Below are 136,788 nucleotides of genomic sequence, written 5' to 3'. Positions count from 1 at the left end.
AGGATGAGGATGTGGACGATGGCAGTGGACCGTATGATGATTACAGTCCATTCAGTCAGAGGGTTGATGACATGTACGAGACACATATGGTGGAGGTGCGTAAGGGTAGGGGTGGTAGGTTTGTTAGTAGATCTGGCACATCATCTGCGTCCACTGTATCTGGGGCAAGCAGGAAACGGTCGAGGGCCGGTAATGATTCTTGGGTTGTTAGGAGTGAGGTGCCCGGTGGGCCTGTTGACGGGAGTGTGATTCCTAGCTTTCTAGGACACATAGCTGCCCGTATTTGGGAGGACCAGGAGAGGCCTTCAGTTACGGGGTTGTTGAAATGTCATACCCGGGAAAAGACTTGTAGCTTTTTGCGTACATGGGCTGAGGCTTGGCCGGCGGAGAGCGAGATGTTCGAGCGACTGGAGGGCACTGGTACACATGACGATAAACATTTCGGTTAGAGGCAATTTCGCTGTACATCAACTGACGCACCAAACCGTAGTTGTCTTCTCCCATTTGAAAAACATCAGCCACGACCCGGAATCCGCAGTTACCATCTCCGACTACATCATTCCACCCTTCCAAGTACGGCATGATGATCACAGGTATCCTTTCCTTGTACGGAAACTGATCAACATCGTTTCTTCCTATTCACCATATAATTATAGACAGTTAAGAAGGCAGGAGTAACACTTTAAAACTATGTGCAATGTAAACAACCAAAACGTACCAGTTCTCAGGGGCATATTCACAGACGATGAAGATTGACTACGACTAGATGACGATGTCCGACCACGAGCACGACCACGACCAAGACCACGGATATACTCAAACGCACTCCTGTTGCGCCGTTGTCGACCTCGAGGACGGTCAACTCCTTCGGGTTCCTCATAATCTAAGGTAGACGTGTGGAACATGTCATGAAGTACATGAGTAGCGTCACGAATAATAGAAGGATGGCTGGAGGACACTCGGTCGTACATCGAACGAAACTGCTCCAACTCCTCCTGTTCACGGTCGGCCGTTTGAGTGTCTGCATGCTCACCAATAACAAGCGTCCTCCAGAATGAATGGAGTTGATCAACATGTAACGACGCCCTTTCTTCTGTAATAACGCGGTGAATGGTGCATGCGCAAGGTATCCATGAGTTACTGAAATAGCACACCCACACCGAGCATACACTTCGTCAGCCAAGTCCCTCATCCTGTTCAGCTCAGTGAGAATCAACCCCAAGCAGTAGTGCGACACACGACCATGGAGAATCTTAAATATAAAATGGCTATACATCGTACCATGTCGTCGTCTGGAGTCCTCTAGAGAGTTCCTGATGCCGTTCTTCTGAGTTTCAATTGACTTGTTAAGTCTATCGAACAGTGTATCCAAAGCAGCGGTCGATGAATCAATCCAGTCCTTGGTAGCTCTATGAGCGCTCTCAACTCTACATGTTGTAGTGTTCCCGAAATGAAGTACCTGGTTTGTCCAATATTTGACAAACTTTTCCCTGTGAGGGACCCATTGCTGCATCACATAGTCCACCAGTGTCGGACACCACTGGTACGAATCCCTGAAGTTAGCCAATGCTCGCTCATACGCTTCCTATGTGGTAGCTTGTAGGATCTTCCGCCACTTACCATTCACCAATCTCTCTGCCATTTCCAAATTCTTGTTGAAAAGGTTGTAGGCTTTCACTTTCACGCAGTTGTTGATGTGCCATGTGCACAATAAGTGGTTCGATTCTGGAAACAGCTCTGCTATGGGGGCAAAGAGACCTCCCTCACAGTCGCTGACGATGGCTGCTGGATGAACATTAGGCCCGATGTAGTTTCTCAGCTTCTCCAACACCCAATAATAACTTGGAGCCGTCTCATCCTTGATGATTGCATGACCAATCAGAAAGTTCTGGTTCGTTGGAGTCATCCCCATGATCTCAACCAGTGGGAACTTGTACTTGTTTGTCTTGTACGTTGAGTCGATCAAAATCATAAATGGCCAAGACTTGATCATATCAGCACAATCAGGATGCACAAGGAAAAGATGAGTCACCTCCGCTGTATCTTCATCAGAATCAAACCAGAACAGGTAACCACGTGATTGTGCGTGGTGTAGCAGCTGCTGTATAGGGTTCCTTCCCTCTGACCGTTCAAACCTGAGTTGCTGTCTGACGTTGTAGATGTGTCTTCGGTTTGGATGGTCTTCTGGAAATTTCTCTAACACAGATGCTAATATTTTAGCAGGCTTGACTTGAGCATCACTCATTTCTTTCACAACTACTTTCGCAGCAGGACTTAAGCCGCTCAGCTGTCGATGACCCTCTTCATATACTATCATCTCATGGTTGTGATACCCCCATTTAGAGTAACCAATCACTTCCCAACCGTCACGACTCCGTAGTTGTCGAACCTTTACTCTGAACTCACACCCACAACCTTTCCGCTTTGTATCAAACCGAGTGGCTGTACGAAAATCTCTGTCTTCTCTTTTGCGATAACGGTCACATCTCAAAATGCGATCCATTCTACCATCCCGTTGAGATTTATGAGTTACTACTACCAAGCAAAATCCAGCTGCAATTGCAACCTGTTTTGCCCAATCAATCGCCTGTTGAGCTTCTTCGAATGGACCATCATGTCCAAATATCCCACTGTAATCATTTCCGTCTCCACCATAATCCTGCATCAATTATATATTAAAATAAATACATTTAACGGATAATACATTTAATTTCTATATTTACACAGAATTAACACAAAAAAAAGCATAATTATGTATAATCAAACTTAATTTTTATAAAAACCCAATTCGAATTTTCAAACTAAATTTAAAAATATACCATTTCAAATTTTCAAACTTAATTTAAAAAAAACCTATTTCGAATTTTCAAAATTAATTTTAAAAAAACCCATTTCGAATTTTTTTAAAAAATCATTTTCAATTTTTTTTTTAAAAAATAAATAAATAAAAAACAACAACAAAATCAAAAAAGAAAAAAAAATTAATTTATATGGGTGGCGTCTGCCAGGGCTGCCACAGCCACTGGACTGGCGCCTGGCAGGGCCGCCTCAGCCAGTAGAGTGGCGCCTGGCCAGGACGCCAGTCTGGTGGTCTGGGCGTCTGGGCTGGACGCCACTCTGGTGGTCTGGGCGTCTGGGCTGGACGCCACTCTGGTGGTTCTGGCGTCTGGCTTGGACGTCCAGGCTACGGTTTGGGCGTCCATCCTAGGCGCCAGAGCCACTCCGACGGTAAACCGTGAATTTTAACGGTGACTTACCTCGTTTTCCGTCGACGACGACGTACCTCCGGCGTCCCCCGCATCTCCGGCCTGCCCTCCGGTCTCCCCCGGCGAGCCAGTACGGCTCCACATTTTTTAAACCGAGATTATTTCAATTTTAGAAAATGGACATAATGGTCACACCAAGTCATATTTATGGGCTTTATATGGTAATTTGCGGGCGATGTTTAGCGATTCACCACAATTTTGGGATATATTTTTTTTTTTTTAATTTTAAGAATTTAAGGAAATAGTGTTTTCTGGGCTTCTATGTAATGGTAAGAAATGTAGCCCAGCCCAATGTAATGGCCTATATCACAAAGACCTTCCAATCATTCAAAATCACAATTAGAGATTTCCTGGCTATGGTCCACTATAATAACCATATTATTTAATCCAAGTCAGTAGGGATGAGCATGACTTGGGTAATTGGGTACTTGAATCAACATCGTTACCAAATCAGGCGTTTGATAGCTTACAAGTAATAACCCTAGAAAAAGATAACAATGATTATAAATGAACACAAATTCTCTAAAAAGACGGGTATATGTTAATTTATTGCAAGACGGATTAAAGTTATCCTACAAGTATTTTAAGATACCCTTTATACTACAAAAGTTATTATTTTTCTAATAATAAATTTTATCTTACAAAAAACTTAAAATGTATTATATTAATCAAATTAACCCTTATAGTATATAATCATGAATCTATGAGAAATTATACATTAAAATAAAATTCAAACAAATTATAAATTAAAAGTTGTCCTTTAAGGAATTAAAGTTACCATTAAAATAGTTAAAGTTACCCTCAAACTGACTGTTTTACAATTAAATTAACATACGCCCGTCTTACACAAAACTTATTGATAAATGAAAAGTCTCGGACTTGGACTTTGGGTACACAATATTGTATACTTGAATTTGGGTAGCCTTTACCGGATATATTATAAACTTATACCTCCAAATTAGTAGAACTAAACAATGTTTTCATTTGTACTTAGATTTTCATATAATATATGCACAATTTTAAGTAATTACAATACAATTTAAGCTCGACATAGTTTATGTGAAATCATTTTATCACTTTTTTGAAAGGAGATTCAATTAGTTGAGAAATGAAAAGTTTACAACTTTTTCGTAAGAAATAAAAACGAGCCGTGCCCAAATAATCAACTTGATTGCTATTTTATGTCAATCGTTTTTTGCCACCTGTATAACGCCACTTCCTTATAACCTTTAGAACGTGAGCATGGAGCTAACGTCTTTTACTATGGAGTGACATTGTTTTGTCAATTATATATCGTAAACAAAATACCGAAGTGGTCAACTTGAAATTGAAGTGAGAATGTAGAAGAACTCAAACAATGGAGTGATTGAATTCGAGGTAATACCCTCATATCGACAAATTATAATACCAGTTTGAGGGGACCTTAGCTTAAATCAAATTGGGGAAAATTCGGAAGAACCCTAAGGGTCGTAATTGAAATTGAACTGAGAGTATGGAAGGGGTCAAACAATGGGAAAGCATATGTTTCGGTTTGAAAACAATGGACCTTCGGCAGGTCCTTCGGATGAGTGGAGATGAAGCCCAATTCGAGTGATGACCGAATTGAGGATTTCCTGCACAGCTGAACAAACGTAAACTGGCCTCGGGGGTTGTGCCGAGAAAGACCCCTCCGATGCCGAAGTCAGTACGGATGTAAGGTAATGAGAGAAAAGCTATGCAAGATAGTTTGTTTGCTTGAGGCAATATTTGTGAATGAATGTAATTGTACAAAAATATAAGCTTTTATACCTTACTCCAATTGTGTGGATTGGGCTTGAGGAGTTAAATGGGCTGCCATTTAACTGGGCCTTGCTTTACATGACCTGGCTTTAGAGTTTGAGGGTTGAACCTTGCCAATTGGGCTTTGTTTATTTTCATTTATGGACTGGGCCAAAATACAAGTAATTTAGACCCCAAACAACTTGCCCCCCAGACCCGATTCGTGAGGATAACGGGTCGGGTTTCAGCTGCTGAGAGATTTGGAGGGAAGTAAATGAAAATAAAGTAAATTTCTTGTTTTGAAGAATTTGTACGGTTGAGTAACCGTTAATGATGATTAATTAACCTTAATGACGGTTAACTAATGATTGTGGGGAAGTGGAGTGAACTTAGTGGATAATTAATTTTGGCGGTTTGTAATTGGTTTGGGAAGAATTTGAAGAGTTTGCTAATTGAAATTAAGTGAGTGGGTCTTTTGCCGAATATTTAACTTGCTTTTGCATGATTATTTCCGGTATTCTCAAATCAACCACACTCGCAATTTGCTCTCACTTTCCAGCAAACTCGCGCAAACTCCACTTTCTCTTTTCACTAATTTCTGCATTTTTCGAAGCTTCTCAGTGTAATTCGTTGCTCTGAACTACTAAATCGGCGAATTCCGAGTCTAATAGAGGTAATTTTCTCCGAATTCCGTTCAGATTTCCCCCTTTTTTAAACTTTTCCCCTTTTTCTCGTCTTTTTCGCGTCGCCGCCAATTTTGAATTGGCCGGCAATCCTGGAAAGAGACCAATGGACTCTGAGGCTAGTGCTTTAGAAGAAGAAGCGCCGTAATTAGTTCTTAGGCGTAACCGTCCTCTAGCAATGATGCCGTTTCTGAGCGGCCGTAATCCCAACGCCCGAATTGAGGTTGGTTCCTCCTCGAGTGGCAAGGGGATGAGGGTTATCCTTTTAAACAGTGCCCCTCCAAATGAACCAGCCGAAGCCAGTACTTCTGGCCGAAGGGCTACCTCTAGACCTCGGCCTTTGACTCCTGAAGAGCGGGAGTGGACTGATGAGTTTGAGAACTCAGGCCTGTTGATGACCGAGCCATCCTCTTGGTGGCTAGAAAATAATGCTCGGTACCGCTTTGCCGAGCAACTAGAAGTTTACTACGACATTATGGAAGCCGATGGATATTGGTGCCGAATGCCCACGGCGCTGGAGAGAATCTATCGGGCCCCTCCTGGTTATATTGGGGTTTATGTTCGGCAGCTGCAGCATGGGCTGCGGTTTCCTGTTCACCCGTTCGTTATCAAAGTTCTAAACGGGTACAACATCTCTCTGGCCTAGCTGACCCCAGTTAGCATCAAGAGGGTCATGACATATCTGTGGGTGTGCCTCTTCTATGGGCTGGAGCCGAGCGTCCATTGCTTTCGGTGCACGCATAAACTGTCGCCGAACACCCAATCTAGCAAAGGGCATGGTCGCGGCTGGTGGCACATAGAGGATGAGAAGGGCTATCTGACCACCTATCCGAATGATACTTCGGACAAATTTTGGCGGGGCCAATGGATCTGGGTGCGAGCCCCCTCGGACGAGAGTCACCCTAATTACTTTGGGGGACCTCGTCATACCAGGAAACCTGATCCATCAATGTCTAGCATCGGCCCTGACGATTTCATAGAAGCGGATCGTCAGCAGATGGAGCTCTTCGGCCGATCTTCAAATCCTGGCGCTACTGGCCGAATGACCATTGTGCCAACTGTCTGGCTACCGTGCTGTCATTACATTGAATCTTCCAAGAGAAGATGTTAGCAGTTATTGGCCTCAGCCGAAGATACCAAGGTGGTAAGTGATTCGGCTGGGGCCGAAGCTTTTACTTTCTGCTATGCAGCTTCTATAGTCCGAAATTTTTCGTCTGAGCTAATGTTTTGCTCTGACAATTTTTCAGAGATCTGCGAAGAGAATTCCGGCATCAACTACGAAGTGCTGGGAATCAGCCAAAAAAGGGAGCCGATCACCAACACTCCTATTATCACTGCTGTGAAGGATCGGCCACTCACGCTGCAGCCGAGGAAGCTAGAAGTGGTCAGCGCTTTTGAGTACTTGGCGCAGAAGCCCTGGTATAAGAAGCTTGATCCCTTTTTCCTTTATTCAGCTGAAGAGGAGGTTGCTGCTGCTGCCGCCGCTGCTGAGCCGAGAGGTGGTATCGCACATCCACCACCCCCTCCATCCGAACCACAAAGAGAGGAGGGTTCAGACGAGGAAAACACCAAAGAGCTATTCGGGCCTTCCGTAAGTCCACTATCCTTCTGCAGTCTTTTTCCATACTTGAATTTATGTGAAATTTTTCTAAGTATAGAACTTCAGCATTTTGATCTTTCGGTTTGTGAAGAATTTTTTTGAGTATGCATCTTCAGCTCTTAAGTATGCATGTTACACGTAGCTTTTCTTAACTTGTAAGAATGTTTTGCTAAGTGTAGATCTTCGGATGCATATTCTTCTGATGTAGTTTGTATGCTTTGCCAAAACTGCTAAGTATGAGGCTTCAGCTGAAAGATCTGCATGCCTCTACTTTGAGTTTGCTTGCTGTTTTGGTTTTTTTTTTTTTTTTTTGCTTCTTACACGTCTTCCTGCCCCCTCTTTCTTCTCTTCTGCAGTCTGAAGGGGAAGAAGTAGAGAAAGAAGAAGCTGCTCCTTCTCCCGAAACCACTTCCGAAGATATGGCTGGTGGAAGAAGAGTTCTTGTCCGTCCTGGACAGTTTAAGGCGCCGGAGCCGCCTGCTAAGAAGCCTCGGCACGAGGAGGTCCGAGCGGAAGAAGAGATGAGGGAAGTCACCTCTCCATCTCGGGAGGTATTTGTAGAGGTCGTCGAGCTGCAGACCTCTCCTCCAACTCCTCCTCGTGATTCTGGGATGTTCTCAGAGAATATTCAGAAAGAGATGGATGCGCTGAATATTCCCGCCGAGGGTGCTGCTGCAGTTCATGTCGAACCGCATATGGTTGAATCCGAAGAGCCAAAAAATGAAGAAATGCCCTCCATCTCTGCTGCGGATTCGTTTAAGACTTTTCAGTCTTCTGACATGGTCTTCGGCTTAGCACTGTAAGTTCCTGTCCCTGAACATGCCCGGGCCTTCTTTGAATCAAAGCGCGATACTGCTAGCGCTCACTTCGGCCATCTAGCCAATTTATCAGCGTTGGAGAAGGCTAGGGCCTAGATTGCGGGCGCTGCTGCTGGGGCTGCCGAACCTCTCGACAAAGTGCCGAATCCTTGTGGAGAACCAGAGGCTACTGATGCAGGTGAGTGTCATCATAAAATTTTCTCTTTTCCTTCTTCTTATCTTCTCTTTTTTTTTTTGAGAAAATTTTTCTAAGTGTCGGGCCTCGGCTGATCTCCGATTTTGCTGACTGACTGGCGTTTTACAGGTTGTTCATAATCATTTCTTAGCTGTAGAAATGAATGAGGAGCTGCAGTCCAAGGTTGACAAAGTTGAGGAAGCTGAAAGCTTGGCTCGGCTGGCTGAGCTGAAACAGCAGAGGGCTGAAGATGAGACCTCAGCTACGAAGCTGGGGATGCAGCGGATGGACGAGAATTTCCGCTTCTTCTGCCGGGGCCTGGAGCAAACTGTTTTCCCTTGGATTGAAGAGGGTCAGTCTCTACTGAAGGGATACGGAGCCAATACCATTGCTGAATTCCAGGCTCATATCGAAAACAAAATTAAAGCAGAGGCTGAATCCCGGGAAAAATTGATTGCAGATCATGAAAGCCAGATTGACCTTGTCCGCACTCAAGCTAAGGATAAGCAATCTGAGCTTGAAGCCAAAGTCCAGGAGCTGAAAGACGCGCTGGAGGCTGAGAAGAAGGCGTCCTCCAAGGCCTCGTCTGATCTCGCTGCTGCCGAGGAACTGCTGAAGACCAGGATTTATACTGAGGCCGAGTATGAAGAAGGATATGAGAATGGCTGGAAGGTAGCTCAGCGACTGGCCTTCCATCTTGAGCCCAGAATCAATTGGGATCAGGCTGAGGCCTGGTCCATGGATCCAGCAGATGCTCACATGCACGAGGCCAGTCAAGCTGAGGTCGCATTCCTGGCTCGGCAAGCTGAGAATGAAGAAAGAGAGAGAGAAGCCGAGAAAGAGCTGAATGCCGCCTATCCTGCTTCCTCTTCAGCCGGTGCTGAGGCTCTGGCTGCCCCGAATGATGTTCCCAAGAATGCTGAAGCATAGGAATTCGGGCAGTCGTCTACTGAGTCCTGCGGATCAACGTGCATTTAATTTGAAAACGCCGCATCAGCTTTTGCCTGTTCTCTTTTTGTTTCAGCCTGCCTTGTACAAACTTTAAACTTGTTTTTGTGTACTTTCGGCAGCTGTGTTTTTCACTATGTGGGCGGCTGCCAACTTTGAATTTTTTGTTTAAACATTCTGAATTCCGAACTTGGTATTCGTAGTTCTTACTTAACACTTGTAATTCTTAGCTCTTCTGAGTAGATGAAGTAGAATTTCAGCTGTTTCCTCTTACTTCGCCTGTTTTTATAGCTTTGAACTCAATTGCTTTTTCCTAAATTTCTTCAAAATTTAGCTAAGTATAAAGCTTTGGCCTGGAAATATTTAGCTGATAATTCCTCTTATTTCTTTATGCCTTGCCCATTTTACTCGGCTGTTTTAAGAAAAATTTTCCAAGTACTGAGAGCTTCGGCTTGGAGCTCGGTATGTGAGTGCCTCTTGCCCCCCCAGAACTTTGAAGATGAGGTCTTCAGAGTTCTGAGTTTTATTGCCCTTGATCTTTTGGGCGTGGCCGAAGGTTTGTTGCCACATAACAGTTCAAACACTTGGGCTTATTTCTTATATTCTGCCTGGTTTTAATTCATCCGAGGGAACGACTATCTTGGACACAATGCCAAGGCAGCGATCATCTGAAGTACAAGGCATCATTATGCATACTTCAGAGGTGCAATCGCCACCCGGAATTGACTCTCCGAAGCACAGGGCATCACTATGCAATGCGTCGGGCGTTTTATCGATTCCTATTTTCGGCTATGTCTTAGATGAGTCTACGACCTCTTCGCCGAGAGTAACAAATCCGTCCGAGGTATAGTGCATCATTATGAAATACCCCGAGGTTCTATTTGTTACTCCCATATCGGCAGGTTCTTCGGCATGCCGAAATACAGTGCATCACTATGCAATACTTCGGACAGCACCGGGTGTAAACCTTGAATTTTTTCAAAAAATGGCAAAGACAGAAATAATGAAAGCAAAATAATAAAATTATGAATAATTGTGGCTTAAAGGCCTTTCATTGATATGAAGAGAATGTACTTCCACAGATTTTTCTCCCGCATTGAGGGTTTTTACACATGAAATTTCCTAAGTACATCTGCATTCCAGTGGTTTTTCAATTCAGTTCCATTTAACTGTCGAAGCCGATAAGTTCCTGGCTGGAGCTCGTCGTATATTTCATAAGGCCCCTCCCAGTTATCCGAGAGTTTTCCATGTATGCGGCTTTTCTGGACAGCGGCAGCATTTCAAAGAACAAGGTCCCCCACCTTAAGGAGTCTTGACTGAACTCTTCGGTTGTAGAACTTGCTGATTCTCTATTTGTATGCTGCCATTCTGTCCCTTGCCGAATCTCGGATCTCGTCTAAGAAGTCAAGGGACTCTTTCATGAGAAGCTCATTTTCTTCGGCTGAGAACTGATTGACTCTAAGACTTTCTGAGCCAATTTCCACTGGCAAAACAGCTTCGGATCGATACACCAATTCAAAAGGTGAATGCCCCGTAGCCTCTTTTTCGGTTGTCCGAAGTGACCATAGAGTTCCGGGAAGTTCCTCTATCCACTTGGACTTTTGATCTTCAACTCTCTTTTTGAGAGTGTTGAGTATTTGTTTATTCGCAGCTTCGGCCTGGCCATTACTTTGGGGGTGACAGACTGCTTAATATGCCAGCTTTATGCCGAACTGATCTGTGTACCGCCTCAGCGGCAGATTATCGAATTGCCTCCCATGATCGAAGACAAACACTTTTGGAATGCCGAAGCGAGTAATGATGTTCTGCCAGATAAATTTCCTAACGGTCTACTCAGTTATGTTTGAAGCTGCTTCGGCTTCTATCCATTTGCTGAAATAGTCGATTTCGACTATCAGCCACTTTTTCTGATAAGGAGCCTCAGGAAATGATCCTAGAATATCCAACCCCCATTGAGCAAAAGGGAGTGGATTCAGGATCGGCTGAAGGTCCCTCGAAGTCTGATGGATAACTGGTGCGAATTTTTGACATTTTTCACATTTCCGCACCAAGTCCTTGGCATCTTGGATCATGGTTGGCCAATAATACCCTTCCCGTAATGCTTTATGGGCTAGGGTCCTTCCCCCTATGTGGTTTCCGCAGATGCCGAAGTGGATCTCCCGAAGGATGTAATCCGCATCTGTTGGACCCACACATTTCAGCAGCGGGGCTGAGAAGGATTTTTTCAGCAGTTCCACATTGTAGATAATGAACCTTGAGCCGACCCTTTTTCATTTTTGCAGCTAGGTTCCTATCCTCGGGGAGCGGTCCTTGAAGCTTATAAGCCAAGATGGGATCCATCCAGCTCGGTTCAGCTTCGACGCATTGGACCTCAATTTCTTGGTCAATGCTTCTGTTTCGGCGCACTTCCACATACACAGATCGGTTCAACTCAGTAAGAGTTGAACTTGCAAGTTTGGATAGTGCGTCGGCTTGAGCATTCTGACCCCTTGGGATCAGCTCAATTTCAAAAGTCCTCAGCTTTGCTATGACTGATTTGATCTTGGCGAGATAAGAGATCATAGAGGGCTCTTTGGCCTCATATTCGCCCCGAATCCGAATACCGACTAGCTGGGAGTCTGTTTTCAAACGGACATGCTCGGCTTCGAGAGCTATGAACAGTTCAAAGCCAGCAACTGCTGCTTCATATTCTGCTTCGTTGTTAGAAGCCTTGAACGAAAATTTGAGTGCATACTCGAAGTTTCTGCCTTCAGGAGAGGTAATTACCACCCCAGCTCCCGAACCATTTACAGTGGCTGAGCCATCCGTAAACACAGTCCAAGTCTCCTTCCCTTCGTTGAGTGTTTCCTGATAGGAACATTCGGCCAGGAAATCTGCTAAGGCTTGGGCCTTAATGGCTGCCCTCGGCTGATAGTTTATGCTAAACTCAGTGAGCTCAAAGGCCCACTTTGTTAGTCTGCCTGACTTTTCAACCTTGCCGAGGACTTTTTCCAGCGGCTGATCCGTTAAGACCACTATCTGATGTGAGTCAAAATAAGGCCTTAACTTCCGAGCTGCCACTACCACCGCATATGCAACTTTTTCGAGCAGGGGGTAGCGCGTTTCGGCATCAGCCAAAGTATGACTGACGAAATAGATCGGCTGCTGAACCTTTTCTTCTTCCCTCAGCAGCACCGCACTCACTGTAGCAGGGCTAACTGCCACATATAAATACAAGACTTCCTCTTCGGCTGGTCTTGCTTGTGTAGGGAGATTAGCCAGGTGCTCTTGCAGCTGCTGGAAGGCTATCTTTTGCTCATCTTCTCATATGAGCTCCTTGGATTTTGGCAATTTCAGCGCTTTGAAGAAGGGCAACCCCTTGTCCGAGGCTTTTGAGATGAACCTGGATAGGGCAGCCATTCCTCCCAGTAAGACGCTGAATGTCCCTTTTTGTCTTCGGCTCGGGAAGATCAAGAGCTGCTTGAACTTTGGCGGGATTGACATCAATCCCCCTCTTGCTGACCATGAAGCCCAGGAATTTCCCAGACCTCACGCCGAAGACACATTTCTTCGGATTCAGCTTCATTTGATGTTTTCTCAGAGTGGCGAACGTTTCGGCTAGGTCTGCAACATGGTCTTTCGCCTCTTTTCTCTTGACGATGGAATCGTCAACACAGACTTCCATGTTGCGGCCTTTTTGCTCGGCAAACACTTGGTCCACCAACCTCTGATATGTAGCCCCGACATTCTTCAGGCCGAAGGGCATCATTTTATAGTTATACACCCCGGCGCTTGTAACGAATGTCGTTTTTGCTCTGTCATCGGGGTGCATGAAAATCTGATGGTACCCAGAAAATGCGTCCATGAAACTGAGCAGAGCATGGCCACTTGTCGAGTCGACCAGCTGATTGATTCTCGGCAAGGGATAGAAGTCCTTCGGACAGGCCCTATTCAGGTCCGTGAAGTCAACGCACATTCTCTAGGTGCCATTAGCTTTCTGAACCATTACCACATTCGCCAGCCATTCAGGGTATTGGCAAGGCTCAACGAACCCTGCATCCAGAAGTTTTTTGACTTCGGCTGCTATGTCCTGGTTCTTCTGAGCGGAGTAATTCCGCTTCTTTTGCTTAACTAGCCGACGTGTGTGGTCGACATTAAGCTTGTGTGAGATAAGGTTCGGATCAATTCCCGGCATGTCAGCTGCTGAGAATGCGAACACATCTCGGTTGTCCCGAAGGAGTTGGATTAATTCAACCCGGAGGCTCGGATCGAGCCCTTGCCCGATGCTGACACATTTTTCAGTATCTCCTTTGGTCAACGGTATTGACTCAGTTTGTTCATCTGACTCCATTTCTTTGGAGCCAGGCTCTTCTGGTTCAGGTCTACTGTCAATATCAGCATACTTCCCTTTCTTTGGCTGATCTTCGTCCGAATCTTTCGGTCCAGCCGAAGAGCTTGCCTTTCCAGTCCCCGGAGATGTTCTCTATTTTGGGGACCCCTGAGCCGAAGCACTTAGGCCTTTCGGCCTTTTGGTACCTCGCTCCTTTTCTTTCTCTTTTTCTTCCTCATCATCCTTGTCACTGCGACGACTCTTGGATGGCTTGAGGAAATTGCACTCTCGGGCCTCTCTTTGGCTGCCCAAGATTTTTTCGGAGCGTCCCTCGTCTGAAACATAGATCATTGCTTGATGATATGTCGAGACGACTCCTTAAACATCACGGATGAGGGGTCTCCCCATATTGACGTTGTATACTGATGGGGCATCGATGACCAAGAATTCGGCCATGATGCTTCGTCTTGCTCGGTCTTGGCCGAGGCTGACGGGAAGAAGAATTTTCCCATCGGGATATGAAGGAGAGCCGTTGAACCCAGTGACCGGGTATGGAACTGGAGTCAAGTGCTTGCTCTCCAACTTCAGCTGGTCGAATGCCTTTCGGAAATGTATATTCGCCCCGCTGCCATCGTCTACCAGTGTCCGATAGACGTTGTGGTTTGCGATGCTTGTCATGATGACCAGTGGGTCATCATGGGGATACACCACCCCCCTGCAGTCTTCGGATGTGAATATCATGTTCGGCATCGGAGACTGCGGTTTTCGGAATTCAGCATGATGAATCTGATGGGTGAGACCCCTTAGATGGCGCTTTAGTGCATTCCGAGAAATACCCCCGGAAATGGTCAGGATGTCGTTGTTTCCTCCCTCAGGAGGCCTGTCCCTTTTCCGGTGGTAGTCCAGATCCTGCCGAGAGTCTCTCTCGGCTTTCTTTTCTTCGCGGCGCTCCGCGACATATTTCTTTAAGTACCCTTTCTGGACCAGCTCTTCAATCTGGTCTTTCAGCTGAAGGCAGTCCTCGGTGCGGTGCCCACGGGATTCGTGGAACTCGCACCAATGGTCCTTCCCTTTCTTCTGGTGCCAAGAAGGAGGTGGCTTCGGCTTTTTGAATCTTCCCTCCTCCCTTGTCGCACTAAAGATCTTAGTACGTGGTAAGGTGAGAGGGGTGTAAGATTCAAATTTTCCCAGATAGGGAGCCTTATCCTTCTTCGGCTCTGCAGTCGAGGGAGGTTCTGAGGCTTTTGCCTTCCCTTTCCTCGACCCTGGAACTTCGGCTGGCTGCCCTTTTGGCTTTACAAGCCCTGTCTGAGATTGCAGCTTTGCCTTATTCCATTCCTCGGGCCGGATGAATTTATCCGAAGCGTCGAGGGCTTCTTCCAAGGTCTGCGGGGGATGCATGACCATGAAATCCAGAAATTTACCAGCTTGTAAGCCGTTCCGTAGTGCGAGTACGGCTAGGCTTTGATCCAGACTTGTGATCCTGGACGACTCGTTGCTGAAGCGAGTCAAATAGTCTCGGAGACTTTCGTCTTCCTCTTGCTGCAGGCCCATAAGCTCTGCAGTAGTTTTCTCTCGGTGGTTAGCCGTGGAAAATTTGCTCTTGAACTTGTTGGCCAGATCGCTCCAACCGGTTATCGAGCCTTCGTTCAGCCCTTTGGTGATCCATGATTGGGTAACACCTTTAAGGGTTGTAGGGAAGTATTTGCACCAAGTAGCTTCGGACCTGGGGTTAAGGTACATATGCCCCTCATAAGAGGCTATGTGATCCTTTGGATCCGAAGTACCATCGTACATAATGTGTGCCGGAATTTTAACCGTCGGCACATGTTCCTCCAGTATCCACCTTTGGAATGGGGAACTGGTTGGAACCATTACAACCTTTCCCTTCTGCCGCAACGAAGGAACCCTACTTCTCCCTCTTAGAGAGGTGGATGCAGGGGGTGTCCCTTCACGTGGCATGGCGGGTTGAGACCCTTCCGAATAGGTGAGGCGGCTATGCACGCCTCCCTCTTTGCCACCTAGGCGTTCGTGAACGCTTCGGCGGGAGACATTATGGCTGTCATGATGATCTTCGGAGTTCCGAGCTTTGGAGTTTTCGAAGTGACCGGAGCCCCTTCTCTATTCCTGCCCGGACCCGCCCGGACGCCCAGCCCTTCGGCTTCCTTCCCCTTTTGAGGACGGGGCCTGCCTCTCTCCCTCGGCACCACTTTTTCTCTTCCGATCATGCGATTTAAGAGGAGGAGAGGGTGATTTTTTCGTTGATGGGAAGCGTCCTCCTAAAGCGTTCATAAAGTCCATGCACACAGCCATGGCCTTCATTACCTCTTCAGTCGACGGACCGGTGGGAGGTGTTGAATGCATGCTTGGTGAAGGACTCCGCTTATGAGCCTCACTCTCCCTCGGCGAGTTCCCAGTTTGGTAATCCCGTTGGGAGAGAGACCCCACGCGCATATTTTCTCCTCTTAGGGAGTTAGAAGCAGATGGTTCAGGCGACGGTGAAGGTGTCCTACCGGTCTTCACCGTTATTAGGCCCATTTTTCTTGCCTTTTAGAGCTCTTTGCACTCTTAGTCATTTTTGCGTTGGCTAAGATTGGTATGAGATTTTTGGCTGAATTTTTGTAAGTATCCCCACAGACGGCGCCAAATTGTTTCGGTTTGAAAACAATGGACCTTCGGTAGGTCCTTCGGATGAGTGGAGATGAAGCCCAATTCGAGTGATGATCGAATTGAGGGTTTCCTGCACAGCTGAACAAACGTAAACTGGCCTCGGGGGTTGTGCCGAGGAAGGCCCTTCCGATGTCGAAGTCAGTACGGATGTAAGGTAATGAGAGAAAAGCTATGCAAGATAGTTTGTTGCTTGAGGCAATATTTGTGAATGAATGTAATTGTACAAAAATGTAAGCTTTTATACCTTACTCCAATTGTGTGGATTGGGCTTGAGGAGTTAAATGGGCTGCCATTTAACTGGGCCTTGCTTTACATGACCTGGCTTTAGAGTTTGAGGGTTGAACCTTGCCAATTGGGCTTTGTTTATTTTCATTTATGGACTGGGTCCAAATACAAGTTATTTGGACCCCAAACAACATATTCTCTGTAATTCCCAAAATTCGACAATTTTAGATACGAGTTTGAAGGTAGCTGAAATTAAATTGGGAAAAAGTGTGAAGAATCCAATGGGATGTAATTGAAAATGAACTGAGAATATAGAAGAACTCACACAATGGGAACTGTATTTTAGATAATACCCATAAATTGTTTCAAAGAAAAAAAAAACCCAGAAATCGACAAATGCTGATAATACGAATTTGAGCGGAGTTGAATTGAAATTGGGGAAAACAATGAAGAACTCTTAGAAATTATAGAAATGATTAATGATACGTTGACAGAGCACGTTAACGGAGCAAAATCTAAACGTCACGGTAAATGGTAATGAGACGTCAACGATTAGCTGCGTGTACATGGCCAGCGTGGGGCAATTACCATGTCATGACATGAAAGTACAAAACTGACCCCGACTAAAGTAGGGGAAATTCCAGCAAAACCCCTTGATTTACTTGGTATAGCAATAAAAAAGATTAACATGAATTTGCCGAATAAAAACTTAATGATATTGAGTAGAATTTTTTTTCGAATATTACATTGACCATCTCTAACAAATTACAACAGAGAATGACTTCTTACATCTAAACAAACAACCACTAGTTCATAACTCTACGGGCCTACATTAAACTCTTAAAAAAAGTGGGCCAAAAGTAAACCCAATAAACCTAATAAACCCATACTAAAATCTGAATCCTAATCCAAACCCATACTAAAATCTGAATCCTAATCCAAACCCATAATACTGTAAGAATTAAGAATCCAACTCGAACATGAAGGTAGAGAAAGAGAGTGGTACTCATGCCAACCCACATGCTCCCCTTTACGCATAAAATGACCAGAATTCATACACCATGTGCATCCTTCCGCCGCACCCAAATCTTAATTACGTAGTATTATTCATTCCTATTTCTTCTCCTTCTTCCACCAGAAAACTCATCCCAGAAAACTCATCCCAGAAAACAAAACTAAATTCTTTTAAAAATGAAGAAAAAATTCCCGATTATCAAATAATGACACTGAAAACTCTTCCGGTAATCTTCCAACCACAACAACAACAACAATCGTCTTCATCTTCGATATTATCCCCATTTTCATGGCTTTTTCTCAACTGTCGTCGCCGATTCATCTTCCTTACCATTTGTTCTCCACTTCTACTTCCTCTTCTCTGTCTATCGTTTCCCGTCATTTGTCTCTGTCAACTGTACTTCTGTCTCTGCCGCCGTCATCGCCGCCGGCGCCGGAGATATGGCGGCGGATTACGGCGGTGTGAGGAAGGAAGAGGAGGAGAGAGAGTGGAGGTTATCGAAGGTGACGATGATGATGATGAGGAGAGAGAATTAGGGTGGATGTTGTTGCAGAGGTATTTGGAAGATCAATTAGGGCTTGTTGGATCTGTGATTTCTGATTGTGGCGATGATATTGATATCGATGATCATCAACACATTCCTGATGATACCAGAAGACCTTTTCTGAATTAATTTGATGTTTTTTTTTTTTGTTTTTTTTTTTTTTTTTTTATTTTTAGGAGTTAATAGGACTTAATTTTACTGTAGTGGGAAGGTAGAATTTCAATTTTTGCTTGATTTGGAATGAAGAAGACTTATAATTGTGCAGTAAATTTGGACTCTTTTAATTTTATTGCTATGTTGTAAGTTTGTAATTGGTCAAATGTATTGCATGTGACTATTATGATTATTTAATTTTAAAGAATGTACACCACATTAGAGCACCTACAATGGGTGACTCAAGACCTATAGATATGTTCGGCCCTAGTTTTTGAATAGTTTTTAGTGGTTTAACATTTTGAGAATATGACCGTTAAAGGTGGGATTATTTCGAGATTTTTGATAGATGAGACTATTTTAAGAAAACTTGCAAAAGGTGGGATTATTTTTGTAAATTTTTCCTTTTATATATGTTAGTAAAATAATCAAGTCAAAGTCATTATGTAAATAGTGAAAAAAGTCAAAGTGTAACGCTTATTTAAATACTATGGGAGTAAATATTAGCTTTAGAAGTTAGAGGTACCTGTTAAAGTAGCGGTTGAAATTTAATCTATGGTTTAAAAAAAAAAATATTGATTTTTATATATAACAACTATTCAACTGCTACTCCCTCCGTTTAAGTGTAAGGGTGTCGGTTTTGGGCCAAGTTTTAGTATTTTGTTCATATTTTTTTCGTTTTAAGTCGGAATTTTGCTTATGATATGTCATTGTAAAGCTTATTTCAAGGGTTCTTCAATCAAATCGGATTTGAATCAAAGTTATGAACCACAAAAATCAGATTTGCTTGGTTTTGGACCGCGGTCACGAAAAGAGAAAATTGGGTTTTGGTTTGCGGATTTTGAGTTAGAAAAAGGATTTGAATGGATGTTTGGGATATGAATAGATTGGATTAGGTGAATTAAAATAAAGACGACCTAGGAGTTAAACAATTCTTAATTTCGATGCGCAATGTGACTAATTGGCGATAAAAGGTCATTCATCACTGAGTTTGGGTCGGGGAGACACAATTAGGTGTCTACAACTTCTAGCGCCCCAACCCCCTAGTTTCCCTTGCTAATTTTGCATGTGATTGCAGGTCCCAGATTGGCAAAAAGTGGAAGTTCGTTAACCGCCTTATGTCTGACTCTCCAAGCTACCTAAGAAAGAAATCCGTGTCTAATGTTAGCAGTTATAGTTGTAATTCTATGTCCATATCGTACAATCAGTGTTATTTATCTACTTATACGTTCCAATAATATTAGTCGTCTAGTGTCGTGTCCATGAGTTTGTAAAGGTTTTTTTTTTTTTTTTTTTTTTTTTTTTTTGTTGAATAGTGTAAGGCCCTGTTCTAGCTCTGTTTGTCGTGTCTATTATGTTAGGTTTTCAGTGAATTCTAACTAGAAATGCACTTAAAACTTGTGTGGGACAAAACCTAAATAATGTAATTACAATAACAAAGTAAAGTAATTACAACAAACACAACTAAGGTGTTACAATCAAGTATTAATAAGTTTAAGAAATTACAGAAATTTCTAAACAAAACACTAATGTGAAGAATATGTAACTTGCCTCTACTCCAAGCCAATCATAGCACACATGAACACGAGAATTGCAATGCCCCTTGAGACTATGACCTTGATAACTATCAAAGGCGTATGAATACTTTCCTAAAGAAGTTTATTTCCCCCACACGGTACTTGGGTTTAAACCGGAAATCTCCTTTGAGATACAATTGACAGCCACTTCGTTCTTAGTACTACAATCGAAGTAAAGATGATAAATTCACACAATTTGGAATGGTTGCAAGAGTTTTTTTAACAAAAGTTTGCAAAGTTTTTGATAGAAAATGTAGAGAATACTTTTGGAGAGAAGATCAGAGATTTTTTCTTATCTCTCGGAATCTCCAAAAAACAAGCCTTTTATTAAAGACTTAACCGTCAGAATTTCGCGAAAAACTGACAGGCGCGGGCGCTCCACCAGGAGGCGCGGGCGCGCCTACATGTGGAGCGGGCGCTCCTCCCAAAACATGTGAAATTTACAGGAAGGCAGAAGAGGTCGCGGTTTTAGCGCGACCAGCAGCGCGGGCGCGCCAACCAGGAGGAGCGGGTGCTCCTATATTAGGAGCGGGCGCTCCTCTCCTGTACTTCCAAATTCACCAAGGGAGGCAGAAGGGGGCGCGGTTTAGGCGCGACCCAAACGCGGGCGCGCCACTTGTGACGCGCGGGCGCGCCAAATGACGCGCGGGCGCGCCAACTTTCTCCTTCCAAACCTTCAGATTCCAGTGAGGTTCGCGGTTTAGGCGCGGCCGCGCTTACCCAGCGCGGGCGCTCCTCATGGTTCGTGAGCGCGCAACCATCAATACTCTAAATCTTCCAACAATCCTCCCCCATTTAGAGTGTTACTTAAAACATTCTCCACTTCTTACAATTAAACCACATCTCATGCATCAATGTCAATGTCCCTTCGGATTGAATTGACACCTAGTACAACACACTTAACGATGATCATATCCCATGATTTCCATATAGATTGAATCATGTGGATATATCCAATCATTCGAAGGTGAAGTACACATAAGACAAATCGAATTAATCATCACTTGACACCTTTAAACAACCATGTGTCCGTATCTTTCATAAGTTCATCGAAGTCTATGTGTCCTTTTAGACTTCTTGAAGCGGCTAAACTTCGAACTTATATATGTAGGTTCTCATATACGTAATTGTGCCCTTGTGACAAGACACTTACATTTAGAGCTTCTCAACTCTAAACCTTTGAGAACTTTAAATTGACGCTACCTCATACATCACAAGTACCATAGCAATATGGGTCATTAAACATTACTAACAAACATCAAAAATGCGATTCAACCACATTGAATCTAAGACTTGATGTTTTTTCAAGCGTTAGATTGGGTTTCACAAGTTTGTGTTTTTAGACATAAACCCATTCCATTCATAGCAAATATGATGGAATGTCTTGGCATTGTCTTTGTAAAGCAATCCGCCAAATTCATCTTTGTTGGAACATAGTCAAGACTTATGACCCCATCATTGATAAGCTCTTTCACTAGGCTATGCCTTAGTGAAATATGCCGAGACTTACCATTGTACACTTGACTATAAGCCTTTATCAACGCCGAATTGGAATCACAATGGATTGCCACCGGTGGCATTGGCTTTGACAATAAAGGCAACTCTATCATGAGATTCCTCAACCACTCAGCTTCCTTACTAGCTGATGCAAGAGCTATAAACTCTGCTGCCATAGTGGAGTCGGCAATGCAAGTCTGTTTCTTAGAAGACCAAGAGATGGCACCTCCTCCAAACATAAATACCCAACCACTTACAGAAGAATCATCTTCTTTGTAAGTGATCCAACTTGCATCCGAATATCCTTCTAAACCCGAAGGAAATCCACTATAAGATAGACCATAGTCTAACGTACCCTTAAGGTACCTCAAGACCCTCCTTATTGCAAACCAATGCTGTGCACCCGGGTTACTAGTAAATCTACTTAGTTTTCCCACAGCCAATGCAATATCCGGTCTTGTACTAGTCATGGCATACATCAAAGATCCAATTATCCTTGAGTATTCCAATTGGGAAATTGTTTTCCCCGAATTCTTAACCAATTTGACATTTGGTTCCATGGGGGTGTTTACGGGACACTTATCAAACATATTAAACCGTTTGTTCATTTTCTCAACATAGTGAGATTGACTTAGAATAAGTCTTCCATTGTCCCGAATTATCTTGATGCCTAAAATGACATCCGCCTCCCCCAAATCCTTCATCTGAAAAGATGAGGATAAGAATTACTTGGTCAATTCTACTTGTTGTAGACTTGTACCAAAGATAAGCATATCATCAACATATAGACAAATGATAACACCATGACCTTTGTCATCAAATTTGCTATATATACACTTATCAGCTTGATTCACCTTGAATCCAAAAGACAAAATTGTGTCATCAAATTTTCGATGCCACTGTTTTGGTGCTTGTTTAAGTCCATACAAGGACTTAACCAATTTACACACCTTATCTTCTTGTCCTTCCAAAACAAACCCTTCGGGTTGTTTCATGTACACTTCTTCCTCTAGATCTCCATAAAGGAATGCCGTTTTCACATCCATTTGATGGATTACTAGATTGTATACCGAAGCCATTGCAATTAATAACCTTATTGAGGTGATTCTTGCAACCGGTGCATAGGTGTCAAAATAATCAACACCATGCTTTTGCCTAAAGCCTTGGATAACCAATCTGGCTTTAAATTTCACTATGGAGCCATCCGGTCTCCTTTTCCTAGTGAAAATCCATTTGCAACCAAGAGGTTTGCAACCGGAAGGTAAATCCTCTAAGACCCAAGTGTTATTTCCCATGATGGAATCCATCTCATCATTTATAGCCTCTTTCCAAAATGCACTATCTTGGGAAGATATTGCTTCACTATAAGTCTTTGGGTCACTATCCACATTGAAACAATATGCAGAAGTAGAACTTAGGGTATCTCTAGATCCTTCAACCAAATAAATTATGAAGTCATCTAGAGGATTCCTAATTTTCCTTTCTCTAGTACTACTCATCAATTGAGGAGTTTCAACATTCTCATTATCTGTTTCGGGGTTTTTTGATGTCCTACGGGAGAGTTACAATTCTGAGACTGGAACCGGACGCCTGTACCTGCAAAACAAACGGATGCTCCGGATGATTGGAGATCCGCCTCCAACGGTCAAGTTAGTACTTGATTAAGGAGTAATTAATGCGGAAATAAATGTAATTTGGTCTCTCTAGGTGAGAGTGTTTAATGTGTGTAATCTCCCTTAATGAGGATTAATGAAGGTATTTATAACATTGGGAAGCGTGCCACTCTCTAGGTTTTGAGTAAACCTAGGGCTGACTGGGCCTCCCCCAAAGATTGGGCCTTGTTGGCTGATTTATCCATTTGGCATGGATGGACACGTGTCGCGTCGCAATTGGTCCATGGAGGACGTATCTCTGGTTGACACGTGGCAGACTCCTATTGGCCTACGTGAAGGACACGTGGCGGAACCTGACTGGTCCACGTGTCAAATGCTGATTGGTGGACAAAAATCCCCTAATCATTTGCCCCTCACAGGTGGCACGTGACTGGTCACGTGTTACCTGTGACAGGTGTCGCACCGTAACAGGCGACGGCCTGCTACAGGTGTCACTCGGTGAAAGGCCGAGAGATTTTCCCGCCCAAATTTTGAATTTGGGAGTGACCCTTCGCCTTCTCATTTTACCTATATAAGGGTGTGTTGACTTCAGTCATTTTCACACTTGAGAACTTTTGAAGAAAACATTCGGACCCCTGAACTTGCTCTGACATTCCGGACTCTTTCTGCCTACCGCCTGCTCTGACAAGCCGGCTACTCAGAATTTTCAGAACTTCGTCAACTTCACTCGTTCAGGTAACCGTCGGTTCTCTCATTCTTTATTTTTCTTTATTTTTTCCTTTTTGAAATGGCACCACGGAAGCACACGACACGACCTAGGTTAGTGATCAGCCGGTCACCGGGGACGGCTGAATCTAGGACTAGGAGTGCCGCCTGTCCTTTTCCGGACCAATCTTTGCCCTTTATACAAAGTCCGACTGTCTCTGTGTCTATGCAGAACATGATGGCCAGAACAAAAAGAACTGCTAGGATCTCGAACTCAGACGGCTCCTCCCACTGGGTGCCGATTAGTGAGACATCTGACCAGGCGCCAGATGCTGAAGTGAACCAAGGCGGCTTGACCGCCGACAGTTCTGAGGGAGGGGTCAAAGTGGCCCCTTCCCATTTTACAGTTGACATGTCTACATTCTCTACTACTCCTATTGAAGGAGAGGAGGCGGGCCCCTCTAGGAGAGGGGAGGAGTCGTCCTCTTCGGACTCGTCAGAGGACGAGTCCGAGTCTAGTTCTTCTGGTCATGCTTCTCTGGACACAGAAGAGAAAAACAACCGCCTACAAAAGGCGAGGCTTTCTCACGCAGTTGAGAAGGGGGACAATTGGGCGGAGCCATCCGCCTCTTACCGAGAGCAAAATACCCCTTACTACTTCACTGTCCCACAGGGCCGGATCAAGGCCATGCAAGAGAGAGTGGGGAGCTTTATTGCGAACCACACAATGGGCCCCGACTTTTTAGTTTTTGTGCCGGATCCAGAAGACACAGTCGTCTGGCCGGCTGGTACTAGTTATGATAGCGCCTGCTTTGGCTGCTACGAGGCGGCCATCAGGGCTGGGCTGCGCTTCCCACTACATCCGACTGTTCAGCGGATCTTGGATGGGTATGAGTTGGGGTTATGGCAGTTAGCCCCAAACTCCTAGTTCAACGTTCTCGGCTATGTGGCCGGGTGCGAACTGCATGGGGTGGAGCCAAACTTCGAGGCTTTCACCCACATGAACTACCTCAGCCGGACCCCTAAGGCAGGCGGTACCGGCTGGTATCAATTGACAAGCCACAGAGGCTACCTCATGACAAGAGGTAAAGAAAATAAGTGGAAGGATTGGCGAAGCACCTTTCTTATCATTGAAAGTTCAGACACAGAGCTGAACAAGCGCTTCAACAGGTGGAACAGGGATCCGCCTCTTCTTGCAGGCGGCCGCAGCATGCCGCCTGTTCCTCCAAAGGCTAAGAAAGAGATCCTGGACAAAGGACTCTTCAAAGTAGAGTCGAGGGTCGACTCTACTATAGGGGTGTGAGAGCAAGTACCCCTGCACTGCGTCCCGAGCTTTAAATGGCTCTATGAAGAGTACTTTTTGGCCGCCTGCGGCCTCAGCAGTCGGTGTTCAAGAGGTAGCCGGCCTGTCGAATACTCTCTTTTTCCATGCTTTACTGTTTAAATTTTTATTAACTTTGGTATTTTGTCCTTGCAGCGGACGCCATGAGCAAAATCACCGCTTCCAAGATAGCGACGGCTATGTTGCGAGCCTCTATCATGCAACAATCTTCTGCTGACTCCCCCAACAAGGAGGCGCCCTTGGTAAGTTCCAAGCCTTTCATTCTTTCTCCTTTTTGAAGTTGGGTTTACGCAGATACTGGCCGTTTTTTTTTTTTTTTTAGACGGGCACTCCAAGAACTTCTTCTTCCCAACAGCCGGACTCCAAGACCCGGAGGACGACTGTTGCGAGCTCTCCTGGCACTGCCAGGAAACATGCGGTGGCTGAGAAACAGCCATCCACTCCTTCTCAAACTCTAAACAGGCCGCCTAGAAGTATGGAACTACCCTTATGCATTTGGGCTTGCTTCCTTTTTACTGTTTCTAACATTTTTGTTTATGCTTGATGCAACCGGCCCTCAGGAACCGGACCTGGTCGAGGTGGCCAAGTCTATGATCAAAGCCGTCCCTCCGGCTGTGAGAGAGGCGGTCAGGGGTGTCGACACCCTTGACCTAGACGGTATCGCAGGGGTCCTTGCTGAGGTATACTTAGCATATTTTTGTCATTTAAATTCCAGGACGCCTGTTTTTTGTTTGAAACCTGACGCCTGTTCCCTTTTACTTAGGCCCTACTCCGAGTGAACGGCCTTCGCAAGCCGCTTGATAGGAAGAACAAAGAGGTAAAGGCTGCTAAAGCTATGGCCGCCTCTGACTGTGATAAGGCAATGTTTCAAATTGCCCAAAATGAGATTTTGACAACTGATATTCTTTATTATCAGGCGCAGGATACTTCTGCTATCCGGACTCAGTTGGAGGCGGCCCAGAAGAGGAACAATGAGCTGGAGACGACCATCACCAACCTCAAGACCGAGCTGAGGCCTCTTCGCCAAAAAATGAGCTCATACGACACCTTGGAGAAATCCTTGGAGAGCGTTAAGGAGCGCCTGGCGCCTGACCTGGGGCCGCCTCTTCCCCAATGCCGACTTTTCGTCATGGGAAAAAACGTACCGCCAATGTTCCGAGAGATATAATCAAGAGATCCTGGCGGCTGCTGAGGACGAGGCATTGGAGGTGGAGGAGCCGGTAGTGGCCCTAGTGTCGATTGGGGTAGGTGCGTCGAAAAAGGATGCAGCTGAGGCCGAGTCAAGCAAGAAGAATGCTGAACAGGCGACAACCGCTATTGTTGAAGACCTGCCCCCTTCTTAAGCTTTTTGTCTTCTTTCTACGGCCTGCGTGCCGTTTGTTTCTGTTTACCCGGCCAGGGGGCCGGGGTTCTGAATATTTTGCCGGTCTTAATGGCCGGCTTCTTTTTGTATCTTTACCCGGCCAAGGGGCCAGGGTTATGAATATTTATGCCAGTCTTTTAAGCCGGCTGTTAATATAACTTAGGCGACCATTATTTTAGGTCCCTCTATTTTGCTAAGTAATTTCGAATTCGTGCTTTTATTTGCTAAGTATCGAAACTTTGATATCTAGTTGCATACTATACCGACTATCTTGCATGGCCGATAGTTGTAAACAGGTAAGAGTTAGTCACGCTGCCTATGCCCCTGGACGACTGGTTGTCTGTTTCCAGGCTAGGCGATCAGTCGGCCATTTATTCAACCGGTATCTGACTCATTTTGAAGACTGGATCCCCTTTAGGCAGGCGGTCCTGTCACTTGTAAAATTAACCAAGTAGGAAGGTGGTTTCCTACCAGCCATGGTTTTATTTTCACACCAAGTTTAAAGGAGCGACTAAGTAAATATGGTTATTATTTAGTCACCGAATGATTGAGTAGTAAAGGTTTCAAGCGGTGGGTACCGATTGTTCCTCTTTATTCGCCAGTGTTTGTTGGCTATTAACTCATAAGGTACCGACTGTTCTCATCCCAAGTAGTTCAGTCGGTTATTTGACTCAGATGGTTACTGCAAACACTTGTTTGACCTGATTAGTCGGTTAAGTGAGAGGTATCCTTGTCTAAAAAACGGCTACGTGGTTGTCTTAGTTAGACAGTCGTATAGGTGCCGTGTAATGATTTTATAGAACAATGTTCCACCCAAAAGGGAGCTGCTCTCTGCGACGAATTTCATCCGGATGGATGCCGCCGGACGTCTGCTATAATGTTGGGACAGGTCGAATTAGTTTAATATTTGGATTAGTTGGCCTGGCGCCTGGTCTGATCACTTCGGCCATGGGCCTTTGATAGTTCTTGGTGAACTGTGTTATGGGAGAGTAGCCGGTTGTGTGGAACAAGCAGTATGCCCCTCGTTAAGAAAGACTTGAAAAATAAAACAGGAGAGTAGCCGACTGTTTGTCAGTAGGCATGCCCCTCTTAGTACAAAATTGAATGAAACAACAAACTTTTATTAAGTAGCTCTCGGCTATTTACATCATTCAAAAATAATACTTCTTTAAATTATCTACATTCCAGGTTCGAGGCAACGACTGGCCGTTTGGTGTTTCCAGACGGTAGGTACCGTCCCTGACCTCTTCATAGATTCGGTAGGGTCCTTCCCAGTTGGGAGTTAATTTCCCAGACTCATTAGCCCTAGCGACTGCTTCCATTTTTCTTAGTACAAAGTCCCCCACTTTGAGTGGACGCCTGTGTATTTTTTTTTGTATGATCTGGTCATTCTCAGGCCGTAAATTTCATGGCGCAAGACAGCATTGCCCCTCCTTTCTGGGAGTGAGTCTAATGCCAGGCGCATGGATTCCCAGTTTGCCTCTTCGTCGTATAACATTACTCGAAGAGTCGGCTCGTAGTGTTCAATTGGCAGAACAGCTTCCGCACCATAGGTTAGGAGGAATGGAGTCTCTCCAGTCGCCCCTTTTTCAGTCGTCCTAATGGCCCAGAGAACATGTGGTAGTTCATCCGCCCATAGGCCGCCTGCTCGTTCAATCTTTTTCTTGAGGCCGTCTGAGATAATTTTATTGAAGGCTTCTACCTGGCCGTTTGCTTGGGGTCGGCCGACTGATGCAAAGTAATGTGAAATACCTTGGTCCCCCAACCAGTTTTTGAGAACAGGCGTCTCAAATTGGGGACCATTATCAAAAACCATAGACATGGGAACCACGAACCGAGTGATGATATTTTTCCAGATGAATGAAATTACATCCTTCGTCTTGATTCCCTTTACAACCTCCGCCTCCACCCATTTAGTGAAGTAGTCGACTGCGACAAGTATGTACTTCCTACCGCCTGTAGCAGGCGTATAGGGACCCAGAATATCCATTCCCCATTAGCAAACGGTAGTGGGCTATGAATGGTAGTGAGATCAGTAGCCGGACGGTGAATTAGCTTGCCAAACTTTTGACACTTGTCACATTTCTTCACCATCTCCATTGCATCTGATTCTAAAGTAGGCCAAAAGTAGCCCTGCCGCCTTGTCCGTTGGGCAAGCGACCTGCCGCCTATATGGGAAGCGTAGTAACCAGAGTGAAGATCATCTAGTATCTCTTGCCCCTTTTCTGGAGTAACACACTTCAAGTAGGGTTGAAGATACCCTCTTTTGTGAAGTTCTCCCTTTATCATTTCAAAACTGGATGCCCGTTTTTTCAGCGCAGCCGCCTGGTGATAATCATCCGGCAAGGTAGCGTCTGTCAGATATGCCCTGATTGGATCCATCCAGGTGTAGCTTCTGTCTAGAATTCCGATGGGGTCTTCCTCGATGCTCCTTTTCTCCATTACTTCCCAGAAAACAGTTCGAGGAGTATCACAGGAGGCCGAGGATGCTAATTTTGAAAGAGCATCCGCCTGGTTGTTTTCTGATCTCGGCACTTGAGTCAGATGAAAATCTTCAAGGGATCCGACTGCTTGTCGTACCGCCTGTAAATACTTGATCATGGCCGGATGGGTTGCTTCGTATTCACCATTATACTGACTCACTATCAACTGTGAATCAGAACAGGCGTCTATCTTTCTTGCCCCTGCCGCTGATAGGCCGTCGTCGAGCCTACCAAAGATAATGATTCCTATCTTGGTCTCACTAACAATAGTAAGGGTAATAAAGGGTCGAACCCAAGAGAGGCGTTGAATCAACCACCGAGTACTACCGTTTAAATAAGCTAAATGAATTCTAAATTGGGTTGGTTTTAAGTAACTTCTTCTAATTCAACTCAACTAAAGCTAAGAGGAGATTAACAATATTAAGAGGAATCTAGGGCTCGGGTTATACCACTCAACTTCATCACAAATCACAATTAGCATGCTACAATCAAGGTAAATTAATGGGACAAATTAGAGGAAGTCATCTAAAGCACCCAACTACTCTCTCCAGCTAGAGGGATTACTTGAATCGTGAATACAACCTACTCTCGTGGTTACATAGCATAAAACAAGTGTTAAAGCATAATCACGATGACATAAACATTCCCTTGACCGGTAATCCCTATTCTCATGGCATTTCGGGTCAATTAAGCATAAGGGAGCTAACTCAAGTTCATCTCTCGATCCTTCGTTGAGAAAGCTTGGATAAATAGTTCTAGAAATGGCCATATACAAGAACTAAGCAATTAAACCACTTAAGCTCAACTAATCATCATCCCACAACAACCAAATTAGCACATGCAACAAGTAATTAGTGACTACATTGAGGGTTTTACCCAAACCCTAGAATTTAGACTACTCACAATCCATGGAGGTTAAAGCAATTAGAGGTTTCAAGCAATTCATGAACAAGTTCAAACTAAGGATTAAGCTAATTAACAATCTAAGCATGCAAGAATTAAGCAAGTAATCAACAACAAAGTAAAGAGAAGTAGAAAAGATGAGTAAGAAATGGTTACTATGAAGCTTCAAAGTGAGCAACAATGGTGGATTTTGTCTTCTACAATGATTGAATTTGAATGCTTCCAAGCTAAAAATTAAGAACTAACTAATGATTTGAGAATTTAATGTTCTAAGACTACAAACTAAGAGGAAAGCTCTAAAAAAACTGCATCCCCGTACAAATGAGCTCTAAAGGGGTATTTATATGACCCCCAAATAAAAAGGACGGAGAAAACAAGGAAGGAGTTCGACTGCAGGTCTGCACGGACGTGCCATATTTGGCACGGACGTGCAAGGATAATTACGGTCGTGCCAAGTTTGGCACGGACGTGCAGGAGGGCCAAAATGGAGGCAGAAGCTTCTGCCAAGGTCTGCACGGACGTGCAGCTTTTGGCACGGACGTGCAGACTTGCACGGTCGTGCTATCATCTTGCACGGCCGTGCAGGATGCCCTGCCTAGACTGCTTAACTTTGGGAAGCTGTAACTTCTATGTTTCTTGTCGGAAATGGACTTGTGACCAGTCGTTGGAAAGCTCTTGAGACGAAATTTAATCTCCAATTTGAATCGCTTCAAAAGGTTGATAAGATCAAAAGTTATGGTTGGTTGAAGTTGACGCTTACGCAAACGACCTTTCAAGGTTCTCCAAAAGCTTTTCATTTCCCTTTAAGGCATTCCTCCTTCTTCCTCCATGGCTCTATCAACCAAGCTTGCCCTTATTCTTGCTCACTCATGCTTGATCATGTCCATAGTGCTAAAAATAGCTACATTACATCAAAAACACAAACAACCGGTGAAGCATGGATGGTACAAAATTTGCATAAAAATAGGATAAAAAATGAACTTTGATGTCGATTAATAACGAAAACAAGGTTCAAAAGTACCCTAAAATCATGCCAAATAACAAGTTATCAAATCCCCCCAAGCTAAGCTTTTGCTCGTCCTCGAGCAAAACAAACATGTCGAATCAAAGGAGGAAAACGACTTGCTAACATCAATCCAAGGAAAGGCAACAATGAGGAAGCATAAATACACAAATCCGCATGGTGACAGCCATCATCACTTTTAGCACAAGTGAGAAGCAATTTAAACCTCTAAGTCGCCTTAGAGGACGAGTTTTTATCTCGTGAGGGTTTCCATTGAGCTTAACCCACAACTCACACAAACCACAACAAAACTATCAAACTACACAAGTTCCGATGTTATTACCACCCAAGTCAACTCATCGAGATATAAATCGCAAGCAAGACAAATGAGCGACTTTCAAGAATTACCAATCATACAAATGTGCACATGAGTTTGGGGTAAAGAGAAGGACTAAGCAAGATTGCACTAGGATACTTCTTTAGACCTTTTACTAGTTCATTAGAGCACACCTAGATATTCCAAAGTTTCAACAAGCCCTTTTTCGGTTATAAAATCTCAAAATGCTAGTACACTTACCAAAATGCACACCCAAGGCCTCTTAACTACACTCTAACTCGGGAATTTCATAAGAAACAATGATGTAAACAAGGTGTGGGAGGCATCCACTAGTTGACCTCTAAAGAAGAAAATTTTGATAATTTTCGAGAGTCTCCCTTTTTATTCATTGTTCTATGCTCTTCTTTTCTTCTTTTTTTTTTTCAACTTTCAATGCTCTCGCCTCTTTTAACTGTGAGCGACTCTTTCTTTTATTAAGAACATGTGACTTATTATGCCACTTATTACACATGATACAAATATAACCAATTCCCTAATAGAGTTTCATTTCGGGGAGGAAAGGAGGCACATTAAGGGCACAAGGGACCGCAATTCAATTCAAACATATCCTACTTGAGCGAATTAGACAATATCCTATACTGGGTGTGCAATTGAGCATTCATTGGCTTTCATTTCATATACACTAATGCAATCAAGATTAATAGACCTCTAAATGACCCCATCTCTTGCATACACCCTTCTAAGAGAACTAGTACTCATCGCTCAAGAGTCAAGCAAGAAAAACATATAAGCATTGTCATTTGAGTCTCAACCTTGGGCAAATTTTTTTTTTTCATTTTTCAATTTTTTCATCATTTTTTTTTGAAGAGAAAGCGAAAATATTCACATTACTAACTAGAGAGGGAACACTAATATTCAGTTGACAAGAGGTTTGGATTTCAAGGAATCTAAATTGGATTAAGGGCCTTGGATATTAGGGAAATGAAACAACCAAAACAAACGCAACCAAACAAACCAACATGTCAAGAAGGCATGCAAATGACTCCCCCCAAGTTATCATAAACATTGTCCTCAATGTTAAGCAATAAAAGCTCATAAAAAAAAGGAGAAAGAAGACTAACTCAAGGATCGGGTCTTCTTCGACGCTTGAACCTCCTTGGTACCTTTGTTCCTGTTGGTTGTTGTTGGAAGACATGCACTTTGTGCTGTTTTTTTTTTTCTTTCTTTTCTCTTCTTTTTTTTTCTTTTCTTTTTTTTTTAAGTTAATCCACTACAAAAATATTCGGGTTGCCTCCCGGAAGCGCTTCTTTAACGTCACTAGCTTGACGACATTGCGCTATCCAAAATTAGGGAGGGTCAAGGCACACCTTTTTGACCCATCTCATTGTTCCCACACACTTGCCATTTTCCTTAGGCAAAATAATCACATTGCTATCATCACTAGAAATGCAACCAAACATCTTGTCTATCAACTTGATCTTGTTTTTCTTTTTCTTCTTGGCCCTCTATTGCTTTTTCACCTCCGGAGCATGAGTCGATTCATCTTGTGACTCCTCCATGTCTTCTTTCAAAATATTAACCAAAACATCAACCCGATGAACTTGTTTAACCATGGGGTCATTCAACGTTTCCGGAAATGTGAAAGAGATTCTTTCATGCCCAACATGTAAGGTAAGCCGCCCTTGTTTCATGTTAATATTAACACCCGCGGTTTTCAAAAAGGGCCTACCCAATATGAGAGGAATTTTGAAATCCTCATCCATCTCCATGATTACAAAATCACAAGGCACAAGAACCTTCCCCACTTGAATTGGGATGTCCTTCAAGACTCCCAATGGAACTTTAACCGAGCGGTCGGCTAGTCTGATTGACATTTTGGTGGGGCTAATCTCCCCAAGATTTAATCTTTTTTCCATAGAGAGAGGCATAAGGCTAACACTAGCCCCAAGATCACACAAAGCATTTGTTGATTCAAGATCTCCAACCTTAACCGGTATAGCAAAACTACCGGGGTCACCAAACTTCTCGGGAAGCTCATTTTGAGTAATAGCACTTATCTCCGTTGGAAGAGAGACAGAATCACTCTCCTCAAGCCTACTCTTGTTAGAAAGAATATTTTTCAAAAACTTTGCATATGTAGGCATTTGAGACAAAGCATGGAGAAGTGGAATGTTTGATTGAAGTCCTTCCATTTCATCAAGGAACTTAGAAAGTTTCTCACTTAGCTTCTTCTCTATCATTCTATGAGGGAATGGAATATGAGGCTCATATGCTCTCAATGGAGCTTGACTCTTCACTTCTCCCTCATCTCTCTTTGAGGCACCCTCATCACTCATTTTTGACCTTCCTCTCGCCTCCTCACTCACTTCATTTTCAAACTCACTTTCATCTACCCAACTATCTCCCTCATCTCCCTTTTTGGCAACATTTTCTTTCATAATTGGAGTTTCATACCCCCCTTCCATAATCAAGGTGATTGATTTCGCTTGCTCTTTTGGATTCATTACCGTTGTGCTTGGAAATTGACCACCGGGGTTAGAGGTGCACCCAACTTGTTGTGCAATTTGAGATAATTGACTTTCAATCATCTTGTTGTGTGCTTGGAGTTGTTGAATTGAGCTACTAACTTCCCCATTGATCTTGATTTGTTGGGTCATGAAGGTTTCCAAAACGGATTCAATGTTGGATTTTGGAGGAGGAGGGGCTTGATTGTATTGGGGTCTTTGTTGGACATTGTCTCTTTGATTGGGGTGGCGATAGGGAGCTTGTTGTTGTGGAGGGGGTTGATTGTAAGGAGGAGCTTGGTTGTAATTGTTTTGAGGAGGGGGAGCTTGATTGGGTTGTTTCCACCCAAAATTTGGATGTTGTTTCCAACCTTGGTTAAAAGTTTGGGAGTAAGGATCATTCCTACCAAGTGAAGCCACATGCTCCGTTGTAGTGTTGCAATAGGATGCCAAGTGGTCATTTCCTCCACAAGTCTCACAAGACATGACTTGAGGGGATGAGCTACCAGGCACATTGTTCACTTGATCTAGCTTTCGAGCTAACATATCAACCTTTGAAGCAATAAGATCTATTGCTTCAAGATCATGCTTACCGCCCTTCTTGGGTTGACCTTGCCATTTATCACCTCCATAAGCATAATGCTTAGCCACTTCCTCAATCATTTTGTAGGCCTCGTCAACCGATAGCTTTTTAAGGCTACCTCCGACTCCCGAATCAAGGTTGGCCCTTGAGGTAGGAGTAAGACCATCATAGAAGCTTTGCACTATGATCAATGAGGTGAAACCGTGGTGAGGGCATGCTCTAGTATAATCTTTGAACCGCTCCCATGCTTCACTCAAAGTTTCATCAACCTCTTGGTTGAAGTTTGTGATCTTCCGTCTTAATTCAGCGGTTTTCTCGGGAGGGCAATACTTCCCAAGAAAAGCTCTAGTCACCTCATCCCAAGTACTCAACGATCCCTCTTCAACCGTTCTCAACCAATGCTTTGCTTTGTCTCGAAGGGAGAATTGAAACATGTGCATCCGAATAAACTCTTCCAAAATGTTGTTTTTCTTGATAGTTGTACACAATTCAAGAAAGTTGTCCAAATGAGAAAAAGGACACTCATAAGGACTACCCCCAAATTGATCGCTTTGAATCAGGCGGATGAGTTGAGGTGAAAGCTCAAAGTTGTTTGCATTCGTGGTGGGAAGACGTATGCCACTCCGAAGTTGGAATGCGTTGGGGTGGTCATAGTCTCTTAACAATGGTTGAGGAGGATTCTCTCCCATGTTATCTTCTTCGTTAGCTCCAAAAACCTCTTCCGGATCGGAATCCGAATATACAATGGAAAACTCGGGTGTGCCTTGCAAGAGTCTCCTCACGTTTCTCAAAGTCCTATTTAGCTCTGGATCAACGGGAATAAGCGGTGATTGCTTACTCTTTCGTGTCATGCAAAGTCAAACAAAGCTAAGAAAAACGTTAGAAATGACTATCGCAAGTTAAACACACATAAACAAAAATTAAGGTAAGAAAACTACTATACATATACACACATCTAGTCTCATTCAACAATAATAAATTCAATGTGACTTTGCCTCCCCGGCAACGGCGCCAAAATTTGATAGGCCGTCGTCGAGCCTACCAAAGATAATGATTCCTATCTTGGTCTCACTAACAATAGTAAGGGTAAGAAAGGGTCGAACCCAAGAGAGGCGTTGAATCAACCACCGAGTACTACCGTTTAAATAAGCTAAATGAATTCTAAATTGGGTTGGTTTTAAGTAACTTCTTCTAATTCAACTCAACTAAAGCTAAGAGGAGATTAACAATATTAAGAGGAATCTAGGGCTCGGGTTATACCACTAAACTTCATCACAAATCACAATTAGCATGCTACAATCAAGGTAAATTAATGGGACAAATTAGGGGAAGTCATCTAAAGCACCCAACTACTCTCTCAAGCTAGAGGGATTACTTGAATCGTGAATACAACCTACTCTCGTGGTTACATAGCATAAAACAAGTGTTAAAGCATAATCACGATGACATAAACATTCCCTTGACCGGTAATCCCTATTCTCATGGCATTTCGGGTCAATTAAACATAAGGGAGCTAACTCAAGTTCATCTCTCGATCCTTCGTTGAGAAAGCTTGGATAAATAGTTCTAGCAATGGCCATATACAAGAACTAAGCAATTAAACCACTTAAGCTCAACTAATCATCATCCCACAACAACCAAATTAGCACATGCAATAAGTAATTAGTGACTACATTGAGGGTTTTACCCAAACCCTAGAATTTAGACTACTCACAATCCATGGAGGTTAAAGCAATTAGAGGTTTCAAGCAATTCATGAACAAGTTCAAACTAAGGATTAAGCTAATTAACAATCTAAGCATGCAAGAATTAAGCAAGTAATCAACAACAAAGTAAAGAGAAGTAGAAAAGATGAGTAAGAAATGGTTACTATGAAGCTTCAAAGTGAGCAACAATGGTGGATTTTGTCTTCTACAATGATTGAATTTGAATGCTTCCAAGCTAAAAATTAAGAACTAACTAATGATTTGAGAATTTAATGTTCTAAGACTACAAACTAAGAGGAAAGCTCTAAAAAAACTGCCTTCCAGTACAAATGAGCTCTAAAGGGGTATTTATATGACCCCCAAATAAAAAGGACGGAGAAAACAAGGAAGGAGTTCGACTGCAGGTCTGCACGGACGTGCCATATTTGGCACGGACGTGCAAGGATAATCACGGCCGTGCCAAGTTTGGCACGGACGTGCAGGAGGGCCAAAATGGAGGCAGAAGCAGCACGGACGTGCAGACTTGCACGGACGTGCTATCATCTTGCACGTCCGTGCAGGATGCCCTGCCTAGACTGCTTAACTTTGGGAAGCTGTAACTTCTATGTTTCTTGTCGGAAATGGACTTGTGACCAGTTGTTGGAAAGCTCTTGAGACGAACTTTAATCTCCAATTTGAATCGCTTCAAAAGGTTGATAAGATCAAAAGTTATGGTTGGTTGAAGTTGACGCTTACGCAAACGACCTTTCAATGTTCTCCAAAAGCTTTTCATTTCCCTTTAAGGCATTCCTCCTTCTTCCTCCATGGCTCTATCAACCAAGCTTGCCCTTATTCTTTCTCACTCATGCTTGATCATGTCCATAGTGCTAAAAATAGCTACATTACATCAAAAACACAAACAACTGGTGAAGCATGGATGGTACAAAATTTGCATAAAAATAGGATAAAAAATGAACTTTGATGTCGATTAATAAGGAAAACAAGGTTCAAAAGTACCCTAAAATCATGCCAAATAACAAGTTATCACCGGATCCTAATAGATACCGGGAGCTGGTCTGACCTAATCAGCTATCAATGCTTGACCAAGCTCAAGTACAAATCCAGTAAAATGCACCAAGCGCCTCACCCGCTTGTTGGTTTTGGGGGAGGCGTAGTGCATCCGGTAGGAAGCATAGATCTTCCCATCCGGCTGGGTGAAAAGGGGGAAGGGCGCCATATGGTGGTAAAATTCTTGGTTGTAGAAGAACTTGCCGCCTACAACATGATATTTGGCCGTCCGACCCTCAATGAGTCCAAGGCTGTCATCGTTCCTTCACTCATGCTTGTCAAATTTGAAAAGGACGATGGTACAGTCGGTTCCCTTAAGGGGGACCAGAGGACGACTAAGGAGTGCTATCTCTCTGACGTCAGACCTACTATGGGGGCAGCCGGAGACGACAAGCCCATAGATGTTGATAACTGCGATACAGCAGTCCCGGCTCCAAGGGCAGCCGGTAAGAAAAGAAAGGCGGGCCAGACGGATCCCGTAAATCAAGAAAAATAGCAATCACTAGCCGGGGAAAGGTCAGATGATCAACGACCTCAGCCAGCTGGTGACTGCATTGATGTCGTCTTAGACGACAGCCATCCTGACAGAACTGTCAAGGTTGGGACGGTTGCTTATGAACGGTTGGGAGCAGACCTGCTCCAACTTCTAAAAGAATTCAAAGACATCTTTGCCTTTGAAGTGGAAGAGATGCCAGGCGTCAGCCCGGATCTAGCTGTCCACAAACTTGCCGTGGACCCTAAAAAGAAGCCGGTCAGGCAGAAAAAGAGGGATCACGGTGAAGAGAGATCTCAGGCGGCAGCGGCTGAGGTCAAAAAATTGTTAGATGCTGGGTTCATCCGGCAATGCTACTACCCGGATTGGGTAGCAAATGTTGTCCTCGTGAAAAAGCCGAATGGTACCTGGCGGATGTGTGTAGACTACACAAATCTGAACAGAGCATGCCCAAAGGACAGTTACCCGCTTCCAAAGATCGACAATCTGGTCGACTCTACAGCCGGTCATGCTCTGATGAGTTTCATGGATGCCTACTCAGGTTTCCATAAAATACCCCTATGGAAAAAAGATCAAGAAAAGACTGCCTTCGTCACTGATCAGGGGTTATTTTGTTACAAGGTGATGCCGTTTGGGTTAAAGAATGCACCGGCTACATTCCAACGCATGATAAACACCGTCTTCATCAATCAGATTGGCAGGAATGTAGAGGCGTACATTGATGACATGATAGCCAAATCCAAGCTACAGACAGATCACCTACTAGACCTCCGAGAAACATTCACCACACTCAGGCGGCACCGGGTCATTCTTAACCCAAAGAAGTGTGTGTTTGGTGTTGAGTCTGGGAAGTTTCTCGGATTCTTGATCGACCAAAGGGGCATAGAGGCTAATTCGGAAAAAGTACAGGCGGTCATTGACATGCGTTCTCCCCGCACTGTAAAAGAAGCCCAGAAATTGACCGGTTGCTTGGCGGCGTTGGGAAGATTTCTCAGCCGGTCAGGTGACAAGTGCCTCTATTTCTTCCAGGCCATCCGGAAGAGGTCCAGATTTGAGTGGGGTGAAGAGGCGGAAATGGCATTCCAGAAGTTAAAGCAACACTTACATTCCTTGCCAAGGCTAGAGAGCCCCCTGCCCCGGGTGTATCTAGTCGTCTCTGATCATGCCCTTAGTGCCGTTCTCCTCGCTGAGAGAGACGGTAATCAGCTCCCGGTGTATTTCATCAGCCATGTACTTAAGAATGCTGAACTCCGGTACCCCATGATCGAAAAATTTGGGTTGGCCCAGTTCGTCGCAGTCAAACGGTTGAAGCCCTACTTTTTGGCTCACCCGGTGATTGTATATACAGATCAGCTGCTCAAGCGACCAATGACCACCATCGAGTCATCCGACAGAATGATCAAGTGGGATGTTGAAATACAGAGCCTCGAGATAACTTTTGAACCCAGGCGGGCAGTGAAAGGTCAGGCATTTTCCGACTTCATTGTCGAAATGACTAGACCGGTGCAACCGGAAAATCCTGATCAGGTTTGGAAGTTATTCGTAGACGGTAGCTCTACAGTGAACGGCTGTGGTGCAGGCATTATATGCCATTCTCCGGAAGGGGACAAGTTTGAATATGCACTACGGTTCGGGTTCCAAGCCTCAAATAATGAGGCGGAGTATGAAGCCCTGCTAGCCAGTATACGCATGTGTAAGGCAGCAGGGGCAAGAAAAGTCAGCGCTTGCTCAGACTCTCAGTTGATCGTTAGCCAGTACAATGGTGACTACGAGGCCACCCATCCGGCCATGATCAAATATCTACAGGCGGTCAGGGAAGAGGCCGTGTCACTTGATGAATTTCATCTAAGTCAGGTGCCCCGGTCCGAGAATAATCAGGCGGATGCCCTTTCCAAATTGGCATCATCCGCCTCCTATGATTCACCTAGGACGGTTTTTTGGGAAGTCATTGAGAAAAGAAGCATTGATCATGACCCCATAGGTATCCTGGACCAAAGTGCCACCTGGATGGAACCCATCCGGAATTACTTGACAGACGGTACTTTACCGGATGACCCTTCTGAAGCAATGGCGCTCAAGAAGCGTGCTCTGAGCTTCGTTATGCATCATGGAGAACTTCTCCGGAAGGAGTACCTACAGCCGTTTCTAAAGTGTGTAACCCCTGAAAGGGGAAGAGAGGTTCTAGAGGATCTGCACGCGGGTTTTTGTGCCTCACACATAGGCGGCAGGTCCTTGGCAAAAAGAACCAGACGGCAGGGTTACTTTTGGCCCACTCTTGAGGCAGATGCCATGGATTTGGTGAAACGGTGTGACAAATGCCAAAAGTTCGCCCGGTTGATACATCGACCGGCAACTGACCTGACAGCCATCCATAGTCCAGTTCCGTTTGCAAAGTGGGGCATGGACATTCTGGGTCCGTATGCTCCTGCATCAGGCGGTCGCCGCTATATTTTGGTGGCAGTGGATTACTTCACTAAATGGGTTGAAGCAGAGGCGGTCAAAGGCATAAAAACAAAGGACGTGATATCCTTCATTTGGAGAAATGTCATTACCCGGTTTGGGGTTCCAATGTCTATGGTCTTTGACAATGGACCTCAATTTGAAACGCCTGTCCTCAAGAGCTGGTTGGAGGACCAAGGAATCTCCCATTGTTTTGCATCCGTTGGCCGTCCTCAGGCAAACAAGCAAGTTGAGGCTTTCAATAAGCTGATCTTAGACGGTATAAAGAAGAAGGTGGAAAGAGCCGGTGGACTATGGGCAGAGGAATTACCTCATGTCCTTTGCGCCATCAGGACCACTGAAAAAGGGGCAACCGGTGAAACCCCATTTCTTATGACATATGGCACTGAGGCGGTGCTCCCCATTGAACATTATGAGCCAACACTTCGCATCATGCTATATGATGAGGCGGTCAATTGGGAAGCCATGCGGCTTGCACTGGATGCTCTCCCAGAGCGAAGGGGCAACGCAGCCTTGCGTCATGAGATTTACCGCCTGAGAATGACAAGAGCCTACAACAAGCGGGTTCACAAACGGCCCTTGAAAGAAGGACATTTCGTGCTTCGCAAAATGGAAGCAACCGGTAGGGCCAATGAGCAAGGCAAATTAACCCCTAATTGGGAGGGACCCTACCGGATCTTTGAAGAAGTGCGAGACGACACATACCGCCTGGAAACCCCAGACGGTAGAAAGCTGCCTAGAACCTGGAATGTAGACAATCTTAAAAAGTACTACTTCTAGAAATTGTATAGCTTTTGTAGATTTTTGTATAATTAATGAGAGATTTCCTACATATTATGCTTACATTCGCCATGTCTTGTGCTTAACACAAGCGGCCCCACTTACCTATTTTCCATGCGCCATGTCTTGTGCCCAACACAAGCGGCCCTGAAAACTAATGAATCAACCGGTGACACCCATTCGGGTGAATTCATCGAAGAGAACAGCTCCCATTCGGGTGGAAAATTGTTCTAGTGATAAAAAATCAGGCGGTCCTACCCGCCTGAATGATCCATGACACCAAAGAATCGTGGGCTAGCATTCCCAAACATGCAACCGGCCCCCTCTTTGGATCAAGTACCATTTAAGGCTGATCTCAAAACAGACAGCCGGTACTTAAAGTGCCGCCTAATCGACTAAGAGAAGGCAGGCCTCAAGCATTTGGTTTAGGCCAATAATCTATGAAGAGGTGTTCTTGCAAAAGCCCAACCGGCAAATTGACACCCTAAATCCTATAAAAAGGTCTTTCCCAAAAGCCCAGCCGGCAAATCTGTAAAAACCAGCTGCTTTTCTTTTTTACGGTTAGCACTTAGCACTTAGCTAAAATCGTTAGCATTTGCGCTATAGCATATGGATATCCACCTGGCACCATTTCATCTATGCCAGCCTCTTATCTAGGGGCAATTACCTATCCTAACCCCAACCAGTCATGCGGAAACACATTCATTCAAAAAGCATGCGGAAACACATTCATTCAAAGCAAGAAAAATTCGAAACTTAAAGCAGCAAAAGGAAAAAACAAATTCATTCAAAACCGGATCAACCGGTGGAAATGTAGCAGAATAAACCGGCACAGCCGGTGAAAATATAAAATTGTTTACAGAATAAACCGGCACAACCGGTGAAAATATCAGTATTCAAAATAAAAGACGACAGCAGAGTAAGCCGACCCTTCCGGCGCTATTACAAGATAATGCACGGCGCGCAGGCCGGGAGGTCGTTGCTACTCTAGCTGCACTGTCACCCGGTCAGCCTGAGCTTGACTCCCTTCCGGATGAGTTGGGTCGGTGTTGGGAACGGAGCCGGGAGCAACCTCATCCTCGACTGCCTCTTCGTTGCCAGCCGCCTCCTCCTGCATCCGCTTGAATTCCGCCTCAACCCATTGCTCATAGGGTTCAGACCCCGGCTTGCCCTCCTCCTCAGCCAGAATGGCAAGGTCTGCGTACTTATAAGCGAGCTCCCAGACGTTGTATTCTGTACCCGGATGGATAATGGAGAACGCCCTCTTCATTCGGTTTTCGCAGTACTGCTCATTCTCCTCAATGAGCCGGCTCTGATCAGCTTCAACAGTGTCCTGGAAGTTGCGCTGAGCATCAGCAGCCTCCTTGACCAGGCAGTCATTTTCTAGCTGCAACCGTTTGCTGCTCTTCTCCGCCTGATCAAGCCGCTTGAGGGGCTCCTCATGCTTCTTGAGCTCGTCTTCAGCATTTTCCAGGGCCACCTGGAGGTTGCCTATTTTGGTCTTCGACTCTTTGAGGGAGTTTTGGAGGGACTTGACCTGATCCGCCTGTTGCATGATTATAACTTTAGTTTCTAAGCCATGCACAATCATGGAATAGTGAGCAACGCTATGTGCGTCATCCGCAGAACGTTTTGGCTCTTCTTACCTCTTCCTGCTTGCGGATATAGGCCTTCTTGAGCCCCTCCACGCGGAGCAGTGCCTGCAACAACAACACAACCGGTATTAGTAGAAAGACCGGATGGGTATACTACAAATTGAATGCCGGGTGGGTACTCATTGACTTACATCGGCCAAGTCAACCATCACACGGTCGGCATTGAAGGTATTGATTCCAGGAATCGCCTCCTTCTCGTCCCGGGGGACGGCTTTCAACATGGCCCGGGCATATTGAGCAGCGTCCGGCCAGCAGGGAGAGTTATCTGCACCAGAAACAGACGGTGAGAAAACTGCGTATGCTCCGCCTACGGACAGCCGGCTGATCGGAGAATCTCCCGGCTGAGATGCGGAATATGACTTAACCCGCATGGGTAGGTCGAGCAACGTGAGGTTGAAGGGGTTTGTACCTTTTTGGGAAGCCGTTTGGCCTCCGGCAGAAGATGGACCGGTTGCGGTCCTTATTGGAGTGACCTCTTTCGAGGCCGTTTCAGTGTTATACCCGCCTGGGGTCTTTATTGTTTTACCGCCGGTAGTAGCCCGGGCGGTAGAAGCGGTTCTCTGCACCTTGAGTGCAGGCTCTTCAACAAACGGCCTTGGCCGGATCTGTTTTTGCAAAGAACGGGGAATAACACCTCCATCCTGAAACAAGACCACAAACGGTCAGGTGAATAAATAGCTAAAGCAGCATCAAAGCCAGCACATAAAGAAGGTCAGGCGGGCTAACCTTTTAAGCCGCATGAGCGGCAAGTTTTTTCTCCAGATTCTCCTTGCGGATATCTGAAGCCTTTCTTGCGGGTGTCTTGGCGCTGGGCAGCATCTTTTTAGCTTCTTCTGCAAAACGAAAATACATCCGGTCAGAAACATGATAATTTGGCATTGCAATCAAGAGAAAAAGGTTAGCCGGCATCAAATTAACCGGCTAGGGTTCGTAACCTTTGCTCTTAAACATGCTGCTAAGCCCACAGGCGGACAAGAAGCACTCGTCCTTGAAAAATTCGTGTTTGGGCACCCACTTCTTGGGTACCCTTATTATCTCTCCGGTTGAGAGAGAGGAAGAGGTCAGCTCAAAAAATCCGGAGTCCAGAATGGCCTCCCTATCATTATCAGGAAATGGGGGCAGCCGGCACTTCTGCCCCAGAAGCTCTAGTTTCCCGTTGTAGGTCCGGTACTCCTTGTTCTCCTTCTCAGACGGGGCTTTGACCAGGTAGAACCGGTTCTTCCAGTCCGACCATTTAGACGGCTTGTCCAAGGTCATCATATATTGGGGGTGAGTCGTCAAGGTGTACCAGGCTCTCCAGCCGCCTGGGCTCCGGCTCAAATAGTACATATGGGCAAATGCCTCCCAGCCGGGGTTGAGATCCTGCATCTCGCAGGCGGCGATGTACCCTAAAATGTTCACCCAAGAATTCGGGGTGAGTTGCCAAACGCCTAGGCCATACCCCCTAAGTATGGCCTTAATCGTGTTGTGAAGGGGGAAGCGGACACCGGCTAGGAAAGCCGCTTCGTAGCACCCAAACCAACTGTTAGCGTTGGGTTGGTCATCTTCCATACAACCGTCCCGAACTCCCCCGGCACGGTCATCTTGTATCCTTTCCCAAGCGGTCGCTTGGTAATAAAGTCTAGTAGGGAAGACCGCATGAGGGCACGGTCTTTGAGATAGACAGCGATCATGAGAGGGTCGTTTCTACTTTGCCACGAAGGCCTCTCCGCCTCCTCACTATCTTCAGACATGGAGCTGGAGCTACTGCTTTCAACCCGACCGTCATCAGAGCCGGATGGGGAGTTGGGACCCTCATTGGCGGCTTCTGGCTGCTCAGCCTCCTGAGCCGGAGAGGTCTCCTCGTTGTAGGAGCCTAGAATGCTATCGCTTAGGGTGGTGGGGGTGCCGCCGGATGGTTCTCTAACCGCCTCGTCTAGGCCTTGACTTTCAGGCGATAACTCATTTGAGTCTCCGCCTCTGTAATTGGGGTACATAGCTGTTCCCCTAATTCTGGCCATTGTGTCCTGCACAGACACGGAGTCGGTCGATACAGGCGTTAAAAAGGGGAAATTCCAAAGATCAGAGACGGCAGGTCCAGTTCTAGACTCAGCCGTACTAATTGACCGGCTGAGTTCACAACTATGTTCCGGGTATGGGTATAAAGGGTCCATCTACCTATGGGACTTATAAACAAAAATGCAAGCAAAAGACGCAAACGGAAATACATGGAAAAGCGAGAAGGAATAGAGACGGTACCTAGAGTAGAAGAGTGTTGAAAACCTCAAGAAATTTCTTGGGGATGCTTGCGAAGACACAGACGGTTTGAAGACCGGCTAGGTTCTCTGGGGTACCCTCTCGAAAAACTTTTGCTTGCTTGCTACCTTACAGGCGGTCTGAAAACCGGCTGCTCTGAGATTATCAAATCTCTGTGTGCTCTGAATTTCAAGTACCGGATGCTCTCAAATGCCGGATGCTCTCAAATGCCGGATGCTCTCAAAATTCAAGAAAATTCACGAAGTTTGTAAATGAGCTTTCGTGCGCTTCTTCCCCTATTTATAGGGGTTACCTCAGAAGGCGAAGGGACGCGACCCTTCCCCTTCTGCTTTTCCCTCCTCTTTCAGTTAGAATTTGAAGAGGTTTCTTCTAAAATTTAAAAAAAAAAAAAAAAAAAAAAAAAAAAAAAAAAAAATTTAGTCTACGTCGGCTCTCTTCTCAGGTGCCACGTGGCACCTCGCCACGTCAGCACCTAAGAAGGGCAAATGTTTGGGGTAAAAATACCCCAGCCACGTGGCTCTATGGCCGAGCGACACGTGGCACCCGGCCATTGGTCAGCAGGGCTCCAATCCCCTGCTGACACGTGTCCTAGAAACCCTAAATGGGGAACCAAGGCTCCCCACTATAAATAGTGGGAGAATCCTCATTAATGGGCATTCATAAATACATTCAAGAAAATTGAATACACGTACACCAAAACCAAGCAATATTAATTGCGGAATTCTCCCATTACGCGAGAAGTAATTTCACTATATTACGCACTATCTTCCTCCTGTACGTAACTGACTTGATAGTCGGAGGCGGAGCTCCAACCAACCGGAGTCTTCGTGGTTTTGCAGGTACAGGCGGCGAAGGGCATTCTTGGAATTGTAACTCTCCCGCAAGACACATCAAAAAACCCCGAAACAACACTAAATGTTCATAATTTTTTTTCACGTGTTCATTTTTTTTATACTAAATGTTCATTTTCTTGAATATGTTCATATATTTTTATAAAATGTTCATCTTATTAGGTGTGCTCCATCTATTCTATTATCGTATGATAAATGTTCACTTTTAATATACTAATGTTCATAATTATTTTCGACATGTTCATTTTTTATTAATAAATGTTCTTTTTTCTACGTGTTCGTAATTATTTTTACACTAAATGTTCATTTTTAAGGCCGTGGCCTAGCAACTTTATAGTTATAATGTTTATTTTTAATACTAAATTATCATTTTTTTTAACATGTTCACTTTTAAAGTATTATGTGTTCATTTTTTTCTACAGAATGTTCGTTTATTTTTACGTATTCATATTGTTTTACTACATGTTCATATTATAAACAGTGGTGCAGCTATTTTAGCTGCACTTGACTTGTATCTTAAAAAATATACTCATGTCTTTAAAATCTTGAATTTGGGCCATTTTCAATTCCCAAATTCTAAGCGTATCCAAACAAGATAATTGGGCCAAATCTAGAATTTCAAATGAAATTTTGATTACCAAACAAACCATAATGAATTTGAATTAATTAATTTCTACTTACTAAATTTGGTATACCTGTCATGAATTATACAGCCACTAGTATGAAGCTTTACAAAGAAACCATGAGAATAGAAAATTTCATTTACAGTTAAAAGGAAAATATTCATATAGTGCCCTAATCCATATATTCATACTAACAAGAATCAAGCATCTAACAAGAGGTAAAATGTCAACAACTTTTTGGACATGTAACCTCCTTTCAATTAGTTTCCTGACCAAATTCGTAGACGCAGATCAGCTCGATCCGGCCCCAAGGTACTAAGCGAGAAGCAGTGGAACGACCCAGTGAGACTCCGAATCTTCTGCATAATGTTCCTTTGATGCCTGGATTCCTGCATTCCCCCAGCTAAAATCTTAGTAAGACCACCATGAATATACATTTAACATTATAATTTCCATACTATATGGGGAAGCATTATATCACCTTCTATAAACGAGTTTTGTTTTGATTGTATATATATGATTTTGCAAAATACACAAAAACGGCCAAGCCTAAGGCACTTAGACCAGCAAGTAGCCAATAGAAGTAATCAAGATGAGCGCGATTCAAGTTATCTGAAAACCAACTCTCTCCCCCACTTCTGCTGCTTGTTTCGTTGATGACAGAGACAAGGAAGCTGCTTAAAAGGCCGCCAACACCAATATGCTTAAATATAGAGACAGCCCGACAGAGCGCAATTTATTTGGAACCTGATCATAGAAAAATTCTTGCAGGCCAATCAAGGTAAATACCTCTGCAATTCCGAACACAACATATTGCGGAAGCAACCACCAAATACTCATTGGGATTGTAACATCAGGCCTATCAATCAGCCCACGTTGCAAAGCAGTCATCAGCCTTTTTTTCTTGGTGACAGCAGCAACCACCATAGTAAATATGGATATGAACAACCCAGTTCCAATTCTCTGAAGCATTGATATCCCAGCAGGCTTACCGGTCAATCTTCTGGCAACTGGCACAAGCATACGATCATAAATCGGGATACAGATAAAAATACAAATATAAACAGCGCATTGTAATGCTGCAGCTGGTATGAAAAAGTTAGACCCGATTGATCTATCTAATGTCATTCCTTGTTTAGTGAACAAAGTTGCTGGCTGCGAGATTACAATTGCATAGACCAATATTGTTGCCCATATAGGAAACAAATTTTCTCCATTTCAATATTAATAAAGAAGTTTTATTTTTATTTTATTTATTTATTTATTTTTTTTGACAAAGAAGTTGCCCCCGTAAGTTCGTAAGTAATAACATTGAGTCAATAAGTGTTGATTGTTAAAACTAAGCAAAGCCCCAACAAGGCTCACATCTTGAAGCTAAGTGAGGCACCAAAAAAATTGCCTAGCAATTTTCCCACAAAGAAAGAAGTTGTAAGCTTGTAACTAATTAAGGATATGAGTCATATGACAATAGGTTAAGTACATGTACATGTTGTTAGAAAATTTAGAGTGTATGTGGGGAGCGAGATGCCGCGCCCGCGGGGTCTGGGGAGAGCCCTCTCCTAGGGCGCGGCCAGGCATCTCCAAAAAGTCTAGGGTGAATTAAAATTCACCATGTCCGCACCCGCGGCCCTGGTTGCCGCGCCCGCGACCCTGGCTGTCGCGCCCGCGGCCTGCGACGGTTGATGATGCTTTCGTTCTTTTAATTGAAAAATTAAAAGAAGAAGGGAGAGACTTTCAGTTTTTCCCTGGATCTTCCTCTCCAAAAATATATTCTCCACTATTTCCTTTGAGAAATCTTGCTAACTTGTCATTGGAAAACACTTGAAATTTAGCCAAATTTGTGAATTAGTCATCTATATTTCGATTCTTAGTGCAAAGAACGAATTGTTGCCTTTTGTATATCAAAGAGGACTTCCGGATTGAACCCAAGCACCGTTGTGGGGGAAATTAACCTCTTTAAGAAAGTTTATACACGCCTAAGACAGAGTATCAAGGTTTGAGACTCAAGTGGTCATAGTAATTCTCATGTTCATGTTCATGTTCATTTATAAAAGCTTGGAATTGAGGCAACTTTAGTATATTTCACATTAGTGTTCTATTATTTATTGATATTTTAGTGCTTGGTTTGTAATACATTAATTAGTATTTGATTGTTGTATAATTTAGTTGAAATTATACTTTGTTTTTAGGTTTTGTTCCCACAAAAGTAAGTAATTCATTATTGTTGAATTGCTGTAAAACCTAACACATGTACTTTTACTAAAAAATATAGTCTTTTTACGTTTGATAACAAAAAGTAGTTAGTAACTTAGCAAAGATGAGGGGATTTAGTAAGTTGAAATAAAATGTGAATTTGGTATGTAATTGTACTTTGTAATAAACTACTTGTAGTACAATGTGAACTTGGTATGTGAGGATTCACTCAAATATACATTTTCACTCCAAACATTGGTCACTGATACCTTGCCTTTACATTTTGCACATAACTTACAGTTTTAGTTCAACACTGAGAAGTTTATCAGCATCTTGTATACTCGAGCTAACATTTGTTTTTATTGTATACATATGACTTTGTAAAATACACGAAAAGAACTAAACTGAAGGCACTATGACCAGCAAGAAGCCAGTAGAAGTAGTCAAGATGTGCTCGATTCAAGATATCTGAAAACCAACTCTCTCCCCCACCACTAATGGTTGCATTGTTGATCAGTGAAACGAGAAAGCTACTTAAAACGCCTCCTAAGCCAATAATACTCAAATATAGAGACAATCCAACACTACGCAACTCATTTGGCACCTGATCGTAAAAAAACTCGCTCTTACAGGCCAATCATGGTGAATACTTCTGAGATTCCAAATAAAGCATATTGCGGAAGCAGCCACCAAATTATCATTGGGATAATCTCATTAGGCAAATCTATTAGCCCATGTTGAGCAGCAGTCTGCAGCCTTTTTTTCTCTGTGACAGCAGCTATTACCATAATAAAGATGGATAAAAACAACCCGATTCCAATTCTCTGAAGCATTGATATGCCAGTAGGCTTTCTGGTCAATTTTCTAGCCATTGGCACTAGAACACAGTCATATATAGGGATAAAGGATATAATGCAGATGCCATTAAAAGACATCAATGTTGCAGCTGGTATTGAAAAATTAGACCCAGGTGTTCTGTCCAATGTAATACCTTGTTTGGTGAAGAAAGTTGTAGGTTGTGAGAAGATGATTGCAAAGACCAGAGTTGTTGCCCATATAGGAAAAAGCCTGAGTACCGCCTTTGCCTCTTCAACATCACTCTTGCTGCAAGATTTTACACCTCACTTTACAATGTCAGGTGCAAGTAAAGCTTTGTTAGAAATTTGAATGTCTGAGATCTATCATAAGGTTCGGTTTCTTCAAGCTCTCCTCTGTTAGCAACCACAGGAAGTGTAGTATTCCAATTTCTTGTTGCTGCAACAAATACCCTTCCAATCCTTGTGAACGGACTCTCCCCTTCAACTTTCATAGAGTAGCGATAAGTCATAGTTCCAGCCATAAATATAAGGAGAGCAATTATCATGATGATGCATGGAATCCCTAATCCAAGGCCCCAACTAAGGTTGTCCTGAACATAGCTCAAGACTCCAATACCAACCAAACCACCCAAGCAAACTCCAAAATACCACTAGTTAAAGAAAGAGCTTTTGGCTTTGCGCTCCCTACGATCTTCTCCATCAAACTGATCAACCCCGAAAGCCTGAACACAAGGCTTGTGACCACCTTGCCCAACAGCTACCAGGTAGAGGGCAACAAAGAATAATATTATCTGCGAATTGGGAGAACATCCTGAAGTTCCCTCGTAGCTAGTATCTTGATTGAAACAATTAAGGGATGGTAACATTGCTGATAAAGTCATCAAGCCCAGCCCCTAGTAAGCCACCTAGATTAGATAAATATGGGATAGAAATATAACAGCATATTCACACAACATATTCTCTGTTAATGAAGGTAGTTGTAGAATTGTAGTAACTCGATTCTCATGATAATGGTCGTATTTTAGACAATTGCTGAGAATTTTCTAAGTAAATCAACCTACAATACAGTGATAAACTGATATACCCATGAGCATTACAATTATATTGCCAATCTCACTGTATTCATATGCAGTTACTTTAAGACAAAGCTTATGCAATACTGTACTCAAATGTCCAATCTGTCATCAATCAGACAATCATACTTGCAAATTTACTAAGATGTAAATGAAGGAAGAAGCAACAATAGTATTATACTTGCCCACAAAAGAATCAGCAATAACAGCCCCCAATATCGTAAGTAAACAACCCACTCCGCTCCAAGCATTGATACTAGAGGCTGCCACTGCCGTTGACTGCTGCAATTTCCGCGTTAAATAGCTAATCAAGTTTCCTCATATCCCATATTATGCCATCCTCTCCGCCATCTCCACCCCTTAATAATAAATTCGATTAAATTTTGATCAAAGTCAACAAAGACGGTAGTAGTTTAATAAACTTACAGATGATGAAAGAAGCGAAAGTCCTTTGTCCATGCTTGGATCTGATGGCAGGACAGTGTTTATAGTCAACTGCGCTAGGGACTGTTTCTTCTTGTTGTTTTTGTTGTCCCACCATAAGAAGGGGTGTGTGAGGGAGAAGCTTAGGCTCAGCTGACGCTGATCCTACAACAACCGCATTGGATTTAGAGTTGGAGGATGACATTTACAGTGTAAAACACCACTTTCCAACCAGCAGGCAACTCAGAATCTGCAGGTTGCAGATGCAGAGAGCGAGATTGCCCCTGTCTGTGAGTGTGTCGGTGTGTATGTGTGTCAGTTTCTGTGAGCATAACAAAGACTAGAGTACAGATTGAGATTTGATCCCTGGTTTTAAAACTTTAACAACTAAGCTAGCTACGGACTAGTTGACATTCCCGACACCCCATGATGATTCTAATTCCACGTGTTTATATATAAATACTTGTAGTTGGCAGCAGGCCTTCATATCAAGAGTCAGTTGAGGTGGGGTAGGGAAAATAAGTAGATAATGACCCTGGTGATAATAATATTCACACCCTTTTCAAGTATAGACGGGGAAAAATGAGATTCACAAACTAACATTCCAAGCCCATGTCCATAACAGTGGTGGGTATCCGGACGACCCAACTAAGCAAAGTCCAGCTTGTTAATTACCCTTCTACTGCTCATAAAGATAAGTGTGGTATGCAATAGGAATCAAATAGGCATAACTTATGTATAATATAAGACAATTTATAACAATGAATTGAACAACAATGTGATTCTCAGTTAGCTAAACACCAAATTTAGCATGAGATGTGGTCGAATGCCTCCTGCATCATCGCCTTTTCAAGGCTCCCTATACACTAAACAAAATAAATAAATAAATTGACCAACACTGAAGTGCTAAACCAAATTTTTGCACTTACATTTGGTTTAAATGTCACATTTTTAGTGCAAGTAGAATTTCATTATATGCATGACGAAAATCAAGAAATTCTATCCTAGAGGCTGGTGCTTACAAGCACAACAGAGCCATGACTTATCATATATACAATCTAAAAAACCTGTAAACTTGCAGTTGCAGTAGTGCTGAATTTACTAGCAACTAGTATACGTTGAGTATTATAAGTCAGACTTGCTACTCTAATCAAAGAAGAAAGCTAGCCCTTGTATAAAGCTTGGAAGACCTCACGAAGAATTGTAGACGGCACATTGGACCATGCCTTTATGCTGGTAAGGAAACTTCTCAATCTGAAAACACGAGCAAATTTCATTTGAAGCAAACCACAAAAGCGCCTTGGTGCATATTATTATGACTTGCAGAGGGAAAAAACAAGCATGACGATTCATAATACCTGTACTGTAGATACCAAGTCGGTAATCCTGCCCCTAACATTGAAGGAAATGTCCGTCGATTAAGTGTAATTACTAATTATGATTAGGACAAATATGAAGATTAATTATAATCGGTTATTTTAGGTAATCATAATGTTTTGCTAGAAACCAACTTTGATTTGTGAACTAATGCGATTAGTTTACTACTAATAATAATTCGGTCCTATGAGGTCACACATATGAGTATATCATTGAATTAATATGCATGAAAAGGCATTAAAGCCCAAGAGATGCGATTATGTGAAGAGGTGCGATAGTCTTCTATTATAAATATGACTAAATGACACAAATGAAATGATACATATTTTTCATTAATCACAACACTTCTCTCTCAAATAACCTCCGGTAAAAGCAATAAGGAATTGTTCCTTATTTCGTACTAGCATACGTGGAGATTCGATCATTGCTCGTGGACCAATATTAGAGGAACGACAATTGACGTTCTAAAGATCTCTAATTGGAGAAAGAAGTGCCCTCTTACTTTGTGGAAATCACGCATCGAGAGTATAATATACTACTTTATGTTATTCGTATTATTTATATGCATGAGATCCTGTTTTAGGTGCTAAGAAATTGTTTCTTGAAATTCCGCTATGTGCATCTAAAATATCCCTTGAGTGGTATATTAGCCTGGTGCGTATAATAATATGGTCATAATTAATTTGATTAATTTGATGTGTATAGTGTTATTTTTAATTTCATCAAGGGAAAGAAGTATTGTATTATTGAAATTAAAATTAAAACTCCCAAATTAATTAGAATGGAGATTTTGATTAATTTGTTCAATTAGGATTTTTAATTTGGGTCTAAACCGCATCAAAGATCACCGATTAATTTTACAAAAGTTGTAAAATTAATTAACTCAATTATAAAAATAATAAAAAAAAACCTATTTTTGAGTGGAGCAGCCACGGCTGGGTCGCAGACCCATCTGAGATGGGCCACGGTTGCTGCTCCGGTGGTCGAGGAGAACTCCGGCGACCAGAGGCCACGAATTTCAGAAATTCGTTGGCCATGGAGTAAACTCCGGCCACGAATTTCAGAAATTTGGTGGTCAAGGAGTATACTCCGGCCACGAAGGAACGATTTCCGGCTGACGGTTTTTTTCACGGCCGTTCATGGCCTCTGTTTTCTGATTTTATAAAAAAAAAAAAAAAATGAAATGAAAAGAGAGGAAAAACCGTCCCGGTAGGCGGTTGCTTCACGGCGTTTCATGGTTGACGGTTTTCTGGGCAGCCATTGGATATGTTTTGGGTGTTCTTGGTTTTCTGGTAGATGTATTGGTTTAGTTTTTTTTTTTAATAAAAAAAAAAAAAAGGGAAACCTTTCATTGGACATGCCGCTTCATGGTTGCGAGATTTCAGTTTTTTGTCTTGAAAGTAAATGGTGGTTTAGTTTAATAAGTTAAGAAGAGGAAACATTTTCTGGTTTCTTTTGAATGTTCAGCACGTCATTGGGATAAGTGTGGCATTTTATAGATAGAGATTTATTGCCTAATTTTGTTCCTGATCATATTGGTTATTTGACCAATATTAAAATATGTGATATTTTATTATGTGGCAATTTTATATAAATATATATGATATTATTATTATATTCGGTGACTAGTATGGCCCCAATTAGGATAGAAAATACGGTCTGCATACCGTTAGTATTTTTGAAAATACGGTCTGCGCACCGTTTGTATTTTTGTAATTTATTTATTGTTTATTTAAATTAGAATATATAATAAGAGTTATCCGGCAACGATCCACGATGAATCATGGATGGAGCTTCGCGACTTATCCTGGATGGAGTCTATGAAGATAGAATTTTTATTTTCATAGAATTAGGGGTCATACTAGGATCACAATTTTATTGCATTTTATTATGCTTATTTAAATTTACGCATGTTGCTCTTATTTATGGTATAAGTTCTCTAATAAATAAACCAACATAGTAAATTAGGTCCCTAAAAGCAATATTGAGATATGTTTTTTCAAACAGACACCTATAAAGCCTCTGATCATAAGTAATAAGTTTCGCCAAAGCGGGGTGTTGCATATAATCTCGGGAATATAGGGAATATTTATGAAATTTTACATGTCAGTGTTTGGTTTTGCTCAACAAGATTATCAAAAGACAAAGTTTTGGGTCTTGAAACATTGAGATGGAAACAAAAGTTGTTATCTATCGACCAAGAATTATATGAGATATAATTAGTAAAGGTTGTTTACTTACCAATAAAACATTATATTATACATAGGGCCAAAATCCGCTAAAATTTATTGTTTTAAAGGATCTTGGTATTCACATTAATTATACGGGACAATTTTAAAATGTGATGAGTAGCTTTGAATTGTTCAAATTTTGTATGTTGCTACGATAAACATATAATTAAACTTTGCTATATTTCTATTGTAGATATCATGTCTAGTAACAACAACAACAATAGTCCTAACTTACGTTCATACCTTGAGAAGGATAAATTGAACAATACTAACTTCCTTGATTGAGAAAGGAACCTAAGAATTGTTCTTAGGGCCGAAGGAAGAGAGGATGTCCTTGGCTAGTTAAAAGGTTGTTAAAGAAAAATCAGTGTTTGTCACATGTCTCATGTTAGCTCGAATCTAACCTTCAAAAGAAGTTTGATGGTATGGATGCTCATAGCATTATCCAGCAACTGAAAAAGATGTTTCAGAAGCAAGCAAGGATAGAGAGATACGAGACTCATAGAGAGTTGCTTCGATGTGTGCAAAAAGTCGGTGAACCAGTAGGAGAACATGTTTTCAAAATGATGAAATTGTTCCAGAAAATGTCTAAACTGGGAATGACCTATACCACTGAAATGGCCACTGACATAATCATGATGTCATTGCATGATGGATTTTAGCAATTCAGGCAAAACTTTAACATGCACAATAAAGTGCAAACCTTAGAAGAACTGCACGGAATGCTTGTCACTGCTGAGATGGACATTCCAAAACCAAAGTAAGAAGTTCTTATGGTACAAAAGGGTAACGGTTTCAAGAGGAATGGGAAGGGCAAAAAGATTGTCAAAGGAAAGGGCAAGCAAGTTGCTCAAACTAAGACATCTAAGCCCAAGGTCGATCCGAAAACGGATGCCAAGTGTTTCTATTGTGATGGAATAGGCCATTGGAAGAGAAACTGCGTAAAATATTTGGAAGATAAGAAGACAAGCTCTTCAGGTATCTTTGTTATAGAAGTTAATTTAACAACTTCTACTTCTTGGGTATTTGATACCGGTTGTGGTACTCACATTGTTTCAGATGTGCAGGGCCTAAAAAGAAGTAGAAAGCTAGCTAAAGGAGAGGTAGAACTGCGTGTTGGAAATGGAGCAAGATTTGCTGCTTTGGCAGTTGGAACATATAGTCTACCTTTGCCTTCTGGATTAGTTTTAGAATTAAATAATTGTTATTTTGTTCCTTCTATTACTAAAAACATCATTTCTATTTCTGTGTTAGACACCAAAGGATTTACTTTTGAAATAAAGAACAATGGTTGTTCGGTTTATTTTAAAGAGATGTTTTATGCTAGTGCTAAATTAATAAATGGTTTGTATGTATTAGATTTTGACAAACATATATATAACATAGACTGCAAGAAAAACAAATCAAGTGATTCGAACCCTACTTATTTATGGCACTGTCGTTTAGGACACATCAACCCAAAACGTCTACAGAAATTGCAAAAGGATGGCATTCTGACATCGTTTGATTATGAATCTTATGATATATGTGAAGGGTGTTTAATGGGTAAAATGATTAAGTCACCTTTTACAGGAAAAGGTGAAAGAGCTAGTGATCTTTTGGGACTCATACATACAGATGTCTATGGACCAATGAGCACTATGGCCAGGGGAGGGTTTAGTTACTTTATAACTTTTACTGATGATTTAAGTAGATATGGATATATTTACTTAATGAAGCATAAGTCTGAATCATTTGAAAAGTTCAAACAATTTCAGAATGAAGTACAGAATCAACTTGGAAAAACAATAAAAGCACTACGATCAGATCGTGGTGGAGAATATTTAAGCTAAGAATTTGATGATCATCTAAAGGGTTGTGGAATACTTTCCCAACTAACTCCACCAAGAACACCTCAGTTAAATGGTGTATCCGAAAGGAGAGGAATCGTACCTTACTTGATATGGTTCGATCTATGATGAGTCTTGCAGATCTTCCAATATCCTTTTGGGGACATGCGCTCGAAACCGCTGTTTTTACACTAAACAGGACTCCGTCAAAGGCAGTAGAAAAGACACCATATGAGTTATGGACAGGAAGAGTTACAAAATTATCTTTTCTACGAATTTGGGATTGTGAAACTTATGTAAAACGTTTACTCTCAGATAAGCTTTCTCCCAAATCTGACAAATGTTTCTTCATAGGTTATCCTAAAGAAATAAAGGACTACTACTTTTACAACCGAAATGCGAACAAAGTGTTTGTTGCTCGAGATGGTGTCTTTCTGGAAAAGAATTTTATTTCCAGAAAGACAAGTGGGAGTAGTATCTATCTCGAAGAAATTCGAGAGGAGCAACAAATGGATGTGGATAAAACCACGTCAGAGATGCAATCACAAGGCAATTTCTTACCGATTAGGCCATTAGTAAATGAGGAGAGCTAGTGCTTGAAACGCACGATCCTCTCCTTACTACTAACAATGTGATGGAGGAATTGCATTCAACGCAAGAACCTCCTATCATCCCACTCGAATCAAATTCGTGCGAAATTTCTCAAATAGTTGAGAAGAACATTTTTCCTGTTGCTCAGCCCGTACGTAGATCTAGTAGACCAACAAGACCACCTAAGAGGTTTGTTGAACTTCTGTTAATGAAAAACTCTAAAATTATGATTTTGGACTAGGAAGAACCTACTAGTTATAAACAAGCCTTGACGAGTTCAGACTCCAAAAAATGGTTTGGAGCCATGAAATCCGAAATGGAATCCATGTCAGAGAACACCATAAGAAATAGGCCGGATTCCGACAAAAACTTTCCGACGAAATTTGGGTCTGTCAGAAAATTCCGTTAGAAAGGTAAGGTACGACGAAAAATCCTTCGGAAATATTCCGACAAATTTTTTTCCGACAGATATTCCGTCGGAAGCTGTAAATTCCGAGGGAAAAAATTCGTCGGAACAAATAAAACAACAAAAAAAAAACCAAACCCTAACTCTAGTTCCGACGGAATTTATTTCCGTCGGATTTTGAACCATTTCCGACGGAATTTTGATATTTTTTAAAAAAAAAATTAAAAAACAAATTCAAACCCTAAAACACGGAACTACCCCCCTCCCCCCCTTTCATTTCTCATTTCTCTCTCCTCTCCTCTTCTCTCTCTCCGCCTCTTTTTCCCCTCTCTTTCTCTCGTTTCTCTTTCTCTCTCCTCTCCTCTTTCCTCTTCTTCGATCCTCTCTTCTCTCTCCTGTTCTCTTTCCTCTTCTCCTTTGTCCTCTTCTCCTTCCTCTCTGTTCTCTCGTCCTCTTCTCCTTCCTCTCCTTTCTCTCTGTTCTCTTTCCTCTTCTCTCTTTCTTCTTCTTCTTTGATTCTTTCCCCTCTACTCCTCTTCTTCGATTCCACCGTCGCGAGCCAACAACCATCGTCAAGAGTGTAGATCTAGTTATTTTTAATTTGTATGTAATTTTAATGTTAAGTTTATAAATATTATTGTATATTTATATATTTCCTTTAATTTTCGTTGGTTAATTATCGTTTTTTTTTGAATTTTTTTAATAAAATTCTAATTAAGATGTAGATCTACTGGTTTAAATTGTTTTGTGTGGTATTTTTTAACCATGTTGTGTTAATTTTCGTATTTTTGGGGTTAATTATCGGTTTTTTTGGGCTTTTCGTATTTTTGGGATTAATTTCGGTTTTTAGGGTTTATTTTTTGAATGGTGGTGGTGTGTAGTGGTGTCAGTGGTGGTGGGGGTGGGGGCTGGTGTGAGTTTGGTGCTGGGTAAGTTAATGGTTGGGGTGGTTTCGGTTTGGTGTGGGTGGGGTTTTGGCTGGGGTGGTTTATGTGGGGGTTTTGGTGGGTGGTGAGGTGGGGTCTAGTGGGTTGGGGGGTGGCGGTGGGGTGGGTTGGGGTAGTGAGCAGGGGTGTAGGAAGTGGTGGATCTGGGTGGGGTAAGGGTTAGGGGTGGGGCTTTTTTAATTATTTTTTTTATTGACTTTTCCGACGGAAATTTCCGTTGGGAAATTGCGACGGAATTTCGTTTAAAGTCAAAACTAGCTCCGACATAATGGATTCCGTCGAAAAAGTGGCTTCCGACGGAATTTCCCTCGGAAAACGTCGAATTTCCTACAAAGGGTATTGCGACAGACTGATTCCGACGAAATTCCGTCGGAAGGCCGTTTTCCGACGAATTTTCCGATGTTTCCGACGGCAAAATTCCGTCGGAATCCAGCTGTTTTCTTATAGTGGAACCAAGTATGGAATTTGGTTGATTTGCCAAATGGGGTAACACCTATTGGATGCAAATGGGTTTTCAAATTGAAAACTGACAAGGATGGAAATGTAACTATTTTCAAAGCTCGACTGGTTGCTAAAGGTTTTAAGCAAATCCATGGTATTGACTATGATGAAACTTTTTCACTGGTAGCGATGCTTAAATCCGTTCGAATACTTCTTGCGATTGCTGCATTTTATAACTATGAAATTTGGCAGATGGATGTGAAAACCTCCTTCTTGAATGGTTTCTTGGAGGAGGATGTGTACATGACACAACCAGAAGGTTTTGTAGATCCAGAAAATCCTACGAAGGTATGCAAGATTAAGAAGTCTATTTATGGGCTTAAGCTAGCATCTAGGAGTTGGAATCTTCGATTTGATGAGGCAATCAAAAAGTTTGATTTTCTCATAAGCGAAGAAGAATCTTGTGTTTACAAGAAAGAAAGTGGGAACAACATAGTCTTCTTGGTATTGTATGTGGATGACATACTTCTCATAGGAAATAACATACCAATGCTTGAATCTGTCAAGGAGTGGCTGAAAAGTTGTTTCTCTATGAAAGACCTAGGAGAGGCCGAATACATTTTGGGAATCAAAATCCATAGAGATAGGTCTCGAAGGATGATTGGACTAAGTCAAGAAACTTATATAGATAAGGTTCTTACATAGTTTAATATGGAAAACTCTAAAAGAGGATTCATTCCCATGCAACATGGCATATCGCTAAACAAGACTCGGTGTCCAAAGACATCTGATGAGACTAAGCGAATGAAAAATGTTCCTTATGCATCTGCTATAGGATCAATTATGTATGCTATGATTTGTACAAGGCCAGATGTCTCATATGCTTTGAGCATATGTAGCAGATTCCAATCAAATCCCGGGCGATGCGCACTGGAGTACAGCTAAGAACATCCTTAAGTACTTAAGAAGGACTAAGGATAGTTTCCTAGTGTATGGAGGTGAGAGTGACTTAGTTGTTAAAGGTTACACAGATGTAAGTTTCCAAACTGACAAAGATGATTTCCGATCACAATCTGGTTTCATTTTTTGTCTAAATGGAGGTGCAGTCAACTAGAAAAGTTCAAAGCAGAGCACTTTAGCAGACTCTACAACAGAAGCTGAATATTTGGCAGCAGTTGAAGCGGCCAAAGAAGCCGTTTGGATTAAGAAATTCCTCATTGAATGGGAGTTGTGCCTAAATTGTGAGTGGAATTGACTTGTACTGTGATAATAATGGTGCAATTGCTCAGGCAAAAGAACCAAGATCACATCACAAATCTAAGCATGTGGAAAGGAAATTCCATTTAATTCGAGAAATTGTTGCTAGGAAAGATGTCAGAGTTTGCAAAGTTCATACGAATGAGAATGTCGCTGATCCATTGACTAAACCCCTACCACAGCCAAAGCGTGAAAGTCACGCTAGAGCTATAGGAATCAAGCATGTTGGAGAATGGCTTTAGATTATGTAATTGATTTTCATAACTGTAAAGACATTGAATCATGTAATATTTATGTTTATTAATAAATTATTCTTATTTAATTGTGGTTTAGAATTAAATAAAATGTTCAAAGTAATTGTAATTTTATAGGTTGTCAAATGCGTGATTTGACAAATGAAACCCTATTAGGAGAACATACATTATAAATTACTAGTGTTCCTAGTCTGAGACAATGGACATAAATGGCTCAATCAAAAGACTAGTATGTGGATTGATTGATAGCTCAGTTTCATGAGCTATAGGGATATAGAGATGTTTAGTCGACTACATAGATATGCATTGTGATGTGTATGGAACAGACCAAAATTGAAATAAGATTTCAAACTTATAATTAGTGGATTCCTCAGACATGAGAATAACATTCTTCCATGAGATACTTGGTATATCCTTGATGATGTCAAACGCCGTGCCGTAAAAGGAGGTAATAAAGGCAGTAATCAGGAATGCTAAAAGTTTAGTGGGAGTATTGGTTGGACAAGAATGTGCTCAAGTGGATTAAAGATTTAATCACTTGTTTTTACAGTTCCTAACTCAGATTTCAAGAAACAATTTGAATCTTAATATGGATGACATAAGATGTTATCATATTATCAAATTTGACATTAAGTGACTTAAGGAATTTATGGTTACACACTTGTTCTAGGACAAGTGGGAGATTGAAGGAAATGTCCGTCGATCAAGTGTAATTACTAATTGTAATTAGGACAAATATAGAGATTAATTATAATCGGTTATTTTAGGTAATCATAATGTTTTGCTAGAAACCAACTATGATTTGTGAACTAATGCGATTAGTTTACTACTAATAATAATCCGGTCCTATGAGGTCACACATATGAGTATATGGTTGAATTAAGATGCATGAATAGGCCTTAAAGCCTAAGAGATGCGATTATGTGAAGAGTTGCGATAGTTTATTATAAATATGACTAAGTGACATAAATGAAATAACACATCTTTCACTAATCACAAATACTTCTCTCACACATAACCACCAGTAAAAGCAATAAGGAATTGTTCCTTATTCCGTACTAGCATACGTGGAGATTCAACCATTTCTCGTGGACCAATATTAGAGGAACGATAATTGACGTTTTAAAGATCTCTAATTGAAGAAAGAAGTGCCCTCCTACTTTGTGGAAATCACGGGTATGTTATACTAATCTTATCATTCATATTATTATATGCATGAGATCCTGTTTTAGGTGCTAAGAAATTGTTTTTTGAATTCCGCTATGTGCATTTAATATGTTCCTATAATCTAATCTGCTCTGCTGCATCCCGAAGCTCAAAAAAATAGGGCCTAAGGGTTTCTTTTTAATAAAACTTGTTACCCATCTGCCAAAATTAAAAGAAGAAGAAAAAAAACAAAACGGTAGAAAGAAAGAGGTGATTGAAGAAATAGGAGAAGATATTAGATAGGTCAATCCTACCCAGCACGTGATTTTCTTTCTCTCTTCCTCATCATCTTCCACTTCCAGAGACATCGAGGAAGAACATTGTCTCTGACTAAGGTAAACGACGACTACCTACCTTCAATTTGAACCCATCTTAATGCATTCATAAATCAATCACCTTTTAATTCCTCTGTTTTTTCTTCAATTTCATAATATTGAAGATCAATTTCTCACCGTTGATTTTGGCTTGATCTTCTCTCCTCAGCCATGCCCTCCACCGTACGATTCACCTCCATCTTCTTCTTCCTTATCTCGTTCATATTCTCTCTCTTATCTTCACCATCTCTCGCTTCTGAGTCAGATCACAAGGTTGGTACTTCTTACTCGCACTCCACTTTTCCTTCCTTAAAATTGAAATTAATTGATTTCTTGGCTGTGTAGTCATTTTGATTTGATTTTCTGACATGGGTTTTTGATCTTTTGTTTTGATATTTGATTGAGCTCTGATTGTTTATCTTAAACTGGGTTTTAGCTTTAGATCTCAGTTTATTTTGCTGATTTTGTGTTTGTTCTTGTTGATGTATGTTGAAATTATGTTCAAGCGTAGGGTTTATGTTAATTTCACAAATAAAGTTGATTGCATTATTGTTTTGTTGAATTCATAGATACCCATTTTGCGTAATTGGAAAATTGTTGAAACTTTGGTGTTTTTGGAATTGGGGTTAGGTTTCTATAGATATTAAGTTGCTGGGTTCTGGCATGGCATTTATATAGCTTCTTGAGTGATGGGGGATCAAAATGATTGTTTTTCTTTGTGTTTGGGATGAAGAATGAAGAAGCAGGCATTGAGTCCTGGTCACATACTCATAAGTCACAACACCACATCACGACTTTGTTGTAAAAATTGTTGAGCTATCGTGATGGTGATTTTAGTCCGTCAATTTTCAGAATCCATCCACATTACCCTTGAAAGTAATTCCAAGGCTGCAATCACGAATATTATGATGGAGACTGGTCTGCCTTCAATTGTTGTTTATGTTTGATTCTTTGAACCATGATGAAGATATTGTGTGAGATGGACAGTCTAAGAGTCAAATTACCTTCTAAATGGTGAAAAATATGTTTTGGGGTGTTGGGACTTGGGAGTGTGTATTTGAAGTTCTTCACCTTTCTGTATTTACAGTGTGCTTGTAAACACTGAAATGGTTAACATCAGTGGAGGAAGTAGAGTGACTTATGAAAGCCAATTTCTTCCCTTTCTTATCATGAATTCATGATTATAACTTGGATAATGATCAACATGAAATAAATTATTAAGACAGCTTAATCATCTTTGAATTTACAGTGTGATCTTTTGTTCACAGTTTAAAATAGCAGAAATCATTGAATGTTTCTGATACTGCGGTCATGTTCAAAACTTAAAACCAAAGGGGATGAAATTAAACACCATGAACTTTTTTGTTTGCTAGGGTCATCTTCTATGCCTTCCTCAGTTTTTTTTTTTCTTCATGTTGTGTCTTCATGTCTTTTCTCTGTGCTTTGTTTTCTGTATCTCATGAAAAATTGATGTGCTTATTTAAAAAATTGTAGTATGAGCCAGATGAGAAGGTAATCCTGTGGGTGAACAAAGTTGGTCCATACAACAACCCGCAAGAAACCTACAACTACTTCAGCCTTCCATTTTGCCATCCAGAGGGCAAGGTTGCCCACAGGTGGGGTGGCCTGGGTGAGGTTCTTGGTGGGAATGAACTTGTTGACAGCGGAATTGATTTGAAATATAGAAGTATGTATACCTCAAGATTTATCTGAATTATGCATGCTAATTTCGATGCTTTTCCCCATATTTTCATCCCTCTTTTCCATGTTTAGATGCCCTCAATCCAGAAATTGCAAGTTCTGACATCTATAACATTTCTTTCTGGCAGAAAATGTTGATAGGACTTCCATATGTGAACTTGAACTTGACCAGTATAAAGCAGCACGATTCAGAGATGCAATTGAGAATTCATATTGGTTCGAGTTGTTCATTGGTATGTTAATTAGTAAAGTTGTCACTGAAATCGTAGCATTGAATTCTTTTCACATCTATGCATTTAAGTCAAAAGAGGTTTCACATTGGAATTTGACACTCTTGTCTCTGCTATATCTATCTTGTTTGCGTATTTCCTTATCACTTTTTGGCTTGACTACTCTATGCTGACATTTTGCTATCTCTTTGTTGGTACCTGGCTGCTCAATGCACCTCAGATGATTTACCTCTGTGGGGTATGTCTGTAACATCTTTATTTCAGCTATAATTGTAAAATGGTTCCTTTATTCATATTAGCTTGTTAATTTAATTACTAATTGTGCAGGTTTTGTGGGAGAGCTTCGTTATGATAAAAATGGGGAGAATGCTAAGCACGTAATGTACACACATAGGAATTTCATCATAAAGTATAATGGGAATCATGTAAACTAATTTTTTTCTTGATCTCTCTTGATTGATGTTTTCTACTTTTCTTTCTTTTCATTTTTAGTTTTTACAAGTCAAGCTTTTAACAACACCCGTGTGTGCAGATCATCCATGTTAATCTTACCCAAGATGGTGCTAAGGCAGTAGAGGATGGAAAGGTGTATGACATGACATATTCAGTTAAATGGATTCCAACAGATGTCACCTTTGGCAGGCGTTTTGATATCTACTTGGATTACCCCTTTTTTGAGCATCAGGTTCTTTTCCACCTTTTTCTGAACTATATGTTTGGTATACAGCAATATCGATGGGACAAAACGAGAATTATCTAAATAATAGTATTTGCTGATCTTAAAAGTAACGAGATTTTAATGTCTTGTAAAATTTAATAATTGGCTTCCCTCCTTGACCCACATAAAAAATGGAAGAAAACACTTTTTCTTAAAACGGATGCTTTGCTTGTTGCAGATTCATTGGTTCTCCATTTTCAATTCCTTCATGATGGTCATTTTCTTGACTGGTTTAGTTTCAATGATATTGATGAGGACTCTTAGAAATGACTATGCTAAGTATGCAAGGGAAGATGATGACCTAGAAAGCTTGGTAAGACTTCTTTTATATTAGGTGATTTTATGTGCTCCAACCACTGGGGACTTGGGATCATGCTAAAGCCTAATATACCGTGGATTATTAGGAAAGGGATGTTAGTGAAGAGTCTGGTTGGAAACTTGTTCATGGAGATGTTTTCCGGCCTCCTCGCTATCTAGCTCTGCTTACAGCTGTCATTGGCACTGGAGCTCAAATGGCAACTCTTATTCTCCTTGTCATCCTTTTGGCAATTTTCGGAACATTGTACATTGGGTATGCTCTCTCTCTCTCTCTTTTTTTTTTTTTTTTTTTATAATATATACGGTAAGATATACTAGGAGCCCCCTCCTATCACAGGAAGGGGGATGAGGATCGAACCTCCGTCACTGGGGGGAGGGGGATAGAGGGACTAACCATCCCTCGTCCCTCCACTCCTAGATCCTCCATTCGGTATGTTCTTATGTACATAACTCTACCATATAAATTATTCTATATTGCAATGCAAGACTCTGCTTATCATTAAGAACCTATGCTGATTAGGCAAATAGTTGCTACTTGAGTGCATTTATGTGTTAATGTAATTCTTCAGTTAACGTGTCCCTTGCATACGTAGTGAAGACTAGTATGTTTTAAAAATGTAATTCCTTTTTTAATACTTTCCTTGGTTTCGTAGTGAATGCCCATAGATGAGTAATATATATATATATATATATATATATATATATATATATATATATATATATATATATATATATATATATATATATATATATATATATATATATATATTATTCAATCCTATCGATTTAGAAAATAATTTCTGAATGTGCTTTGTCTTACAGGAGGGGAGCTATAGTCACAACTTTCATTGTGTGTTATGCCTTGACATCATTCATATCAGGATATGTCAGTGGTGGAATGTATTCACGTAATGGCGGTATGTTGCAAATCATGCTTGCTTGTCACTATTCTTTTGCTCCTATCAGTTTGTGCTTATTCTTAGCTATGCTCTATTAAGGTTATTGATGACTCCCCTCCTTTCTTGCTTCAGGTAAAAACTGGATAAAGGCAATGATTCTTACTGCTTCCCTTTTCCCGTTTATGTGCTTCGGAATCGGATTCATTTTGAACACAATCGCTATATTCTATGGATCTCTAGCTGCTATTCCTTTTGGGACTATTGTAGTAGTATTTGTCATTTGGGCTTTCATCTCCTTCCCACTTGCACTTCTTGGGACAGTTGTCGGAAGAAACTGGAATGGTGCACCTAATAATCCATGTCGTGTGAAGACTATTCCTCGACCTATTCCAGAAAAGAAATGGTATCTAACGCCATCAGTAATATCACTAATGGGGGGATTGCTACCCTTTGGAAGTATTTTCATTGAGATGTATTTTGTCTTCACGTCTTTCTGGAATTACAAGGTAACTGTTCCTATTTACTTCATGTAGTTTCTTTAGTAGTTGTTATTTTATTCTTAAATATTCCTTAAATGCTTAGAGGTGTTGATTCTGTCTTTGAAGACTAAAGACTCTAAACCCTGTTCTGACCTCACGTTTGTGGAGGTACCCTGAGGTATTATAGTTATTGTTATACAACATCCTATGAAAAATGAGTGTATCTTAAGGGTTAGAATGTTGTTTACTATTGGAGGTTGTTGAGGGATATTTTCCTTTTCTTTTCTATTTTTTCTCTGTCATTGTTTTGCTTGCGTGACATTTAAATGGGATCATGCTCTGCCTCTTGGGGAAGGGGTGATATGTTTCGGTATACATGTTTCCCTTTGTGAGTCTTTTGAATTTTTAATTTCAATATTCCTATTGTTTGGTTCATGACCAACAGAATCAAGAATCAGAAAATAATGGAATGACATGAAAACCCTTCAGTTCTTCATTTAGTTTGGTTTACGAGAAAGGTTTCTAAACCCTCTGTTGTTTTTTGTTGGGTGATCAATAACAGAGGCTCTGTACCTTTATTCCCTCTCTTCATTTTTTTCCCATCCCTGAATGCTCTCTTACTCTCCACTGTGACCCTGCCCAGTAACCTGTGTTGCTCATTAATTTCTCTCCACCGACATCCATTTCATCCACTTCACCCCTGCCGCATCCAATTTTCAGCGCTCTTTCTTTGTTATAGTCACCGTTTTCCCTGTGCCTTCTATCTACAACTCTTGTTGGCTTCTGTTGCAATGCTGCTTCATAGAGGTTATTTTTTGTGGTCAAGTTTAACCATCTAATGCCATATTTCTACTGTGAATCAGTGTTGTGGGGATGACCAGACTGAAAATTGGGGGAATGGATTAACCAAAAAAATTAACCTAATTCCATAAAATAAGAACAGAGGTCTTGACACCTTTCCCTTTCTTAATACCAAGTACTGAACAGCCCCTCAGCTTTTGCCCTATTTTGATTTCAATTATCTCATTCTCATCTTCAAGACTACAAGTAATAAATTGCCCTCTATCACAAACAAAAGAGCTCATTCACGCATCTCCATCTAGACTGTAGTGGTTAGTGTACTGGTCACTTACTATGCCAGACTGCTACCCCTATCTTATCCTAGCAATCAGCCCGCCATCGTTCTCCACTCTGGCCACCATGCCCGTCTATCCCACTAATTCCACTCATTGTTCCACTCCTCCCATCACTCCTCTTCAATGTATTTATTACCATCACTACAACAGTGAATTTTGTGGGGGTGAATTAAATCTTACCCTCCCACAGACCAGCTCCATGCTCAGCTAAGCTCGCAACAAATGAAATAAAAAGAGTGAGCTAGGCATGTGAGTGAGTGGTAGAAGCTGGAACAGATTCAGTTCACGAACTGCTGATTCATGATTTACACCTCTCTCCGGCGCTTCTTAACAGTTGACTGCAAGATTAGCACTTTCTTCCGTTGTTTCAGGACAAGCCAAGCCTGGATCCGGCTGAAAAACAGAATGGAATACTCTAAGATGTGATCCAGGTAGCGGCAGGCTCCAATCTAATGAAACCCCGCGACTTTCTCCGGTTCTTTTGCTACCGTGGGCTTTACGCAATCGATCGGATCATATAGATATCCCTTTAACACATAAATTGCTGTCAAAGCAAATATAGATGAAATATCTTCCTATCAAGAGCAATCGCCTTGGATATGGGAAATATTGCCTAGTAATATCATTACATAATTTATGTAGTGGTGACAAATTGACTGTTTAGTTCCGGTTTGGGTTTGGTTCCGGGTCCATTTGGCGAAGAAGTCTTTTAGGTGTATTGCCAATTAGCTTTTAGTTGAAAATATTTTCACCTATATACATTTTCAGGTTGAGTTGATTTTTAGGGTCTTCCAGTATTTGGTTTGGGTCGTTCATAGGTCAATATTGTCAGGTCTACTAAATTTATCTTCACAGTAAACCCTAAGAAAAAAAATCAGCAACCATAATATCAACCGCTGCAACAGCTGCATCCTTTACTAGATGTTATAGAGAGAGAAAAAGGTTCTAAAGGGTGAGTAGATGTCCCACAAGTCCACAATCATGTCCTAAACCGGTGCTAAGCTCGCCTTCTGCTGCACGGGAAGGTAGTTTACTTGCTTCATCAATAGGAGAACATTTTCTAGGGGAAGTACCAATGCTTGAGTACTTGATCTGGGGGTTTGCTTGCCTTCCAAAATGGAGAGGTGCTTGATGCATCCTCAAATGGAGAGGTGTTTGTTGGATTGGGCAGTCAAGTTCCAGACTTAGAACCTCTGGCCATTTTTGACCTCATAAGACTCGACTGCAGTCAGCTGTGAAAATAAAGTTGAGATAGACCCATAGAGGATTGAGGTAGGGTCTGTCATCACTCATCAGAGTTGGGGGAATCTGAGAGAGTGGGGGAGCTGTGGTGATATGTAAGTGTTGGTGACATGAGGTGATTGTGAGGGAGGCTCTAAGACTTAAGGTGCTGTTTGGGTTGTGGGCCCAAAGCCGAGGATGGAAGTGAGAAGAGAGACAAACATGCAGTGTGTACTTCCCTTTTATTAAATCATGCTACAAAAGTTTATTTTTTCTCTCTTTTACTTTGCTTTGTTGATTCATATCCCTTAACCTGTGTTAATGTCCGCTTCTATTCTCCATGTTACTTATTATGGTGCTTTATATAATCTTATGGTAGTGATCACTATGCTGCGGTATATATTTTATGTATGTGCATCCTCTCTTATGGTTATTTGCTATGCCCCTTTCAGGTGTACTATGTTTACGGCTTCATGCTGCTTGTTTTTCTGATCTTGATCATTGTCACTGTTTGTGTGACAATCGTGGGGACATATTTCTTGCTGAATGCTGAGAATTACCATTGGCAGTGGACTTCATTCTTCTCCGCTGCATCCACTGCGATTTATGTCTTCCTGTATTCTATATATTACTATCATGTCAAGACCAAGATGTCAGGCTTCTTTCAGACCAGCTTTTATTTTGGCTACACAATGATGTTCTGTCTTGGCTTGGGAATTCTTTGCGGTAGGTCCATGCTATAATCTGAAACTGTGCATAGTTTGGTACCCTTCTTGTTCCAGTTTAGTATGTATGTCGCTTACATGGGAAACTATGCCATTCATTGATACCTTCACATCTATTTTATTGGTGGTTCGGTTTAATTGTCAGTTGCCTGTGAATTTGGATAGGTCTTTGTTGGGGTTGTGATGGCCATGATGTATGCCCTCTGTTTCATACATCTTTTTTGGGTTTAGTTGATGAAATTTAGGCCTTTTCCAAGTAAAGTTGTTTTTTCATTTTCCTAATCTATTGTTGGGGACCAGGGAGCTCAAACAGGGGGGGGGGGGGGGGTGCATGGGTAGTCTAAGCACAAAATTCGAATTGGTCAAGCTGGCTCCTTTCTTACACCAGAATGGAGCTCTTGGGGTTTGACCATTTGAACACAATCCTGCCAGACAGTAAAATAAGCCAATGAACCAGTTTGCTAAATTGTATGCTGTATTGTTTCATTGGTCGGTTCTGTAGTTGCCTTTTTTCTTTCTTCTATTGCCACTGGAGAAGTAATCAGATACGAGTATATGTTTCTAATATCCAAAAGCTTTTGGGGGAGGAAAATTGGAGTAAACTTTATGGGAATCCCGTAAAAGAAAAAAGAAAGGAACTTGAAATTCAAAAGGAACAAGGAATTTGATTATCATAAAATTGTACAAGACATCTAATTTTTAAGCCGCAATGATGCAATTATAGGTTTGTTTGTGCTTTGTCATCTTTTCAATGTTTCTCTTTTGGCCTTGTGCTATATTAACTTGTTTCTCAATATCAGGAGCGGTTGGCTACCTGGGTTCCAATCTATTCGTACGGAGGATTTACAAGAACATCAAGTGTGATTAGGTTAATCTTTTAATTGTTAAACCGTTCACCCTATAATCCCCTGTTTTGGATGATCGATGAAGGATGGGATTTGTACTCAAGCAGAAAAGATGGTGAGACAGAATTGGGCAGTTAAGAATAGTTTATAGACACTAGAACATTTGTGGGAATGTGCAATTTTGTTGGGAAATCCAAATTTTCGCTGTAATTTAGCCCCAATACTGGTCTGAGATGGTGGATCTTCACGTTGTGCTAGCTCTGAGATTGATACTTCTCTTTTTCACTTCACTTTAGTTCTATCTTCTAGGGCATAATATCGCGGTTGTTATTATAACTGAATTATTTTTTTTAGTTTTGCCCTTCTAAATACAGCTACTGGTGCCTTCTACTTCCGATTGGCGATAAGTATGGCTGTGGTAAAGTTGTTCAACGGGGTGGAATCGTGAAGGGTTCATTATGCTTTGATTCATTTGATTATGTCTTCGTATTTTAAGCTCTGTTTATATAGTATTGCAACATCTTGACTGACATCATATCTGGCATACAAAAGCAACACAACTTTATGCATTGATATCTTCTATTTTTTTACTACGTGTAGAGGTGTAGTAAACTTAGGAAAATTTTCGTAACATTGAATTTTTGTAAATGTCAAACTCTGCAAGTACTTATTCTAAGATCTTTTACTAAAATGGCTAATTTAGCAAAACTATTTACCCAAATGACTGTTTCTAAATTCCTACAGTAGCTAAATTTGAACTAACTACATTAAATTCCTTTATCCTTTTTTCTGTAGATTGATTTGTGATGTTTATTATTATTTTTTTTAATCAATTCAAAAAGTTCTAAATTTTGTTATGGTCGTATTAATTGGCACAACAATTGTTTGGAGTACAATGCAACTTGAAATTGGGGGTCAACTAAAATTACACATACAATAGAGGTGTTAAAACCACACCGGATCCAATTCGATTTAAATTTTGATTTGTATGGACACAATAATTTAGCATGATATAATTTTAAAAATTGAACCAATCCGACCTCATTGAACTCTATCCGAACACCCAAATTGACATCTCCGCGTGCAAACAAAACAAACTAAAGTGATGAAAAAAAGGAAATTAAAGAGGGTGACTTGGAAAATGGGAATGGTTGATTACATAGGACGTGCTTCTAACTTAAGTGACTAATAAAATTAAAGAGGGGGGAAAAAAACCAAACCCAATTTAAAATTAGAGAATCATGGTTCAAGCCATTCAAGTCAATATTTTAATCACTTTTGGAATTAAAATATTAAAATAGTCTTAAAATATTAAAATAGTCATTTGGGCAAATAATTTTATTAAGTTAGAGATTTTAGTAACAAATCCCCTTTTACTTTTGAAAAAAAATTACATTTATTTTCTTTTTTCTGGGTATATAAATTGGTATGTGATTCTTTGATTTGATCTCTATCATATTCAACTATGGGAAGAAACAAAAAATCTAGTGAAAAATCATAAAAATATGGTATAAAACATTAAAACCCCTTTATCTAGGTTCGTCAAGTATCTTATTTCAATACAATAACAATCTCATGTTTTGAATGATCTATTATGATTGACTGAAAAAGAAAAACAAGTCTAATTAGATTTGATTGGAGGATGGATATGGAATTGTTTGTATCTCTCTTTTTTTAAAATTGAAAAATTCCCAAAAAAATCTTAAATATAATTGATACAAGATTTGTTCTGTGAAAATGATATTTGTTTAATTATAAGAGTAATAGGAAAATTAATCTATATAAAGCCGGGCCCGTTTTATTAGGATACATAATTGGCGATCGTATAAAGACCGGCCCATTTATTTATAAAAGGGCAGGTTAGGGCTTTTTATTTTGAGGCTCCAACCCATTGAATTGTTTGGGCACCGATTAATCGCTCTCAACATTGCACTTCTCGCTCCCCTCTCTCTCCTCTCTGCCCAGTGTCTGCTTTCTTCACTTGCTGAGCGAGTTCTCCATTGAAGCGCACGCAACATCGCACGCGACATTCGCCACTAAAGCGCACTCATCAGTGCACTTGACGTTCTCCATTGACGTGCACTCAACATCGTACGACGTTCTCTATCGAATACTTGTATCCCCCATTGAAGCAGTTTCTGAGGTAAGTTGTTTCTTTTAGTAATCATTTTATCAATTCGCAATCTAGGGTCCATCTTTGATTTAAATTAATTAAAGTTAAGTTGGATAAGTTTTTTGAGAATATGTTATGTATACTGGAAAATGAAAATAAATCGATTTCATTTCAGATAATATTTAAACCTAAATTGCTTATTTCTTTTGCAGTTGCGCCAATGTCATTAAGAAGGAAACTTCAGAGCAATGCTGTTGTACACATTTGGGCATTGTTAGCTTCTGGTTTTTTCGCCGGAGCTGCTTATTTTCTACACAAAGTTCGTAAACATCGGATTGCGCAGGGCGGTTCGGTTAGTTTCTTTTATACGATGGAGCCCTAGTTTCTTGTAGTGAACGAGGGATTTGTTTCTCTTATTTTTGTAAATAAACCAACAACTTTATTCAACTATAGAGCCCACAATGAAAAAGTTTTTTATTTATTTACGAAAATGCCCACGAGAACAAATTTCGTTTCTCACCACGAGAAACAGGGAATTTCCCCTTTTATACTTAATAATATATTCTTAGTTTGTGTTTATAATGTTGGGTAAAGATGGATGTTTAACCTGTTGATAATAGTGTCAGTCAAAATCCGATCTTTTTGAAATCTATAACAGCAGTAGTATTTGTATACTTAATTACTTGTATTAGAGGATATATTGTTAATAAGCGATTATTTCAGAACTATTGTGAGTATTTAATAAGCGATTATAAGCAATTAATAAGCTTCTAAGCATCGGGTGCTCGTATCTAAGAAGAAATATATATCAATATTCTCAATCGCTTATTAGGGCTTTCAAACTCACAAATACTACTTAAGTTATACATTTACCTTGCTTTTGTGTTTCTTCACCAGCTTCCAATACCTAAACCATGCTTAAATAAAGAGAGTCCTCTGAGGGAGACTATCTATTGTAGAAACTATTTAAGGAGACAAACTATTGTGAAAATTGTTCAGGGACTTGAGTATATTAGCCCCTAATTGTTTACTGTATTACCTTTGTCAACATTTATTACCCCATAATCCATTCTCCCCTTGCTGAATATGGCCTTAAGTGAAACACAATCTAGATTTGAGGCAAATCAAGAGAATACTCTTGTTATGGATTTCTTAATCTAAAAGCTTGTGTTTGTATTTGCCAAATATGAGCATGGCTATATTAATCCATGAAGTATAAGCTATATGCCTATATTGCTCAGTAATATTAATAAAACTGGGAATTTTAGCTGAATCATCTTAGAAACTGCTTATTAGAGACTTAGAGGAGTTATGATGCTTATTCTTTGGGCTTAAAGCTGCTGTTAGTCAGCACAGCATGAGTAGAGAAGAGTATGGACATGGGTATGGTTCTGAGTAGTGAAGAAAAATATGGACTGGACAATTGGTCGGTAATGATACTTACCTTCTTTAAACCCTAGCGAACCTTGTTGACCATCAATCTCTCTATTCAGCCAAAATACTCAATCTAATGCCACCAACCAACAAGGATGGAGTGACAGTTGAGGTCATTAGTTTCTTACAGAGGGAATCCTCTGACACAGTCTCATTACACAGTTTCACATAAAAAGGAAAATGGTAGAAGGTTAGAGAAGAGAAATTGATGAGGATAAGATGAAACTTTTAAATAGAGAGGGTGGGGAACCAATCAAGAATTGAAAGGAGAACTGTTATTCATTGGAGAGAGCATAGCTAACCGTGTTTCATAAATTTTCGACCCAAAAATAACTCACAAAAAAAGTCTTATGAGACAGAATCTACGGGGACAGAGAGAGTATAGTTTAATTTTTTTTAAAAGTGGATTAAAATTAAAGCTAGTTTAATTTTCCTTATATGTAAAGAATTCACTCAAGTTTAAATTGTTAATAAGAAAAATTTATACAAATTAAATATTCAATGAAAAAGTAAATTTAAGAAATACTTCATTCGTTTTTTATTATTTGCAGCACATGGCCCGAATTTGGTCGGGTTTTGAGCATGGTTTTTCGGCCCGACTTAATTTTAAAATTTTTATGGGCGGGCTTGGAAATGCTATTTAAGTTGTTTTTTGGGCCTGACCCAATGGTCTAAGGAATGGGCTGATTTTTTTTGCCTCGTCCCGGTCAGTCCGCTCAATAATCACCTCTAAACACACGTTTTTTCACATTAGTTAAGAAAAGTGGGTTTCACATGTTTTTAGAATTTAAAATGGAGTCGAGAGAATGTTATGAGTATAAATAAGTGGGCCATGATGTTTAAATAAGGATAATAGTACCATTTTAACCAAAATAACACTCCAATTATAGTGTGTTGCAAGTAATACGACATTTTCATTTTAAGTAAGTGTTACAAGTATTATGACATTTCCATTTTAGGGAAATGATGCAAGTTTAAAACACGGAGAAAGTAGTAAAAAAATAAGCTTATCAAGTGACATACTTCACGAGATTTAATGTTTTTTTTCACAGGACATTCTACGAGATGTCTTGTTGTATGCGCTGCTTGTCGTGCTTTCAGGAGTACACATTGTTGTGTTGCACTTTCCACTTAGGCTTAGGAGGTCTCGGATCGCTCGGATGACTCCAAGTCCCTTTTATATGGGGTTAGGCTGCACGGTTACAGCTCTGGTACCTCTGGCATGCACCATTGACGGTAGCTTATCCGACGAGTTGATGATCCGTGATTCACTTTGGTTTACTATGTTTTTTACGGTGGACTTTTTTTGCCTTCAGATGGTCGTTCTTCCGGCTTTCGAGTATATGTTTGTTCACACGTCACTCTCGCTACTGCAGACGGTTGTGTTGAGCGTCACTCGACAAGAGGAGTTGCGACCTCTTTGGCTTTCGGTCACTGCATTTGGTTGCTTATGTTTTTTGGACCTGCATCATTGGCTGACGACACCTGCTCCTGTTCGTGATGGCCAGACGGTTATCATTGACCTTAGACTCGGACCGCAGTTACCTAATCTACCACCATCCGACGCTAGACAGCCGCCTCCCTCATCTACCTTGATAGAGGAGTGTCATCAGTTCGTGTTAGAGCACTATCACTCTATTGCCTTGAGATTAATGTATGTGATTATGCTTGTATTAGCAGTTCATTTGTTTGTTTTGTCTAGGTGGGAGCATTAGTACTATTGGTTATGATATGGATTGATTTAGTGTCTTGTAATTTCTTTTACAATGTTTTTTGCATGGAGAGTTTTTCATGAAAGTTTACATATATGTATATAATTTGTTTTTAATGGTTAAATATTTGCTATAATTTACTAGTGGATTGTTTTTTGTCCGTAAGTTGTAACACTAATAATAGATTAATCATTATCATCAATAATATAAAAGAACTAAGTTAATAGATCAACTAGATTGATGTTAGTCGACACACCTAAAATTTGATATATCCGACCATGTTCTTATCATCATTCGCCAAATATATTTAATATCTGCTAAAATGACTCAGACCAATACATCATTATTAGTGAAAAAAAGTCAAACATATCAATTATTTAGGAACAGGTAGTTATTCTTTTTTGCTGCAGAATTTATCAAGGTTCTCTGAAGGCCCAAATTAAACACATAATTGATAGAAATAACATAAATGTCTCATTTAACGTGTCCAATAATGTTAATTTTGAACTCAATAATGTAGATTAGACACGCAAAGTAAGGTATTTACGTTTTTTTGTCAATTTGGAGCTCAATTTGGATTAGGGACTAAAATGACCATCATATCAAAATCTTACTCGAGCACTTTTCTTGACAAATCAAGAAAATAGTTGTACGCTATCAATACATTTTTTAACACGCATACCAAGACACTTTTTTGCCGCTTACGAGATCAATTTGGATTCTTAAGGGTCAAAATGTCCTCCAAAACCTTAACGAAATAGTTTTCGACATATAAGTCAAGAAATAAAAATTTAATAGCTGAGCACTTACAAAAACATTAAGTGGTAGCAAATCCTTTTTTTTAATAACTTTTTTTCACTAATAATGGTGTATTGGTCTGAGTCATATTAGCAGATATTAAATATATTTGGCGAATGATGATAAGAACATGGTCGGATATATCAAATTTTAGGTGTGTCGACTAACATCAATCTAGTTGATCTATTAACTTAGTTCTTTTATATTATTGATGATAATGATTAATCTATTATTAGTGTTACAACTTACGGACAAAAAACAATCCACTAGTAAATTATAGCAAATATTTAACCATTAAAAACAAATTATATACATATATGTAAACTTTCATGAAAAACTCTCCATGCAAAAAACATTGTAAAAGAAATTACAAGACACTAAATCAATCCATATCATAACCAATAGTACTAATGCTCCCACCTAGACAAAACAAACAAATGAACTGCTAATACAAGCATAATCACATACATTAATCTCAAGGCAATAGAGTGATAGTGCTCTAACACGAACTGTTGACACTCCTCTATCAAGGTAGATGAGGGAGGCGGCTGTCTAGCGTCGGATGGTGGTAGATTAGGTAACTGCGGTCCGAGTCTAAGGTCAATGATAACCGTCTGGCCATCACGAACAGGAGCAGGTGTCGAAATAGTTTTCGACATACAAGTCAAGAAATAAAAATTTAATAGCTGAGCACTTACAAAAACATTAAGTGGTAGCAAATCCTTTTTTTTTTTGCGTTTTTGGTGGTTGTAAATTAAAATTTTAGATAGATAGTAAAAATCAAAGTGGTAATTTTTAGTAATAGTAAGTCACAATTTCCTATAATATAAGGTGTAATGCATCTTGATAGACTTATGTTTAAAATCACAATTCATTAGCATAGGATAGACGTGCTTAAATTAAAACATTATGTTCTACCCCATTATTTTTTAAAATGCTACACTTGCTTTATTCGACCGTTATTTTATAATGATGATACACTTCCTTTGTTGAAAATGCCTAACAATTTACTGACCATTAAAATCATATACAGTATTAGAAATTAGTAAAAATATAATATTATTATTTATAATGTAGGCAATAGAAATAATCAAGATGACCTCGGTTAAGGTTGCTTGAAAACCAACTGTCTAGCCCATTGCTGCCAGTAATTTAGAGATTTGTTAAACATCGCCCACAAATTACTACATAAAGCCCACAAAATTAATATGATTTGACAGTTTTGTCCCTTTGTCAATTTTCTCTGAAAACGAAAATTTCACTCACCGAAAAATGTGGAGTCGTACGGGGAGGCCGGAGATCCGGGGGACGACGAATGTCATCGGAAAAGACAGCTGGCGTCCGGAGGAGCCGCCACCACCGTGGCACCGGCGCCTGGCCGGGACGCCGCCACCATGGCGGTGGCGCTTAGCCAAGACGCCTGTACCATGGTTGAGGCTTCAAGGTCAGGCGCCATGACCATGGTACTGGCGTCCCGGCTAGGCGCCACCACCATGGTGGCGGCGTCCCGGCCAGGCGCCGGTTCCAGGATGGTGGTCCGGCCATTTTTTTTTTTATTACATTTGACTTGCTTAAAATTCAAAATAAAAAATTTTCTCAGTTACCAACAAAAAAAAAACAAAATATTAAAAAAAAAAAGAAATTTTTTTTTTCTCAATTTCCAACAAAAAATAAAACACAATATTACACAAAAAAAAAGAAAACAAAAAATTATCAATTTCCAACAAAAAAAAAACATGATATTACACAAAAATAGAAAAAAAAATCTCAATTTCCAACAAAAAAAAAATATTATACAAAAAAACAAAAAAAAAATTAAAAAAAAAATAACAAAACAACCACGGCAAGGTGGTGGGGCGCCTGGCCAGGACGGCCGATGGCTGGTGGTGGCGCCAGGTCCGGTAGCCACGTCCACCGGCCTGGCGTCTGGGCAGGACGCCCAGCCACAGTGACTGGCGCCTATCCCAAACGCCACTCACCGTGGCTGGGCGTCCTGCCCAGACGCAAGGCCGGTGGACGTGGCTGCCGGACCTGGCGCCACCACCACCTTGCCGCCACGAGCCACCACCACCTTGCCGCCACGAGCCAACCACCTTGCCGCCACGAGTCTCGACATCCCCGTACTTTGATTTTTATTGAGGTTGTGTTTTTTTTAAGGTCAAGGGCAATATTGTAACTTCAATATAAGTTTGCGGGCTTTATGTGGAGATTTGCGGGCGATATTTAGCAATCCACTAATTTTATCGATGGTGGAGACCATGAAGCTACTCAAAAGGCTACCCGTCCCAAAAACACTCAAATAGAGCGAAAGACCCACACTTCGTAGCTCGGTAGAAACTTGGTCATAGAAAAACTCCTGCAAGCCAACCATAGTGAAAACATCTGAAATACCAAATAGCACATACTGAGGGACCAGCCACCATACTCTCATTGGGAATGTAACGTTTGGCATATCAACCAAGCCGTGTTCTAGAGCAGTTTCAAGACGTTTCCTCTCAACTACAGCTGCAATTACCATTGAGATGGCGGAAATAAACATCCCAGTCCCTATTCTTTGTAGCATTGTTATTCCAGCAGGTTTCTTGGTATAAGTTCTTGCTATAGGAACTGTTTCGTTCAGAAAACAATGGGCCTTCGGCAGGCCCTTCTGATGAGTGGAGACGAGGCCCAATTCGAGTGATAACCGAATTGGGGATTTCCTGCACAGCAATGCAAACGTAAACTAGCCTCGGGGGTTGTGTCGAGGAAGGCCCCTCTGATGCCGAAGTCAGTATGGATGCAAAAATATTAGAGAAAAGCTATGCAAGAGTATTTGTTGCTTGAGGCATTAAATGTGAATGAATGTAATTGAATTGAAATGAAAGCTTTTATACCTTTGTTCCATTAGTTAGATTGGGCTTGATCAATCAAATGGGCTGCCATATGATTGGGCCTTGCATTAATTGACTTGGCAAATGTATTGAAGGGTTGTACCTTGCCTATTGGACTTTTATTATTTTCATTTGTGGACTGGGTCCAATTGTAAGCATTTTGGACCCCAAACAACTTGCCCCCCAGACCCGATTCGTGAGGATAACGGGTCGGGTTTCAGCAGCTGAAGGCTTTGGAGGGAAATAAATGAAAATAATTTAAATGTTTTTGATAATACAGTACAGTTAATATAACCGTTAATGATGATTAATTAACCTTAATGACGGTTAACTAATGATAGTGGGGAAGTGGAGTGGACTTAGTGGAAAATTAAATTTTGGCGGTTTGTAATTGGTTTGAGAAGAATTTGAAGAGTTTGTAAACTGAAATTAAGTGAGTGGGTCTTTGCACCAAGTATTTAATTTTCATTTCGCATAATCATTTATGGCATTCCCAAATCAAATACTCCTCGCATTTCACTCTCACTTTTCCAGCGAACTCGCACTGGTTTCCTTTTCCCTTTCACCAATTTCCGCCCTTTCCGAAGCTTTTCAGCAGAATTCATTCCTCCGAATCACTAAATCGGCGAATCCCGAGTCAGATAAAGGTAATTTTCTCCGAATTTCATTCGGATTTCCCCTTCTTTTAAGCTATTCCCCCTTTTTTTTTGGTTTTTTCGTGTCGCCGTCGATTTTACAATGGTCGGCAACCCTGGTAAAAGGCCTATGGAGCCTGAAGACGAGACTATGGAGGAGGAAGTACCGCAACTAATTCTGAAGAGGAACCGTCCTCTGCCAGTAATGTCGTTTTTGAGCGGCCGAAACCCTAACGCCCGAATTGAGGTTGGTTCGTCCTCGAGGGGGGAAGGATTAAGGGTTATTCCGCTAAACAGTGCCCCTCCTAGAGAGCCAGCCGAGGCTAGCACTTCTGGCCGAAGGGCTCCCACCAGATCTTGGCCCTTAACCCCTGAAGAGAGGGAATGGACCGATGAATACGAGAACTCTGGTCTGCTGAAGACCGAGCCAGCCGAATGGTGGCTTGCAAATGATACTCGGTACCACTTTGCCGAGCAGCTAGAGGTCTACTATGGCATAATGGAAGCCGATAGGTATTGGTGCCGAATGCCCACAGTGCTGGAGAGGATCTATCGGGCCCCTCCTGGTTATATTGGGGTCTATGTTCGGCAACTGCAGTTTGGGCTGCGGTTTCCAGTGCACCCCTTCGTCATCAACGTTCTAAATGGGTACAATATTTCATTGGCCCAGTTAACCCCTGTCAGCATCAAGAGAATCATGACCTATCTTTGGGTATGTATCTTCTACGGGCTGCAGCCGAGCGTTCACTGTTTTCGGTGCATACATAAGCTGTCGCCGAACACCCAGTCCAGCAGAATACATGGCCGAGGCTGGTGCGAGCAGTGGATTTGGGTGCGAGCTCCTTCGGATGAGAGCCACCCTAATTACTTCGGGGGGCCTCACAATGTCAGGAAGCCAGACCCATCCATGTCAAGCATCGGCGATGACGATTTCACCGAACTGGATCGCCTGCAGATGGAGCTATTCGGCAGATCCACAAACCCTGGCGCAACAGGCCGAATGACAATTGTGCCAACCGTCTGGCTGCCATGTTACCATTACATCTTCCAAGAGAAGATGTTAGCTGTTGCTGGCCTCAGCCGAAGATACCAAGGTGGTAAGTGATTCGGCTGGGGCCGAGGCATTTACTTTCTGCCTTTTAAGTTTTCATAATCCAAAGCTTTTTACTTGAAGCTAATGTTTTGCTCTGATATTTTTTCAGCTATCTGCGAAGAGACTTCTGGTATCAACTACGACGTGCTAGGGATCAGCCAGACGAGGGTGCCGATCACCAATACCCCTCCCATCACAGCTGTGAAGGATCGGCCACTGACACTGCAGCCGAGGAAGCTTGAGGTGGTCAGTGCCTTTGAGTACCTGACACAGAAAAACCTGGTACAAGAAGATTGACCCTTTCTTCCTGCTCTCGGCTGAAGAGGAAGCTGCTGCTGCTGCTGAAGGAGGTGACGTCGTACAGCCACCGCCTCCTCAATCCGAGCCTATTAGAGAGGAAGATTCGGAGTCAGAAGATACTGAAGAGCGGTTCGATCCTTCGGTAAATCCTTCACTTAGTAATTTTCCCAAGTTTAGAACTTCAGCATTTTGCTTTTTTAGCTTGCCCAGTACTTTTCTGAATATGTTGATAAGTAGCTTCAGCTTTTGAGTATACATGTTACATGTAGTTTTCTTTGAATTTGCACGTAAATTCTGCTAAGTATGTGGCTTCGGCTGAAACATCTGTGTGCCTCTGCCTTGGGCTTGCTTGGTGTTTGTTGTGTGTTTTTTTTTTTACCTCTTACTCATCTTCCTGCCCCCTCTTTCTTTTCTTCTGTAGTCCGAAGGGGAAGAAGAAGTAGAGAAAGAAGAGCTTGCCCCCTCTGAGCCTGCTGCCGAGGATATGGCTGGCGGAAGAAGAAGACCTCTGGTTCGGCCTGGTCAATTCAAGGCACCAGAGCTTCCTGTCAAAAGGCCTCGGCTAGAAGAGGTTTAGGAAGAGGCGGCTGAGGTTACTTCCCCTTCTCGGGAAGTTTTCATAGAAGTGGCCGATGTGCCGGTCGACCCCTCGCCTCCTCGCCACGTGCCCGAACCATTTTCTGTGGAGGTTCAGCACGAGGTAGAAGTGTTGGGGATCCAGGATGAGGACCCGAAGCTCGTTGAGAAGGAGAGCGAGCCGTAGCTGAATGATGCTACAACGTCTGCGCATACGAATATTCCCTCCAGTTCAGCTGCCACCTCCTTCCGAACTTTCCAGTCAGCTGAGATGGGGTTCGGCTCAGCGCCCCTGGTCCCTGTTCCTGGCCATGCCCGCGCAATTATTGAGGATAGACGCAATTCTTCCCTTTCCTATTTCGGCAATTTGGGCAATCTCTCGGCTATTGAGAGGGCTAAGGCATGGATGCATGGTGCTGCTGCAGGAGCTGCTGAGTCCTTAGAAAGCGTGCCCCATCCTCTTCTTGAGAACCAAAGGGTTCTAATGCAGGTAACCTTCCTACACTTGCATTTTTTTTATTTTTTATTTTTTTTTTGCCAAGTGTTGGACTTCGGCTAACTGCATAATCTGCTACTGTTGGGTTTTGCAGGCTGTGCACAATCATTTCCTTACTGTGGAAATGTTTGACGAGCTTCAGAGCCAAGCAGCCAAAGTCGAGGAGGCTGAGACTCTGGCTCGGCTAGCTGAACTGAAGTGGGCGCAGGCTGAGGACGATGCTTCGGCCGTTAAGCGGAAGATGCGACAAATGCTAGAGAACTTCCGCACCTTCAGCCGAGGTCTGGAGCAGATAGTCTTCCCTTGGCTCGAGGAGGGCCAATCTCTCATGAAGGAGTTTGGAGCTGATACCCTTGCTGAGTTCTGGGCTTGGCTTGAGGCTAAGGCCAAGGAATATGCCGATGCTCAACAACTCCTCGTCTCTGCCCATGAGCAGCAGCTGGCCCAGGTTCGGGAAGAGGCTAAGAAAGAAAGAGATGATCTGCTCGCTGCAAATCAGAAGCTGAAGGATGATTTGGAGGCTCAGAAGGCTGAGCTGACGGATGCCAAGGAGCTGCTCAAAACCAGGGTTTACACCGAAGCTGAATATGGTGAAGGTTTTAAAAATGGCTGGAAGACGGCTCGGCGTTTGGCTCTGCATGCTGCCCCTGATATGAATTGGGACCAGGTTGAGGCTTGGTCAATGGATGCTGACAACCCTCGGATTAACGAGGCTAGTCAAGCTGAGATTGACTTCTTGGTTCGCCAAGCCGAAGCTGAAGCCAAGGAGGCTGAGGAGGCTTCCAAAGAGGCTGAAGCTACTGGTCCTGCCTCCTCTTCAGCTGGGGCTGGTCCATCTGGAGTTCCAGAGAATGCTGAAGCATAGGAACTCGGGCAGCCGTCTTCTGAGTCTTGCGGATCAACATGCGCTTAACTGGTAAACGTCGCATCAGCTTTTGCCTGTTCTTTTGTTTCAGCTTGCCTTTGTACAAACTTTTTATCTATTTTTGTGTACTTTCGGCAGCTGTGTTTTCCGCTATGTGGGCGGCTGCCGACTTTGAATTTCTGTAGCTTAAACTTCTGAATTTGGTTTCTGTAACTCGTACTCAATGTTTGTGATTTTTAGCTGTTTCCTCTTCTTCTGCCTGTTTTTTCCAGCTTTGCATTTGATTGCCTTTTTTCTGAATTTTTTCAAAATTTGGCTAAGTACAAAACCTCGGCTAAGAGTTCTTCAGCTGATAACACTTTGTCCGTTTTACTTGGTTTTTCATGGAATTTTTCCAAGTGTCAAGGGCTTCAGACAAGAGCTTGCTGAGAGCCTCAAATAGGAGTTCAGCGTGCAAGCACCTTCTGCTCCCCTAGAACTTTGAAGATGATGTCTTCAGGGTTCTGAGTGCTACTGCTGTTGATTATTCTGGTGCAACTGAAGCTTTGTTATAGCTTGCATATACATGTTTATTCCTTGTATTTTGGTCGATTTTAATTCATCCGAGGGAACGACTACCTTAGACATAATGCCAGGGCAGTGATCATCTGAAGTACAAGACATAATTATGCAATACTTCAAAGGTGCAATCACCACCCGGAATCGACTTGCCGAAGCACAAGGCATCACTATGCAATGCTTCGGGCACTCTATCAATTCCTATTTTTGGCTATGTCCTAGATGAGCCTATGGCCTCTTCGCCGAGAGCAGTAAATCCATCCGAGGTACAGTACATCATTATGAAATATCTCGAGGTTCTATTTACCACTCTCATATTGGCAGGTTTTCCGGCTTGCCGCAGCACAGTGCATCACAATGCAATGCTTCGGACAGCACCGGGTGTAAACCCCGAGCTTTTCAAAAATCGGCAAAGACAGAAATAATGGAAGCAGAATAAAATTATGAATAATTGTGGCTCAAAGGCCTTTCATTAATCTGAAGGGAATGTACTTACACAGATTTTTCAAACATGAAACTTTCTAAGTACATCTGCGTTCCAGTGGTTTTTCAACTCAGTTCCATCTAACTGCCGAAGACGATAAGTTCCTGGTTGGAGCTCATCATATATTTCATAAGGCCCTTCCCAGTTAGCTGAGAGCTTCCCATGGATGCAGCTTTTCTGAACAGCGGCGGCATTCCGAAGAACCAAGTCCCCAATTTTAAGGAGTCTTGATCGGACTCTTCGGTTGTAGAATTTACTAATTCTCTGCTTGTATGCCTCCATTCTGTCCCTCGCCGAATCTCGGATCTCATCTAAGAAATCGAGGGACTCTTTCATGAGATGCTCATTTTCTTCGGCCGAGAACTGATTGACTCGGAGGCTTTCTGAGCCAATTTCCACTGGCAGAACGGCTTCAGACCCATACACCAATTCAAAAGGTGAATGCCCCGTGGCCTCTTTTTCAGTTGTCCGAAGTGACCATAGAGTTCCGGGAAGTTCCTTTATCCACTTGGACTTCTGATCTTCAACTCTCTTTTTGAGGGCGTTGAGTATCTGTTTATTTGCAGCTTCGGCCTGGCCATTACTTTGGGGATGGCAGACTGCTGAATATGCTAGCTTTATGCCAAACTGATCTGTGTACCGCCTCAGCGGCAGATTGTCAAATTGTCTTCCGTGATCGAAGACAAGTACTTTTGGGATGCCGAAGCGTGTGATGATATTCTGCCAGATGAATTTCCTGACAGTTTGCTCAGTTATGTTTGAAGCTGCTTCAGCTTTTATCCATTTGCTGAAGTAGTCGATTTCAACTATCAGCCATTTTTTCTGGTAGGGAGCCTCGGGGAATGGTCCTAAAATATCCAACCCCCATTGAGCAAAGGGGAGTGGATTCAGTATCGGCTGAAGGTCCCTTGAAGGCCTGTGAATTACGGGTGCGAATTTTTGACTTTTTTCGCATTTCCGCACCAAGTCCTTGGCGTCTTGGACCATAGTTGGACAATAGTATCCTGCCCGTAGTGCCTTATGGGCCAGGGTCCTCCCCCCAATGTGGTTTCCACAGATGCCGAAGTGGATCTCCCGAAGGATGTAATCCGCATCTGTTGGACCCACACACTTCAGCAGGGGGGCTGAGAAGGATTTTTCCAGCAGCTCCCCCTTGTAGATGATGAACCTTGAGGCTACCCATTTCATTTTTGCTGCCAAGTTCTTCTCCTCGGAAAACGTTCCTTGCAGCTTGTAAGCCAAGATGGGGTCCATCCAGCTAGGCTCAACCTCAGCGCACTGAACCTCCATTTCTGGGTCAATGCTTCTGTTTCGGCGCACCTCCACGTATACGGACCGGTTCAGCTCAGTAAGAGTTGAACTTGCAAGCTTGGAGAGTGCATCAGCTTGAGCATTCTGACCCCTTGGGATCAGCTCAACTTCAAAAGTTCTCAGCTTCGCTATGACTTATTTGATCTTTGCAAGGTAGGAGATCATGGAGGGCTCTTTGGCCTCATACTCGCCCCGAATCTGGTTAGCGACTAGCTGAGAGTCCGTCTTCAGACAGACATGTTCGGCTTTGAGAGCTATGCACAATTCCAAGCCAGCAACTGCTGCTTCATATTCTGCTTCGTTGTTAGAAGCCTTAAATGAGAATTTGAGTGCATACTCGAAGTTTTTGCCCTCAGGAGAAGTGATCACCACCCCAGCTCCCGAGCCATTTACGGTGGCTGAGCCATCCGTGAATACAGTCCAAGTCCCCTTCCCTTCGTCGAGTGTTTCCTGATAAGAACACTCGGCTAGGAAGTCTGCTAGGGCTTGGGCTTTAATTGCTGCCCTCGGCTGGTAGCTTATGCTGAACTCGGTGAGCTCGAAGGCCCACTTTGTTAGTCTGCCTGATTTTTCCACCTTGTCGAGGACTTTCTCCAGCGGTTGATCTGTTAGGACCACAATCTGATGCGAATCAAAGTAAGGTCTTAACTTCCGAGCTGCCACTACCACAGCATATGCAATGACCAAGAATTCAGCCATGATGCTTCGTCTTGCCCGGTCTTGGCCGAAGCTGACGGGGAGAAGAATTTTCCCATCTGGATATGAAGAGGAGCCGTTGAATCCTGTGACCGGATTAGGGACTGGAGTCAAATGCCTGTTCTCCAACTTCAGCTGGTCGAATGCCTTTCGAAAAAGTATATTCGCCCCGCTGCCACCGTCTACCAGTGTCCGATAGACATTGTGGTTTGCGATGCTTGTCATGATAACCAACGGGTCATCATGGGGGTACACCACCCCCTTGCAGTCTTCGGATGTGAACGTCATGTTCGGCACCGGAGACTGCGGCTTCTGGAACTTGGCATGAGGGATCTGATGGGTTAAACCCCTCAGATGGCGCTTGAGTGCGTTCCGAGATATGCCGCTGGAAATGATCAGAATGTCATTGTGCCCTCCTTCGGGAGGCCTGTCTCTTTTCCGGTGATAGTCCAGTTCTTGCCGAGAATCTTTCTCGGCTTTCTTCTCTTCGCGGCGTTCCGCGACATATTTCTTTAGGTACCCTTTTTGGACCAGCTCTTCGATCTGGTCCTTCAGCTGAAGGCAGTCCTCGGTGCGATGCCCACGAGATTAGTGGAACTCACACCAATGGTCCTTCCCTTTCTTTTGATGCCAAGAAGGAGGTGGCTTCGCCTTTTTGAATCTTCCCTCCTCCCTCGTCGCACTAAAAATTTTAGTACGTGGTAAGGTGAGAGGGGTGTAAGATTCAAATTTCCCTAGATAGGGAGCCTTATCCTTCTTCGGCTCGGCTGTCAAGGGAGGTTCTGAGGATTTTGCCTTCCCTTTCCTTGACGCTGGAACTTCGGCCTGCTGCCCTTTCGGCTTTACCAGCCCTGATTGAGATTGCAACTTCGCCTTGTTCCATTCCTCGGCTCGGATAAATTTATCCGAAGCGTCGAGGGCTTCTTCCAGGGTCTGCGGGGGATGCATGACCATGAAATCCAGAAATTTGCCAGCTTGCAAGCCATTTCGTAGTGCGAATACGGCTAGGCTTTGATCCAGACTTGTTATTCTGGACGACTCGTTGCTGAAGCGAGTCAAATAGTCTCGGAGACTTTCGTTCTCCGCTTGCTGCAGGCCCATGAGCTCTGCAGTGGTTTTCTCTCGGCGATTAGCCATGGAAAATTTGCTCTTGAATTTATTGGCTAGATCGCTCCAGCCAGTTATCGAGCCTTCCTTCAGCCCTTTGGTGATCCATGATTGGGCCACACCTTTAAGGGTCGTTGGAAAGTACTTGCACCAGGTAGCTTCGGACCTGGGGTTAAGGTACATATGCCCCTCATAGGAGGCAATGTGGTCCTTCGGATCCGAAGTACCGTCATATGTAACGTGTGCCGGAATTTTTACTGTCGGCACATGTTCCTCCAGTATCCACCTTTGGAATGGGGAACTGGTCGGAACCATTATGGCTTTTCCCTTCTGCTGCGCCGAAGGAACCCTGCTTCTCCCTCTCAGAGAGGTGGATGCAGGGGGTGTCCCCTCGCGCGACATGGAGGGATGAGACCCTTCTGGGAAGGTGAGGCGACTATGCACCCCTCCTTCTTTACCACCTAAGCGTTCATGAACGCTTCGGCGAGAGACATTGTGGCTGTCATGATGATCCTCGGAGTTCCGAGCTTTGGAATTTCTGGAGTGGCCGGAGCCTCTCCTCTGATTTTGCCTAGAACCGCCTGGATGCCCAGCCCTTCGGCTGCCTTCCCCTTTTGAGGATGGAGCCTGCTTCTCTCCCTCGGTTATACTCTTCCTTTTTCGATCATTTGATCTAGGAGGGGGAGAAGGCGGTTTTTTTACCGATGGGAAGCGTTCCCCCAAAGCATGCATGAATTCCATGCACACAACCATGGCTTTCATAACTTCCTCGGTCGATGGTCCGGTAGGAGGAGTTGAACGCATGCTCGGCGAAGGATCACGCTTATGAACCTCACTATCCCTCGGCGAGTTCCCATTTAGGTAACCCTGCTAGGAAGGAGATCCTCCATGCAAATTTTCTCCCCTCGGGGAGTTGGAAGCAGTCGGTTTAGGCGACGGTGAAGGTGTTCTACCAGCCCTTACCGTTATAAGACCGGTCTTCCTAGCTTTTTTAGAGCTCTTTGCACTCTTAGTCATTTTTTTTTTGAATTGGCTAAGATACGAATGAGATTTTTGGCTGAATTTTTGTAAGTATCCCCACAGACGGCGCCAAATTGTTTCGGTCAGAAAACAATGGGCCTTCGGCAGGCCCTTCGGATGAGTGGAGACGAGGCCCAATTCGAGTGATAACCGAATTGGGGATTTCCTGCACAGCAATGCAAACGTAAACTAGTCTCGGGGGTTGTGCCGAGGAAGGACCCTTCGATGCCGAAGTCAGTTCAGATGCAAAAATATTAGAGAAAAGCTATGCAAGAGTATTTGTTGCTTGAGGCATTAAATGTGAATGAATGTAATTGAATTGAAATGAAAGCTTTTGTACCTTTGTTCCATTAGTTAGATTGGGCTTGATCAATCAAATGGGCTGCCATATGATTGGGCCTTGCATTAATTGACTTGGCAAATGTATTGAAGGGTTGTACCTTGCCTATTGGACTTTTATTATTTTCATTTGTGGACTGGGCCCAATTGTAAGCATTTTGGACCCCAAATAGGAACTATAATACGATCATAGATGGGAATAAAAAGAACAACAAAGAGGCTTATAAAGGATTGCAATGAAGCAGGGGGAACAGAAAAGCTAGACCCTAATGATCTATCCATGGTAAGACCTTGTTTGGTGAAAAAAGTTGATGATTGTGAAAAGACAATAGCATATACAGTGCTGGTTGCCCAAACAGGGAACAGTCTCAGTACTGTCTTTGCCTCTTCTACCTCGCTCTTACAACAAGCTTTACCATCCTCATCAGAACTACTAGTAGCAACAAGAGCTTTGTCCAAGAACCTGTTAAGAGAATACAAACAAGAAAGTCTTGATAAGCATAGATTTCTAGTAAAAAGAAGGTGCTAGGGCACGTTGGATTATGAACTAGCAAAAGTGACTGTAATTGATAGCGATTTCGAATTAATGTCTTTTTTCATCAGAACCACCATTTAAGATAGAACTTGGGTTGCTGATCTATGAATGTAGATAAATAGACAGCCAAAAAAAAAAAAAGGTGCCACCCATCACCATGAAATAGTTCCAACTCCTCCCCCTCTATTCCCCTGATTGAAAAAAAGAACAGGCTTGCAGAGCTGATGAAGTATAGTAGCCTGGATGATTATAAGTAAAATTTTATGCCACAGATTGTAGCCGCTTTCGGTAATTGGCCTAGGCTAAATTGCATCTTTATTCCTTAATCTGGCTTAAAGCTATTTGGGCAGAATTTTGGGCCAAAAAAGGTGTCTGGCAAATATCCAATGCTGAAATGGACCATACTGTTTGCCCTATGATTAGCCTTAGGACATAGCAAAGGAGAGGAGCCACGCATCAAAAAGTGCAAGCTCACCACTCTCTCCCTCAAGGCCTCGACCAAATAAGAAAACCACACCCCTAGTATCTGTAATCAACTACTCATTACCACTTTGATGGTTGCTAGACTAATTACCAAAAAAAATCTACATGAATATCATGAATAGCAAGATGTAGCAATAGCAAGAAGTATATCCTTACCGAAATTGTTCAGAGCCTTGGGAAGGAAAGAATCCCTGAACTTCTTCTTCAACGTCAATTGCTGACTATTTTATACGCCAATTCCTTGCTGCTGTGGCAAATACTCTTCCAATCCTCACAAATGCACTTCGCTCTTCACTTGAGATTACATACCTATAGGTCTGACTCCCAAGCAAAAATATCACTAAAGCAATTGTCATAATGATGCAAGGAATCCCAAATCCAAGGCCCCAACCAACATTATCCTGAATGTAGTTTAAGACGGAGATTACTAGCAATGGACCAAGACACATGCCCAAATACCACCAATTGAAGAATGAACTTTTGGCTTTGCTCTCCTGGGGATCTTGTCCGTCAAACTGGTCTGCTCCAAAAGCTTGGACACAAGGCTTATGACCAGATTGCCCAATGGCCACAAGATATAGAGAGAAAAATATTGAAATTGTTTGGAAAGGAACTGAATCAGACAACATGCCAGTTCTGGTCTTCATGCTGTTCGCTTCACTGTTGAAGGGCAGCACAGCTGAAAGAGTTAACAAGCCCAGCCCCTATCAAATGAAAAACATTGGATTAGAACTGAAAAATCTCACACAAGTATGAAACAAGCCACATCTTTTACCAATAAAAAGGAGAAGAAATACAAGCAACAACAACAAAAACCAGTTTGCATCCCTTCAGCAGGGCAAGCGAAAAGATGTGAAACTCTCAGAATTTAAAAAAAGTGACTTGCTCGGGAAGAAGATAACAAATAAAAGCTTATACCTAAAGCAAGAGCATTATCATTTTGACACAGTATCACTGGACTGTAAGTGCATTGCAGATGTACTATAATCAGAAAAACATTATTGGATTTATACGAACGAACAAAAAAACAAACAGCTTAAGCAATGAATTTGCTAATAGAATTACAGTTCTAGACAAAGGACTTTTTTATATAGATGTTTAAAGGCCAAAAAAAGTTAGCAGTATGCATTCCCTCTTCAATTACGGTCATCAGAAGTGATTGAAGTTCAAAAGGGATGGCCAGAAATGCATTCAAAAAAGCATGTGGTTGAGGGAAGTAACCGGCTGAATCGCTACTGAACCTCAAGTTAACTGTATAGCCTTTTGTCATTTGGCCAAGCCCATTTCACGACTCAAGAAATGAGCAATAAACAGAAAAGACATCAAATATAAAGCCACTTACATATGCAAACCAGGATAAATTTGTATTCTACGAGTATTAATTTATTGCGCATACTTCATACAAAGTATTAAAATGACCAACACAGTTGAAAGTCGATATAGAGAAGTTTCAATGCTGTTACTTATAGTAAGTGGTAAACTAACATTGCAATTAAATATTTTCTCCTCTTAAGTTTTGCAATGTAGTAGGGCAGTTGATGAATTATTAGCCTGGATCTAACAGGCCTGAGTAAAACTCCCCCACCACCAACTTCTAAGAATTGGGGTGGTGGCAGAGACTAGTGGCTCTCCACTGCTCAACTTTTTATTAATATATATGTAATATCAACTTTTTATGCGTATAAAATAAAGATGTATACATTTTACGAATCATCTTGAAAATTGTAAAAAGTCAAATAGGACAAAATAAAAAAAGTAGAGGGACTGAGGGAGTGATAAGGTTGTGAGCTACAACCTACGAGTATATGTGTTTATACACATGCACAAATTCGAGCATGAAAACATAAGTAATTTAGGCTATGTTCATGCAATATACATGATCTGATCTCATTTGGCTGGGTTGATCTAATTTGATATTTAAATTGGACCAAAATTTTTGGCCATATTTTTTTTGCGCATGAGATCTTTATAGATATTTATTAACATGCACTTTCCAAATATAAAATTTATATACCAGTAATTTTCAAAGTAGCAAAAATAAAGATGTTCAATGATTAACAAAAAGCAAATAAAATAACTAATTAACCTGATTATTTATAAAAAAAAAAAGCTAGATTTAACTTAAATAAGTTAAATTGAACTTAGCCTAATTAGTATATTCATTATATGCTTACTAAATTTGGCGTGTTAAAACACTAATAATTATTTCAACTCTAACTCCTAGATGCTTCAATCCTGTCTTTACTCTAGTACTCTGCATACTCGTCTTACTCCATCCTACAATACGGAGTACAATACAATGTAGATTTCTAACCATATCCACATTTAAATTAGTATATACTCCATAATATATATAGTTATATACTTCCTCCATTCTAATAATATTGTAACAATCTTTTGCACTATTTATCACTTTGGTTTACCACATAATATGATTCATACGTAAGTAAAATATAGTCATGTTGGATATTATTAGATTCATCTCATAAAATAATTTTACAATATCAACTTTTTATAATTTTTAATCATATACTCCCTCCGTTTTTAAATACTTGCTCTATTTCTCTATGCACGGAGTTTTAGGAGAAATTGGAGAAAGTAATAAAATATGGAGGTAGTGGGGTAGTTGGGAGAATAAAAATTGTACTCCGTAAAAAGCAAATATAGTTGAGAGAATTGGAGGAGAGAGAATATGAAATTAACAAAATATGATCTATGTTGGGTCCATTAGGTGAGAGAAATGAATTAAATTTGTAAAAACTTTCCAAATAAGGAAATGAAGCAAGTATTTAAAAACGACCGGAAATAAAAAGTAGAGCAAATATTTAAAACGAAGGAAGTATAATTATAGATCGATATATAACATAAAAAATATGCTTTAAGATGTGTAATTTTATCTTACAATATTATTGGAACAGAGAAAGTATATCATATATTGACACATAAAATGTACACGCAAATAAATACACTAACATATGAAGTATAAGTATAATAAACCTATGAAGTACTCCCTCCGTCCCATAATATAGTTCCTGTTTTCCTATTTGGAGATCCAAAATATTGTTCCTGATTCTATTTATAGATGGTAAGTAAAAAATATTATACCCTCACTTTTTTGACTTTATTCATTGTACTTCCTAAATTACTCTTGAATTTTGCACATGTCATGTACTTTTTTCTACTTTCTCTCTCTAACTTTGGTCTATAATTGTACTTTTTACTTTTATTAATATACTTCATCTACTTTTTCTTCTTATTTCTTAAATACCGTGAAAAAACACAAACACAAACAATATTATGGGACAGAGGGAGTATACTCCCTCTGTTTTTAAATACTTGCTCCACTTTTCTTTTCTGACAGTTTTTAAATACTTGCTCCATTTCCTTATTTGGAAAGCTTTTACAATATTTAATTCATTTCTTTTAACTAGTGGATCCAACACAAATCATATTTTATTAATTTCATATTCTCCCTCCTCCAATTTTCTCAACTACTTTTGCTTTTTATAATTTTTTAATTCTTCTACTTACACCACTACCTTCATATTTTATTAATTTCTCCAATTTCTCCTAAAACTCCGCGCAAGCAAATAATCTAGCATAGCATACGAAGTACTTTATGCGAATCACTGCGTAAGGTGACATTCGCCCCTCACTTAAAAACCAAACAATTGGTACGTGAATCCCACGCTCAAGGGTTGCGAGTAAGAAACATCTAACACTTTGGCTCCGTTTGGTAGGGCGTAAAACATTTTCATTGAAAAATGTTTTCCCATTTTACATTGTTTGGTTTGGTGTAAAACATTAAAATGTAAAACTTGGGGTGAAAAATCATTTTCCACCTTATTGAAAACATTTTCCCCCCAATTTAGAAGGAAAACATTTTCCATCACAAGTGGAGGGAAAACATTTTCCCTCACAATTGAATTTTCAGTTCAACCAAACAATGGAAAATGCTTAAAATGGAAAATCATTTTCCTTTCAACCAAACAACGGAAAACTTTTTTGAAAATGAGTTTTCCATTGTAAACATTGAAAATGTTTTACACCCTACCATTAGATCCTAATTCTTAAATCACAAAATCATTTCACTGTCATTTTCCACCTAAAATGACACCGTTTTAACCCAACACCCATTCTCACTCCTCACGCGCCAAACCTCACCTCCTTTCTTCTTCCTCCTCCTCTTATCCTCCATTTATTTAATTAATTTATTATTTTGTGAAAATAAAAAAGCAAGTGGACTTCTCACTGTACCCAAAAGCTACTAACTTTGAGATAGAGAGAGAGAAAAAAAAAACAGAGCACCAAAGTATGCAAGACACAGCTGGCGGCGGAGGTGGTGGAGGAGGAAACGAGTTGACTCGGGCGAGTGGACTCGCTCGATTCCGTTCAGCACCAGCAACATGGTTAGATGCACTTCTAGAAGATGATGATTCGTTGAAACTTTCAGGCCCACATAATACCCACCAAGGTGGGCTCACCCAACTCCTCACCGCCGGAACTAATACTTCTTCAGCTGCTGGGCCCGGCCCAATTCCGGTGTCTCGGCCCAATACTTCCTACAACATCTCGCCGGCTGATCCGGGGTTCTTTGAAGGTGGTGGGGCCCAACCGCCGGGGAATACGGTGGCGTTTCAGAGGATGAATAGTTCTCCGGCGGAGTTCTTGAGTGCGAATATTGATGGGTATTTCTCGAGTTTTGGGATTCCTTCAAACTATGATTTTGGTGGTAGTGGAGGTGGAGGTGGAGGATCATCTGTTGATGTTTCAGGTTCTGGTAAAAGATTGAGAGAGAATGATTCAGAGCAACACTCCCCTAATTTCTCATCTCATAGGGTAATTTTCAATTTTCTCTCTCTTCTTTTTGGCTTTTGTTAATGGATTCAAGTGGGATTTGTTTATGCAATGACTTTTATTAGGCATTGGATCAAGTGGGTATTTATTTTTTTTCTATTTTGTGGAATTTTATGATTTTTTTTTTTTTTTTTTTTTGTTTTTTTTTGGGGAAATTTGACTTTGGATAGAGTTGTTTGTGGAATTTTAGAAAGTTAATTGGTTTGATTGGATATTGAATTTGTTGATAACTTGACTTTGGGAACTGTAGAGAGGGGAGCAAAGTGGGCAATTGAGTACAGCAAGTAGCTTGGTGGAGATGGAAATGGAGAAGCTGTTGGAGGATTCAGTACCTTGTAGGGTTCGGGCGAAACGGGGTTGTGCTACCCATCCTCGTAGTATTGCTGAGAGGGTAAGATATTGATTTCCATCCTTTCAATTGGGTGGGCTGTGAATATATGAAGCTCCATAGCAGTTGTATGATGGTTTGATTTTTATTTTTTTGCTTATTTGATTGGATTAGGTTCGAAGGACGAGGATTAGTGATCGTATAAGGAAGCTTCAAGAGCTTGTGCCCAACATGGATAAGGTAGGGTCTTGCTATCATAGCAACAGTACTGATGACTTGTAAGTTTTGCTAAGATTCAGAAAATGCAAACCTTGTTGTTGTATGTTTGATCACCTTGTTTGTAGTCATTTGTTTGTGTCTTAGTATCTAATCTCATCGTGCATCATAAGATTGTTGCTTTTCTGAGGTTATGTTGGGTAAAGAGGGATGTTGTAACCTGTTGACAATAGTGTCAGGGGCAGTAAATTGTCAAAATATTTTACTAATGAAGTTATTTGATCCATATTACATGTATACATCATGCTTTGCTATTGGTATTAGGTCATTGTCATGCTAGCTTGTGATGCTCTCAAGTCCGTGTTTTTCATAGTTTCATGAGACTGCTACTTCCAACTATTTTTCTTTCCGTATGTGTACAAAAATAATTAATGGATGATATGAAATGAAAATTGCCAGCTGCTGATACATTGGAATTTTATTATAATTTCTTACTTATTCGTGTTATCCTATATTCTGTGCGACACTTTTCTTAAGAATCATCAATCTTATCGTTCATACTATTCATATGCAAGTCAATTGTATGCATATTATATTATTGTGCATGAGAACTTCAGTACAGTGCATTCTTAACAATACTTCCGAAATGACATGCTATATAGATCTCTGTGAGTCGAAGGACCTCTCTGATTAGACTGCTCAATGGAATTGCTGGATGCCTGGATCAGATTTGGACATTCTGAATCCCATCTTTTTGAAAACTATAGCAGCAGTAGAATTTGTATACTTGATTACTTGTATTAGAGGAGATAGAGGGTAGCATGCTTTGCACTGGTTGACCATGGGTTTGCTTGGGTCTTTGGCTCTTTGCTCTTTCCTTCTTGTCTTCAGCTCCTGAAAGAGAGGGGTCATGTACCTTTGGTATGCTTTTTGTATTGGTTGTTTCTCCCAGCTCTGGTTCAGACATCTTGCTTTGAGGTCGAAACTTGAGACTTGGAAGTGACTACAACATGAAAAACTACCATCTCATTATTATAATTACTACATAGGAGTAGCTGATTTGAAGGTACTGGAGATAGACCTGAACAGTTTTTCAATATAGGAATACAGCAGTATATATTTCAAACTTTTCAATTATCAGACCATGGTAACATTGTATTACCTATATAATTATTTATTACCCCATAATCCATTCTCCCCTTGCTGAATATGGCCTTAAATGTAACACAAACTAGATTTGAGGCAAATCAAGAGAATACTCTTGTTATGGGTTTCTTAATATAAAAGCTTGTGTTTGTATTAGCCAACTATGGGTATGGCTATATTGATCCATGAAGTATAAGCTATTTTGCTCAATAATATAAATTAAACTGGAAATTTGGCTGAATCATCTTAGAAACTGCTTAGAGAGTTAGAGGAGCTATGATGCTTATTCTTTGGGCTTAAAGCTGCTATTAGTCAGCACAGCATGAGTAGAGTATGGATATGGGTATGGTTTTTAGTTGTGAAGAAAAATATGGACTTGACAATTGGTCGGAAATGATACTTACCTTCTTCAAACCCTAGCGAACCTTGTTGACCATCCATCAATCTCTCTATTTAGCCAGAATACTCAATTTATTCTGGTAACAAAACTTTATATCTTAACTGCCATCAACCAACAAGGATGGAGTGACAATTGAGGTAATTTTTTTCTTACAGAGGAATTCATCTGACACAGTTTTTCTTGTAGCTGATGGGCAATTGCAGATTTGTGGGTAGATTGGGCTTTCACAGAAAAAGGAAAACGGTAGAAGGTTAGAGAAGAGAAGTTGATGAGGATAAGATGAAAAAATAGAGAGAGGGGAACCAATCAAGAATTGAAAGGAGAAATGTTATTTATTGGAGAGAGCTCACATTGTTAATTAACGGGATTGTTCTTCTTTATCTGGCAAAGGAAGATATTTATAGATTTGAAGATTTGTAAGCACTAATGTTAAGCTTCACTATCATATTTAAGTAGGGGTAAGGTTTTGCATTTGTAGGGAAAGGTTTTTGCTGAATATTTTTCTTATTATACTTCGTATATTCTTATTTGATTGTGCAGACATTTTGCTTCTCTATTTTGGGTAGAGATAGGCTGATAGATTATGAAGTCCTTGTTAATAGACTTCTTGAATGATGAAAATGTGGTGATTCGAGTTCTTATTAAGTCGGTTGGCATCCAACTGAGCTTAGCATTTGAATGTCAATATTTTGATACTTGGCTGAAAAATGTAGGTGGGATTTGGCATCTGATTGCTGCTTTAAGTATGTATTGCAGTTTGCAAATTTAATCTCGTGGAACATGGTCGTTGGTTAAATACACGTTAACTAATGATCAGGATTTTAGAATTTTGCATCAGTGTGCTGGAAAATGTGCACTGTTAACACTCCAGAATTCATGTTTTCTAAATTAAAGCAGTTTCTTCCTTGTACAAAAGTATAAAAAGCCGCTGTCTTCACAGAATGCCTTGTCCAAACTCCAAAAATCTTGTGCTATACTTCTAGTTCTATATAGTGGTTTGGTTATCAGTGTGCTTCCTTGATAGTTTATGCCTTGTGTGGTAGTATTTGCTTGTGAAAGTGAAGGTTGGTTCTGTCTACCATCGGTAATCAAGGTTTTCCACTGATATGGTTCTGTCTAAATAGGCAGATTTTTCTTATATTTATATCATTTGATTTTCTTCTTCATGTGTGACACCTCTCTTTGCATGGATTTGTAGTGGTGTGATTGACTATCATGGGGAATCCAAATAGACCTATCTAATCTAACCTTTTCATTAGCCTTACGTTCTTCTCTCAAACAAACAATCAAACAAAAGAATTTCCTGATTGATGTCGGTATCTGCTGGTTCTCTCAACACCCTGTCTTGGAAAAAAGCTGGTTATTGGCAGATTTTAATCTGTTAAATGGTGCGAGCATAGCTTTTGCTTGAACAGGTGCTACTTCAGGAAGCTACAACTGTCACGTCAATAGTTTCTTTCTCTGATAGTTGATGCTTGCATGACTTTTTGCCATCCATTCCCCTTAACAAATGTAAATTTTTCTGGTAGTTTCTTTTTTAAAGGTCAACTTGTGAGGAACAATTTCCCTTTTTATGGAAACCACCCTTAACCAAATTTTTGGTACATAAACCTACCTTTTGCCTGTATTCGGTGAAAAAGTCAATTGTTTTCATTTTTTGGCATTGATCATGAGGATAAGGCACATGCTTCATACATTTGTCTTTTTCTCTCATTTTGCTTTCTTAGAACTCCACACTAAGTGCACTTGTCGAGTTGTCGGATTCGATCACCTGACCTTTGAACTGTGTGGGATGTTCTAACTACCTCAGATCCCCATACCTCAACTTCCAAAAGTATAATGAAAAGTAGTTCCACACAAAATATAGAATGGGTTGTTCCTCACAAATTAATCTTTTTCAAGGATATTATCCGACAAACACTATTTTGTTATTCAATTGACATCCTCTTGTTCTCTTTATTTTTTACTCCCTCCGCTCCTAATTTATCTCTTCACCCGGGTTTACACAAGTTTAGCAGAGCTTTTGTGTGGGGTATGGGAAGTAAGGTAGTATTGTCATAATCTAAAATGGGGTATGGAAGTAGTATTATTACATAAGATTGTGGCAATGGGTTATGAACATTAGTATATATGTAACAGTAGGGCAAGTGGGTCCATGAATGGGAAGAAAAACAATAAAGGTATGTCTTTTCCATATTAGGAATTGATGCAAATATCAAGAAATGGCTTGGAGGAGATAGTGAGAGGGTGAGAGAATATAGCAAACTGGTTTCTGACTGGCTGAAGGAGACCATAGATGATTCGAGTTTTGCTCAATCTGTTTAATAGTGGTATAAGTGTATAACAATTTCCAATAGATGTAATAAGGCTACAAATTTTGTAGTTCCTAGCTCTAGCTACTAGATGAAAAAGGACTGAGTTGAGAATTGCCACATATGATCACTGTGATTTCGTGGAGATCAAAGTGGATTGATCAACTACCACTAAGGCCATGCTTGGATTGGGGGTAATATACTAAGGGGGTAATAGAAGTCAAAGTTGAAAAAACATAAGTAAATAGAGGTGTTCTCCTTTCTTCACCTCATACCACACCATCACTACATAATTTTCCTTACAATCACACTATCACTATCTACTCCTTCCCTATATTCACTTTCATTTTGCTTATTTTGACTTTTATTACCCTGGTAATATGGAGAACCCCTGGTGCATAGCGCCTATGTACTAACATTGCATATAGAATGACAATGTAGTAATAAAGTTGAAGTTGAGGTGGAGACAAGCTGCCAGGTGGCCATGAGTATAAAGTACCATTTAATAGGTAAATAGTACCATTAAATGTTGTAGTGGTATAAATATTTTGCTAATAGTACAAATTAGTATGTAAATGGTACATCAAAATATTATACCACTGTGAGATATAATAGTACTACTAAAACATAATGGTACAATATACATGCACAATAGTACAAAAAATGTACTACTGTAACCATAAAAAGTACCATTCTAGATGTCAAATGACTTATTTACCCTGCAAATTTACGTTTTTGCCCGCCTATATGCAAACATAACATATAGGCGCTATGCGCCTAGTGTTACTCCTAGTAATACATCTCCCTCAATCCAAGCATGCCCTAAAGATATCTTCAAGTAAACTGATATAAGGTCCACAGTGTTTCTACTACAATGAGCCATATCAACACATATCCAATAATATATCTCAAGATAGGTCTAGTTTAACCAATATTTTTGCATTGGTTATGTTCTTCAATGCCCATTTGTTTTCTTTTTCACTGTCTTCCTTCAAAGAAGATGAAGGATGAATAATTTAATTGATCACTGCTGTGTTCTTTCCTGTATATGCATGAATGCATGATCATTATTCTCCTCAACATCAAATTTTCTAGCATTAAACAAATTGATCATTTTAATCCTCTGAAGTTCCTTTTAGGGTTTCCATTCCCCCTCATCTGATACGCTATCTTCTTGGCAGCAAACAAATACTGCAGACATGCTAGAAGAGGCTGTGGAATATGTGAAGAATCTGCAAAGGCAAATACAGGTATGTTTAGTATTGTCATTTTCCTCTGCACTTTGGTAGACTGGAAAAAAAGCATGATTGAGAATTTACTAACTATCCAATATCCATTGTCTTGGCTTCTAATTCCTGATTTGTTGAAAGAATATTCCCCCCTTAGCTCTTACATCTGCAAAATTATTGAATTTCCCAAGTCATAGCAATACATTGGTTCATAACTTAGTGTACACTAACAGAAACAAAGCTGCTCAGTTATCTTTATAGCTCGTTATAATTGACTAACAACTTCCACGTCTGCAGGATCTTACAGAGCAGCAGAAGAAATGCAAATGTGTTGCCAAAAGCTGACTTTGAAAGAAGATTGTTGAGCAGCTTCGTTTTTGTTAGTGTACACTAAGTTATGATGTCCCACCAAGGTTGCTGATGCTATTATTCATTGGTGCTCTACATATTTGCAAGAAATTAAGCTCGGTGCACAGGATTTTCCATGTTGCATTGTGAAACATGTAGGATTTGCTCAAGGAAACCGAGCCTCATAACGAGTGTCGAATTTCATTGGCGAAGCCCCCCACAGTTTTTATGGTGGAGACCCTGCTCATGTTGTATAATTTGCTTGGTGAGGTTGTACTTGTTAGTATGTTGTACACAAAGATTCTAGCTTAGTATTGTAGGAGCTTCAGAGATTATTTAAGTTTGGGGTTTTTGTCACTGTAATGTTTGTACTGCACATATTTAGAAGGCGCCCAAAATGATTAGATAGAAACATTGTAAAACATTGTCATGAATCGTTCGGTTATTATGTACCTGCAGATAATCTAATAATCTTTTGGCTTATCAAGGCCAATGTAATTTACTAAATGATTGGTAAAGTTGTTTGAATCAAGAATTAGTAAGCACAGACTAATCGGCAGATACGTTCCTACTTGGCTACAGCCACTAAGGCACTAACCCTGTAACCCGGTGTACTAGTAGTCTAGTACTATAAGTATCAATCAATGGTAAGTCGTGTATTGCAAATTCTTAGTTATTCACAGGTTCACCTAAACTAGGTTTTATTCGAGACCAACCCATGACTCCATGATTTTGTTTTGCTCACAAAATTGTAAATTGGGAATAAATTGGCCCTATAGTGGCAAAACTAACAATGTAAGTCTGGCGGCCTGGCCATATTACTCATCGGGCCCTTATCCAATTATCAGGTCAGTGGTTAGTAGCGTAAATTACGCAATTGGCACAAATACTATATTATGCATATATAAGCTCCCTCGAAAGAAAGGGCATTCTCTCTCGTGAGAAAGAGCGATCTCTATCCCTGGGATAGTTTTCTACCGTTTTCCGATTGAATCTTGCGTCGAATCCTAGCAATTATGGCAAAGGAGATCACCGATCTTTATGCTCGCTTGGATATTCGTGAGATTGAGAAAAAACCTGTTGATTTAGGAACCCTTACTACTGGCGAGGAGGAGAACAATCTTTCATTGATGCTGGTTGGGAGACTGCTCACACAGAGATCATACAATACTGAGGCTTTTAAGAAGACAATGACTAGTATTTGGGCCCCAATCCACGGCATATCTATTAGGGTTCTTAGCCCTAATCTTTATGCTTTTCAATTTTTCCATTGGAAAGATTATGAGAAAGTTTTGAGAGGAAGACCATGGTGTTTCGATAATATGCTTGTCCTCTTTAAGGAAATTGATGGTGATGAGCAACCGGAAGAAGTCAATCTCAAAAACTCCCCTTTTGGGTCCGTATTAAAAATCTACCCTTTAATTGCCGAACTGATGCGCATGTTAAAGCCATTGTGGAGGGCATGGGTGAAATCCTTGAGATGGAGGAGGACATTCTTGGCGTTGGGCGCTACCGGAGAGTTAAAATAATGATTGACACAACCAAACCCTTGAGGCGTTTCCAGATGATTAAAGATCGTCGAGGCCGTGACCTGCGGGTGAACTTTGCCTATGAAAGACTCCCTTTCTTCTGCTTTGCTTGTGGTATAATGGGGCATGCCGAACGTGACTATCAAAATGTGGATGAAGAGGAAAAACAGAAGCAATTGGGTTGGGGGACGAATCTTAAGGCCACCCGAGAAAGGGCCTGCTGAAGGAATTGGAAGAGGTAGAAAATCTTAAGGTGAACAAGAAGCTGACCTTTGTAACTAAACCTCAACAAGAAGAGAAGGGAGAAGCTATGGGTCGTAGAGAGAAGGAGCACCAAAGCAGTATACAGAGTAACCCCCCTGCTACCAGAGCTATGACCTTTTCACTAGCGCCAAGTCCACCACCTACGGTGTTTGATGAGCAGACCTTTGTTTTTGGCGACCATGAGAACTCAAAACTTCCCATTGATGCAGACCAGGTGATCAGTCAAGCCTCAGATGCTATAAGACCTTCCTCGACGGGGGGTCGTACCTGGAAAAGGGCACCTCGTGCTAAAAAATCTGAAAAGGAAGGGACTGTTGCTGTTCTTAGCAAACGTGGAATGGAGGAGCTGACCTCTGGTGAGAAGGTTATGGTGGGAGATAAAAGGGCAAAGCATGATGATGTGAACACTATGGAAGTCTCTATGGCGGCGGAGATTGGCTTAGGCCAATCCCGCCTCTTCCAATGAGTGCTCTCTGTTGGAACTGCCGGGGTTTGGGCAACTCCCCGACGGTTCGGCAGCTTCGTAGATGGAGCAACAAATTTGCCCCTGATATAATTTTTGTATCAGAAACTATGATAAATAAAATAGAAGTCGAAAAAATTAAAGATCGATTGGGATACCCTAATGCTTTTAGAGTGGCTAGCAGAGGGAAAGCAGGAGGTTTATGCTTGTACTAGAAGGAAGGAGTGGACTTTAGCTTAGTCTCCTTCTCCCAGAACCACATATGTGGAGATATAAGGAAACTGAGTGGAGAGACTTGGAGGTTTGTAGGAATGTATGGCTGGCCGCGAGAAGAGGACAAGCACAAAACATGGTCTCTTATTCGCAGCCTAGCTTCGGAGAGGGAGTTACCTATTTTGATTGGTGGTGATTTCAATGAAATCCTGAAGTATGATGAGATTGAAGGGGGAGTGGGTAGAGAGAGAAGAGAGATTACAAAATTTCGAGAAGCCATAGACGACTGTAATCTGAGGGACTTGGGGTACGAAGGAAGTTGGTACACTTGGGAAAGGGGGAATTCGGTGGAGAGTATAATCAGAGAAAGGCTAGACAGGTTCATGGCCTCTCAAGCCTGGGTTAGCATGTTTTGAGACTTCAGGGTAGACCACCTTGTGCGCTTTTGTTCTGACCATAAGGCCATTCTGCTCTCCCAGAAACACTACTCAAGGAACAAAAAAGAAAAAGAAAAAGTTTAGCAAGTTTGAAACATGCTGGCCCTTAGATGACACATGTGAGGTGACTGTGAGAAAAGCTTGGAGAGACTCTACTGGTGAGGTGGTTCCTGATCGTATTGCTGCAGTGGCTCGGGGTTTGGGTTCGTGGAGTGGCAAAAAATTTCATAAATTAGAAAAACAGATAGCAGAGACGGAGGAGGCTCTCCACATAGCTCAGAAACGAAATATTTCAGTGCACAGTGTTGAGGATTGCCTAAGGCTAGAAAAAAAGCTTGATGAGTTGAACGAGAAACTGGAAGCTTATTGGTACATTAGGAGCAGAGTAGCAGAAATCAGGGATGGGGATAGAAACACCAAATATTTTCATCATAAAGCATCACAACGCAAGAAAAAGAACTTCATTGGTGGGATTTATGATGAAAATGGAGTTTGGCACAGGGATGAGAAAAGTATCGAGGCGATTATCACCAAACATTTCGAAAATATCTTCACATCTTCAAGTCCGACAGAAGAAGATATGGAGGATGTGCTTAGCTCTATGAGCCCCAAGATTTCAGACGATGTCAATAGAGAACTAACCAGGCCCATCTCGAAGGAGGAAATTTATAGAGCTCTCCAACAAATACAGCCCTGCAAAGCCCCGGGTCCGGACGGTATGCATGCAATTTTTTACCAGCGTTTTTGGCACATTATTGGTGATGATATTACGTTTGTTTGGGGTAAAAATACCCCGGCCACGTGGCCCTATGGCTGAGCGACACGTGGCACCCAGCCATTGGTCAGCAGGGCTCCAATCCCCTGCTGACACGTGTCCTAGAAACCCTAAATGGGGAACCAAGGCTCCCCACTATAAATAGAGGGAGAATCCTCATTAATGGGCATTCATAAATACATTCAACAAAATTGAATACACTTACACCAAAACCGAGCAATATTAATCGCGGAATTCTCCCATTACGCGAGAAGTAATTTCACTATTTTACGCACTATCTTCCTCCTGTACGTAACTGACTTGATCGTCGGAGGCGGAGCTCCAACCAACTGGAGTCTTCGTGGTTTTGCAGGTACAAGCGGCGAAGGGCATTCTTGGAATTGTAGCTCTCCCGCAGGACACATAAAAAAACCCCGAAACATTTGGCGCCGTCTGTGGGAGAGTACTTCTGAGATGACTTCTAATCCTGTACTACCGGATCAGGACAAGCGGCCGTCGGCCGAGCTTGAGGTCCAGACGGACCATGAAAGTGGTGATGATTACGGACTCGACACCTATGTGGCCCCAGACGGGTCCTTGAGAACAAAGCACACCCGTTCCAGGGATAAGAAGGAACGGGATAACATCCAAGCTGCTCCAGGCAACTCAGCCGGCAACCCGGTCGGAGCTGCTCAGGCGGTAGAAGGTTCTTCTCCCGTCACTAGGAACGAACTCATGACCTTCATGAATAGTTTCAAAGGCGAGATCCAGAACCTTATTCGGTCAGCTACTCCCAAGAAGAGTCAGCCGGCCAAGAAGCCTTCTTCTAACAAGAAGGCGATTAAAGACCGGGTCCCTACCCCTCATCCAAAGCCGAAGGAGGGGGAGGGCCTCAGGTTCGATCAAAACCGGCTCTGCTTCCCGCAAGCGGAACCCAGAAAACCCATCCGGCACTTGCAGCTGGATGGTTCAAAAAAGATATTCTCTGATGCCCGGACGTTTCTCCAAGAAAAGAGAAGTCTGGCGTCTACGTCGGCGTCTACGTCGACCTTTCCTGACAGTTTCCGTGACACCTCTAACAGGCGCACGGGAACAAGCCTAGGGAGTCAGACGGGCGAACCATCCGCCCGGTCTGGACCCCAAGTGATCCAGCCTGGTCTATTTGGTTCGCCAAATGGGCTGGGTGGATCCCCTTTTACCCAAACGGGTCCGTTTGGCAGAAATGTGCAGCAGCCGTTCCAGCTCATGGACTGGCAGCAGCGCCTGCTGAGCTTGGGAGAACAGCCCACGGCGTTCTCCCCTGAGATAACCCAGGCGACACAGCCGGCTAAGGTTAAAAACGTGTTGGTAGGGGCCTATGATGGTACCTCCAACCCAGAAGATCACCTAATGGCCTATTCCAACCTCATGTACCTACAGGGGTTGGATGATGCCATCTGGTGCCGATGCTTCCCGGCTACCCTGAAGGGCATTGCCCAACGGTGGTTTGGTAATTTACCAGCCGACTGCATCAACAGCTTCAAGACTTTGGCGTACTTATTTACCTCAAATTTCTCAATGAACATCCCTGCCAAAAAGACTAGCCTCGACCTAGGGGCAATACAGCAGGGTGACAGAGAAGGGCTCCGGTCCTATGTCAGGCGGTTCAATCTGATGAGAATTCAGATTCAAGGACTGTCTGACGAAGTTGCTTACACAGACTTCTTTAAGGGTCTGAAGGATGGTCAACCTTCAAGTTCGACCTCGTCCGGAAAAGGGTAGCCACCCTCCAAGAGGCGTTGATGGAAGCTGAAGCCTATATACAGGCGACGGAGCTTTGTGCTGTGAAGCAGCCGGCGGATTCCAAAAAATCCGACAGAAGAGACAGCCGGCAACAACAACAGCCGGCTAAAAAGGAAGAAAAGAAGAGAAAAGAGGTCTGGGCGGCAGACCGATCTGGTCAGCCGGCTCAGAAGCTCAGACGGAAATCTGAACCGTACGTCCCCAAGTACGAGTTCACAAAGAACTAATCCTCCATCCTCATGGAGATAAAGGACCGGATGTCTCTCGACAAACCGGCTGTGATGAAAAGCCCCGTAGACAGCCGGGACAAAAGCAAATACTACCAGTACCATGAGGATGTTGGCCATGACACTAATGGTTGCTATAGCCTCAGGCGGCTATTAGACCGTCTGGCTGATGAGGGGGCTCTAAAGTCTTATCTGCCCAAAGCCAAGGGTAGCACCCTGGCCAAGAAAGGGCAGGCGGCAAAAGCTGTTCTTGCCAATTCTGAAACGGATGAAGAGACCATCTTCACCATAGCAGGCGGCTTTGCCGGGGGGGGGGTCCCACTATTAGGGGCACCAAAGATAACATCAGGAAGCTGGTCAACTCAGTTGAGGAGAATCAGGCGTCGAAAGACACTTTTCCTGAGGTCCTTATTTCTGAAAAGGACCGGGGTAAGGTCAGGCGGCCTCACGATGACCCCATAGTCATCGAATGTAAAGTTGCCAATCAGAGGGTTGGCCGGATCCTAATAGATACCGGGAGCTCGTCTGACCTAATCAGCTATCAATGCTTGACCAAGCTCAAGTACAAATCCAGTAACATGCACCAGACGCTTCACCCGCTTGTTGGTTTTGGGGGAGGCGTAGCGCATCCGGTAGGAAGCATAGACCTTCTCATCCGGCTGGGTGAAAAGGGGGAAGGGCGCCATATGGTGGTAAAATTCTTGGTTGTAGAAGAACTTGTCGCCTACAACATGATTTTTGGCCGTTCGACCCTCAATGAGTCCAAGGCTGTCATCGTTCCTTCACTCATGCTTGTCAAATTTGAAAAGGACGATGGTACAGTCGGTTCCCTTAAGGGGGACTAGAGGACGGCTAGGGAGTGCTATCTCTCTGACGTCAGACCTACTATGGGGGCAGCCGGAGACGGCAAGCCCATAGATCTTGATAACTGTGATATAGCAGTCCCGGCTCCAAGGGCAGCCGGTAAGAAAAGAAAGGCATGCCAGACGGATCCTGTCAAGCAAGAAAAATAGCAATCACTAGCCGGGGAAAGGTCAGATGATCAACGACCTCAGCTGGCTGGTGACTGCATTGATGTCGTCTTAGACGACAGCCGTCCTGACAGAACTGTCAAGGTTGGGACGGTTGCTTATGAACGGTTGGGAGCAGACCTGCTCCAACTTCTAAAAGAATTCAAAGACATCTTTGCCTTTGAAGTAGAAGAGATGCCAGGCGTCAGCCCGGATCTAGCTGTCCACAAACTCGCCGTGGACCCTAAAAAGAAGTCGGTCAGGCAGAAAAAGAGGGATCACGGTGAAGAGAGTTCTCAGGCGGCAGCGGCTGAGGTCCAAAAACTGTTAGATGCTGGGTTCATCCGGCAATGCTACTACCCGGATTGGGTAGCAAATGTTATCCTCGTGAAAAAGTCGAATGGTACCTGGCGGATGTGTGTAGACTACACAGATCTGAACAGAGCATGCCCAAAGGACAGTTACCCGCTTCCAAGGATCGACAATCTGGTCGACTCTACAGCTGGTCATGCTCTGATGAGTTTCATGGATGCCTACTCAGGTTTCCATCAAATACCCCTATGGAAAAAAGATCAAGAAAAGACGGCCTTCGTCACTGATCAGGGGTTATTTTGTTACAAGGTGATGCCGTTTGGGTTAAAGAATGCACCGGCTACATTCCAGCGCATGATAAACACCGTCTTCATCAATCAGATTGGCAAGAATGTAGAGGCGTACATTGATGACATGATAGTCAAATCCAAGCTACAGACGGATCACCTACTAGACCTCCGAGAAACATTCACCACACTCAGGCGGCACCGGGTCTTGCTTAACCCAAGGAAGTGTGTATTTGGTGTTGAGTCTGGGAAGTTTCTCGGATTCTTGATCGACCAAAGGGGCATAGAGGCTAATCCGGAAAAAGCACAGGCGGTCATTGACACGCGTTCTCCCCGCACTGTAAAAGAAGCCTAGAAATTGACCGGTTGCCTGGCGACGTTGGGAAGATTTCTCAGCCGGTCAGGTGACAAGTGCCTCTATTTCTTCCAAGCCACCCGGAAGAGGTCTAGATTCGAGTGGGGTGAAGAGGCGGAAATGGCATTCCAGAAGCTAAAGCAACACTTGCATTCGTTGCCAAGGCTAGTGAGCCCCCTGCCCCGGGAGGTCCTCTATATGTATCTAGTCGTCTCTGATCATGCCCTTAGTGCCGTTCTCCTCGCTGAGAGAGACGGTAATCAGCTCCCGGTGTATTTCATCAGCCATGTACTTCAGAATGCTGAATTCCGGTACCCTGATGAGTGACATTTATGTTACCCTTAGGGGTAGTGTATTGGTCTCTTTTCTCCTGTTTTTCTTAGGTTTTCTACCTCTTTTCTCCTCTTATGGCTTCCTTTTATTTTATGGATGAAAAGTATGCTTATTTGCGCTTGTTTTGATAATATTTATGCATAATTTTATCATCCCCATGCTCTCGTGATCTTTGCTATCTTTTGCAGGTTCCATGACGGTCCTAAGCACGGTAGGAGGCCCCTTGGCCAAGTATGGAGGCATGGACAAAGACAAGAGGAGCAAAAGGGAAGAAGAGGAAGCAAGAAGAGGAAGTTCAAGAGGAGGTGTGGCCGAACCTCTAAGAGGTTCGGTCGAACCTAGGTGTGGTCAAACTTTTGAAAAGTTCGACCGAACCTCCAAGGCAGTTTCAACCAAGTTTTCAGCATGTTTACAGGAGGGGTCAAACCAGGAAAGTTCGACCAAACAAGGATCAGGGAGGTTCGACCGAACCTACCCTGAGTTCGGCCGAACCTACCCTGAGTCCGACCGAACCTACACAGAGTTCGGTCGGACCTTTTCCCGTTTCAGCTGACTTTTTGCGGAGCTTCCTAAGCAATTTTGTAAGGGGTATAAATAGATTTTTGTGCTCATTAAAAAAGGAGATTTTTTAGTTTAGAATAGTTTTTAGGTTAGTTTTAGGTTTTTAGAGAGAGAAACTCTCAAATTTTGGAGAGAGAAAGTGAGGAGCACAATGGTTTTCATGGATTTTGGATAATCAAAGGAGGAATTTGATGATTTGAAGATCTCCATTTTATATCAATGAGCATTTCTTACTCTCTTCTCTCTTTATGCTTTATTAATTGCTTTGTTAATCATGTTTGAGTAGATTTCCTTCTACTAGGTGTTGAGTGAAGCTTTGTTATGGTTAATTGAGTTATTTGAGATAAATTTGATGATAATTGTGTGATTAAATTGATTGAATTGATGATGGCATGTTGTTTGTTTTAGATTGGATTGATCTCCCAAGATAGCAAACTTAATTGCATGTTAGTTCTAGTTTGACAAGGGATTGTGAATTAGAATTTATATATTTGATTGCATTTTGGGTAAATTTCTTCTATGCACCTAGTCAATGAGGGATCTAGGCTAGGAATTTGAGAGATTGCTCTTGATGGTAATTAATTCCCATTTTAATTCTTTCTTTGCGTGATTGATTATCAAATCGATTTCCATTAACTTGTTAATTGTTCAAAGTGGATCTTTTCCCCTAGTAGACTTTATCATACCTTGTTCTTTATATGTGTTTTAGTGTAGTTGTAGTGTCCTTTATCCGTAAATCGACTTCGGCATAGCTTAGGCATTACATTAAGAACAATCTAGCATTACCGTTCCTTGTGGTTCGACTCCGAACTTACCACTAGACTTGTTTAGGGGTTAGTTTTAGGATTTATAAATTTATTTGATTGAGTGTGGAATGTGCGACCGTTCTAACGCCCGTCATACCCCATGATCGAAAATTTGGGTTGGCCCTGTTCGTCGCAGTTAAACGGTTGAAGCCCTACTTTTTGGCTCACCCGGTGATTGTATATACAGACCAGCCGCTCAAGCGCCCAATGACCACCATCGAGTCATCCGGCAGAATGATCAAGTGGGCTGTTGAAATACAAAGCCTTGAGATAACTTTTGAACCCAGGCGGGCAGTGAAAGGTCAGGCGTTTGCCGACTTCATTGTCAAAATGACTAGACCGGTGCAACTGGAAAATCCTGATCAGGTTTGGAAGTTATTCGTAGACGGTAGCTCTACAGTGAACAACTGTGGTGCAGGCATTATATGCCATTCTCCGGAGGGGGATAAGTTTGAATATGCACTACGGTTCCGGTTCCAAGCCTCAAATAATGAGGCAGAGTATGAAGCCCTGCTAGCCGGTATACGCATGTGTACGGCAGCAGGGGCAAGAAAAGTCAGCGCCTGCTCAGACTCTTAGTTGATCGTTAGTCAGTACAATGGTGACTACGAGGCCACCCATCCGGCCATGATCAAATATCTGCAGGCGGTCAGGGAAGAGGCCGTGTCGCTCGATGAATTTCATCTAAGTCAGGTGCCCCGGTCCGAGAGTAATCAGGCGGATGCCCTTTCCAAATTGGCATCATCCGCCTCCTGTGATGCGCCTAGGACGGTTTTTTGGGAAGTCATTGAGAAAAGAAGCATTGATCATGACCCCATAGGTATCCTGGACCGAAGTGCCACCTGGATGGACCCCATCCGGGATTACTTGGCAGACGGTACTTTACCGGATGACCCTTCTGAAGCAATGGCGCTCAAGAAGCGTGTTCTAAGCTTCGTTATGCATCATGGAGAACTTCTCTGGAAGGGATATCTACAGCCGTTTCTAAAGTGTGTAACCCCTGAAAGGGAAGAGAGGTTCTAGAGGATCTGCACGCGGGTTTTTGTGCCTCACACATAGGCGGAAGGTCCTTGGCAAGAAGAACCAGACGACAAGGTTACTTTTGGCCCACTCTTGAGGCAGACGCCATGGATTTGGTGAAACGGTGTGACAAATGCCAAAAGTTTGCCCAGTTGATACATCGACCGGCAACTGACCTGACAACCATCCATAGCCCGGTTCCGTTCGCAAAGTGGGGCATGGACATTCTGGGTTTGTATGCTCCTGCATCAGGCAGTCGCCGCTATATTTTGGTGGTAGTGGATTACTTCACTAAATGGGTTGAAGCAGAGGCGGTCAAAGGCATAAAAACAAAGGACGTGATCTCCTTCATTTGGAGAAATGTCATCACCCGGTTTGGGGTTCCAATGTCTATGGTCTTTGACAATGGACCCCAATTTGAAACGCCTGTCCTCAAGAGCTGGTTGGGGGACCAAGGAATCTCCCATTGTTTTGCATCCGTTGGTCGTCCTCAGGCAAGCGGGCAAGTTGAGGCCTTCAATAAGCTGATCTCAGACGGTATAAAGAAGAAGGTGAAAAGAGCCGGTGGACTATGGGCAGAGGAATTACCTCATGTCCTTTGGGACATCAGGACCACTGAAAAAGGGGCAACCGGTGAAACCCCATTTCTTATGACATATGGCACTGAGGCGGTGCTCCCCATTGGACATTATGAGCCAACACTTCGCATCATGTTATATGATGAGGCGGCCAAGTGGGAAGCCATGCGACTTGCACTGGATGCTCTCCCAGAGCGAAGGGGCAACGCAGCCTTGCGTCATGAGATTTACCGCTTGAGAATGACAAGAGCCTACAACAAGCGGGTTCACAAACGACCCTTGAAAGAAGGAGATTTTGTGCTTCGCAAAATGGAAGCAACCGGTAGGGCCAATGAGCAAGGCAAATTAACCCCTAACTGGGATGGACCCTACCGGATTTTTGAAGAAGTACGAGACGGCACATACCGCCTGGAAACCCCAGACGGTAGAAAGCTGCCTAGAACCTGGAATGTAGACAATCTTAAAAAGTACTACTTCTAGAAATTGTATAGCTTTTGTAGACTTCTGTATAATTAATGAGAAATATTTACTACATATCTTACATGCGCCATGTCTTGTGCTTAACACAAGCGGCCCCCTTTACCGGTTTTCCATGCGCCATGTCTTGTGCCCAACACAAGCGGCCCTGAAAACTAACGAATCAACCGGTGACACCCATTCGGGTGAATTCATCGAAGAGAACATCTCCCATTCGGGTGGAAAATTGTTCTAGTGATCAAAAATCAGGCAGTGCTACCCGCCTGAACGATCCATGGCACCAAGGAATCGTGGGCTAGCATCCCCAAACATGCAGCCGGCCCCCTCTTTGGACCAAGTACCACTAAAGGCTGATCTCAAAACAGACAGCCGGTACTTAAAGTGCCGCCTAATCGACTAAGAGAAGGCAGGCATCAAACATTGGGTTTAGGCCATAATCTATGAAGAGGTGTTCTTGCAAAAGCCCAACCGGCAAATTGACACCCTAAATCCTACAAAAAGGCCTTTCCTAAAAGCCTCAGCCGGCAAATCAGTAAAAACCGGCTGCTTTTTGTCCTTACGTTTTGTGCTATAGCATATGGATAGCTACCTAGCACCATCTTACCTATGCCAGCCACCTATCCAGGGGCAATTACCTACCCTAACCCCAATCAGTCATGCGGAAACACATTCATTCAAAAAGAAAAATTCGAAATTTAAAGCAGCAAAAAGGAAAAGGCAAATTCATTTAAAACCGGATCAACCGGTAGAAATGTAGCAGAATTAACCGGCACAGCCGGTGAAAATATTAAATTGTTTACAGAATAAACCGGCGCAGCCGGTGAAAATATCAGTATTCAAAATAAAAGACAACAGCAGAGTAAGCCGACCCTTCCGGCGCTATTACAAAATAATGCACGGCGCACAGGCCGGGAGGTCGTTGCTACTCTAGCTGCACAGTCACCCGGTCACCCTCCGCCTGGTTACCCTCCGAATGAGCAGGGTTGGTGGTAGGAACGAAGCCGGGAGCAACCTCATCCTCGACTGTCGCCTCAATAGCAGCCGCTTCTGCCTGCATTCGTTGGAACTCGACGTCCACCCATTTCTCATACGGTTCGGGCCCCGGCTTGCCCTCCTCCTCATCCAGAATGGCAAGGTCTGCGTATTTGTAGGCGAGCTCCCAAACGTTGTAGTTTGCACCCGGGTGGATGATGGAGAACGCCCTCTTCATACGGTTCTCGCAGTCCTGCTCATTCTCCTCAATGAGCCGGCTCTGATCAGCTTCAAGGGTGGCCTGGAAGTTGCGCTGAGCATCAGCAGCCTCCTTGACCAGGCAGTCATTCTCTAGCTGCAGCCGTTTGCTGCTCTTCTCCGCCTGGTCATGCCGCTTGAGGGGCTCCTCGTGCTTCTTGAGCTCATCTTCAGCATTATCTAGGGCCGCCTGGAGGTTGTCTATTTTTGTCTTTGACTCTTTGAGGGCGTTTTGGAGGGACTTGACCTTATCTGCCTGTTGCATGATTATAGCTTTAGTTTCTAAGTCATGCACAATCATGGAATAGTGGGCAACGTTATGTGCGTCATCCGCAGAACGTTTGGCTCTTCTTACCTCTTCCTGCTTGCGGATGTAGGCCTTCTTAAGCCCCTCCACGCGGAGCAGTGCCTGCAACAACAACACAGCCGGTATTAGTAGAAAAATCGGATGGGTATACTACAAATTGAATGCCGGGTGGGTACTCATTGACTTACATTGGCCAAGTCGACCATCACACGGTCGGCATTGAAGGTATTGATTCCAGGAATCGCCTCCTTCTCGTCCCGGGGGACGGCTTTTAGCATGGCCCGGGCGTATTGAGCAGCGTCCGACCAGCGTGGAGAATTATCTACACCAGAAACAGACGGTGAGAAAGCTGCGTATGCTCCGCCTACGGACAGCCGGCTGATCGGAGAATCTCCCGGCTGAGACGCGGAATATGACTTAACCCGCATGGGTAGGTCGAGCAACGTGAGGTTGAAGGGGTTTGTACCTTTTTGGGAAGCCCTTTGGCCTCCGGCAGAAGATGGACTGGTTGCGGTCCTTATTGGAGTGACCTCTTTCGAGGTCGTTTTAGTGTTAGACCCGCCTGGGGTCTTTATTGTTTTACCGCTGGTAGTAGCCCGGGCAGTAGAAGTAGTTCTCTGCACCTTAAGTGCAGGCTCTTCAACAGACGGCCGTGGCCGGATCTGTTTTTGCAGAGAGCGGGGAATAACACCCCCATCCTGAAACAAGACCACAAACGGTCAGGTGAATACATAGCTAAAACAGCATCAAAGCCAGCACATAAAGAAGGTCAGGCGGGCTAACCTTTTTAGCCGCCTGAGCGGCAAGCTTCTTCTCCAGATTCTCCTTGCGGATATCTGAAGCCTTTTTTGCGGGTGTCTTGGCGGTGGGCAGCATGTTTTTAGCTTCTTCTGCAAAATGAAAATACATCCGGTCAGAATCATGATAATTTTGCATTACAATCAAAAGAAAAAGGTCAGCTAGCATAAAATTAACCGGCTAGGGTTCGTAACCTTTGCTCTTAAACATGCTGCTAAGCCCACAGGCGGACAAGAAGCACTCGTCCTTAAAAAAATCGTGTTTGGGCACCCAGTTCTTGGGTACCCTTATTATTTCTCCGGTTGAGAGAGAGGAAGAGGTTAGCTCAAAAAATCCAGAGTCCAGAATGGCCTCCCTATCATTATCAGGAACTGGGGGCAGCCGACACTTCTGCCCCAAAAGCTCTGGTTTCCGGTTGTAGGTCCAGTACTCCTTGTTCTCCTCCTCAGATGGAGCTTTGACCAGGTAGAACCGGTTCTTCCAGTCCGACCACTTAGACGGCTTATCCAGGGTCATCATGTATTGAGGATGAGTCGTAAGGTGTACTAGGCTCTCCAGCCGCCTAGGCTCCGGCTCAAATAGTGCATATGGGCAAACGCCTACCAGCCGTGGTTGAGATCCTGCATCTCGCAGGCGGCGATGTACCCTAGAATGTTCACCCAAGAATTTGGGGTGAGTTGCCAAACGCCTAGGCCATATCCCCTAAGTATGGCCTTAATCGTATTGTGAAGGGGGAAGCGGACACCGGCTAGGAAAGCCGCTTCATAGCACCCAAACCAACTGTTAGCGTTGGGTTGGTCATCTTCCCATACAACCGTCCCGAACTCTTGGTAATAAAGTCTAGTAGGGAAGACCGCATGAGGGCCCGGTATTTGAGAGAGACGGCGATCATGAGAGGGTTGTTTCTACTTTGCCACGAAGGCCTCACCGCCTCCTCACTATCTTCAGACATGGTTAAGTAGCTGGAGCTACTGCTTTCTACGCGACCGTCATCAGAGCCGGATGGGGAGTTGGGACCCTCATTGGCAGTTCCTGGCTGCTCAGCCTCCTGAGCCGGAGAGGTCTCCTCGTTGTAGGAGCCTAGAATACTATCGCTTGGGGTGGCGGAGGTGCCGCCGGATGGTTCTCTAGCCGCCTCGTCTGGGCCTTGTCTCTCAGGCGATAACTCATTTGAGTCTCCGCTTCTGTAATTGGGGTCCATAGCTGTTCCCCTAATTCTGGCCATTGTGTCCTGCACAGACACAGAGTCGGTCGATACAGGCGTTGAAAAGGGGAAATTCCAAAGATCAGAGGCGGCAGATCTAGTTCTAGACTCAGCCGTACTAATTGACCGGCTGAGTTCACAACTATGTTCCGGGTATGGGTATAAAGGGTCCATCTACCTATGGGACTTATAAACAAAAATGCAAGGAAAAGACGCAAACGGAAATACATAGAAAAGCGAGAAGGAATAGAGACGGTACCTAGAGTAGAAGAGTGTTGAGACCTCAAGAAATTTCTTGGGGATGCTTGCGAAGACACAGACGCTTTGAAGACCGGCTGGGTTCTCTGGGGTACCCTCACGAAAAACTTTTGCTTGCTTGCTACCTTACAGGCGGTCTGAAAACCGGCTGCTCTAAAATTATCAAATCTCCGTTTGCCTTGAATTTCAAGTACCGGATGCTCTCAAATGCCGGATGCTCTCAAAATTCAAGAAAATTCACGAAGTTTGTAAATGAGCTCTCGTGTGCTTCTTCCCCTATTTATAGGGGTTGCCTCAGAAGGCGAAGGGACGCGACCCTTCCCCTTCTTCTTTTCCCTCCTCTTTCAGTTAGAATTTGAAGAGGTTTCGTTCAAAATTCAAAAAGAAAAAAAAAATGTAGCATGCGTCAGCTCTCTTCTCAGGTGCCACGTGGCACCTTGCCACGTCAGCACCTGAGAGGGGCAAATGTTTGGGGTAAAAATACCCCAGCCACGTGGCCCTATGGCTGAGCGACACGTGGCACCCAGCCATTGGTCAGCAGGGCTCCAATCCCCTGCTGACACGTGTCCTAGAAACCCTAAATGGGGAACCAAGGCTCCCCACTATAAATAGTGGGAGAATCCTCATTAATTGGCATTCATAAATACATTCAAGAAAATTGAATACACTTACACCAAAACCGAGCAATATTAATTGCGGAATTCTCCCATTACGCGAGAAGTAATTTCACTATTTTACGCACTATCTTCCTCCTGTACGTAACTGACTTGATCGTCGGAGGCGGAGCTCCAACCAACCGGAGTCTTCGTGGTTTTGCAGGTACAGGCGGCGAAGGACATTCTTGGAATTGTAACTCTCCCGCAGGACACATCAAAAAACCCCAAAACAACGTTATTTGTGAGTAAAATATTACATGGCACCCTTTCCCCCAGTCGTGTAAATAATACCAATATTGTGCTAATTCCAAAGGTAAACAAACCTACCACCACGGCCGAATATAGACCCATTGCACTTTGTAATGTTCTTTATAAGCTTGTATCAAAAGCAATTGTGATGAGACTAAAAAATATTCTCCCTGAAATTGTTTCGGAAAATCAGAGTGCTTTTGTCCCTGGCCGGCTAATTACAGACAATGCCTTAATTGCTCTCGAATTGTTCCATACTATGAAGACGAGGAGTAAGGGGAGGAAGGGTGTCATAGCTCTGAAACTTGATATGAGCAAAGCTTATGATCGGGTAGAATGGGGTTTTCTACGACGATTCCTACTTACTATGGGGTTTGATGGACGATGGGTAAACTTGGTGATGGAGTGCGTATCCTCGGTTTCCTACTCTTTTGTGATAAATGGAGAGGTTTGTGGTACGGTGACCCCTTCTAGAGGACTCCGGCAAGGAGATCCTCTATCATCGTACCTCTTTGTTTTGGTCGCTGATGTTTTCTCTAGTATGTTACAGAATAAAACCAGAGAGAGGAAAATTCATGGAGCAAAAGCAAGCCGAAAGGGGCCAGTTATATCCCATCTTATTTTCGCCGATGACAGCTTACTTTTTACCAGGGCAACTCGACAGGAATGCCAAGCGGTAGTTGATGTACTCAACCAATATGAACAGGCATCTGGACAGAAAATTAACTATAAAAAGTCGGAGGTGTCCTTTAGTACAGGAGTTGAAGCTGACCGAAGGAAAGAGTTGATGAGTATTCTTAACATGAGACAGGTTGACAGACATGAAAGATATCTGGGAATCCCTACACTTGTGGGACGGTCAAAGAAGGCTGTGTTTGGGGCTTTAGTTGACAAAATCTGGAAGAAATTACAGGGGTGGAAGGAAAAACTACTCTCCAAAGCAGGAAAAGAGATACTTCTCAAATCGGTAATCCAGGCAATCCCTACATATTTGATGGGGGTCTATAAGCTTCCGAGTTCTGTGATCACACACATTCAATCCGCCATGGCCAGATTTTGGTGGGGCTCATCAGAGGGGAACAGGAAAATTCACTGGAGAAACTGGAAATCCATGTGCACCTTAAAATGTTTAGGGGGCATGGGTTTCAGGGATTTGGCCGTGTTTAATGAGGCGCTACTAGGGAAACAAGCTTGGCGCCTTATCAGGGCTCCAAACTCTCTCCTTGAGCGAGTCTTCAAGGCAAAGTATTATCCTAACACTGATTTTCTTGACTCTTCTCTTGGTTTGGCAGGGAGTCACTCTTGGCGAAGCATATGGTCGGCAAAGGCCCTTGTTAAGGAAGGTGTGATTTGGAGGGTGGGCAATGGTCGAAACATAAACCTTTGGAGCGACCCTTGGATTGCTGACTCAGAGGGTCGTTTCCTATCAAGTACGGCTTCAGCAAACCTGCACAGGGTGTGTGACATTATTGACGAAGACAAAAGAGAATGGCGGGGGGATGTCATCGAAAGCTGTTTTAATGACAGAGATAAACGCAACATACTGGCTATTCCTATCAGCGAAACAGATCAAGAACATGAGTTATGTTGGGCTTTTTCAATGACTGGAATGTACACGGTCAAATCTGCTTATATGCTTGGCAAAGGTGGAGATTTTGACACTTTCCATCAAGCTTGGGTAGAGATTTGGAAAGCTAAGGTAACTCCCAAGGTGAAGCACTTCTTCTGGCGTCTCTGCTCAGGTACACTACCCACTCGAAGTTTACTCCTCCATAGGCATATGATTGATAATGCAATGTGCCCATGGTGTGGGTCTAGCCTGGAAACTGTGGAACACGCCTTTGTAGGCTGTCCCAGAGTCAAAGATCTGTAGGCTCTATGCGAATGTGATCAGATGGCAGATTGGAGTGCAACTCCTTCCTTTTGTGACTTGGTTGTAAGTTGGAAATTGCTTGATAAGAAGATAATACAATGGGGTATGTTCCTGGCTTGGTGTATATGGGGGGAAAGAAACCGCAAGGTTTTTGACAACAAAATAACACCAAATGAAATTATTACCCAGCGTGTACTTCGATATGTAGACGATTATGACAAATATAATGCTCGTGTCTACAAAACTATCTCGCCCCTTCCCACCCACAGCCCCAACAAATGGCTTGCTCCCCCAAACGATTTCGTTAAGATAAACACTGATGCATCTTTATCAGAGGAAGGTTGGGTTGGTTTGGGCATTGTTGCGAGAGATCACGAAGGGCATGTCATCTGGGCTGCAACTCGAAGGATGATGAAGGCTCACTGCCCCCCCGGAAATTGCGGAAGCTAAAGGGATCCTTAGAGCTCTAAAGCTAGCTGCCAGCCACAGAGATATCATTGTTGAATCCGATTACAAGCTAGTCATTGACCGTTTATCCAAAGGGGCTCGTTACTCAGTTGATCTTGACACAGTTTTGACCGATATATTTCATTTATGTACGTCTTTTAATGCTGTTATTTGGTCTCATGTAAAACAGGAGTGCAATAGTGTTGCTCATTCCTTAGCTAAGCTTGTTCCGTTTGGAGTTGAACAAATCTGGGAAAACTCTTGCCCTAGAGATGTCACTCCTTATGTACTCATGGACAACCTATCTATTTGATTAATGCAAGCTAGCTTTCTCTAAAAAAAAAAATAATAAATTATTATGCATATAATATGAGCAACACACGAATTTAACTACTACTAACGTACTTTAAAGTACACCACTCTTTATATTATATAGAGTACTGTAGCTCTTTTTAAATGCATTACTTTCCTTTTTTTTTACAATTAACTACTCATTTATAACTACTCCCTCAGTCTCAGAATTACTGATAGAGTTCCCATTTCGTTCGTCTTAAAAAAAAAAAAACTGACATGTTACTAAATATAGCATAGAATACTAATTAAAAAATTATTTCCTCTACTTTTCCATTCTTCCATGACCCACTAAAAAATTAAAAAAAAAATCATTTTATATTAAACAAATGTATTAAATGATCTTACTCAGAGTTTTCTTTAAACTATGTGCCCATCCCAACAACTCAACATCTCAGATAATCTTGGACGGAAGGAGTAATTCGTATGATTTTGTTCATCTCACATTGCCTTTTATTTTATTAAACTACTCGTACTAAACCTTTTTTCTTATTGTATTATTATTAATCTTTAAATCTCCAACATATTTCACTTAAACAATTTTTGACACATTTAATTTAATCCTTTAAAAATATTTCGTAAGATTTAAGTATCACTTGTATCAAAATAATCATCTTCTGTCATCCACTATTTAGTAAACCCTCAAAAATTAGGCCTCCAAACATTAATCAAACAAAACATGAGTCATCTCACAACCCCATGCTATAATTAGAAAGTTTCTTCCAAGTTTCCTTCTTTCTTTTGTCACAGGAATGTTTGACCAACTTCTCCTACTTTGTTCCTCTGTTTTTATTCAATCTTCAAACTTTCATGTATATTTTAATGTCAAAAATTCAATTCCATTCACCAAATCCCAAAATTTTCATACTACCCATTTTAAAATTTCATAATTCTGAAGCTTCATAAAATAAAATCCCCAGATTTTTATCTATGTGTTTCTCTATGTTCCGATCAAAATCTAAGAACTCTGAAATCATTAAACCCAGAAAATCTACCCAGAATTTTACCCCTTCTGATATTAATTCTCCTTCAAGCAGAAGCAGAAGCCAAAGTAAAAGCAGAAGCAATGAATTCAACTCAAAATCATCCTCAATTTCAAGCAAAAATTCATTATCTAGTCTCAAAGATTCACTCCCAGAAAATCCTCATATTTATGATCTTTCTGAAATTCGATCTGCTACCAAGAATTTTCTGCTAAAACCCTTTTCATCTTCATCTTCTTCAACCTCTTGGAAGTGTGTAATTAATAAGAAACAATCAGTTGTTACGCAGCGAAAACTTCGGCGACCCATTGATAATTCGGAGCTCCGACGAAAACTCTCTCTCCTCTGTAAGTCTCATCATGCTAGCTTGGTTAAGCTTAATGGAGCTTCTGTTAGTGGGAATTGTATTTATCTTGTTTATGAGTTTATTTCTGGTGCTAGTTTGAATGATTGTTTGAGAAACCCTAGAAACCCTAATTTTACTGTTTTGTCGAATTGGATTTCCCGTGTTCAAATTATTGCTGGGATTGCTGATGGGTTGGATTATATGCATAATTCTGCTGGATTTAAAAGTGGGTTTGTTCATAATCACATTAAAAGTAGCTCAATTGTTGTATCTGAGGAACCTGCTTTAGTTGCTAAGATTTGCCATTTTGGGACTGCCCAATTGTGTGGGGAGGTTCCTGAGGCAATCATGGAGGAAGATGATGAGACTTTGGATTTTCAGGTTCTTAAACGGGTGGGTAGCGCGGTGGGGAAGTTTGTGGGGACGAGAGGGTATATGTCGCCTGAGTTTCAGACAACAGGGATTCCCACGTTGAAGTCGGATGTTTTTGCTTTCGGGGTGGTGCTGTTAGAGATATTGTCTGGGGAAGAGCCTATGAAGGTTCATGTTGATTCAGACAAGGGCATTTTTCGGAAGGTTTCATTAATCGAAACAGCAAGAGAAGTGGTGGGGGATGGAGCTGGGAAATTGAGGCAGTGGATTGATAGGAGGTTGAGAGATTCGTATCCAGTTGAGGTGGCAGAGGGGTTAGCTCGGGTGGCATTAGGGTGTGTGCAAGAGGATCCTGGCAGAAGGCCAGATATGGGTCAAGTTGCCGGTTGGATATCTAAGTATTACTTGGAGTCTAAGATCTGGGCTCAGGGTATTGGTCTTCCTGATGGTATCACTGCTTCATTTGCTCCCCGATGATACTTATGGATTAATGTGATACTGAATCGAAATGTGCTGTTTTATAAGGAGAAGGCTCTTTGATGTCATATATAAGAAGTATTAGTGTGGTCTGAAGAAAATTACAGGGTATTTTTGTATATCTCATTTGTATTGGATGAATTCTTGTAAATTGGTGTGGAGAATAGTGTAGTGCATAATGATAATAGCATTATAAGATAGCTTGGTGAAACAATTTCTGTCAAGCTGGAAATCCTCATGACATTGTGAAGTCCCTCAAGGATGTACACCAGCAAATCATACTCTTTAACGGTGTGGAGCCATCACCGAGGCAGGATTGTGTACCTCTACTCTCTAGATTATGACAATTGCCTTAGATTGTTTTTCCTAAACAAGCTCATCCCCACGTGGACAAGGCGACATCCAAGATATAATTACATATGAAGCTTTTTTGGTTGTTCAGATCTGTTGATGTTGCATTGAATTTTTTTAACACAACTTCCAAGCAAGATATTTTTCTTGGGCATCTGTGATGACAGTGGCTAATATGGAGAGCATTAACCTCATGTGTCTCATGTGAAGAGCAAAGCAGATAAGTGTTATATTGTGTACACGATGATCTCAAGTCATTCACAGCGTGGATGCAATATAAGGTTTTGAATTTGTTCAAACTGACTAAAGAACATACTTTCCCCTGATCGCATCATCTTTTCGGAGTTCTTACTGCTGCTTGTCATGGGAGCGTTGTGGAACAGGGTTTGAGGTGCGAATTGAACACTTTTATTGTTGTTTATTTCTTTTTTGCATTGAATATATTCCGTAGCATCAATTTTTTGTGCAAGACCTTCATAGATCATAGGGACCTAATCTATCCATGCTCCTCAAAATGCTAAATCAAAGAGTTGAATGGAATAACAAAGTCAATATGAGTATTTTTCTTATGGTATAAATTAAAAAGTTATTATGCTGTTGCATTTCTGGTTTGTTTAGAAGTATAGCATTAAAGTGTAGTTGCGTAATAATCTGAGGGTCAAATTAGAATAGCTTGTGTTATCGATAGGCAAAACCTGCATACGTTTGAAACCTCTACCCTGCTAAAAGGTCGTGCCTCTTTAAAGGCATATGGATAATGTTGATATTGTAGTGCTTATGTGTGCCATGTGTGCTTATGTGTACGGTGTACCCTACCCTGCCCCTCTTAATATACTTACAGTGGAAAAATGATACTTCATAGTATGACTCCCAAGCTCCCAGGCCAAGAAAGAGCTCTTATCACTTAAGCTTCTTCAGTTTCTTTTTTTTTTTTTTTTTTGGGTGAAAAGGATCTTCAGTTTCTACTATTGCTGATTTTGTAATTAATCTTTCTATAACTCAAATGGTAATTGTTCTTCAAGATTGAAAGTACTGTGGTTAGCAGCTGAGATCAGGGACTAGAATAGGTCTTTTAATGTCCCCATCGTTCGGTAGGTTAGTCCACAAAGAACTTAGTTGGTATTGACTTCATATAAGAGCTTATTGCGTCCTGGACTCTCTTTGGATTCTGCTGCCTCTTATTTAGCCCCTTTTTAAAGAATTTTCTGATATCTTTGTTGCTTACAAAGCATATCAAAGGCAAATGCGTAATATTATGTACATAAAGTTGACCATTTCCTAAATATATTACTTGTATTATATTTGTCCTTTTATAGAGGATTTTCCTATGGCCATTAGGAAGCTGTTGTGGATGATAACCTGATACCTTATCTGGAGTTTGGTTATTTATGATTTCTTTAACCCCTTTACAGGAAAAATGTAAGCATTTGAAGTTCCAACTGAGTATGGCATCACATCAAATGAGAAGAACTTAACCTATGTAGCTGACCTCCTCCGTTACCAGAGTTCGTTAGGACTTCAAGCTTCTGGAATAATGCTATAGTTACCCGATTTAAGTTCGAACCAGACTGGGTGAGATTTTATCTGATAATAACTAGATTGTTCATCTAAGGAGTGTGGTTTAAGTTGGGACGAGACATGGTAATGGCTAACTGGATCATTCACGATGGCAAGATGTTTGGAGTCTGGTTTTAGTTGGTTTAAGATCCTCTCTGGCATTTGGATCAAAAAAAATTTCACGGACATAAAAGGAGTATTGGAAGTACAATTTTTCTTACATTATACGAGTACTGCACAATTTTTTATTTCTAGCAATTTTTAGGATTCTTATCTGAAGCTAAATGTACAGACTGACATCTTTTATTTCATACTATAATAAGATGCTCTTTTGATATAAACTGCTTCATTCATTTTTGTCATTTTTAGAAATAATCAGTTGATAACAGAGGATGTAAGATTGCTATTCGTACTTTCACTTCAATTTTAAATATCAATCCTGAAAAGTTTACTGCATTACAATCCCAAGAACAAGTGTTATTCTACACAAACTACTACATTAAGTTTGTTAGAGTTTATAAATCAAACAACATCATACATTCCTGATCCTTGAATTAAAACCATCTACGAAGTACAAAGTAATGACACATATATATGGACATCCTCCAAGTCACAGCTACCAGAAAGTTACTTGACTAACTTAAGCTAAAGCTATGCATACTTCATTCATTAGGAAAGAAAATTCAACAGCTGTTTGCGCGAAGGCGCTGGCTAAGATAAACAAGATGCCAAGTGAGACCCATTAAAGTCATGATATTCAAGAAAGATGACAATGAGTTGAGTTTCTTCAGTCTGTCATTTAGTTCTGCAAGCTTGGTCTTGGCTTTATCCTGTTCAGATCTTGAGGTTTTTGATGGTGCAGTCTTTGTCGTGCCAATCGTGGTTGTAGTCGTGGCGGTGGTGGTTGGAGTGGCACCAGCGGAATCACTTACCACAGTGTCTATCACTCTTGTAGGCGTACTAACGCGGTCTCTTCCCCTCCCTTCCTCTTTATCTAGCTTCATCCTTTCAAACATCGCCTGCACAATCAAATCATATACATCAAATTCACATTACAAACAATTAAGACATGTAATGGAAACGAAGAGACCAAGTGAGATTAAGAAGTGTTACCTTGGTAGCACGAGGCTCCAAGAACAGCAAATTGCCCAAAACAAACAGCAAAGAAGACATAAGATTATAAGCCTGAAGCATATGAGCCTTATTCTTAAACATGTTACCCTGATGCCCTAGCAAATGTCCTAGCAATGCCAACCCAATACTCCCAACCATTGCCTTAAAATAAACTGGATAAATCTTACTTTGAACCATCCCAAACTGTTGTCTTGGCAAAACTCCTGCTAATACATGACTATTTATAAATGTCACCCAAATTGCCATTCCATATGCAGTTGCTATCCCTAGTAACTCACTCACACCCACCAATGTACTCATTGTTTCCTTCACTAGAACATACCCAACTCCATTAACATACCTTATTACATCAAACACCACTTCCTTCCCTCGCTTCGAGATATCGATAAACTCTTCCTTCCCCTTCTTGCTCTGCTCCTTAATCTTCTCCCCTGTTTCTTCCACCATTTCTTCTGTTTTCCCCTTCACTTTCTCTGCCTTTTCTCTCACATTTTCCCCTGTTTCTCTCATTTTCTCCCCTGTTTCCCTCACTTTCTCCCCTGCTTTATCCCTCACTCTCTCAGCAGTCTCCCCAGCACTTCTCGCCTTCGCTTTCACATCATCTCGAACACCCTCCGCAGTCTCCTCCGCTTTACGCCCCGCCTTAGAGGCGAAACCCTTGGCTTTATCCACCACATCCTCCACAACTTCCTCCACCACCTCCTCGGCCTCGGCAGCCTTCTCCTTCGTCTTACCCCAAACCCCAGCAATCTTATGCTTACACTTCCCATAAGCATCACATATAAGCTCCCTGGGCCGAGCCCCATGCGGCCCGGTCTGGCCCGTTACCACATCATGGGCCTTCCCCTTCACATCTTGGGCCACTCCCGCCACCGATGCCGCAGCCCTGGATATCTGCTCATCAACCGGGCCCGGGCCCGGGTCTTTGGCATGTTCTTGGGATGATTTGATTAAAACCTTAGTGTTACCGTCACCGACGTCGTCGCCGTACTCAACAACAACCGCTCTGTGGCCACCCTTGACGATGACTTGGTCGCCTTTACCGCCATTGTTTTGTGGGTTTGGAGAGAATAATCCAGAAACTACAATTGAAGTTGCAATCAAACTTATGGCAATCAAATTCATCATTTTTGCAGGGTTTTTTTTTTTCACTCTTTTTTTTCTCTGTTTCAGTGTTACTGTTATTGTTTACAAAGCGGTTGGCTTAATCCGGGTTTTTAATTGGGTTTCAGAGTTACGGTTCGTCGGTAAGATTTACTGAATGACGCGTGGCGTTCAGGGGGTCTTAAGAAGTGCCACGTACTGAAGTACGTGTGAGTTCTTTTCTTTTACTTTCTTTCTTTTTTTTGTTTTTGGTATTTCGTATCAATCCTTTCACAAAGAATAAAAAATTAAAAAAATAAAAATAGCCATTTTGAGGATGGGGCTTTCTTTGGGAATTTTCATTGGAGTTAGTGTTGGGTTGTGTTTCAAAATATGACCCAATGTTGTAAAATAGTGTCGGTTCATTATCACTAAGTAACCAATATATATATATATATATATATATATATATATATGGGAGGGATCCGGTAAGAACCCCTCCTTATATAAAAACCCTACTTATATAAGAACCAATCTCAACCGTAGGATTATGTAATTTTGGACGGTTAAGATTAAAACAAGTACCCTTCCTCAAACACCTAACCCACCGTCCAAAATTTTCTCTCTCCTCAAACTTTCAAACCTATTGTCTTTCTCTCTCCTCAAATCCCAAATTCGAACACAAATTCTTGCAATTTTTTGTTCAAATTTTACATAAACAACCTAAATTGCTCAAATTAGGTACGTTCTTTTTTCGATTTTGTTCAAGTAGATTTTTCGATTTTGTTTTTTTCGATTTTATTTTTTGCGATTTTTATGATTTGATTTTTGCGATGTGATTTATGCGATTTTAAAGTTTGATTCATGAATTCCGCATGAGACAAGTCGATTTTGCATTTTTCTGATTTGATTTTCATTTATTTTCGGCAATTTAGGGTTCAAAATTCGGCGATTTAAGAGTTCAAACTACAGTGATTTTAAGGCTGGAAATATTAGGTAATTTCAGTGTTACTCTTGATTATTATTGTTTGATTTTTTTTCGTCATTTTACCATTTTTTGTGCGATTTGTTTGTGGTTTTGTTGGGCGATTTTTGAGCCATTTTTTAAATTGCTGTTGGTTCTTTGTTGGTGCTGAAATCATGTGCTCTTAACTTCAGTCAGTAAGCTAGTTGACATCTAGGAGTTAGGATGATGGATGGTGGAAATTATGATTTTTGGTAATGTTATGATGGGATTTTTTATTGGTAAAAGTGAGCAACTGAGCACATTGGTTGATGATTATTACTGGGTTTTTTTTTTTAACGCAATTGAGTAAGTTCTGATGATTAGGTGAATAGGTATAGAAAGTGGGCTGATGAGTTACAAAAAAAATTGTAAGGAGGGTCTGGGGTTATTTTGGGGTTTGTACCTGGTTGATATAGGGGCAGGTTTCTTGGATGTTATTTCTCCATTATCGTCCTACATCTTCGGTGTTGAAGCACGTTTTTGTTTAATGCAATGGTCTTGCTGTCTTATGTGTGGTGCTGGTTTGATGGTTTTTAAGTTTTTATTGGTTTCTAGTCAATCAGATTGGGGAAAATAGAAAAAGAAATTAAAATGTGAAGATGGAGGCTTTGGGATGAAATTTGACTTAATTCTGGCAGTAGAGGAGGGATGTAAGGGTGTTTAGCTTTTGACCTTTCTGTGGTCTTAAGGTCTGTTTTATGAGATGGATTCTTCAGGTTGAATAAATAGGTTGAGTGAATACCTAAATGCAAGTGAGCTTTGCTATTTGAAGGGCACATTTTTGTAATTAAGTGCAGTGTAATAGTTGTACTTTGTAAACTACATGTTAAATTGGTTCAAATGTTCCTAAACGATGAGTCTACTTATATGGTTCCCTAATCGGAGAGGAAAAAGGAAATACATTTGTTGTCCTAGTGCTCATATGATTTCAGCAGTCCTGTCTGCCAAATACATGAGATGTCTATAGTGGTATGAGAGGGTGCAGGAGGTGTGCGCAATAGTCTCTGCAGGGTGAGTGAAGGGGTTTGTCAATTTGTGCTTGGTGAAGGTAGTGGGTCTTGTAGGTCATTTGATGGTATAGAGTGGCAGTGGTTAAACTTGGCGTCCCGCGGCCTAAATGTGGTGGTTGTGCTCTGTGGGGTATTGTAGGGGATGTGAGAGGATGTTGATGTAATCAGGTGGCTTTGGCGATGAGTTGGATGGTGCTAGAGGGTGTCCAAGAATGCTGGTGGTTTGGTGTCAGTATTGATAACTTAGCTTTGGAGGCAATTTATGCTTTTATAATTTATATATCCTAAAAGCTAGTCAACTCTTCAAACTTAGGTCCTAGTTTTTGTGTTTTTTCTTCTGAAAGCATTCCAATTTTCCAAATGATTAAAGTTGCCAAAAATTAATCTTAGTTGTAATGGATGGAATTTGGATTGGTTGAAATCCCTTTTAGAACATATGGAAAAAGTTTAGAACATAGGGAAAAAAAGGTTAGAACATAAATAAAAGAATATTTAGAACATTGGAAAAAAAACTTTAGAACATAGGTAGAAAAAATTTAAAACATAGGTTGGAAAAATTTAGAACATAGGAAAAAAAAAACTTTAGAACATAAGTAGACTAAATTTAGAACATAGGAAAAAAAAAATTAGAACATAGGTAAAAGAATATTTAGAACATTGGAAAAAAAAAACTTTAGAACATAGGTAGTAAAAATTTAGAACATAGGGAAAAAAAGCTTTAGAACATAAGTAGACTAAATTTAGTACATAGGCAAAAGAATTTAGAACATAGGTAAAAGAATATTTAGAACATAGGAAAAAAAAATCCTTTAGAACATAGGTGTAGAATATATGAACAACTTTAGAACATAGGATAAATTTGGAACATAAGAAAATGATTTGCAATATAGTAAAAATTTAGAACATAAGAAATTAGAACATTGGGAAAAAAATAAGAGCATAAAAAATAAGTTTAGAACATATACTAAAAATTTAGAACACAAGAAAGTAATTTAGAACATAGGGTGAAAAAATTTAGAACATAAGGTGAAAAAGTATAGAACATAAGATAAAATTTAGAACATAGATAGAAAAAATTTAAAGTTAATAATTTAATTTTATATCTTATTTATACTAATTAAGCTTAACTTGGTCTAGTGAATCATATCGAATTTTAATTTGCTCGTCCAAGAATATGAGTATTGTGTGTGTTTGTGTTAGGTTACAATGTATATCGTTTCTTTTTTTTTTTTTTTTTTTTAAGTTCATGTTTTGTTTTTAGTACAATTTTCATTGCATACATTTGTCATGTATTTTAAAACAAAATTAAGTGTACATAATTAAATTAAACTCATAAAACCGTAATTGTTTGAATCTACACATACATTGAGACAAGTATACATACAATCCTACACTAGTGGTTTTTTTTTTTTTTTTTTTTTCATGTGAATCAACATGCATATATTTCGATGATTAATACTCATGGTTAATTTTTCTTCAACTATAGTATTCCTAATTGACATGTGATATACAACTTAGAGACGGAGAGAATAATTTTTTGAGAGAATAGCACATTTTTATCAAATTAAAAAGGAAATCGTACAACACAAGCTAAGCTAGCTTCTAAACTTTAGTTGGACTTACCATATTTCTTTGGGTTGTTAATTGCGGAGTCAACGACTTTATAAGCATCAATAAAGAGCGTTTTCATGTTCAATTGAGTCTCAATAGTCTTCAATTCTTTCTCTATTTTAGAATTAAAAGATAAGATTGCTTTGTTAATATCAACGCAATGTATTCCATCACCCACAAAAAATTTAGAACGTACGGAAAAAAAAAAATTAGAAAATAGGTAGAAAAGATTTATAACATAGGATAAAATTTAGAGCATAGGAAATAAATTTAGAATATAGACAAAAAATTTTAAGATAGGATATATATATTTAGAATATGGACAAAAAAATTTAGAACATAAACAATAAAATGTAGAACATAGGAAAATAGTTTAGAACATACATATATTATTTGTCTTTAGACGGGCACATAGTTCAACAACATGTTTGCCATATGGGTGTCTTTAGCTGAGACCTGAAGCAACATAGTGAATTATTTGTCTAAAAAGGGAGTGAAGAGCATGCATATCTAGTTAAATGGTTAAGTAATGAAGTATTATTGTAATTTGAATTCATCTAAATAGGTAAGGAAATCCCAAGTCTCGAGTTGATAAGAATACAAAAGAAAAAAAAAATAAAAACTGTATGATTTTAAACCTGTAAGATTCTAAACTTTTTTAAGCCCATGCTCTGATCGGCATTAAAATGGTGTACCAGAATGGTCTCTCCTGAATGGAGGGTATATGGAAACAAAAAAAAAACTTTAGAACATAGGTAGAAAAAATTTAGAACATAGGAAAAAAAAAACTTTAGAACATAGGAAAAAAAAAAACTTTAGAACATAGGTGTAGAATATATGAACAACTTTAGAACATAGGAAATTAGAACATTGGGAAAAAAAATTAGATCATAGGAAAAAAAAATTGAAAATTTAGAATATTGGGAAAAAAAATAAGAGCATAGAAAATAAGTTTAGAACATATACTAAAAATTTAGAACATAAGGTGAAAAATTTAGAACATAGATAGAAAAAATTTAGAACGTACGGAAAAAAAAAATTAGAAAATAGGTAGAAAAAATTTTGAACATAGGATAAAATTTAGAGCATACGGAAAAAATTTAGAACATAGGAAATAAATTTAGAACATAGACAAAAACATTTGAATATAGGATATATATTTAGAACATTGACATAAAACTTTAGAACATAAACAATAAAATGTAGAACATAGGAAAATAGTTTAGAACATACATATATTTAGAGCTTAGATTGAAAAATTTAGAGCTTAAGCAATAAATTTTAGAACATATGCAAATAATATTTAGAACATATGATAAAACCTATTATCTCAATTGGAAGAGCACTATGCAAATGCATAGAGGATGTAGGTTCAATTTCTACATAGGTTATCTTTATAAATAACTAAAAAACTTCAAATGTTTTTTTTTGAAAAAAAAAACCAATAAAACTAATTAAATTAGCACTAAGTTATATGAGCAGAAAATAAGTAGACTAAATTTAGAACATAAGAAAAAAAAAAAAACTTTAGAACATAAGTAGACTAAATTTAGAACATTGGAAAAAAAAAAAACTTTAGAACATAAGTAGACTAAATTTAGAACATAGGAAAAAAAAAATTTAGAACATAGGTAAAAGAATATTTAGAACATAGGAAAAAAAAAACTTTAGAACATAGGTAGTAAAAATTTAGAACATAGGAAAAAAAAAACTTTAGAACATAAGTAGACTGAATTTAAAACATAGGCAAAAGGTAAAAGAATATTTAGAACATAGAAAAAAAAAACTTTAGAACATAGGTAGAAAAAATTTAGAACATAAGAAATAAAGCTTTAGAACATAAGTAGACTAAATTTAGAGCATAAGAAAAAAAAAATTAGAACATAGGAGTAGGCAAAAAAATTTAGAACATAAAAGAAGAATTACAGAAATGTCATTACTAAAGGATCATTTTAGATGGTTGAATCATAACTAATAAACGGCTGAGATTGATTCTTATATAAGATTGGGTTCTTATATAGAGGAGGGTTCTTACATGAGCCTTCCTCTCTCTCTCTCTATATATATATATATTACTTTATTGGATTATTAATGATAATACAGTTTTATAATATTCTACATTCTCTCTCCCTTCCCTCTATTTTTCATTCATTCTCTTTATTTTCATAATACGTTATCAGTACCATTGCTAAGATATATCATTATCATTGGAAATCAAAAATAACTTGCAAGAGAATTGCATTTAAAAAGAAAAAGTATCAAAGAGAATTAAAATCATTGCAATTATTATGTAAGTTTATTTACTTTTTAGTTTTTGATTATTTTATCAAAGTACTCCGTGTAAATATATTTTCTTTTATGAATTAATTTTGGAGGATTAGTTTGTTTATATAATGATAAATTAGTTTAATTATGATAAATGTAAAGGATTAGGTTTCAAAAATAAAAAAAAAATATAAAAAATAAAAATGTAAAGGATTATATTTGCGTTTTTGTTACTTATCGCAATTGCATGAATTCTTATAAACTGTTTGTTGGCATATCGCAACCATGTTTTGCCGCTATTCATTTCTGTGGATATATATGATTAATTTTATTATGCATACATGTTTATTTTTGTATGGACTTTTGTTAATAATTACCATAATGATGTTTACCACGACTTTGATGGATAGTTGGTATTCATTGTCTTTATATTATAGCATTGTATTTTGTTGTTTTTCATGTTAAATGCACTTTCATTTAAATTCATGTTATATATCCCGTAGGAATTTCTTGATGATAGACTTTATCTTTATTGTTATGCATATGACGAATTACTAGTGGTTATGTTTATTTTATTTGATGATTAAGGGAAGTATAGTCGTAGTATTATAAGTTCTGATTTAAATATTACTTATCTTGTATAGTGAATAATGTCGAACCTTGTCAAATTTGAATTTGTGGCCCTTGATATTACCGGAAAGAATTATTTATCATGGGTGTTAGATGCTGAAATACACCTAGATTCTAAAGGACTTGGTGAAACAATCGCCATGATATTTCTTCGTCATCACCTCCATAAAGGTCTAAAAAATGAATATCTCACTGTTAAAGACCTAGAAACCCTTTGGAATAGTCTAAAGGAAAGATATGACCACCAAAAAACTATTATACTTCCTAAAGCTCGTTATGATTGGTTAAACTTGCGATTGCAAGATTTTAAATCTGTTAGTGAATATAATTCAGCCATGTTCAGAATAACTTCTCAATTGAAATTATGTGGAGAGAAGATTATTGATGCAGAGATATTAGAAAAAACATACTCCACTTTCCATGCAAATAATATTGTCCTGCAGACACAATATCGAGAGAAAGGTTTTAAGAAATATTTTGAATTGATATTTTTTTTGCTTGTGGCTAAACAAAATAACGAGTTGTTGATGAAAAATCATGAATCTCGTCCTACTGGCTCTACTCCATTCCCTGAAGCGAATGTGATTTCTCATGATGGGAAAGAAACAAAAAAATAGAGACCATTCTAGTAGTAGTGGTCGAGGTCGAGGTCGCGGTCAGTGGCCCAGCCGTGGTCGAGGACGTGGATATGGTGGAGGTCGTGCTCTAAGAGCTCACATTCCCACCGGAAGTGGGAACGCAAAAATGATAAAGTTGAGAAAGACAAACATGAGCCTAATATTTGTTATCGTTGTGGAGTAAAAGGCCATTGGTCTCGTGTGTGTCGAACACCAAAACACGTTGTTGAGCTTTATCAAGAATCACTAAAGCTAGGAAAGAAGGTTGAGACAAATCTTGTACTTGAAGATGGCGAAGGTGACTTTGATTATAGCGATGCAACTCATATTGAAGTTGTTGATTTTCTCACTACCCCCAAAATAAATAATTAATGATGTATTGGTTATATTGTTTGATTTTAGCTATAGAACTCTAATTTTTAATTATGTTGGTAATGTATATATTTTATGGTTTATGATTGTAATATATTTTTATATGTTTCATGAGATATTGTAATATTTTAGATGTTTTATTTCATTTTGTTGACATATTTTATTATTATTATTATTATTTTGGACATGTTTAGTTTTTGTGACATATTTTGTTTCTTTGAATATATAGTATGAATACTCCTCAAGTTCAATTGGCAATAAATGATGAAGAATTGTGTCTTGCTGATAGTGCAACTACTCATACTATACTTAAAAATAAGAATTATTTCTATTAATTGATTTCAAAAAAGGTTAGTGTGAGTACTATATCGGGTAGTACAAATATAATTGAAGGTTCCGAAAGAGCTAATATTGCCTTGGGGAACAAAAATTGAAATAATTAATGCATTATACTCCTCATAGTCTCAAAGAAACTTGCTAAGCTTTAAAGATATTCGTAATAATGGTTATCATATTGAGATAATTAGTGAAGGAAACGATGAATTCCTTCAAATCACTAATATAAACCAAGGCACAAAATGTACCTTAGAGAAATTGCTTGCATTTTCTACAGGTTTGTACTACATTAAGATCAATGCAATTGAGACACACACTATTGTGAACCAGAAGTTTACTGATGACTTCGTTGGTTGGCATGACCGGTTAGGCCATCCCGGTTCAATAATGATGCGAAAAATAATTGAGAATTTTTGTGGTCATTCATTGAAGAGCTAGCAGATTCTTCATAATAATTTTTCATATGTTGCTTGCTCAGAAGGCAAGTTGATAATTCATCCATCACCAGTTACGATAAATTATATTAATTTTCTGGAACGTACACAGGGGGATATATGTGGGCCCATACACCCCCATGTGGACCATTTAGATATTTTATGGTATTGATCGATGCATCGACTAGATGGTCACATGTATCTTTGTTATCAACTCGTAACATGGCATTTGCGAGATTACTAGCTCAGTTGATTAAATTAAGAGCACATTTTCCAAATTCTCCTATCAAGATTATTCGTCTTGACAATGCTGGTGAGTTTACTTCTCAAGATTTTGATCATTATTACATGTCCATGAGGATAAATGTTGAACATCCTGTAGCACATGTTCATACATAAAACGGTTTGGCAGAATCATTAATTAAACGCCTCCAGTTAATTGCTAGACCGGTACTTATGAAATCTAAACTCCCAATTTCTACTTGGGGACATGCTATATTATATTACATGCATCATCACTAATTCGCATCAGGACAACAAGTTATCATAAATTCTCCCCATCACAATTGGTTTTTGGTCAGGAACCAAATATCTCCCACTTGAGAATTTTTGGATGTGCAGTTTATGTTCCAATAGCTCCACCCCAACGCTCTAAGATGGGTCCTTAAAAAGGAGGTTAGGAATAAATGTTGGATTTGAATCAATCTATAATTAAATATCTTGAGCCTACCACAGGAGATCTTTTTATTGCTCGATTTGCTGATTAACATTTTAATGAGTTAGTTTTTCCAACATTAGGGGGAGAAAACAAACATTTGGAAAAAGAAATTAGCTAGAATGAGTTATCATTAGTTCATCTTGATCCTCGAACAAAGCAATTTGAATTGGAAGTTCAAAGTGTTTCGGGGTTTTCCGGTGTCCTGTGGGAGAGTTACAATTCCGGGACTGGTATCCTTGTGTCTGTACCTGCAAAACAACGAAGACTCCGGGTGCCGGGAGCTCCGCCTCCGACGATCAAATTAGTACTTTTTTGGGGAGTAAATAAGTGCGGAAAAGTAAAGATGGGAGATCTGGTTCCTCAAGGAGAGGAGTGATCAGTGTGTTTAGGCTTCTCTAGGTGAGAGTAATTAATTGCTGAATCCCCTTTAATGAGGATTAATTAATATATTTATAGCCTTGGAATACGTGTCAACCCTAGGTTTAGGTCAACCCAGGGCTGATTGGGCTTTTCTTGGGAAGTGGGCCTAGGTGGCCTCCCTCCACGTTGGCCATCAGTAGGCCACATGGCGTAGCATGACTGGTCCATGGTGGACAAATAGCCGTGTGCCACATGGCAGGCCCTAATAAGTCCAAATGGGGGACACTTGGCAGGTCCTGATTGGTCCACGTGGCGTACATTGACTGGGCGGGGAAAAATCCCCTAATCATTTGCCCCTCACAGGTGGCACGTGACTGGTCGCATGTCACCTGTGACAGGTGGCGGCCTGTAACAGGCGACGGACTGCTACAGGTGTCGTCCTGTGGTTGGCCGAGAGGTTTTTCCCGCTCATTTTTTGAATTCAGAAGTGACCCTTCGTATTCTCCTTTTACCCTATATAAGGGTATGTTGACCAAGTCTTTTGTTCACATTTTGCGAACTTCGCAAGAGAACTCTCGGACCCCTAAACTTGAGCTCTGATTTTCTGGACGACTGATTTTACCAACCGCCTGCTTTTTTAGACGCCTGTTCGATCAAGCTCCCTTTCAGAACTTAAGTTTTAGGTAACCGTCTGTTCTTTTATCCTTTTCTACTTAGTTTTTGCATTTTTTCTTTCTTTTTGAAAATGAGGCCTCAAAAGCGTCCGGCACGGCCTAAGTTAGCAATCAGCCGGTCAACGAGGACGACTGAGTCTAGGACTAGGGGTGCCGAGTGCCCTGCGGTACTTCAAACTTTGCGCAAGTCCCGGAATCCAACTGTCTTTGTATCTATGCAGGACAGTATGGCAAGAACCAAAAGGACAAAGAGGATTGAAAACTCTGATGGCTCTTCATTCCGGGTTCAAGTTAGCGAGCTATCGGACCAGATGCCTGACACTGCCGGGACCCGAGGCGGTCCTGCTGCCGAGAGCTCTGAGGAGGGGGCCAAGGTGGCCCCTTCCCATTTTACAGTTGACTTAGCTGGTCAGCAATCGACTCCTTCTGAAGAAGAGGGGTCGGCCCCCTCAGGGAGAGGGGAGTCGGGCTCCTCTGATAGTGAGTCCGAAGCCAGCTCTTCAAGCCACCGTTCTCCAGGTTCGGAAGAGAGGCACTCTCGCTTAGATGAGGCGAGACTATCTCACTCAGAGCCATCTTCCTCTCATAGGGAGTTAAACACCCCCTATTACTGTCACGTCCCAAAGGGCCGAATCAAGGCCATGAAAGACGAATAGAGACTTTTTTGTCGGACCATGTGATGGGTCCGGATTTTCAATTATTCGTGTCGCATGCTGAAGATGCAATCGTCTGGCCCAAGGGGTCTAGTTACGGGGACGCCTGTTTTGGCTGCTACGAGGCGGCCATTAAGGCCGGCCTTCGATTTCCCTTGCATCCGACCGTTCGACAAATCCTCGATGGGTACGAGGTGGGGCTATGGAAATTAGCCCCTAACTCCTGGTTTAACATCCTTGGCTATGTAGCCGGATGTGAAATGCATGGGGTGGAGCCGAATTTTGAGGCATTCGCCCATATGAACTATTTAAGTCGGACCCCCAAGGCAAGCGGTACCGGCTGGTACCAGATAACGAGCCACAAAGGCTATCTGATGACTAGGGGGAAGGAGAATAAGTGGAAGGATTGGAGAAACACCTTCCTCCTAGTCTCTAGTCCTGATAAACTCCTAAACAAATGATATAACAAGTGGAACAGAGATCCGCTTCTTCTTTCAGGCGGCCGTAGTATGCCGCCTGTTCCTCGCCGAGCCAAGGAGGAGATCCTTGACCAAGGACTCTTCAAAGTAGAGATAAGAGAAAACTCTACTACTGGGGTACGGGAGCAGGTGCCTTTAAACTGTGTTCCCAAATTCCAGTGGCTATATGATGAGTACTTTTTGGCCGCTTGTGACCTTAACAGTCGGACCTCCAGAGGTAGCCGGCCTCTTGTGCCTCTACATGTATTACTTGATTTATTTTTGCATTTTTCTCACTTTTTGTGGTGTTTTCTTTCAGCCGAAGCTATGGACCAAATTTCTGCTTCCAAGAAGGCGGTCGCTTTGCTGCGAGCCTCAATCATGAGCTAGAGGCGAACTTCTGTTGACTCTCCTGCCAAGGAAACGCCCAAAGTGAGTTTCTGATCCTTCGAGTTTCTCTTTGAACTCCCCTTTTTGCCAGTATTAATCTTCCATGATTTTGTAGGTGGGCTCGTCCAAACCCTCTTCCTCCCAGCAGCCGGACGCGAAAGCGCGCAAACTGGCCATTGGGAGTACGCCTGGCTCCTCCAGGAAACAGGCGGCTGAGAAACAGCCGCGAACCCCCAAGAGTGGGGAGAAAGAAGTACAAGTCCCAAGGGACAATCGGTCTCCAAGAGGTACAATCTAGCTCTGCTAGACTTGTCTTAACCTTTTCTTCAATA

General features: G+C 41.4%; 9 protein-coding genes and 3 pseudogenes across 11 annotated transcripts; 6 read left to right on the top strand and 6 right to left on the bottom strand.

The window, feature by feature from the left end:
- Positions 1–13,935: 13,935 nt before the first annotated feature.
- LOC110731496 lies at positions 13,936–15,519 on the bottom strand. The gene has a single exon (XM_021911346.1). The coding sequence runs from the start codon at positions 15,517–15,519 to the stop codon at positions 13,936–13,938; it is 1,584 nt and encodes a 527-aa protein (XP_021767038.1).
- A 2,153-nt stretch (positions 15,520–17,672) lies between these two features.
- LOC110731495 lies at positions 17,673–18,140 on the top strand. The gene has a single exon (XM_021911345.1). The coding sequence runs from the start codon at positions 17,673–17,675 to the stop codon at positions 18,138–18,140; it is 468 nt and encodes a 155-aa protein (XP_021767037.1).
- A 14,352-nt stretch (positions 18,141–32,492) lies between these two features.
- Positions 32,493–34,763, bottom strand: LOC110731494. The gene is made up of 2 exons (XM_021911344.1): positions 32,944–34,763; positions 32,493–32,850 (listed from the first exon to the last, which is right to left on the bottom strand). The coding sequence occupies exons 1-2, from the start codon at positions 34,761–34,763 to the stop codon at positions 32,493–32,495; spliced, it is 2,178 nt and encodes a 725-aa protein (XP_021767036.1).
- An 11,297-nt stretch (positions 34,764–46,060) lies between these two features.
- Positions 46,061–50,889, bottom strand: LOC110731625 (annotated as a pseudogene).
- LOC110731624 lies at positions 48,327–49,131 on the bottom strand (annotated as a pseudogene).
- A 10,290-nt stretch (positions 50,890–61,179) lies between the features above and the next one.
- LOC110731620 (transmembrane 9 superfamily member 1-like) lies at positions 61,180–70,112 on the top strand. 2 transcript variants are annotated; one of them, XM_021911494.1, is made up of 13 exons: positions 61,180–61,326; positions 61,475–61,578; positions 62,800–62,992; positions 63,135–63,239; positions 63,457–63,474; positions 63,564–63,661; positions 63,769–63,921; positions 64,133–64,267; positions 64,359–64,525; positions 65,095–65,189; positions 65,304–65,677; positions 68,460–68,733; positions 69,533–70,112. In XM_021911494.1, exons 2-13 carry the CDS (start codon positions 61,477–61,479, stop codon positions 69,598–69,600), a joined length of 1,782 nt encoding a protein of 593 aa, XP_021767186.1. In that variant the 5' UTR covers positions 61,180–61,326; positions 61,475–61,476; the 3' UTR covers positions 69,601–70,112. The 2 variants fall into 2 exon arrangements, with proteins under 2 accessions (XP_021767186.1, XP_021767185.1); XM_021911493.1 differs by having other exon boundaries at positions 61,431–61,578.
- Positions 70,113–71,476: 1,364 nt separating this feature from the next.
- On the top strand, positions 71,477–75,010 carry LOC110731623. Of its 2 annotated transcripts, XM_021911497.1 has the most exons (4): positions 71,477–71,720; positions 71,903–72,042; positions 74,177–74,360; positions 74,441–75,010. In XM_021911497.1, the coding sequence occupies exons 2-4, from the start codon at positions 71,911–71,913 to the stop codon at positions 74,623–74,625; spliced, it is 501 nt and encodes a 166-aa protein (XP_021767189.1). In that variant the 5' UTR covers positions 71,477–71,720; positions 71,903–71,910; the 3' UTR covers positions 74,626–75,010. The 2 variants fall into 2 exon arrangements, with proteins under 2 accessions (XP_021767189.1, XP_021767188.1); XM_021911496.1 differs by having other exon boundaries at positions 74,177–75,010.
- Positions 75,011–76,681: 1,671 nt separating this feature from the next.
- LOC110731627 lies at positions 76,682–93,388 on the bottom strand (annotated as a pseudogene).
- On the top strand, positions 93,063–100,366 carry LOC110731621 (transcription factor bHLH81-like). The gene is made up of 5 exons (XM_021911495.1): positions 93,063–93,841; positions 94,110–94,250; positions 94,362–94,427; positions 99,443–99,511; positions 99,788–100,366. Exons 1-5 carry the CDS (start codon positions 93,317–93,319, stop codon positions 99,833–99,835), a joined length of 849 nt encoding a protein of 282 aa, XP_021767187.1. The 5' UTR covers positions 93,063–93,316; the 3' UTR covers positions 99,836–100,366.
- Positions 100,367–119,053: 18,687 nt separating this feature from the next.
- On the top strand, positions 119,054–123,046 carry LOC110731619 (lysM domain receptor-like kinase 3). The gene is made up of 2 exons (XM_021911492.1): positions 119,054–121,539; positions 122,561–123,046. The coding sequence occupies exon 1, from the start codon at positions 119,550–119,552 to the stop codon at positions 120,795–120,797; it is 1,248 nt and encodes a 415-aa protein (XP_021767184.1). The 5' UTR covers positions 119,054–119,549; the 3' UTR covers positions 120,798–121,539; positions 122,561–123,046.
- A 96-nt stretch (positions 123,047–123,142) lies between these two features.
- On the bottom strand, positions 123,143–125,358 carry LOC110731618. The gene is made up of 2 exons (XM_021911490.1): positions 123,819–125,358; positions 123,143–123,724 (listed from the first exon to the last, which is right to left on the bottom strand). The coding sequence occupies exons 1-2, from the start codon at positions 124,965–124,967 to the stop codon at positions 123,389–123,391; spliced, it is 1,485 nt and encodes a 494-aa protein (XP_021767182.1). The 5' UTR covers positions 124,968–125,358; the 3' UTR covers positions 123,143–123,388.
- A 6,106-nt stretch (positions 125,359–131,464) lies between these two features.
- LOC110731492 lies at positions 131,465–132,061 on the top strand. The gene has a single exon (XM_021911343.1). The coding sequence runs from the start codon at positions 131,465–131,467 to the stop codon at positions 132,059–132,061; it is 597 nt and encodes a 198-aa protein (XP_021767035.1).
- The last annotated feature ends 4,727 nt before the right edge of the window (positions 132,062–136,788 follow it).

Source organism: Chenopodium quinoa, unplaced genomic scaffold (genome assembly GCF_001683475.1).
Source record: "Chenopodium quinoa cultivar QQ74 unplaced genomic scaffold, ASM168347v1, whole genome shotgun sequence".
In the NCBI taxonomy this organism is placed as follows: Eukaryota; Viridiplantae; Streptophyta; class Magnoliopsida; order Caryophyllales; family Amaranthaceae; genus Chenopodium; species Chenopodium quinoa.
This window is presented reverse-complemented; position numbering and strand designations above follow the sequence as displayed.

Excerpts from the sequence above, each read along its gene's own strand:
- LOC110731496 (XM_021911346.1), bottom strand. The coding sequence starts at position 15,519 with ATGCCACGTGAAGGGACACCCCCTGCATCCACCTCTCTAAGAGGGAGA.
- LOC110731495 (XM_021911345.1), top strand. The coding sequence starts at position 17,673 with ATGACACTGAAAACTCTTCCGGTAATCTTCCAACCACAACAACAACAA.
- LOC110731494 (XM_021911344.1), bottom strand. The coding sequence starts at position 34,763 with ATGGGAGAGAATCCTCCTCAACCATTGTTAAGAGACTATGACCACCCC. Across the intron at positions 32,851-32,943 it reads CTTGAATCAACAAATGCTTT|ACTAGCCGACCGCTCGGTTA; the intron begins GTGTGATCTTGG and ends AATGTCAATCAG.
- LOC110731620 (XM_021911494.1), top strand. The coding sequence starts at position 61,477 with ATGCCCTCCACCGTACGATTCACCTCCATCTTCTTCTTCCTTATCTCG. Across the intron at positions 64,526-65,094 it reads TTCGGAACATTGTACATTGG|GAGGGGAGCTATAGTCACAA; the intron begins GTATGCTCTCTC and ends TTTGTCTTACAG. Across the intron at positions 65,190-65,303 it reads AATGTATTCACGTAATGGCG|GTAAAAACTGGATAAAGGCA; the intron begins GTATGTTGCAAA and ends TTCTTGCTTCAG.
- LOC110731623 (XM_021911496.1), top strand. The coding sequence starts at position 71,911 with ATGTCATTAAGAAGGAAACTTCAGAGCAATGCTGTTGTACACATTTGG. Across the intron at positions 72,043-74,176 it reads GGATTGCGCAGGGCGGTTCG|GACATTCTACGAGATGTCTT; the intron begins GTTAGTTTCTTT and ends TTTTTTTCACAG.
- LOC110731621 (XM_021911495.1), top strand. The coding sequence starts at position 93,317 with ATGCAAGACACAGCTGGCGGCGGAGGTGGTGGAGGAGGAAACGAGTTG. Across the intron at positions 94,251-94,361 it reads CTCGTAGTATTGCTGAGAGG|GTTCGAAGGACGAGGATTAG; the intron begins GTAAGATATTGA and ends TGATTGGATTAG. Across the intron at positions 94,428-99,442 it reads TTGTGCCCAACATGGATAAG|CAAACAAATACTGCAGACAT; the intron begins GTAGGGTCTTGC and ends TCTTCTTGGCAG.
- LOC110731619 (XM_021911492.1), top strand. The coding sequence starts at position 119,550 with ATGTGTTTCTCTATGTTCCGATCAAAATCTAAGAACTCTGAAATCATT.
- LOC110731618 (XM_021911490.1), bottom strand. The coding sequence starts at position 124,967 with ATGATGAATTTGATTGCCATAAGTTTGATTGCAACTTCAATTGTAGTT. Across the intron at positions 123,725-123,818 it reads TGGAGCCTCGTGCTACCAAG|GCGATGTTTGAAAGGATGAA; the intron begins GTAACACTTCTT and ends TTGATTGTGCAG.
- LOC110731492 (XM_021911343.1), top strand. The coding sequence starts at position 131,465 with ATGTCGAACCTTGTCAAATTTGAATTTGTGGCCCTTGATATTACCGGA.